Source organism: Cryptomeria japonica, chromosome 11 (assembly GCF_030272615.1).
Source record: "Cryptomeria japonica chromosome 11, Sugi_1.0, whole genome shotgun sequence".
Lineage (NCBI taxonomy): Eukaryota > Viridiplantae > Streptophyta > Pinopsida > Cupressales > Cupressaceae > Cryptomeria > Cryptomeria japonica.
In genome coordinates this window covers 715,822,122-715,966,300 of record NC_081415.1, presented here as the reverse complement: position 1 = coordinate 715,966,300, position 144,179 = coordinate 715,822,122, and the positions used below count along the sequence as shown (strand labels likewise).

Below are 144,179 nucleotides of genomic sequence, written 5' to 3'. Positions count from 1 at the left end.
ATGTGTATAGGATTTTGAGGATACCGATCGATGGGGAGTTAATTCCTTACGATCAAGACGGAGATAGGGATGCACTGAGATGAGTGTTTCAGGATCCAGGACTGGAGATGAGGGCTGGACATGTGGCATGGGAAATGATGACACAGACAGGATTGGCGCTAGTGGCGATGCTGGTAGGAGTGATTAGTGGGTTCCTCCGTATTAGTTTTGTACCATTTTTTATGATGATGTAGACACCTGCGGGTGATTGTAGCCATATGATTTTGACATCATTGTATCATGACACTTATGATTTTAATATATATATATATATATATATATATATATATATATATATATATATATATATATATATATATATATGAGATGATTCATCCTTGCGACACCTATATGCATGTGTACCTATGTGATGAGATGTTCTTATGTGATGCTTATGATATGGATGCAAATATGTACATGATGGAATGCAATATTTTTGTTCTTTTGTGTTTTTAATATGTTATGTCAATGCAAATGTGAATGTATGAAATGCAGACGAATATGATAATGCAAATAATTATGAACATGTGTTGTGTGCATGATGTGATGCATTTGGGATATCTATATGTATATGTGAAATGCTAACATGTGATAATGCAGGTGCAACTACATGAAATGCAAATGTTTTTGGCGTGTCATTATACTCAGTCATGTGATAATGGGCTACACGGACTCAAGAAGGACGATGGAGGTCAATCAAGAAAGGGGGATGGAAGATAGAAGATATGAAAGTGAAAAGAGCTTCTTGTGCATTATCATCATTGAGCTTTATTATGGCAAAATAGGTTATGACAATCGAGGCATATGTTCGACCCAGAAAGTCATTGTACCCGTTTGCATGTAGATAAGACAGTCACAAATAAGGAATACCCCAGTTCATACTAGACTCTCAGTGTCCTCATATTCTTGGACAAGTCATAGCATTACTAAGAGGCAATCCATAGACAACAAAAGAAAAATAGGTGACGATACCCCATCCTCGCCTTTCTAGTCAAAGACATCCCGGAGATAAAATCTCTAGTCAGAGACATCCTGGAAAAGCTAAAAGACATGTCACTAAAAAGATAAAATCAAAAGAAAACCAAGACTCGACTGTAGTCCTCAAATTTAGTGTCTCTTGTCACTTGTATAAGTTTTATTTGATTGTGGTCACAATGTTTACTTTCACAAAAAGGATAGATAGCACTGAACCATAATGTTGTCTAAGTCTGTTGAAAGATTTGATTTGTTGAAGCCCATTGTTGCTGTTGTGTCTCATCTAAAACTGACTGAATCCATAAAACTGATACTTTATTGCGGAGAAGACAAAACTTTATTGTGGATTGGCAATGCAAATGCTACTTTATTGCGGGTTGTGTGCTGATAGACTGAAGAAAAGTGGAAGAAACCGTACTCCTCAAAACGTGCGATGTTCTTGTATCCACACCCATTACTAAACGTAGGATTTGCTTTAGCCACAGATAGGACCTGATTTATTATGAATGGAGAAAGGTGAAAAGGGAGGTTATTATGGATGGCTAACCAATCTTGGGTAGATCAATGTATATGGTGAAAATGGAAACAACGATATTGAAAGACTAAATGAATTCAACCACAAAACCCTAGCCTAACAACAACAAAGATCCACTATAACATATGAAGATTACCTAAGACAATGCAAATCAAATGAAATCACAAAGATTATACCATCACATGTCCAATAGGGTTTGGATCTCCATTCTTCCTATCTCCATTGATCTTGCTTGATATATTTGCTCTCAGATTTTATGTACACAAGAGTTCAACAAAGAACGGAAATGTGGTTGCAAGTAGAATCTCATATGAAAAGCCTAGTGTAGTCAAGTGCATAAATTGATTAGCCAGGGTTTGATAATGAAGGAAGCATCTCCTTATATAGAAGACACTATATGAAATGGATGGATAAGATTGAGAGGTGTAAAAGAGGTCAGCTATGATTAGAGGGTGGGTAAAGAAAATAATAAAATAATGAAAGGGGTAGGTAGTGTATGAATTAAAATATGAATGACATGTGTCATGGGTAGAAAAGGCTAATGAATTAATTAAATAAATAAAGATTTATTTAATTAATAGAGGAAGTGGGATCAATTAAATAAATAAAATATTTATTTAATTTAAGAAAAGGATAATTAAAATAAATAAATGTGTATTTCACCATATACATTTTGGCACGCCCGGTGGGACTCTTGTCCCTTTTGCATTTAACATCCTTGTTGCAGGTTTTGTGTTTTGAAGTTGCAGATCTGACATTGTCGACAGTATTTTGATATTTTTGCGTCTACGTACTTTCAAATCGCATTTTTGGTTTTCAGCCGCGTCTGCGACATCTAGGATCGCGTCCACACCCTCAACAGTTTTTTTTTTTTGCAGATTCTAGAAATCGCGTCTGTGTTCCCTAGTCGCGTCTATGGGGTTTTCAGGCGCGTCTGCGTCCAGAAGCTGCGTCTGGGTTACGGAGCCGCATCTGTGTTTCACAGAAGTGCATCTGCATCCAGAAGCTGTGTTTGTGTTTATGATACCCGTGTCTATGCGCACTGATTTCATTTTTTGGGGGGGGATTTTCATTGATTCAGTTTTTAGTCATTCGGTTTATTTTTTTAGATCTAGTTTATCTTGAGCTAACATTTTTAGATCTAGCTAACGAAATTGTTGCAGCTTGTCTTGAAAGCAAAATCATTTTGTTGAAGACCCCTATTTTCGCAAAGTCTTTTAGATCTAAAATTTACCTAACTTGTGTGCTTGCAGGAAGGGGTGATTATTTCAAACAATCCAAACTACTAACAAATCTTTGTTGCAGTACCTTGGCAAGGGTTTTTGGATTTTTATTGTGTGTCTTGTTTTCATAGACTAGCAAACACTTCAATTGGTGCTTTAAAATTGAATCATTGTCTTTTGTGTCTTGAGAAATAGGCTCTTTTTGTTTAATCTTTAGAGGGTCTGTCTCTCCATGTGGTCATTAGGACTACTAGTGAGGAGAGAATGACCCAAGTGGTAGCAAAAGAAAAACCATCTTCTTCCAAACCACTATAAATAACTGTATTCATGGTGAAAACTATGAATAACGTGTGCTTATTAGTTCATACCGACACTATGTCTCCCCATAAACCCATTTGATCAAATTTATTTGATCATTTGTAGGGCGTAACCCCTACCGGCTGGGAGCCTTTTGTATTTACAGAGCTGAAAGTGCCGCATGTGTGGCCACACGAGAAGATGCCCTTACTAGCACCTTTTTGTTTTAGAAGCCCAAATCCTTCTAGATGTTGGGGCAGGAGGTTGGACCTCTGGTAGTGGCCCACACACATACGGTTCTTAGTAGAGATACAAAGTTCGCCACAAGGAGTTTTTGTGGGGACTGATGCTTGGCTGCCCCGAGAAGTGAGTGCCGAGGGTGGAGCCAATGGGGTCAAGCATCTAAGTATTCGCTCTGAATAGCGTAGCCTCGAGGGTAAAACCCCACGTGGGATCAACAACTATTGTCTTGGCCAGCCATAAGAATTGTGCTTGACTTATTTTAAACATTCAAACATTCAAGACCAAACAACAATACATTGTGTCTTTTCTGTCTTCAAGTGTATGCAAAACAATTTTACATCAAACAACACACTTTTCTTTGAGTCATTTTTGTCTAGACACTTGCAAATATTGAGTCCTCATCAACACTGTGTCATCTTGTCATGAAAAAATAGTCAAACATTCAGATTGGGTCACAACAAAGCAACTTCACATATTGGAAAAAGAAAATTGCACAAATTTTGCAGAAACACGTTTGTGTCTGACATAATAGCATATGTGTCGTATAACCGCGTCTGTGAAGGGCAGAAACGCGTCTGTGTTCTCAGAATCAACATTGCATTTACAAAATCTCAGACTCGCGTCTGTGTTAAATAGAACCACGTCTGTGTCAGGAAATCGCGTCTGTGCAGTATACAGGCACGTCTGTGTTCAGAATTGAAAAACTTTTACAGTCCAGCAAACAAACACAGTCAATTTTGGAATTCTTGAGCTTCCTAGGTTATTTCTCCAGGGTTTCATCTAGCATTCAACCTGTCTTTGGGTCTTACAAAGTCCATCATTGCTTTACACCTTACATTACATTCACATCTATCTAAACTTGAGTCAAAAGGTCACTTGATTGTCCTCATCATACTTTGTCAACACACTACATACAACAACATTTTTCTAAGTGGTCCCTCATCAAGGTCTATCACCTTTGGGTCTTATTTGGTCTTACTTAGAGTCAAGGTCAACTTACCTCATCAAGAGAAACTATCCTCTCTTTGGAAGCCACACCTACTCTACTACATACATACTCGGTCTTACACTTTGGACATTGCAAGTACACCTCAGATTCATTTGCATTCCATCCAACTCTTGGTCTTCCATACTCTTCCATTTTCATCTAGTCTCACACATCTTGGTCAATACCTAGTTCATGGTTGAAACTCATTCCCAAAAATCTAGGAGAGAAGCTAAAGAGTCTCAAGAATCCACAAACATGAGTTCCTATGAGTATGACAATGATATCTTTTTCAATTCTGATCATACTACATTACCTAACATGGATGCTTATAGAAACATTCCAAATGTTGAGCACATGGACACTACAAACAATAATGATACACACAATGACAATAGGGATGACATTGCAGTACATTCAGCAGAAGTGGAAGACACCATTATGAATCCTCATTTTAATCGATTGGTTGAGGAAATAATGAGGAGAGATAGACAATATTTCTTACAAGTGATGGCACAAAGTGGAGCCAAGATCCCTCGTGATTTTGACATGTCTCAAATAATGGAGCATAGACCTTTGCAACAATCTCACTCCAACATGGATCAAAGGAGGCCTAATAGTGGAGGCAATAGAGGACCACATATGGTGCCTGAATCACCATCATCTTTGTTTAAAAAACCAAAGGTCCCATACACACATGGTCAAGCATATCGCAGACCATTATGGAAGTCTTATACAAAAAAGTATGCTCAATCACATACCAATGCTAAGGACCAACCACCAAAGCAATTGGATATTCAAAGGCATGCTCAAAATTTGGACACAAGGAAACCCCGCGTCAAATTTGGGGGCAACACACTAGAACAAACTCATGACATTCCTATAGAGTATGGTATACATGGACAAAGCAGATTTTCCATTCCTCACCACGACTCTATACCAGGTGGTCCATATACGCAGCATCATTATAGACCTCCTCCATATGAACATGTGTATGATCAATATCATCCATCTATGCAACATGCTCCTCCTCCAATTGGTGCCTTAAGCATGGGGTATGGTCCAAGAAGTTGATCTCCACCTAACAACGATTTGGAACAACAAATCAGGGACTTACAAAAGAAAATGGAGGACATAAATACACCGAAGCCAACTTACACAATGAGAGACATATGTCCTTATCCATTTGACAAAAGCATTCCAATGCCTCCATTTCCTATACACTTTGTGATGCCTAAGTTTGATAAGTATAGAGGAAAAGGAGATCCTAAGGCACACATAAGACAGTTTTTCACAGCTTGCATTGAGGTAGCAGCAAAAGAGACATATTTGATGGGATTCTTCCCACAAAGCCTAGGTGATCAAGCTATGGAATGGTTCTCCCAACTTCCACCTGGTATTAAGTCATGGGGTGACTTAGCAGAGGCATTTATTCAACATTTCTCCTACAACATAGAGACAGACATATCAGTCACTACTTTGTGCAACACCAAGCAAAATGAGGGAGAGTCTTTTGCATCATTTTTACAAAGATGGAGAAATCTAGCCAGCAGATGCTCTTGTGAAATTCCACAAAAACAAATGGTAGAGATGTTCACCCAGAATGTTAACAAAGACATTGGCTATGATCTAAGGAAAGCTTGTTTGTCCACCTTTAAGGACGTCATTGAAAAAGGCTTAGCAACAAAGAAGGTCCTAATTGAACAAGGAGTCATTAAGATATTTAAGGAAAACAAAGATGACTTTAAAGGAAAAGATAAGCCAAGATTTTGGAATAAAAACAAGAACACAGTCAATGATGGTGTTGTTGATGCCAATACAGTGCGACCCAAAATAGTTTTTTCGGGATCAAGCTCTACAAACAATCAAGTGAATACTCAAACAACTTCTAGATCATGAAAGAAGTATACCCCATTGGGAGAACCACTTGAGTCAGTTTTCAAGAAGCTAGTGGCAAACAAAGTAATCACAATTCCAGATTTTCCACCATATGAGCCAAAGGTCAAACCAAATTGGTGGAATGATGATGAATATTATGAATTTCATAAGAGTAAAGGTCATAAAATAGGAAATTATCATCGACTGAAGAACATCATACAAGATCTTATTGATAGAGGTGACATTGAGATTGAAGGACACTCATCCAATCAAGAACATGAGATGTTTAAGGAACCATTCCCAAAACATGACAAAGGAAAAGCTAAAGTCACAGATGACCAAACCAACTATACCAGAGCATCCTATAACTATGATTCAACTATCAATCACATCTCGATGGACAATTATGTCTCTACCATTATCATCAGGGACAAAACCCCTGAGAATTCTACCCAGAGACCCAAGATCGTTCTGAAAGGCATTGGATCTTCTTCCGAACCTACCTCTGAATGTCATGTTACAACCCGTCGAGGTAAATTCACTTTGCAAGGTGCTCTAGCCAAAAACACCGCTTCCTCATCAACCAAGCTTGAGTACGACCTTGTAGAACAATTAGGGAAAACACATGCGCTTATCTCCATCCTTGAGCTCTTACGCATATCCCCCGCACATAAAGCTATTCTTGACAAAATTTTGAGAGACACTACTGTTCCTACTGATTTGAACATGGACCAGTTTCAAGCCATGGTGGGATACCTTTCCATTCCACACTCTCTTACATTCACAGAAGTCGATGATGCCTCCGTAAGTCAGCCGCATAATGCACCATTACACATTGAAGCCTTCATACACAAACATAGAATCAAACGAGTCCTGATAGATGGAGGAGCAGGTCTAAATATTTGTACATTGAGCACTATTAAACAATTGGGATATTCTGACAAAGCTATGAATTCTACAAACAAAATTACGATCAAAGCATATGATGATGAAGAGCGTTCATCCAAGGGCACAGTCACCTTACCTCTCAGAGTTAGGCCAGTTACAAAGGATGTGGTTTGTCAAGTCCTAGACCTAGATCTCGCATACAACATATTACTACGATGTCCTTGGATTCATGAAATGAGGGCGGTCCCATCTACATATCACCAATGCATCAAGTTTCCTCATAGTGGAGTTGAAATAACAGTTAATGGAGATCCTAATCCATTCATATATTGCAATAACTTGAGACCAAAAACTGAGACCATCATTACCAGTAATTGCGAAGCTATTCCTTCTTCTGCATACATTGATCTTGAGTCATTAAAACCTTTGACATCAAAACAAGGTGAACTTAAGGGCAAACTCCAAGACAAGGGCATGGGTGAATACACTTTGAATCAGACCATGTACTTACAACAAGTCATGAGTTCACCAAAAGAATATGGAAGACCACATCCTAATAAGCAGGTATATATCATTATACTCAAATGGGGTGATGAGGAGGTATAGTAGGAAGGTTAGTCTTCTTTTGAGGTTGGTGGGATTTGTTCTCAATGTGCTTCCCAAATCAATCCCTAGGCACAAAAGGGATTCTTCTAAACCTTTCTCCTATCTCCTCCTCTCTATTCAACACTGCTTACACTCTATTGTATTGGACATCACTCCTCCTAACCTTCCATGCTAAGGCATTCAAGTCTGAAATGAGGTCCTCTTGTGTGTCACCAAAAATGAACAAGTTTGGTTGTCCAACTGGCTGAATCTCCTCTCTTCCAGGAATGGGCAACTGTTGGAGAACCATGGTTTACCTAACCTTGTTTGCACCTTTAAGGAATTAAATCATATTAAAGTGTTGATTGAGCATCTGGACAGGTCTACAAGGTATGATGACTGTCCTTCACTTTCCAAGAATGAAAATTTCCAAGTTGGGTGCAAAGAACGTTGGTTTACTCAAGGCAACTTCTAGGTTCAAATGGTCATCTTGAACAAATGACTTAGTGAAATGTTGTGGAGCATGTAGTAGGGTGTATCAGGTCTCAACTCACCAATTTTGATGGTTTGAAACAATCCTTTGCTTCCCCTTCCTTACCGATCTCATGAATTGGTCAAATTTGCTCCAAAAAGGCTACTAGAATTAGCCCTAGTTTTTAATGAAAATTGTTCACCCTGCTCAACCTACTAAACTTCATGACAAAACCTTGGAGATATGGTCATTTGATGTTGAAATCTCAAGGATTTTTGCTATGGCAAGTACTGTACGGACTGTTTTGGTGCTGTCCCACAAAATAGGCACTTTTCAAGGGTTTTTGAAAGTTTTAATGAGGGTTTGCAATTTACAAGTTTTCTTCATGATACTAGGCCAACTTAAATGCTTCAATAATTGCTTTAACATGTGCCAAACACCTCCAAAGATTCAAAACTTATCTTCTAATATTGTCATTATATCAAACAAGTGCCACATTGCTGCCCTTACACAAAAAAATAGTCTAGATGATTGGGACAACAACGTTTTTAAGATGTTGCATACACTTTGATCATTGATAAACCAAATACAATGAAAGTATGTCAATTAGGGATGCAAAAATGGTTTGACATCAGTTGGAACACCATGCACAACAAATAAGAAAGGATTTTATAACTGCTGTTCATACACAGTCAACACTGCATTTTTGACAGCAACAAGGTGCATTTTTGACAGCAACTTCCTTTCTTTGTTTTGTTTGCTTCTTTACTCTGTCCCTGGCCTGCAAGAAGGTGTTAAAGGCATGATATAATAATGCACATAACCTCTCCAAAGGTTTGTAATTTTGAACATTCAAAAGGGTGCCACAAGGTATGACAACATTATATGACTATGACAAAGATCACACTGTTTTAGGATCCTTATTTAGGTCCTTTACAATCAACTTGTGTAACTTGTCATCTCAATATTGAAACCACTTTCAAATACCTTTTCATGATGCAATAAAAAGGAATACATCATTCCATACTATCTATTTAGAGAGGTTGGTAATGAGGATCTAACAATGAAACAGTGACTCACTGTTTTGCAGTCCGTTTTTCACCTTTGCCTCTTGCATCCAACCAAGTCATGAGAGAGAAAAGGATGGTAAAGCATAATGATGACTCTTTCCAACTTGATTCTCCTTCAACATTTCAAAGGTACAGTGCTATGAACAACAAAGTACCATTCAAACAAATTTGAGAATACCCAAGCCAAGTTGCTCACTTCACACACTTGCCATGGGCTTACAAACACTTGTGCATTGATAGAAAAGAAAAATGGATGTATGGTATAGTATGTATAGATCCAAAAAATTCCCTCAAAGCCATGGATGAAGAGTATTTGAAGAAATTAGTTGGATCATGAATGGTCTTCCATTGGAACCACAAAACAATGCCTTTCTCAAGAGCACTTCAAACAAAACTTGTTCCAAACCCCAAGAAAAGATCAGAGATCACTAATAAAACATCAAAGGAGACCACATCAATCAAAAATAGGTTTAGTATGGACTCATGGAGCCATGGTACGGACTGTACTCTAAAAAGTGAAGAAAACTAGTTAAAAACTCATAGAAAACAAGAGCAAAACAAGTATTTTTCTTGATTTTCCAAAATGAACAACCCATACAATGATTGGAACATGGTTTTTATACATGTTCCAACTTATTGAAGCCCTTGTACGGATAGGTACAGGCTGGAACTAACCAAAACCACCAAAAACCACTTTTTTGACAACTTTTGACAACTTTTTGACAACTTTTTGTTGCTCAAAAATTGCATTTTGACTTCCGGTGACTTGGAACTCAAACTAATGACTCAAAATCATTTAGAAACACTAAATAAACATGCTCCAATGCCTTTCAAGGCTTTACAACATCAAAAATTAAAAAAAGCTCATTTGGACCCAAAATTGACAATTTTTAGCCTACCGAGCAAAAAACCAAAAAAAATCTTGGAAACTCACAAAATGAGTTCCAAACCTTATTACACCACAAAAAAAACCTATTAAACCTACTAGAAGCATAAAATAAACACACATGCTTAATTTTCAACAAAATGCTATACCTGCTGTGATTTGAGCATTCAGGTGCTCAGGTGCTCCTGCACCATACTCCCCTAAGGACAAAGAAGTCATGTGACTCCTTTGGGAAGTAAAGAAAGAGGAATTCCAGCTTTGAGAAAGTCACTTTCAGGTATCCAAGTGGCTTCAGAAACTGGTTTATCCTTCCACTTGATAAGATGCTCCATGTAGGTATGGTGTCTTGTCTTCTTGATGATTCTGGAATCTAGTACCTGCTGAGGAATGGGAGTAGAAGAAGAGGGGAGAGAAAGATCAGAAAGGGAATGAGAAAGATCTGAAACTCTTTGTGAATCTGTTGGTAGCTCCCCTTTGAATGGCACCAAATCTGCAACATTGAAAATAGGAGACATAGAAACTTCATTAGGCAAGTCAACTTTGTAAGCATTATGGCCATATTTAGCCAAGATTTTGCATGGTCCTACTCTTTGAATTTGTAACTTAGTAGGCACTCCTTTCTGTAACCGTGACTTGTTGAGATGGACCATCACATAATCACCCACTGAAAATTGAACATCTCTTTTTGAAGCATCAACTCTCTCCTTAACTTTTTGAGTAGTTTCCTGTAAAGACTTCTGTACCTGCTCATGAATTTCTTTCATAGATTGTACCATATCTTCTGTTGTACCACTCACTTGCTGCAAATTAGTTACATCATTTAACTCAAAAACACCTCTAGGATGCATTCCATAAACAATCTGAAATGGGCTCTTACCAGTGGATCTGTTTACACTGTCATTGTATGCAAACTCTGCCTGATGGATGAGTTGATCCCAACTTTGCCCATATTCTTTGGTAAGACATCTGAGTAGATTACCCAATGTTCTGTTCACCACTTCTATTTGACCATCTGTCTGTGGATGGTAAGCTGAGCCAAAAGACAAGTTAGTACCCAATTTCTTCCATAAAGTTTTCCAAAAATGACCCAAAAACTTAGCATCTCTATCAGATACAATACTGGATGGCAAACCATGAATTCTTACAACTTCCTTAAAGAAAAGAAAAGCAATGTGACTAGCATCATTAGTAGTTTTGCAAAGTATGAAATGTGCCATTTTACTGAATCTGTCAACAACCACAAAAATACTATCACATCCTGTTTTTGTTTTGGGCAAACCTACCACAAAATCCATATTGATGCAATCCCAAGGCCTAGAAGGTATGGGAAGAGGCTGATACAAACCAGCATTAGAGCTAGTACCCTTGGCTTTCTGACATACCATGCATTGCTCAACATATTTCCTAACATCTACCTGCATCTTAGGCCAAAAATAGTGCCTCTGAACCAATTCCAAAGTCTTATTAAGACCAAAGTGACCACTCAAGAAACCATTGTGCTTTTCCTGTATCAGATTCTCCCTCATTGAACCTTTTGGCACACACAGCTGTCCACCCCTAAATAACAATCCATTCTGCAAAGTATAGTCAGCATATTCACTATGAAAAGTATTCTGAAAATCTTGACACACCTTGTAAATATCAGCAAAATCAGAATCATGTGGATATAAATCCTTAAAACATTCTATACAAATACTTCTAATCTGAATTTCTTGAACAGTAAGTAACCTTCTACTCAATGCATCAACTACTTTATTGCACTGTCCTTTCTTATGCTTCAAAGTAAAGGTATATGCTTGCAAAGACTCTACCCATTTAACATGTCTGTGACTAAGCTTATCCTGTGAATTGAGAAAACTAAGTGCCTGGTTGTCAGTGTAAACCACAAATTCTTTAGGAAGAAGGTAATGCCTCCATTTCCTGAGTGCTTGAACCAAAGTATACATTTCAAGATCATATGAAGAATATTTCTTCTTAGCATCATTAAGCTTTTCACTGAAAAATGCAACAGGTCTATTATCCTGACTCAAAACAGCACCAATAGCAATATTACTTGCATCACACTCTAAGGTAAACAATTTGTCAAAACTAGGTAGAATCAACACTGGTTGGGTAGCAACTCTGACTTTCAACAATTCAAATCCCCCGTTGGCTGCTTCTATCCATTGAAATTTCACTTTCACACCACCCTTAATGGTTTCTAACATAGGTGCTCATATTTCACTGAAACCTCTAATGAACTTCCTATAAAATTGAGCAAGTCCATGAAAACTCCTGACATCACTAGCATTCTTAGGGGTTGGCCAATTAACTATGGCTTCTACCTTATCTGGATCCATCTTCAAATCACCCCCTGAAACAACAAAACCCAAATAGACCAGCTCTTGCTTAAGGAAATCACATTTTTCTAGGTTGATAGTAAGTTGTTCATCATTCAATCTTTGTAAGACATATTGGAGGTGTTCTTCCTTGGTTTGACTGAAAATTAAGATGTCATCAAGGTACACAACTACAAACCTGCCTATGAAGTCATGTAACACCTCATTCATCAATCTCATGAATGTACTGGGTGCATTTGTTAACCCAAATGGCATGACTAGCCATTCACACAACCGCTCATTTGTCTTGAAAGTTGTTTTCCATTCATCTCCCTCTTTGATGTGGATTTGATGATAACCACTTTTTAGGTCTATCTTACTGAAATATTTTGCTCCCCCTAAACAATCCATAAGATCTTCTATCCTAGGGATGGGGAATCTATATCTGATTGTGATCCTGTTTATTGCTCTTGAATCTGTACAAAGTCTCCAAGCCCCACCTTTCTTAGGTGCTAACACTGTGGGTACTGCACATGGACTAATACTTTTTCTAATCATTCCTTGGTCTAATAGCTCTTGGATTTGTCTTGCCACTTCCTGATTTTGTTCAGGTGTCATTTTGTAAGCAGCTTTGTTTGGTAACGATGCACCTGGGATGAAATCTATCTGGTGACTAATGGCTCTCTGAGGAGGTAGAGAGGTTGGTTGACCATCATTAACAATTGACTTAAACTGATCTAGAAGTTGCTGCACCTCATATGGGAATTCTATCTTCTTTTCTTTCTTTTCATCAACTGGTTTCATTACTAATGCAAAACCTATGCCATCACCTTCTTTTAAGGTATGAACGAACTCTTTTTCACCAACTAACAAAGTTTTGGGAACTTGTGGTTTGCTGCCCTCACTTCCTTCATTAATGGACTGAATTTTATAGTTGATACCATTCTTGAAAAATGAGTATGAGTTCTTTTCTCCATCATATTGTGCTTTCCTGTCAAATTGCCAAGGTCTTCCTAAAAGCAAATGACAAGCATCCATAGGTAGTATATCACATAAAATCTTATCTTGGTACTCACCTATGTTGAACTCTACCCATGTTTGTTCACTCACCAATACATGCTGCCCTTTTTCCAACCATGTGACCTTGTAGGGCTCATTGTGTTGTATTCTAGGTAGATGAAGTTTTGTAGCAGCTTCTTCTGATATGATGTTATCAGTTGATCCTGAGTCAATGATAACTTTTCACACCTTTCCTTGGATCTTACATTTGATCCTGAAAAGAGCTTTCCTTTGAGACATATCTTTTTGGGATGGCTCTTTCATGAGGGTCCTCCTGATCATGAGGTTTTCCCCTTCTTCTGATGGTAGACACCTTTGATTTGGTGTGGTTTCCTCTTGCACAAAATGGACTCTCTTATCACCTCCTTGAGATGAGCTTGGCTTTTCTGGGCATCTATATGCTGGATGGCCTAGTTTCTGACAGTTGTAACACTTCATTGTGGAGAAGTATGAACCTCTTCCAGGTCCATTAGATCTACCCCTTCCTAGGTTGCCTGATCCCCTACCCCTATAGTTGGGTCTGCTCTGAGAATCCCCGCTTTGCTCAATAAGCTTAGACTCTCCCTGGGACCTATGATCTGTGTATCTTCCCCCAAAACTACCTCTATGACTGCCTCTGTTTCCTCTGCCTCTACCTCTACCATTATGTTCTTGTTTCTTCTTGTTTCTCTCTTCTACCTTCAATGCTAATTGATAACACTTCTGTAATGTGTTGGGACACCATAGGCTTAACTCTTCCTGAATATTCCATCTTAACCCATTGAGATACCTAGCTACTCTGACATTTTCATCTTCTTGTACCTTAGATCTAAGGCTTAGTTTTTGGAATTCTTCAGTGTAACTACTGACATCTAGGTCTTTCTGTCTCAAGTTTTGTCTCTTCCTATGCAACTGGATTTCATAATCTTCAGGCATGTAGGTGTCTTTGATTTTAGTTACCATTGTCTTCTAGGTGGTTATGGGTTTCTTTCCCTCTTTCACCCTTTCCTCTTGGATGAATTTCCACCAAGTTAATGCTGCCCCTCTCATTCTGGATTTGGCTACCTTCACTTTCTATGCTTCAGTAATGCCATCACATTCAAAGTGATTCTCTAGACCCTCTATCCACTCCATTAGTGCTTCTGGTTCCATCTTACCACTAAAAAGGGACACTCCATCTAGGGCCTTTCCAGTCAAAGCTTTCAAAGCTTGTAAAAAGGTTTCTTGTTCTTTATCCAAGATTGGATCAGGTTCTGGGATTTCTTCCTCTAAGGTCTCCTTCTTATCTTCAGCACTTTCTACTCTCTCACTGACTTCTTCGGTCTTGACTTCTACTTGGTTCAACTTTCTTTCAAGTTGTTGTAATCTTTCCCTAAGGAGTCTATTTTCTTCACCCTGATCCTCCATCCTCTTTGCTAACTCTGCATTGGTCACCATGTTGTCGGTGTTGTCTCCCACTGACTCACTATCAGACATATGCTAATCTCTCAACCCAAATCTGAATTGGCTCTGATACCACTATGATGAGGAGGTATAGTAGGAAGGTTAGTCTTCTTTTGAGGTTGGTGGGCTTTGTTCTCAATGTGCATCCCAAATCAATCCCTAGGCACAAAAGGGATTCTTCTAAACCTTTCTCTTATCTCCTCCTCTCTATTCAACACTACTTGCACTCTATTTTATTGGACATCACTCCTCCTAACCTTCCATGCTAAGGCATTCAAGTCTGAAATGAGGTCCTCTTGTGTGTCACCAAAAATGAACAAGTTTGGTTGTCCAACTGGCTGAATCTCCTCTCTTCCAGGAATGGGCAACTGTTGGAGAACCATGGTTTACCTAACCTTGTTTGCACCTTTAAGGAATTCAATCATATTAAAGTGTTGATTGAGCATCTGGACAGGTCTGCAAGGTATGATGATTGTCCTTCACTTTCCAAGAATGAAAATTTCCAAGTTGGGTGCAAAGAACGTTGGTTTACTCAAGGCAACTTCTAGGTTCAAATGGTCATCTTGAACAAATGACTTAGTGCAATGCTATGGAGCATGTAGTAGGGTGTCTCAGGTCTCAACTCACCAATTTTGATGGTTTGAAACAATCCTTTGCTTCCCCTTCCTTACCGATCTCATGAATTGGTCAAATTTGCTCCAAAAAGGCTACTAGAATTAGCCCTAGTTTTTAATGAAAATTGTTCACCCTGCTCAACCTGATAAACTTCATGACAAACCCTTGGAGATATGGTCATTTGATGTTGAAAGCTCAAGGATTTTTGCTATGGCAAGTACTGTACGGACTGTTTTAGTGCTGTCCCACAAAATAGGCACTTTTCAAGGGTTTTTGAAAGTTTTAATGAGGGTTTGCAATTTACAAGTTTTCTTCATGATACTAGGCCAACTTAAATGCTTCAATCCTTGCTTTAACATGTTCCAAACACCTCCAAAGATTCAAAACTTATCTTCTAATATTGTCATTATATCAAACAAGTGCCACACTGCTGCCCTTACACAGAAAAACAGTCTAGATGACTAGGACAACAACGTTTTTAAGATGTTGCATACACTTTGATCATTGATAAACCAAATACAATGAAAGTATGTCAATTAGGGATGCAACAATGGTTTGACATCAGTTGGAACACCATGCACAACAAATAAGAAAGGATTTTATAACTGTTGTTCATACACAGTCAACACTGCATTTTTGACAGCAACAAGGTGCATTTTTGACAGCAACTTCCTTTCTTTGTTTTGTTTGCTTCTTTACTCTATCCCTGGCCTGCAAGAAGGTGTTAAAGGCATGATATAATAATGCACATAACCTCTCCAAAGGTTTGTAAGTTTGAACATTCAAAAGGGTGCCACAAGGTATGACAACATTATATGACTGTGACAAAGATCACACTGTTTTAGGATCCTTATTTAGGTCCTTTACAATCAACTTGTGTAACTTGTCATCTCAATATTGAAACCACTTGAAAATACCTTTTCATGATGCAAGAAAAAGGAATACATCATTCCATACTATCTATTTAGAGAGGTTGGTAATGAGGATCTAACAATGAAACAGTGACTCATTGTTTTGCAGTCCGTTTTTCACCTTTGCCTCTTGCATCCAACCAAGTCATGAGAGAGACAAGGATGGTAAAGCATAATGATGACTCTTGCCAACTTGATTCTCCTTCAACATTTCAAAGGTACAGTGCTATGAACAGCAAAGTACCATTCAAACAAATTTGAGAATACCCAAGCCAAGTTGCTCACTTCACACACTTGTGCATTGCTAGAAAAGAAAAATGGATGTATGGTACAGTATGTACAGATCCAAAAAATTCCTTCAAAGCCATGGATGAAGAGTCTTTGAAGAAATTAGTTGGATCATGAATGGTCTTCCATTGGAACCACAAAACAATGCCTTTCTCAAGAGCACTTCAAACAAAACTTGTTCCAAACCCAAAGAAAAGATCAGAGATCACTACTAAAACATCAAAGGAGACCACATCAATCAACAACAGGTTCAGTACGGACTCATGGAGCCATGGTACGGACTGTACTCTAAAAAGTGCAGAAAACTAGTTAAAAACTCACAGAAAACAAGAGTAAAACAAGTATTTTTCTTGATTTTCCAAAATGAACAACCCATAAAATGATTGGAAAATGGTTTTTATACATGTGCCAACTTATTGAAGCCCTTGTACGGACAGGTACAGGCTGGAACTAACCAAAACCACCAAAAACCACTTTTTTGACAACTTTTGACAACTTTTTGTTGCTGAAAAATTGCATTTTGACTTCCGGTGACTTGGCACTCAAACCAATGACTCAACATCATTTAGAAACACTAAATAAACATGCTCCAATTCATTTCAAGGCTTTACAACATCAAAAATTCAAAAATGCTCATTTGGACCCAAAATTGACAATTTTTAGCCTACCGAGCAAAAAACCAAAAAAAATCTTGGAAACTCACAAAATGAGTTCCAAACCTTATTACACCACAAAAAAAACCTATTAAACCTACTAGAAGCATAAAATAAACACACATGCTTAATTTTCAACAAAATGCTATACCTGCTGTGATTTGAGCATTCAGGTGCTCAGGTGCTTCTGCACCATGGGGCCCTACTATCTTTCAAAGATGGGGTGAACTAGAAGAGGAAGACTTATACAAAATGCTTTACAAAGACCTTTAACATGATACACAAGATCACATCAATATACCATGTGAGAAGTATGGCAAAAGGTTCAAGATTCTACAAAAATTTGGGTATGATAGCAAAAGCCCTCTTGGGTTAAAAAAGGAAGGCATCATTGAACCTTTACAACCTGAATTGACATTAAAAAAGGAACGCTCGAAGGGACTTGGTTTCGTGACTTCCAAGGTCCACACTCAAAGGACAAAAGAAGCATTACAAATCAAAGCTGCCAAAATTCAATAAGAGAATCGCTATTCCACAGACTCCAATGAATTGGAATGGGGTTCAGACAAATCCTCTAGTGACTATGAGCTCACCAAGACATTTAGAGAACCAAGTGAACCAACATAAGAAGAGGAATTTAATAGGAAATTCAAAGTTGGTCAAGAAACAACCCCAGAAGATCCCAAACAGTCTTTGCCTCTAGGTCCTGGGTTGAAATCACATAGAATGAGAACACCTGTCCCAAAATGCGCTACTAGTGATGATAATTTGGATTCGTTCATGATCGAGACTGATGAGGAGAGTGCCAACGATGACCTCAATAACTACCTTGACATACTTGAATATAACTGCATCTTCACTCTTAACCCCGCTAACTTTGAAGACATTAAAGGCCTTCCCCTTGTTCACCACCAACTTATTGATTGGGACCATGAAGGACCTGCTCAGTTTGACACATTCCAAAATGATGAAGCCTTTATTGACTATCTTGGCATACGAGATGATCTTCCCCCTGGGGACCATAAAGCGGGATACACTATAGAACTCAATAGCGTGGCATATTTTGGTGAGGGTGTCAGGCCTTCTAGTCGCAAAAATATAAAAATAAAAACAAACCAAGGGTCTTATGGCGAAAACCACACTGTGGCGCTATCTGACCCCAAAAAAGTAAAAAGAAAGGTTGTATCTGAGGGCGAAAACCTCTCTGAGGCACCCAAAGATGGAAGGCTCGACATTCTCACAGCATCATATGAGGAAAAGTCATCTATGTTGGTAGAGGAGACTATCAAAACAAACATTGGTGCAGAAGAAGTTCCACACAACATATTCCTAGCTCAATCTTTGAGAGAGTCAGAAAGGTCAAAATTCATAAGTTTCTTCATGGAATGACAAATCAACTTTGCATTGTCATACACTGATATGCTTGGATTGGATCCGGATTTGGTAATGCATCATTTGACAGTTAAACCGGGGGCAAAACCAGTAAAACAAAAATTAAGAAAGATGCATCCACAAGTGGCATTGCTAATCAAAGCAGAACTTGAGAAATTATTGGATGTCGGATTCATACGCCCAATTGATTATCCTGAATGGATCTCCAACTTAGTGCCTTCTAGTAAACCAAATCATAGCATCATAATATGTACAGATTTCAGAGACATCAACAAAGCTTGTCCTAAGGATGATTTTCCGTTACCAAATATCGACTCGATTGTTGATCTCACAGTAGGTCATGCGATGTTATCCTTGATGGATGGATTCTCTGGTTACAATCAAATAAAAATTGCATCCGAAGACCAGCACAAAACAACATTCACTTGTCCTTGGGGAACTTTCTGTTGGAATGTCATGCCCTTTGGGCTAAAAAATGCAGGCGCTACATATCAAAGAGCCATGATTACTATCTTTCATGATCTCATGCACGTTACTGTGGAAGATTATGTTGACGACCTCTTGGGCAAATCAATAGACAGAATTACACATTTGGACATACTTTCAGTCATCTTTGATCGGTTGGAAAAATATAAAGTAAGATTAAACCCCAAGAAATGTGTCTTTGGAGTAACCTTCGGGAAGCTCCTAGGATTCATTGTGTCAAAAAGAGGAATTGAAGCCGATCCAGCAAAAGTCAAGGCCATCCTAGAGACGCAACCACCATGAAACATCAGTCAGCTTCGATCTTTGCAAGGGAGACTCTAGTCCATACGAAGATTCATAGCACAACTTGCAGATAAATGTAATCCCTTTCAACACTTGCTACATAAAAACATCAAATTCAAATGGGATGATAACTGTCAACAGGCTTTCCAGATACTCAAAGATTATCTTCTGAATCCACTAGTTTTGATGCCACCAGTTCCAGATCAGCCTTTATTACTTTACATATCTGCTACTTCAACAGCACCGGGGGCACTCTTAGCACAACAAGTTGTTGAGGGCAAAGAAAAGGCAGTATACTATATCAGTTGCACATTGGTGGGATATGAGCCAAACTACACACCAATTGAGCATGCATGTCTCGCCGTGGTCTTTGGTTCATATAAATTACGACATTACATGCTAACTCATAAGACTAAGTTGGTTGCAAGGATCGATCCATTGAAATACCTTCTCAATAAAGCAACGCTTACTATGTGACTAGCCAAATGGGTAATGATCCTGAGTGAATTCAACATCGAGTATGTGGACAGAAAAGCAATAAAAGGACAAGCTATCGCAGATCAGTTAGCAGATGCCCCCATGATAGATGATGTTCCTCTAATTTCATAATTTCCAGATGAATCCATTTTAACAGTGTCACATGCGAAGCCATGGCAACTATACTTTGACAGCTCATACACACAGCATGGGGCAGGAGCTGACATCCTCTTCATAACTCCTCAAGGGGATTCTATACCAAAATCATATCGATTATCATTTCCCTCCACTAATAATATAGTAGAATATGAGGCATTAACAACTGGATTACGGATTGCAGTTCAGTGGAAAATCCAGGAACTTCGTGTTTTTGGGGACTCTCAACTTGTAATTCGTCAAGCAACTGATGATTACCAAACAAAGGATGAGAAATTAATGCCTTACAAAAGAATGGTGTTTCAGCAGATACCAAGAGAGCAGAATTGAGCCGCAAATGCCATGGCTACAATTGCTTCACTGATCGATCTACCTCCGAATGAGACCCGCTATGAGTTCTTGGTGGATAACCTTTTGGTTCCTTCATATGAAATCACTCCTACTGAGATAATATGTTTCGTCGGTCTTGAGTCCCAGTTATATGGTTCCATTTTCACATACCTTCGTGATAATACCTTTCCTCCTGACCTATCCAATAACCAACGTCACACTTTCATTCGCCAATCTTCTCAATACGTCATTTTAGCCGATGTCCTATACCGTCGAGGTCTAGATGACACTCTTCTTAGATGTTTGGAAAGTGACGAAGCTCAGATTGCGTTACGTGAAGTGCATGAAGGGATATGTGGTCCACATTCTAGCGGTTCTACCTTAGCCAAGAAACTTATCAGGACTGGATATTACTGGCCCAATATGGAAAAAGACTCATATTAGTTTGTCAAGAAATGTAAGTAGTGTCAACTTCATGGAGACCTCATCCATGCACCAACACAAGAACTTCAACCAATTGTGACTCCTTGGCCCTTTTGTCAGTGGGGACTCGATCTCATAGGCAAGATTCACTCTCCATCCTCCAACGGTCATAAATTCATTATCACCACCACAAAGTATTTCACAAAATGGATCAAAGTCGTGCCTCTCATGCAAGTCACTAGAAAACAAATTGCTACATTCATTCTCAACTATATCATTTGTCGATACGGTATTCCTATTTCCATTATCACCGATAACGGGCGTCCCTTCAAAAATCAGGATGTTCATGAACTTTGTGATTGCTTCCATATTTCCCATCGTTTCTCCACACCTTATTACCCCCAAGGTAACGGTCAAGTTGAGGCGTCTAATAAAACAATCCTTAAAATCTTAAAAAAGACAGTCGACGATGCTAGCCGTAATTGGCATATCCAACTTAATCTCGCACTTTGGGCCTACCGCACAAGTGTCCGCACACCTACAGGAGCTACACCCTCTTCACTTGTCTACAACGCTGAAGCTATCTTGCCTATTGAGGTCGAGCTACCCTCTTTACGAGTCTCTTTGCAAAACATTATCAGTGATGAAGACTATAGGGTCTCTCGCTTACAAGAACTTGAACTATTGGATGAACAAAGACAAATTGCTTTTAATCATCTCAAGGCTTATCAACAACGAATGAGTCGTAGCTACAATCACAAAGTCAAGCCTCACACATTTGAGGTAGGTGATTTGGTTCTCAGAGAAAACCCCAAAAATCAACAAGACAGAGAGAAGAAGGGAAAGTTTGAACCAAACTAGCTTGGTCCTTACATCATTACAGCAACATATGGATCTGGTGCATATCAGCTCTCAACCACAGAGGGTGAACATTTAGAGGATCCTATCAAAAGCATGCACCTTCGCAAGTTTTACACATAGCTCTTTGGAATATCCTAATTCAAAAATACAAAAAAAATCATAAAAAAATAAAAAATAAAAAAATAAAAAAAGTAAAGAAAAACATTTCGTCCAATGGTGAAAACCACTTCGGTGGCACCCTGGGCAAGTACCATGGTGAAAACCAGGTCACCGACGCCATGCATAGAGACTTTGCTCCTCCCTCCTTCAGGATTCCATTTCATCCTTCACTTTGCACACACTCACGACCTATTCATCCATAATAAATTTACACATTCCCATCATGGCTTGTTATTGATCTACCCAAGATTGGTTAGCCATCCATAATAACCTCCCTTTTCACCTTTCTCCATTCACAATAAATCAGGTCCTATCTGTGGCTAAGGCAAATCCTACATCTAGTAATGGGTGTGGAACTAAGAACATCGCACGTTCTGAGGAGTACGGTTTCTTCCACTTTTCTTCAGTCTATCAACACACAATCCGCAATAAAGCAGCACTTGCATCATAGATCCATAATAAAGTTTCGTCTTCTCCGCAATAAAGTATCAGTTGCATGGATTCAGTCAGTTTCAAATGAGACACAACAGCAACAATGGGCTTCAACAAATCAAATCTTTCAACAGACTTAGACAACATTATGGTTCAATGCTATCTATCCTTTTTGTGAAAGTAAAAATTGTGACCACAATCAAATAAAACTTATACAAGTGACAAGAGACACTAAATTTGAGGACTACAGTCGAGTCTTGGTTTTCTTTTGATTTTATCTTTTTGGTGACATGTCTTTTAGCTTTTCCAAGATGTCTTTGACTAGAGATTTTATCTTCAAGATGTCTTTGACTAGAAAGGCGAGGATGGGGTATCGTCACCTATTTTTCTTTTGTTGTCTGTGGATTGTCTCTTAGTAATGCTATGACTTGTCCAAGAATATGAGGACACTGAGAGTCTAGTATGAACTGGGGTATTCCTTGTTTGTGACTGTCTTATCTCCATGCAAACGGGTACAATGACTTTCTGGGTCAAACATATGCCTCGATTGTCATAACCTATTTTGCCATAATAAAGCTCAATGATGATAACGCACAAGAAGCTCTTTTCACTTTCATATCTTCTATCTTCCATCCCCCTTTCTTGATTGACCTCCATCATCCTTCTTGAGTCCGTGTAGCCCATTATCACATGACTGAGTATAATGACACGCCAAAAACATTTGCATTTCATGTAGTTGCACCTGCATTATCACATGTTAGCATTTCACATATACATATAGATATCGCAAATGCATCACATCCTGCACACGACACATGTTAGCACATTTTATATTCTCATCATGTAAATAATCATTTGCATTATCATATTTATTAAAATTTCCTACATTCACATTTGCATATGCATAACATATTTAAAACATAAAAGAACAAAAATATTGCATTTCATCATGTATATATTTGCATCCATGTCATAACCATCACATAAAAACATACATCATGAAACATCTCATCACATAGGTACACATGCATATAGCTGCCACAAAGATGAATCATCTCATATATATATATATATAAAGTGTCATGATACAATGATGTCAAAATCATATGGCTACAAAATCACCCGAAGGTGTCTACATCATAATACAAAATGGTACAACACACTGATACATAGGGAGCCCTCTATGGCTATGATGAACTCCCTCCCTCAGAGCCGCCTAGCCTCGACGGAGTCTGATCCCTAGAAGGAATCACCCCAGGATCATCCCTCCTGTCCCCTCTATCTGGTGGTGGTGGAGGACCCATAACCCCACCGCTGGACGCCTGTCTCCTCTGGCTCCCTCCCGTAGCTGTTGCTGTCCGCAATGGTCTGCGGAAGCTCCTCGCCTGCTGCTCTGGTGGCACTAACCCGTAATATAGGTCTCGCCAGTAACCTATCTCCTCCCCAGCTTGTAGAACATAGGCATATCCAGCCCCTGTATCCTCTGCTGCCTGCCTCCCAGCCCTCAGCGCTGTCTCAGCCTCAGTATGGCGTTGGATAGCTTGATCCCGCTCATGCTCTGTCTCCTGCAGTCGCCTCCTGAGCCTAGCTGTCTCCCTCTCCAGGTCCTGAATCTCATCTGCCTGTCCCTGGCAGATCTCCCTCAACTCAAGTAGCTCATCCTCCTCCTCCTCGGCCGCCTGTGGCTCCCCCTGTACTGGTGCTTGTGCCTGTACCTGTACCTGCCTCTGCCCCTGTCCCTGCACCTGTCTAAGACCCTATGTTGCTGGCACCTGTAGTGGCAATCCACCCCAACCCCTCACCACCTCTAAGACCCTGTGCTGCTGGCACCTGTAGTGGCAATCCTAGTGGTACTCCCTGTTCATCACAAAGTACTACGTGTTTTGCACTCCTTGTTCATCACAAAGTGCTGCTCACATTTGCACTCACTGTTCATCACAAAGTGCTGCTCATATTTTAGTACTCCCTGTTCATCACAAAGTACTATGTCTTGGTACTCACTGTTCATCGCAAAGTGCCTTGATCTATCCTATCCTAAGGTCTTTGCTTGAGTGTATCCTCTTGAGTAGTTTCCTAATTGGAAACGTATGTTCTATCACATAATTGTCAATCCTAGCCCTATTTGCTATCCTAGTCTTCCCTAGAGGATGTGCTTGAGTGTATCCTCTTAGCAGCTTATCCAATCGACAACGTATGTCCATCACAGAACTGCTGATTTGACCTTGAAGACATAAACGTGCTCACTTTTCACAAACGCGCCTGAACAACGTAGACGCGCTCGCATTTGGCATAGACACTTTTTCTAGCATAGACGTGCCTGGCACAAACACAGATGCGCCTAGCCAACATAGACGCACCTGGCACCAGCACAGACGTGCCTCGACGTTTTGACATTTTTTGGACATTATTCAAACATGCATTAAATGCGCTACCTATGATGTATTTATGACAACATTTATTACAATGAAGTACAAGGAGGTTTTGTGGTACTTACCGGCTCTCCTGCATCTGTTGGCCTCTGATATCGGCGAATGCAATCGAATCTGTGAACCAATGGCATCGCTGCTGACTGCTGCTGCTTTATCTCGCTATGCACTTTGATCTCTTGGATGTGTGGATGACAATGAGGATGTATTCCCCTCGCGGTCCATCTTATAGACTGCCCTAGCCCTCATCTTCCGAGTCAGTCTTCTTTATCCCGTGACTCTGTCACTCTATCCGGTCAATCCTTTCTAGCCTTTCTTTCTTATCGAGAGATTGTCTGCGATCTTTCTAGACATATTCATTCAATCTCTCGAGGGGGCATATCATTCCCATCTTGGGGCAACTTTGTATCAGTTCATATTATCTTCTTTGAAATAACGCGACAAGCTGCATTGTCTCAAAGAGGGGCAAAATGTAGACACCTATAATTGTCATGTCTAATTAAATAAATATCTTTATTTATTTAATTAATTCATTTATCCTCTTCTAGCCTTATTTCTCATTTAAATAAGTACATTTATTTATTTAAATTATCCTTTTCTTAAATTAAATAAATATTTTATTTATTTAATTGATCCCACTTCCTCTATTAATTAAATAAATATTTATTTAATTAATTAATTCATTAGCCATTTCCACCTATGACACATGTCATTCATCTTTTAATTCATACACTACCTACCCCTTTCATTATTTTATTATTTTCTTTACCTACCCTCTAATCACAGCCGACCTCTTTTACACCTCTCAATCTTATCCCTCCATTTCATATAGTGTCTTCTATATAAGGAGATGCTTCCTTCATTATCAAACCCTGGCTAATCAATTTATGCACTCGACTACACTACGCTTTTCATATGAGATCCTACTTGCAACCACATTTTCATTCTTTGTTGAGCTCTTGTGCACATAAAATCTGAGAGCAAATATATCAAGCAAGATCAATGGAGATAGGAAGAATGGAGATCCAAACCCTATTGGACATGTGATGGTATAATCTTTGTGATTTCATTTGATTTGCATTGTCTTAGGTAATCTTCATATGTTATGGTGGATCTTTGTTGTTGTTAGGCTAGGGTTTTGTGGTTGAATTCATTTAGTCTTTCAATATTGTTGTTTCCATTTTCACCATATACAGAAACCACTTTACTTTTGCGTAAATAAGGTCCACTTTCTAACCTTTAGTTACAATAAGTGACATAAGTCACTTTTATCAATGAGAATTTGAAACTTATAACATCAAAAGGACAATAAGATATCGGCTTCATTGACTTGGCAATGTGTCTTCTTGCAATCATGAAGAGATTGTTTTTGGAGGAAATCTACTTCAACTCTAACTTGGAAAGTTTCTCCCTTTTGTGGAATCAAATATCACCCTTTCGTAGCTTTGCAATTTTGGACTTGCATTTCTATTCCTTCCTCAAAAGCACCACAAGTCACAAAATTAAAATCCAATTCATCATAACTTACATCATGATATGATCCATCTAAAAGAACAACCCGCACAACAACAAGAAAGCCTACTAGGACATCATTAGTCATAATCCTTCCATGACATAAAATCCTTAGACACACATTAAAGTATCAAATGTCTTCTCATTAGGAGCAAACCAATTCTACTTCTTTGTCCCACTAAATAAACTTAAAGGTACCTTCACTTTTTAAGACTTTTCAAAACATGACCAATATGTCCCATTTTCATACATAGCTACAAGAGACATCTTTAAATCTTCATTTCAGGCCATTCTTTAAAATAGGTATTCGATCATTTACATTCAAGGTGTTTTCATTGTTTTGGCCTTCACATTCCCCATCAAATTCATGTTCATAAAAGTTGAATTCCATGTTCCTTGATTTTATGCATTGACACCGTTACTATAACAAATGTATCATCAACATTAGAGCATCCTTGTGAGTTTCACATATGCACTCCTCAATAGGATATTAGAACCTTTACGTTTGACAAGTAGATGCTAAATTTCTTAAATTTATGGAACATATCATATACCAACTCTCTAGTATGTTCTCATTCTTAAAGGACTGCGATTACATTCATTTTCAATTTTACACTTCAATCATCAGAAGGTGTTCGAGGGTGCTTCATTAATTCAAATCAAGAAATTCCTTGCAAAATCCATGTTGTACACATTGTGCAATTATTTCATGGGATGACATTCTCTTCAGTCATTTTGTCGAACAATTCCTGCGCTTGTCTATGCTTCCACATTCACATCATGGAGAATGTGAAAAAGATAGCATCCATTTGCTATTTCTGGATATGCAATATAACTTGTGCATTATTATAGTATTGCAATTCTATTTCTCATATTGTTTATACCTGGAAAAACACATCCATACAACCACCACTGGTCTAAATAGCATAATAAAATAATTGAATTGCATTTGATCAAAAGTTTCTTATATCTTTACAACACATCGATTTGTGTATATCCTAGAAATTGTTGAAGTCCATGTGGTGACATTCCTCTTGAGGCACTTGGTGAAACCTTATAGAATTCATCTTTACCACTGTCGATTGCATTTGCTACAAAGTTTTAAATGTTCATTTTGTGCATAGCTTGTAATCATCGCATGTCATGAGATGACATTGATATGAGGAATTTTGTAAAACACTGTTGTCACGTTGTCTACGATACCATTCCCAACTACATCCATGCATATTTCATCGATTTGCTTACAATCTAAAGATTTTGAACCATCATTTCACCTGCCTATTTTCATATATGATCTTGCTAAGCCTTCCATGAGTAAATACAACGTGATTTTCTTACAATTATGCTTTGGTGAATACGCATTCCCGGTTCTATAGCTCCCATTTTAGCACAAGCTGGCATAATGCTGATAAAGGTTGCGGAGTTTGGATTTAAACCTGCACATTGCATTTGCTTGAACGTCTCTGAGGCCTTTTCAACAAACCCATTCTGTGCATATCCTAAGATCATCGCATTCCATGAGACCATATTTCTGTGAGGCATTTAGTCAAGCAATTCACATGCCGTGTCTATACTTCCACATTCTGTAGCATTGTTTGTGCTTCCATATTTGACAACTCTACAAACACTTCACGGTATTGACCATTCAAGCTCCACACTCAGTATAGAAGACTGACAACTGCAACTCAACTTCAAATGAAATCACCCTATCTTCTGTGCATTTGATGAATGTTGTGACATTTTGAAGACATTCAACTGATTATCGGGCAAAGAGGGAATAAAACATATAATTTCCATAACAAAACTTCCATATTATGTGAATTTTAACCACAGTTGGTATGCATGTGAACTTTACATCATTCAGTCAAACACCTCACCGCATCATATACATCATTCCCTAGGAAGATAGTTTGTTGGGGCATTCTGTCAAACGATTTGCACCTTATCCACACATTCTACATTTTACACACATCTGCATTTTACGACATGTCTTTGCTTCAATTATAATTACAGTGCAGTTTGTGGTGTAAACTTGTTTCCACGTTGGCATGTATGTCTCGAGAGCAACTGCAGCTTCATAATCCGATTAAATCCCTCTAATATTTAATGCCTCGATGAATGTCTATACTGTTGTTTTAAGTTTCTTTTTAAAAACTCTTATGGAGGAGGTTAAGAATGCTCGAAAACGGAGCATTTCTAACCTTCTTGACAAGGCAGGCCCACAAGGTTAGAAAATGAGGTTAGAGATGCTTCGTTTTTTAGCATTTCTAACTTTTTTTTTGTGAGAGGTTAGAAATATGGGTTAAGAATGCTTCAAAATAGAGCATTTCTAACCTTCTTTTGCAAAGGTTATGATTATGGGTTAAGAATGCTCCAAAATGGATCATTTCTAACCATTACTTTGAAAGATTATGACCTTGACCTCTAGAAACCATCGATCACAGGGGAGAATAAAGGAGAGATGAAAAGGACATTTTTAGATGACTTATACCTCCTTAAATGACTTCAAATATAAAAATAATTTAAAATATTAAATTATTTATTTGAAAAATAATTTAAATACTTTAAATTTAATGCTCAGGCTTGAGAAAAATGGCCATATCTTCCAAACGGTAGGGAGTTAAGTCCTGAAATTTGAAACACGTGTTGATGGTAGGGAAACAAGAAAAGACCATAATTTATTCCTCATGACAATACCTGGGATGAGAGATTTTGATCATTTTTGGGCGAGGGACACCAAAATTTGAAAGTTTAAAATATGATAAATTATGAACTGGGTTCAGGGGAAAAATGGCCACATGACACAAAATGACGCTTAGATCCCGACTATCAAATGATTTCCGTCAATTCTTGGTAATTTCCAAAATTCATCCATTTTCATATTCTGACTAGTAAGGACCTTGGACAACGTGCTCGTTACTTACGCATAAACACCTATTGGATCTTTACTCGACACTGAGACTGATTTGAAATTCAAATTTTAGGTATACCAAATATGGGGGCAACAGGCATTTAAGCCCCTAGCATTCCAACTTATGATCCTCATGGCTCCTTGGGAAGGTGTAACTCCTTCCCATTTATAAGAATTGTTTGAAAAAGTTTAGTCCACCCTTTTGCACATCCAACCATTGTCAATTTGTATTTGTTGGACAAGCGGCCCCTCTGCCTGTTTGATTTGATTTTGGGGGTTTTCAAAGAGGACTGGATTTGCTCTATAACCCTCTCCTCCAATATTACAACCTAAAATTCTTCAAAGCTACCATCAAGCTGATCTCACCTTCAACTTCCGCATTTGCTAGAGGTTTGCCAAGGCCCTGCCTCTCCACTTCCCTTAGAAGGAAGTTCACTAAATATCTACAGTCCATTTTTCTCTTGAAGGGCTTAAATATCACCTCCTCAAAATGTATCTCTAGATTTGGCAATGGTATTTCTGATTAGCCAGGAAACCACGGTCCATCCAAATCATTCTGGGGGCATCTAGTCATCTCATGAACAACTTATGCCTTCTCCAAAACAGTTTCCCCTTCACCTACTATTTGTGCAATGGGAACCTCAATGTTATGGGTACCTTCCATGTCATCAGGAGAATTGACACTAGGAATCTTTGGGCCTCCATATTCCCAACCTCCCAGGTTACCTTCTCTAGATAGATTAAATCTATTAGTTCTTTCTCCATATCAAAGAGCAGATCCCTACACAGGTTTTTCTTTGAGGTGCCGAAAAAGGATTGATCAAATTTGTGAAGAGAGCTAGTATAGACCTTGGAATGGTAGTTGTCCGGGGTATGGGATAACGTCTTGCATTTTGGACACAAATTAAGCTTATCCTCCCTATCAATCACTTGGGTTCAGTTGCCAATGCCCGACATCAGTTCAATTTCTGATGGGATCTTTGCATCCTTTGTTACACTCATGCAAATCCCGAAATAGATTCCCATATTTTGATCTTCTAAAGGATTATCAAGATAGAGGAACTTGCCTAGTTTACTATCGATACTTCTTAAAATCCCATCCCCCTAGAACTCCGATGGCAAGTTGTATAGACGAAACCATACTGAAGATTCAAGGACAACTTCTTCCCTAGGGTTAAATCATGCTTTCTAGTCAAAGAGATGCATCTGGACCCCATCCATGAAAAGAGGGGCATAATTAGCCTTCAGTTTGTCTTCTAAGGAGGCGAAGGAGATCAGATACAAACCATTTGCAACCAGCTTAATTGCTATGCTCTCTCCCCATTGCTCCTTACACCAATTATTGATTACCTCACGACTCATCCATCTACCCCCCCTCACCCCCCCCACCCCAACCTTTTTTCCAAGAAATCTTTGTTTTGCTTCACTACTTCATCTACAATAGATATTGACCAAGTGTGTATTGAAGAATCCTTACCAATTTTCATCTTCTTGCTTGGATGAGGGTTAGATCCATTGAAATTTGTATCCTTGCTATGCTCAAGTCGGCCATTTGAAGGTCCTTCTTTGAAGCGGTCAGATCTCCAATTACATGCCATATCCTCCTCTGATATCAACATTTTCCTGAACCACCCATTATTCCCTCTCTGAAAACCCTTATCTTTCCATTCCTGTGAATTAGAGGGCCAATTGCTAATAGTCTATTTGGAGTGGTGAGATCCAAATCGATTCTTACTCTGAGTCCAAGGAGGTCCGATGAATTTCCGATTCTTTGTTGAAAACCCTTTCTAGATCCTGAAAATCTAGCCACTCCAGGGGGTAACAGTTGTCTTCCATTCCCAGCCTAGTAGAGAGTATCAACCCAATGCCCATTTCTGAAAACCAATTGTGGCCTATATTTCCCCTGGTGATCTGAGGGAAGAGTCGACTTCATCCTAGCTTACATCACCAATCTGTGACCCGAATTGCCATACGCCTGCCATCCATTATTGACTCTTGCCCTGAATGCCTCCATCAGAATTACTTGGTCCATCTCATCACTCCACGAAGGCGCTTTCGAATGATTGCTCCTTCCTCCTAGATGTCGATCATGGTACTGAATTCTCCCAGCTTGGATCTGCTCCCGAGCACCCGAAGTGCCTGCGCGATGTCCTCCATGTAGACCTTCGCCTTCGCCTCTTGCTCTCGCCATTTTATTTCTTAGAGAAATATTACCCTCCATTATCAAATCTTAATAATTTTATCTTATATCCTCATTACTTTTCTACAAAGACTTTCACTTCCTTAAACTTAGTGAAAACTTCACATTTGTTTCTCATAAAGTAAACCCATGTAAATCTAGAAAAATAATCAATGAAGGTAATGAAACGATGAGACTTTTCAATTGAATCCTTATCATGTAATGTTCTAGATGACAAATTTATGAAATTAACTTAAATTTGAAGAAAGGGACATCAATTTAGATTTAATTCTCATTCCAAAACCCTCATGAAATTAAATTTTCCTAGTAAACTAAAACACTTACAAAGATTTAGAAAGAAACCTTACAAACTATGCACTTGATTTGTAGATTGGGTTGTCAAATCAACCTGGAACTTCAATGAACTTAAAATGCAAGTAAATAAAAATAAATACATACAATTTGTAGAAAACCCATGACCTCTAGTCCAATATAAATAGCAAGAAGCTTCTAATACAAACTAACCCAAAACAATGAGCAAATATGAAGTCTAAAATGTACTGCAAGCTCACAAAAATTTGAGGAAAACTTCCCAAATTAAAAAAATGGGTTTGTAATGATATTATGCCTAATTTAACAATGTAAAAATAGCAAAATACAACCTCTAATTTGTCATTAAAAATTTGCATCAAATGTTTTATTCAAACCCCAAAAACTCACTACAAATAATCTGCAAACATGAAGAAACCAAACTATTTGGCACAATGATAATCTTTGAATGTCCACACAACTTATTACAAAAAACTACAAATGTGAAGACACGAAACTATTCAGCACAATGATAATATTTGAATGAGACTATACTTTGGTAATCCTTGACTCCCATCTTAGATCACCCGATAATCCTCTAATTCCCATTCTTGGATCACTTGGAAACCTTCATACATCTTGTTGTACAATCTCCTTCTCCACTGCTGAAACGAGAACAAACTCAACAAAATTTGCAAAAATAATGAATCTAAAATGGAGCCAAATCCATGAACACATGAGACCAATTTTAAAACTCAAATTTGGTGCCCAAATCCCACTACTCAAAATGAAGAAAACTTGTATGGAATGAAAATAATCATTTTATGGCAACTACCATAAAAACACTACATGCCCGAAGTTGCCAAGGAAACTTTCCAAAAGACAATACCCGCCATAAGAGGAAATTAATATAAAATTTATTTATATGATAAATAGAGATTTACATCAAAACAAATAAACTATTAAATTAATGTTATTTTCTCAAATTGTCATATGACCTCAACTTACTATTTTTGGATAGAGGAGACTTGCTATTTTTAGAAGTTTCTATTTTTCAAAAAAGTGGACATGACAAGTATATATCTCCAAGCATATATCTTCAAGATCCCAATTCCAAAATGATTTGTCATGACAAACTGCATAACAGATTATGATCTTGTACCCGTGTGAAATTGCATCTTCCTCCCAAGCATCTTGAATAATTCTAGAAAAAATTACTTACGCTCTATAATTTTGTTGTGATGAAGTTCAATGTGAAACATCTTACTCCATATTACTTGAGGTTATGTACCGTTCCTTCCAATTTTTGCAATCAGTAACCTCCTTTCAACGCCTTTCTAGAGTTGTGTATTTGCTCCATCAACGAGATAATTATACCGAATTATCTTGCAACTATTCTTAAAGATATGAATTTGATTTATGTAGCCTAAAGGATGGCTACAAGAAAAAATTAATTTTTTAATTAAAGTGGTCACCAATATTTGAAACATATACCTCCATTATCTTGGAATTGTCGAGACATTTCCTGCACGATATATCACAAACTATTGTAAATTTTGCCTCTATTTGAAAGATGCTTGATATAAATTTAGGATATTATTTGGAATAGTAATGGAACATTTGAAGAACTCTCAATTTCATCACATAAAACTATACCAAACTCCACCAAAATCTGAAAAATTTGAATTTACAAACAAAGACCCTTTTGATGAAAGATTATGCACTTTTTGAATCCTTCCACGGGCACAATCTCATCTTTGTATAAAATTTACAACATAAAAGTAGAAAATAATTTTATGAAATTTTATACCATGTTAGGAAACTTATTGATATGCTTGATATTTTCCTCCCTGAAACTCTTCCAAAATAATCTCTCTCTTCAAGTCAAAATGTTTCTTGGATTTCTAGCTAGAAGTACACTATCATTAGTCAACTTGTACTTGAAATTTATGATACATTTGATAATGTTATGGATATATTTTTTTCTATTACCAATACTTATAAAATGATTTACATTCTCTACCATAGCAAATACATCTTTTGGAAAAAGATCTCCCATTCACCTCTACACTACTAAGATTAATATCATGAAAATTCTTAACCAAGAACCCAAATATTACCTCCAAAATGTACTAGTAAAGTGAATAAACAATAGCAGCATTCATTCCATAACACTATTAGCAGCCAAAGGATAAACAACAACTTATTATGCATGAAAATGTTGAACTCCTTGGAATCATCCTTTGGCACATACTTGGCATTCTTCACATTTCCATTTAAAATATTAGTGAAAAAATCATCATCAAAAAAATCTACCATACTCGAAAAATCATGTCCTCTATGGAAGGTAAGAAGATACCAAGAAGCAAACATAGTGAAAATGTCATCTACTACCTTCACTTGTAATGCTTATCTTTGAGTCTCATCACTCTAAAAGTACCAAACCCCAAAGATTTGTCATTTGATGCAATCAACCTCCCAAACATATCTACCATTCAACCTGTTGTCACATGGGACCCTCAACCTTCCTCAAAACCTTAACCTCTTTGATGGTTCTCTCACTAACAATTTGAGCTTTTGGTGTAGTGGCAGTTGGTCTGTGTTAACAAAACTGGCGACTCCACTGGGGAGGGTTCGACTCCCATTGACAACAAATTACTCGCCTCATGGTCAATTCTATCTAGTATGGACCTCTCGAATCAGGGGGCTAAATTGTTGTTGCGTGGGACCCTTAACCCTCCTCTATACCCTAACCTCTCCAATGGTGCTCTCACTGATATTTCAAGCTTTTTGTGTAATGGCATTTGTTATGTGTAAACAGTAACCTTGGATTCATGCTTTAGGAATGATCACTTCCACTCCTTGTTTATGTATAAATTTTGTTGCTAATAATCAAGTAGTTATAGTCAAGCTTGGCCTTGATGCTATACATTTATTAAAGATATTAGTTTTCCACAATCCATAATAGTTCTTGCTATAACTTCTAGATTAGATTGTGTGAATTTGTTTGCATCAACATTTTGGATCACACTTTGTGATCCATCATCAGGATGATAGAAATCCCATGAAGTAGAAAATTAGAAAGTTGCAGATCTCAAGATGATAGAAAGCTCATGAAGTAGAAAAGTAGAAAGTTCTGCAACTTTCTACTTTTCTACTTCGTGAGCTTTCTATCATCCTGATGATGGATCACATAGTGTGATCCGAAATGTTGATGCAAACAAATTCACACAATCTAATCCAGAAGCTATAGCAAGAGCTATACATTTATGTCAAATGACAACAATTGGTTAGAATTTGATGACACCTATCTTACAAAACCATTTAGTTATTGTATTCTAATGTATCGAGATCTACTCTATTGGTATCACTTGAAAATGATACATTTGAGAATGATGTTTCTAAAGAAGATTCTCCTAAGAAGCAAAAACCTCCTAAAGAGGAAAATCCTAAGTTTACTCCTACTTGTTATCCTAAATAGAATGCATGTTTGGGTGATGATTGGGGGTCTTTGAACATCACTGAATCCTCTATCAGGGAATAAAAATTTAATCCAATCCACCTAAATATTACTAAGATCTTATTCGCCTCTACTAAAAAGGATGATTACGCTTTTTTAAAGCAAGATGATACTTATAATATTAATTATACCCTTTACAATAATCCTTCTTCTTGGGAGTTGTAATTACATTATGGCTCAAGCTTCAATATACTTTCTAAATTCGTTTACGGAGGTAAAGTTTGTGGGCGTGATGAACAAGGTATGGAAATTTCATTAAAATTTAATCCTCGTGGTTCTAAGATAGGACTTGGATACAATCCCACAACTTCTAAAGAAAAACCATGGTTAAATATTCACATGATTTCTATCGAGCTTCTTTTGCTTAAGCTTGTTCATCCTAAGTATATTGAAAGTGAGGTAGATTCTAAGGAAGTTTGAATCTACATTTTTTATCTTTGAAGGAAGCTTTAGAAGATTTCTCAGGCATCTACTATGATCTACCTTATTATCAACATAAGTGTCAATTCCCATATTGCTTGAATAGTCAAGCATACTTTCGCGAGTCCATTATGAGAACCGATGAGAAGGCTCATTTATCTAATGTTGATGAGAACATGTCTATGCCATATCCTAAGACCATAGTACTCTACTTAAGGGATATACTTTTGATGTCCTTATGGATCCCAAGTCTTCTAAAAAAGTGATTAAGATTGGAAAATGCCTTTCTTCAAAAGAATCTAAATCACACTTTCATCTTTTACATTCCTATTTTGGTATTCTTGCTTGGTCTTATGAGGATATGCTCAGTATCGATGAATCTGTTGTGATTCATAATATCATTCTATGTCCCAATGCTAAGCCTGTCAAGCAAAATATTTGTAAGATGAATGCCAATATTGCTTTGTTAGTCACGATAGAGATAAAAAATCTTCTAAAAGTTATTTTTATTTGTCCCATCCACCACTCACCTTGGATCTCAATTTTTTTTTGTAGTAAATCTGATGGACATATTTTGTGTTTGCATTGACTTTCATGGTCTAAATAAGACTTCTCTTAAGGATGATTTTTTGCTGCCTAATATCAATTATGATTGTTGATTGTCTGACTACACACCATGCATTATTGTCTTTCATGGATAACTTTTTTGGTTACAATCATAGCCTTATTATAAGTTTTGTCAATGGAGATAGCCACCTAAGATCTAGAGGCCTAAATAAAAGCACAATAACAAGAGAGAAACAATATGACATGAATAAAATATATTCATATCAAGATGCAATAGAATGTATTGCATGCACATAGGAGACCCCTTGGTTAAACAAGCCAAGGTGAAACATAGGAGTGCATAATATCATGACAAATGTCTTAATCTTATGACATGATACATAAAGTGATAATTTATCACCCACCTAAAGTGGAAAAGTGATAGTGTGATATGTCCACTAAAGGTGGATCGACCAACTTAGGTGGAAAGTGATAATCTGATAATACCACCTAAAGTAGGAATGTTCCTACGTGATCCCAATGTAAGCTTAAGTGAAAGATGTAATTATAACCTATGCAAAGAACTAACAAGGTACAACACCTTAATCACACCAATACTTCCCCTTAAGTGCAACTTAGGAAGAATGTACACAAACGAAAACAATGCAAGATGGGTCCCAACAACTAGGCCATGTTAGGTACCCATCTACAAATGCAATGCAATATCTCAGAGATGTAAAAAAGGAGAAAAATTAGTGGGACAAAACTCCTCCCAAAAGAGATGTAAATTCAAAATCTTCTTAATGATGAATGAGGAAAAAATCCCATGTGAGGAAAAAGTCCCACCTATAAGATAGAAGAAGAGAGACCAAGTAGCCCCCCATTGTAGAATATCTTGTTTAAAATGATCAATGATGTTGAACAACATTCCTCCCCTCAGGAAGAAATAGAGCCAATGTTGTGCCAAAAAAATGTCAAAGTGTGACAAAAATGATCAAGTACCACTGCAAAAAATAAGCATCTATAGAATCTTTGATGAAGAACTACTAATGAATATCTCACTGCAACATGATAAAGTTCGGAATCAAGGAGACACCTATATGAGCATCAACTGGATACTCACAAATTATAGATTGGTATAATCTCAATTGGAGGCATGTAGAAACAATATAGAACCTGACCTACTGAATACAAGGGGATTACATCCAATGAAGAATCAATGAAAAAGTACATTGAAGACATGGCACTTTATTTTAGTGCATTTACAACATGACCCATACAAGAGATTACAACAATGAAATCGTGATGCGACTTTGGAAACATGAAAACACCAAAGAATAGCTTGAAGATGATGACCGTTGAGGATGCCCTTTGATTGGGATGTTTAAAGAAAATAGGAGCAAATGCCCCCCCTTAGTTGTCGGTTGGGAGGAACAATCATTGCATTACAGGCTTGTAGGTGGACAATTTTTTTTTTCCTAGGTTTACTTTGTTGTTCAAATCCGTGAGCACACTAGCCCAGCGTAGGTACACGCCATCCCTATACACGCCATCCCTAGCTCACAATGTTGTATATATATAAAAGGCACTTTGTTGTTCAAATCCGTGAGCACACTAGCCCAGCGTAGGTACCAAGCCTGCAAGCATAGCAACCCAACGGGGATTTGAACCTTGGTGGCGGTTTCACCAAGCAAGTGTTTTAACTGCTGTACTACATGGGTCACCCCCTATTTAATAAAAAATGATTTGATTAAAAAAAATAATAAAAAATCATTAAAGAAAAACTTATTAAAAGTTTTATTTATTAAAGAACTAAAGATTAAAAAAAAAAAACTCTATTTAAAAAAAAAATTAAAAGTTTTTATTTTAAAATTGAAAATATTTTAAAAACAAAAAGAATTAAAAAAAGGCCTTGTCATGGCAAGGTACCACCCTTGTCACTCCTTGATTGTGGCTAGTGTGGTACGCTTGCGACACAAGTGTTCCTACGAGCCGCAAAGCTCGACAGGGCCTAAGTACCACAAGGTACACAGGTATCTTGTTAGGCACCCTACGGTATTCACAAGGTACCATTTTGCATTTAATTTTATTTTTTAATTCAAAAAAATATAAAACCATAATGAAAAAGTTTCTTTGACCTATGATCTATACTAGTGGAATTCTAACAACACAAGTACTGTAGACGACCATAATGTCATACAAACACATTGATGGCAACTAGGGGGTAAATTTTCCTCAACTCCACATGGCAATATCCAATTTCGATGAAATGACAATCAATCTTAGGGTTTTTGGGCCTCTTGAGCATGATGACAGGGTTGATTTTGGCCCAAAATGCACAAAAAATGTCCCTCCTAATTTACTTAATGGACTAATTCATCCCGCCTTCCTACATGATCCCATTGCCCTTCCTAATCCCCCTTATGATTCTAATCCTTCCCATGATCCCATGACCACTACTCAAGTTGTTGATGAACCCCTTACATATCAAATGGGTTCCTCCACTTTCGTCTGATCCGGTTTACTTCATGATCCTTTCATTCCTCCCATACAATATTCTCCTCAAAGTGGACTCACATCTTGTTTCAAAAGCAATCAGTATCCAATTGGTAAAAATATTTGTCAAAGCATGTATTATCAAGGCAAAGTGTTAGGCCTCCATGAACAAGGTATATTAAAACCCCTTCCTATCATAGCAAATCCTAATTGCACCCTAATTGTTATGGCCTTATCTACATAGCTCACTACCAAGATGTTGGAATCCTTGCTAAATCCCATATTATTTCTTCCAAACCCAAAAATACACATCCCCTTCATCCCTTCCATCCATCTTGGGTCCTTATATAGAAAAACCAAAGCCTTCATTCCTTCCATTTTTCTTGGGTCCTTATTTCCTCCCATCCACTATACACGCCATCCCTAGCTCACAATCCACTTACCCAACAATAAATCAAGATCAACAAAGAAGCACATACTTGGGAACCTTCCAATCATTTACCTATGTCAACTCATCGAAAGTACCTCCATATCATTCATATCCACCCATGAATCCCATTCCCTTCAGAAGCAATTTGGATGCCAAGCTTAAAATCCATAAGTCAAAAAATTCACATACATTCAAGGATCAACATGTCCCATCTAAAAGACATGTTAGAAAAAAGAAAAAAAATTGATCCACAAGGAAAAAACAAAAAACAAAAGGCTGTAAAGGCCCATCAAGCAAAAAGGAAAATCAACAACCATTTGGATTGCTAAGTTGCTCATAGAAGCACTCCATCCCAAAGAAAAATCAAAATTATCGTTCAAACTTGATGTTGCACAGGCTTCCTTCATTCCTCTATCTAAACATCTCCCACCTACCAAATCTATTCCACCATCATCTCTTTTATCCATTTTGTGTCCTTATGTCCCAAAATCCATAACCACTCCTCCATCAACATTTCCAAATCAAAAATCCACTTCTCCTCCACTCCACCACCACTCAAAGTGTGTGCCAATGTTGATCTTGCCAATATTTTCATCTCCTCGTGCACAATTTTTCCAACACCCCATCCATTATCCAACACCCCATCCATTATCCAATACCCATTTTCTATCCTTCCATCCCTTCCATCCAATCTTTTGCATAAATCCTTACCCCATTGCATCTCCTCATTTGCTTCACCCCCCTTTACCATTACCCTACCAACATCTCTGAGCATAACTTCATAGCTATTATCCATTGCAACGCATATCTCAAGGCTAATATCTAAACAATGAGACAACTCTTTCCTCCATCTCCTATCATGCATCCATTATCATCTAAAAACGTAAAAAAGAAAAAAAAAGAAAAATGAAAATAGTAAAGAGAAATAATCCATCCATCGGTGATAACCATCTCTTATGGCACCTTGGGCAAGTACAATGATGAAAACCTGATAAACATGCATCATGTGTAATCCATTATCTTTTTGCACTCTACACTTGGGGGCAAGTTTCTTCCATGCTATCCTACCTACCACATCCTTCATGTTCCCTTGTCATCTCCTATTCACCACACTATCTACATCCATTATCCCCTTTTTGCACATTTGATCTTAACAAGGCTATGGATATCCATTGGCATGCATTCTATCCATTTCTCCTTATCCACACCTTTCATTCCATGTCCCTTATCCTATCCATTTCTTACTTCCATCATCCATTACTACCTTTGATCTTGCTTGTCCTATCCAAAATCCATCCCTTCATCTTGGATTATTACAAAGAAAGAATAAGTTTGCCTACAATTGCTCTCACAATAGAAAGTTCAAGTATGCATGTAATTACTTGTACACCCTCATAAAGTTACAGGGTTCTAATTATTATCTTCTTCAATAGTCAAATATTCTTCCAATAGCAACTTCAAGTATGTGCAATTACTTGTACACTCTCATAAAATTATACACTTCTAATTATTCTCTTCTTTGATAGAGGCTACATTCTCTTTGGAGCACTATTCCAAAAATTAAAAAGAATCCATACTACATTAGAAGAAAGAAAGAACAAGCTCACCTACAATTGCTCTCACTATAGCAAGATTAGGTATGTGCAATTAATTGTCATAAAGTTTTAGACTTCTAATTATTCTCTTCTTTGATAAAGAAACATTATTTACAATAGCAAGTTCAAACATGTGCTATTAGTTGTAAACTCATTAAATTATAGACTTCTAATTATTCTACTTGTATATTTACAAATAATGGATTTCTAATTTGTTTCGATGGAGTCGAATGGAAGGATTTTAAAAGAGGAGCTACAAAAAAGGCAAGCAAGTGGACACTTGATGATCAAGAAAAGGACACAAATAAGATCTATCATCTTTATAAAAAAAATAGTTTCATTTCTTTAAATTTACATATATACTGAAATGGTTATAAATAATGGATATTCTAGTGTGTTTCAATGCATGATAGGATTTATAGAAAGTAACACTAAAAGCACAAAAAGACACTAATGTAACTTGGATTCATACTCAAAATAATGAAAATTTATCAAAATTATGTACCAAATTATATTATACAATGATACATGTTATAAATCTGTACTTTAATACAATGATACATGTTATAAATCTATACTTTAATACAATGATACATGTTATAGATCTATACTTTAATACAATTCTTTATGCAATGTTTATATTTTCCCAACAATCACCTATCCCACCTCCTAGTTAATTATTAATTAATAAATAGAACAAAGGTACATTCTGTTGCTGGACAGATAATTGGGTTCCGGTATATACAACCAGAGACTTGGAGATCGACGATTTTGGAAGGTTTCAGGAAAAAATTAGAAAAACTCGAATTGAAAATCAAGATCCCACGGGAAACACATATTTACCCATAGAAGTGGAGAAGAGGATCCAACAAACAACTGCAATTATTCGCAAGATCAGCACTTCTCAAAATCAGCACACCTTTGTAAAATTTGAATGACATTAATTAATCTCTGTTCTTATTTATCTGTTCTTTTTTAACTGATTCAGCTTGATCAGATTGTCCCATAGGCTATTCTTAGCCTCGTGGACGTTAAAATTCTTTCTTCTTCTATAAACCAAAATCTCAGTAGATAATACCAACATTATGGGCGCAGCAGATTCCAAGTTTAATGTTTCTCAGGCATGCGGATTCAAACTCATGTTATACAATTGTTTTACCCTTTTTTTTCAACTTCATTTGCGAGGTCTATAATATTTTTGCAACATTTGGTGGTTCTAAATTTCTGCTGTGTAGAGAGCCAGAGATGAAATTACCACGGTAAAGGATCGTATTGAGGAAGTGGATCCCTCGTTGGAAAAACTCAAAGCTCTCAAAATTGTAAGGATGCTTCTAAAATATCGGTTTTTTGTGATGGGGTTAAATAAATGTGAAGTTTCTTAATGGTTCATAGAGCTTGGGCTAATCATGAAATCGACTTCCACAGAATAGTCGTTTGCATAAACAATGGAAACCCCAGTGCTAAAATTCGACATCATTTACCTACGATAAAACCCTAACAGAATGAATATGGTAGAAAAGAGAGTTTTAAATTTTGTCATGTGTGATGCAGGCTCCTCCTATACTCAAGTCTCCTCCAACAGAAAGCACCCTTACTGATATTCTCGTTCGGAAATCGTCATCGACCTTAGAATCTGGTCAGTACAGCTTCTTCAAAAATGAATTCCCTGGCCTGTACTTTATTGCGTTGTAATTGTTAAAAAGATAAGGTAAAGGTAGTTTTTAGGTCCCGGTCAAGTGAGATACTAATTTGGTGTATGAAACGATTCATATTTGAGCATTCGACATGGTATTGTTTTTTCATCTATCTTACATACAGACAATTTAGTGTGTGAAACCCTTCTCGTGCTAGCATTTCACAAGAGAATTGTTTTCATTTACCTTACATATAGTTTATATATTTTTCAACAAGTTGTACAGAACTACCTCAATCCAGATTGAAACTTGTGAACTACCCCATGGAATACACATGCCTTCATCATCAACCTAAGCCATTTTGTTTTCTTGAGTCTGGAATTTGAAGGTTTTCTTAACCCACTTGAATTTGCATTCACAATTTCACAGTCTTTTGGCCCACAAGCTCTCAAGGAAATACATAAATGTTCAGAACATATCCCTTTTATTACTTAGTGCTACTTCTCTGCAAAATTTATTTCTTGTGTGGTAAGGATTCTCAAAGGAAAATGGTTCAAATCTGTTTGTGTGTAGTTCAAATATGTTTTTGTGTAGTTTTGGCTCAGACTATGCTAATTCTTTTTTCCTTATAAGAAGTAATGATAATAATGGTAAAATCTGACTCTTAGAATTGAGTTTATGGTAAGATCTTACTCACATGAACTACACAGTGAATTTGGCAGATGAAGTCATCCAAAGATGCCTTGGGAAAATAAAATTTGTAGAACTAAGTGTATATTAAGATCCAACTCACATGAACTACACAGTGAATTTGGTAGATGGAGTCATCCAAAGATGCCTTGGGAAAATAGAATTTGAAGGATGTCGAATCTAAATGAAGTAGGGGAGTAAACATGTTTTGTATTAAATTGCCTGTATTAGGCTCAATTGGACAGGCATTAGGAAGAACAAATTAGTACATGAATCTTTAATTTGAGACAAGCAAGCAAAGCCTTGAGAATTTATCATAAAGCTCATCTATCAAAAAATAATATTCGGTGTAAATGGTAAAATATGACAGATCCTACTGACAAATTTGATCTAAAGGACTTAAAAAACTTAAAGTCATTATCATATCCATATGACATTATGATCTCAGCGTATGTGTAACTAAATCATTCCTTGGACTTTGAAGTTTTGTGTACATGTGTTTATGCTCCAACATTCAAACGGTTGTGTAACTCCTTGTTGTAAAGTTTGATCACAGGTTTGTGTTCTTGTTTGGTAATGATAAAATTAGGAAAAGCTTGTCAAGGAAAGAATGCAGTAACCCCTACTAAAGGCACAAATAACATACACAAATTACTTAAGAAACAATTATACTTTTTAATAATTTTCTGCTAACGACATAAATTCAAAGGGAACTCTACCAATCAAATACAACTTACTGGGTACTTCCAGTTTACAAACTCTATATTAACTGAAATGTACTGCTCTTGAGGGCTTCTGTTGCCAAGATGATAGGTTCTCTCCTTAAGGGTTTTTCTCCAATCTGCCCAGCTGCTGTAGCAATGCGACAAACAATGCAATGAGAGTTGAATGTTTGTTAATTTTCCAAAAGTGGCCTCTCTTCGTCCTTATGCTCTGTTTTATAGACCCAGCTCACAATGATCCTCAATCATGGGAAGTCAGCTTACAAATGGTGGCAATTAATTTCCTCAAAAATTGGCAGCTGACTGAACAACACTCCCTAAAAAGTATTACCCCTTCCTATGATGAATCCTTTGTGCCCTATGATGGAAATTGATGCAAGGAAGAATGGGTTTTCGTCCAATTCTTCAGTCTCTAAGGAGTTTTTGTTCCCAAGAGCCAAATCACTGTTGCAACCACTGCTCCAGTTCTGAAATCTGTTTTTGCTAATGAAAAAAAAAGAATAATCTGCCCCCCAAATGAAAGCACAAAGATACTTTTATGCCCCCAAACCCTAAGTCGAACCACGTAAGGGTTTCCTTTATTTTATTAAAGTCATAACTTGCATTTTATTAATAAAATCTCCTCTATTAGAGAAGTTCAATCCAATAAGGGTCTTATTCATCATTAATAAAGTGGATCCCTTTTAAAACAAACTTATATCTATCTAGGGAGGCATGCCATGGGGTCTTTTATGACACTTTATTAAATTATTATAAAGTGATATTACAATCGCTTAACTTCATTTTTATTAAATATTAAATTCAAAACTTTAATATTTAATTTTATTCAAATTCCATCACCTGGCCTCCCCCAAACTGATAACTGATGATGAACATGCCATATTGGTGGTGTCTAAATATAGCAGGTGAACTCACAATCCCCTCCTAAAAAGTAGGAAGCTGTCTCCAATCAACTAAAAATGCTCACAGGGGCTCCTGCTATGCTCCAAAGTCCTCCGGGTGGTCAACCAGTCAATTGGTTGACCTCCCTTAAAAATAGGACCCCTTCCTAAAAAATAGGAGATGGTCTCAAATCATCCGTAATGGTCCCTAGACACCTCGGGGCCAACTCTCAGTCATTCCCTAAAACATAGGGACCCCTTTTAAAAAATAGGAATTGCCTCTGAACATCCAAAATGGCTTATAAAGCCCCTGCGCAACTCCACAAGCCTCAGTATGGGTCCACTCTCCACTCCACTAGCCTACAGGAACCCGATGATAGGTCAATCTCTGCTCAACTACCTATCACCTACGAAGGGGACATTACAGTCCTCCCTTCCTGGAATTGCTTGCCCACAAGCAATGCATCACTGTGCCACCACGATCCCACACTAACTGTAGGTAGAATACTATATGCTTCCACTACTCCATTCTAATATAAATGCCATATAACCTCTGTTGGTGTAATTATTTATTCATCTTGGATATAATTACACTTTATTTAAGTTTACTTAGGTACATGCATAACATTGTAGTTTGCATATGAGACACTTAGGGAGATGTGCATACATTGGTAGTGTGTATGTAGAAGAATTTCCACCTTTTATGGTGTGATCTTGTTGTTACTTTATCATATCCACTTATTGTGGGATGATAATTCCACGTTCGGTGGGTGATCCACCTCATGTGGAATATTTTACTAGTTCTCCTACCTACCCCTACCTATCCTTGCATCTCATTGAGCTACATGTTATCATTTTGTGCTCTCTTGTCTCTTAGCCTTGCCTTTATAAGCAGGCTCTTGTAATGATCTAGTGGATCTCTTTTGCATCTTGATAGGAATACAATTTATTCTTGTCATATTTTATTCTCTCTTGTTATTGTGCTATCTTTTGGTCTCTTTGATCTTGGTTGCTTCAAGCATAATCTCACAACCTCAATACTTGAAGCAACTCACCATGATTCTAGAGTGCCAATGCATCATTGAAGCCAATTCCCGGATCTCAAACCAGAAAATTGACCCTGCTGAATGAGATGAAGTAGAAATATCTCAACCAAACACCATGAAACAACCACCCATGGGGGTAGGCCAACAAGAAAATGTGAGAATAGCCACCTAGTATCGCTGTTATAACTCAGACCAGCAAACTGAATGATGTCACAGGTGTCATCATACCAATGCAAACCACTTAACCCCATCTCATACTCCATGTCCATTCAATAAATATACTTCTATACACTCCCAAGTAGCTGAATTGCTGATGTAGACCATGAAAAATCAGGAAGTGCAACATAATTCCAACTAGGACAGCCTAGTCTATCCCATGTAGAATCTATGAAGAATAAATCACCAATCAACAAGTAGATCGCTGCCATATCATCAGAAATCGGTGACATAATCAAAGATGAGTTATGGATGTCTTCAATGCCTATTATAGACAACTCTTGTGTGGCTGGCCGACTAGTAGTGCTGTCAAAAAAATCATCATAACCATCAAGAAAATGATCAACATCAGAATTTTCAGAATTGGCCAATCTTTGCTCATCATCATGTAAAGTGTGGTGGATGTCACGAATGTTTTGAAGATGGAGCTTGGCTTGATGGGCCAATAACCTGGCTTGCTTTGCTCTTTCTAGCCAACCATCATTTAATTTCTGAGTCTGCTCTTTGTCAGCTGCTCCAAAATGTTTAAAATCAGTCCCATAATGAGATGCATCATAAATTTTACCATGCCCAATGCGTGCATTTTGTGTGCCAATCATAGTAGAGTCTACATCACTCATTTCCCTATGGTTAGAGGCTGCAATGTCATGAGGAATTGAGGATTTACCACTGCTGTTAAACATCAGAAAATTAGAGCTGATTTCTTCATTTTTACCCATGTTTTTAGAAGCCTCCATGTTAAGGCAAGCAAGCATACTGTTAGCTGCCCTGTTCTTTGGTTCACTCATTAGTGCCTAAGCACATTATGTTTACCCATGTGAGTAAACTCCAACTCCATCTTGTTGAAATCTTGGGCATACCTCCCAAGAGGCTTCAACCATTGCCAACCAATACCAACAACACAGTAATCATCTATGAAAGAATAATTATCCAATGCAATGGATAATCGTGGTACCCTTCTTGTGCAACTCACTTTGGAACCATCCGCTAGCATGACATGGAATCCATCAAATTCCTCTACTTCCAGCCCCTTATTTACTACAAAACTCTCATTGATGAAATTATGAGTGGCACCACTATCTACCAAGCACGACACTCGTCGTTCCTTGACAATTCCTTTCAACACGAAAGACTGATACCTAGGAACACTGAAAAGGGTAGCAATAGTGCCATAAGCAACATCCTCATTGTTGCCCTCAGAATTTGTATCCTGAATATGATCATCATCCACATCTGAATGAACCTCAATGAGATGTGCCTTGCCTTTCCCAAGGCATATGTGTCTAGGCTCCCAAGGCTCCTTACACGAGAAGCATAGCTTCTTCCTCCTCAACTCATTACGAGTCTCCTGATTCATCTTGGGAGGAGGTGGTGCATTTTGGTTATGTGTAGAAGACCTCTAAAAAGGCTTGGGGCCATCGGAAGATTTCTTATTCTGCTGATGAGAAGTGGGTGGTGGTGTAGTCTTAAGGTCCAGGGTATTCTGAATAGCCTCGTGTAGGGTCCTAGGCTTAAGAGCCTTGACCAATCCCCATAGTTTGTCATGCAAACCCTCAATAAACAACATCACTATGTGTCTATTTGGCATTTTAGGAACCATAACAACAATACGTTGAAACTCATTAATGTAAGTTTCAACATGTCCAGTCTGTCATAGCAGTGCAAGATCTTTGTAGTATAGCTCAACATCCTTACGGTCGAATCTAGCAATCAACCGCTGGGTAAACTCAGAGTAAGAATGTATAAGTTCATGGTTTTGGGTGACCAAACCATGGTGACACCAGTCATAAGCCATGCCCTCTAGATGTAACACTACAAACTGTATGGCCTCGTCCTCTGGCATTGGCTTAAGTGACAGGTAAATATCTAGTTTGTGCACCTAGGCTCGTGCACTGATCTTCCCACTGCCATCAAAGGAAGATAAAGTAATCTTACTGGCAGCTTGCTTGAGATCACTATTTTGTTGTTGTCTAGGCCATCTGTCATTACGGTTCCTCGTATTGTCCTTGCGCTGCATACAGTACTGGTGTAAAGAAAAGGAATCTCTAACATGCTCTGGTAGATGAGCCCACTCATCATTGGCTGCCATAACCATAACTCAACGCCCTCCTGTGGGTCTGCTGGTGGTGGCTCATTTCTTGGAGGGAAATGAGGCTCCATGGGCTTGTCGATTGTCCGGGCATGAGCCATGTCACGCTTAGGAGAGATAGATGGACTGCCCAATGATGAAGGAGCCTTGCTACTGCCACGGTCCCCAGCTACAGAAATAGACCTGTCATGTCTGCCATGCCTATCCCTGTGACGAGTCAAGTCCAACCTGTCTAGTGCATCCTGAAGTCTGTCTAGTGCTTGCACAATCCTAGGCTGAGAATTAGCCAAAGTTCTCATCACTTCATCTGGATCAAGAAGGTTCTATCTCTCCCCCTGTCGAGGACTCCTATTTCCGTCAGGTATATCACCTATATCAAAATCCAAGTGCCCCTGTGCTCTTCTGCGTGTATAGTACTATAAGGTCTAGTTCTTCTAGGATGCATAGAATTAATCAGAGGACCCTCAGGCTGGCAGGATCATTGCTCTGATACCACTAAAAGATCGAGCCAAATTCTGATCCAACTTCTGATTTTTGTTTTACTGATTTGTCTTTGACCAGCGAATAAGGAGGTTTGTTGTTTGCTTATTATTATTATTTTTTTTTTTCTCTTTTTGGGGTTTTATGATTTTTTTGGAGTTTTTTGCTTGATATATTGAATACAAATAAAATAAACTGCTGGAAATGAAAGGAAACAATGAAACAATGCAATTGAGTTGAAATGTGAATTTTTATTATGATCGGTGGGCTTGTTGCATGCCCCTAACAGCATACAACTTTTTTTTGAAGTCTGATCTGGATTTGCAGCCAACCATAATTCTGATCTGCCCCTCCAGTCTGCTCACAAAACTTAACGCCTAGCCTGGAGACTGCCTGCAAGTGCTAGGGAAGTACGGCCAAGGATGAGAGGTGATAGGAAGGCTGGGACTGCAATCAGTATGCCCCGATCTGCTGCTGATCCCCTAAATTTCTTCTGATAAACGCCCAGGTCTGCTTCTGATCTCTGAGTTTCTTCTGATAACAGCCCTGAAGATGAATCCTTTGTGCCCTATGATGGAAATTGATGCAAGGAAGAATGGGTTTTGCCCAATTCTTCAATCTCTAAGGAGTTTTCCTTCACAAGAGCCAAATCACTGTTGCAACCACTGCTCCAGCTCTGAAACCTGTTTTTGCTGAAGAAAAAAAATGAATAATCTGCCCCCAAATGAAAGCCCAAAGATACTTTTTTGCCTCCAAACCCTAAATCGAACCACTTAAGGTTTTCGTTTACTTGATTAAAGTCATAACTTGCATTTTATTAATAAAATCTCCTCTATTAGAGAGGTTCTATCCAATAAGGGTCTTATTCATCATTAATAAAGTGGTCCCCTTTTAAAACAAACTTATATTTATCTAGGGAGGCATGCCATGGGGTCTTTTATGACACTTTAGTAAATTATTATAAAGTGATATTATAATCACTTAACTTCATTTTTATTAAATATTAAAGTCAAAACTTTAATATTTAATTTTATTCAAATTCCATCACCTAGCCTCCCCCAAACTGATAACTGATGATGAACGTGCTATACTGGTGCTGTCTAAATATAGCAAGTGAACTGATAGTCCCCTCCTAAAAAATAGGGATCCTCCTAAAAAGTAGGAGACTGTCTCCAATCAATTGAAAATGCTCATAGGGGCTCCTGCTTTGCTCCAAAGTCCTCCATGTGGTCAACTAGTCAACTGACAGACCTCCCTAAAAAATAGGACCCCTTCCTAAAAAATAGGAGATGGTCTCAAATCATTTGGAATGGTCCTTAGACACCTCGGGACCAACTCTCAGTCATTCCCTAAAAAAAGGGATCCCTCCTAAAAAACAGGAATTGCCTCTAAACATCCAAAATGGCTTATAAAGCCCCTGCGCAACTCCACAAGCCTCAGTATGGGTCCCCTCTCCACTCCACTGGCATACAGGAACCCGATGATAGGCCAATCCCTGCTCAACTGCTTGTCACCTAGGAAGGGGACATTAGAAGAACGGATACCAACAGTACTCAACAGATGGCAGAAAGATATATTCTTCATTATCAAGTATAATGTGTACAATCATATATATTTACCGATACAACAATGAGAGTATATATAGTGTTTGATGGTTGGTTAAGCCTGCCAACTATTGGCAACTGCCACAACCTCTTGGGAACAACTAATTACACTGCCAAATATACTAACAAAACATAAACATAACATTATTTATTATTAAGGCAATTTTGCTGATTACAATAGGGAAATTTGAAATATATTCATAGGATAACATTGATAAATGAGAGTTGAGATTCATAAATTCATATACATGATGTAACTCAATACTACGTATAAGAATGAAAACACTTCATTTTTCATAGTATTCTAACTGGAAGAATCAATAATATCTTGTCTTGTCAACTACAAAAAACAAATGTTACATAACTGCACATAAAAAGATCAGATAAATGAAACATGAATTTACGTGGTTAACGACGCCAACTCACATTGTCCAAGAAAGCCCTAGCTGCAACTATTAATGTTTTCTGGATTTGATGTTACATGATGGTGCGAAGCATATGGCTAGGTGATTTGGTTCAAAGCTATCTAAGGATAGGACTCTATTTTAATAGACTCGAGGTCAGTGACTTATTACCTAACATATGTAATAATGAATATCACATATGTAATTCCAATAATGTGAAGGATATCAAGTGTGAACTGACATTAGTAATTCCAATAATGTGGCATTTATAACGTACTTTAGTTCTAAACAAAATATTAACATTCATAAATTCATAAATCACATTGAAAAGTGTGGGGATGGCCGACTGTCCCCAAGACAGTTAAGGGACGTCCCCCCATGTTTTTGGTGCTGTCGCTGCCCTTCAGATACGTTTCCAACAATTTTCAGCAAACTAGAAATGCCGAGGAAACGTTTCTTGGCGTCCCCTCGTCCCCGGACAAGTACCCATCCCCGAAACAGGTTTGTTTGACCCGGTTACTCGAAAATGTGTCCCTAGGTATGCTTGTATACAACTTAACTCATTTTAAATAATTAGGCATGTGCTCTAGATTCATAGAAGAGTGAAAACAAAACAAAAAATTCAATACAAAACAAGAGAGTTCATTTGTGAAAACAAATTGAACACTTGAAAAATACTTTTTTCTTGTGTAAAAATCTTTCTATATGATTTTTGTCTTAATTTTCAAAAATTGACAACCCCTGCAAATTTTTATTTAAAATTTGTAGTTCCTTTCTCTAGGGCATGTTTTACGAGATTCAAAACTTGTAATAGTTTGTGTCCAGTCATTGGCAGGCATGTTTGTTGTCTTTGTCCAAGTTTTGGTTGGTTTTTTTTTTCTTTTTCCTTCCTTTTTGTGCAACTTTGGGTTTTAAGTTAGTCATTGCAAGTAGTAGGAACTTTATAATGTCATTACAAGTCAATGCACTATACTTGTAATCGGCTTTCAAGTTAATTTATTGTTTCTTTTCTCATCTCTTTGGGGTTTTGTTTTGAGGTAAGTGCAATTTTCGCATTCATGTTTTGTTCTTTCCTTTGATTTGTGTTTCCCCTTTGTCTCTCCTGTTTATTTTGATGTAGGGAAACTCGCCTTTCATTATGTGCTCCTTCCTTTGTTGCGTGGGTGTTTTTAGCTTGCATCGGATTCTTGTTTTCTAGTCGCTAAGTGCGTTTTAGTGTGTGTTTTCATTGCATGTTTTATTTTTGATTGAACTTGCAATTAGGATTTTGAAACCCGATTTCAAGTCTTTGTTCCATCTTTGCTTTTCACTTGCAATCGGGTTTCAAAATCCTGATCACAAGCATCATTTTCTTTCATTGTAAGTATCGTTTTCCTTCCAAGTTCGTTGCTTGTGTTTTTTGATTGCACTTGCAATCGGGGTTTCAAGACCATATTGCAAGCCATCATTGTTTGAGAATGTTTTTAGGTGTATACTTGCAATCGGGTCTTGAAACCCGATTGCAAGTTTGTCTCTACCTTGTCAAATTCTTCCACTTGCAATTGGGGTTTCAAGACCCAATTGCAAGCATGTTTCTCCCATCACCATCTCTCGCAAGTATGCTTACTTGCAATCGTGTCTTGAAGACCCGATTGCAAGCCTATACCAATCATGTAAGAATGCTTACTTGCATTCGGGTTTTCAAGACGCGATTGCAAGTGTCCACTTTTTTTCCCAACTTGCGTTCTTCAATTTCCATATTCCAAGTTCGCTACAATCCACTCGCATTCCGCCTCCGAAGATCCGAAATTTTGCCTTTATAACCATCGGTGTCTTGTTCATAATATATCATTCAAGTTTGTCCACTCATCTTCCCTTTCCCATGATAAATATCATGATAGGTCAAGAGTTGGGCATTGTTTTGCAAGCTCTTTCATTTGAAGAAGGTGTCATGGCTTCTCCAATAGCCTGTGATGATGTCTCAACTCTTTGGGGTTTTCATCGCAATGTTACAGATTCTTGCTCAATGACAGAAGAGCTGGTATCCCCTTCAAACAAGAGGATGAAGTACAACTATGACAAATACCAGAATGAGATTTCTCCTTCTCAAGTGAGTTCTTCTATCGATGAAATCAAAGATACGGAGATTGGGCATGTTGATATGTCTGAGTTCCTTGAGAGATCAGAAGAGTCAACGAATCATAGCATGCAACTACTTTTGAATAGTCATATCCACTTGGTTTCCACTTTCGCAGTGGCTGCTCTTGAACTAGAATTTATTCTTGCTTGTGCTGCTCATTTTGACAAGGGATCTAGGACAATCAAGGATGATGATGGCAATGTTGTTATCAGATTGGATGTGGAAACCATTGATAAAATCTTTAAGGTTCCTGCTGCTCCAGTATATGCAGATATCACAATGAAGAGTGCCCTGGATCATTATAACCAGAAAAGGGTAGATTGCATAAGGCACATCAACTCCAAATGGCTTAAGACTCCTAGAACTTGTTTGTCTCGATGGCCTAAATTGTACCGTTTTGATTTCATTGAAGAAATCAATGATATGATTACACTCTTGAGCAATATAATGGGTTTGAAGCAATCTAATGTGTTTGAGGTCTGAATGTATAAATACATTGTGGTTATGAGGAAGGCTCAGTCACACATCTTCTGGGGTGAAGTGATCAGTGATAACTTGTGTGAGCAACTCTCACAAGTTCCAACCACTCTCACATTCTACATGAATTCTTACTTGGTATACATAGCAGCGTCGCTAAGACAGTTTCCAGTTCTTTCTACCAAGGGTGACAGGTTGTTGATACTAGTGTGGAAATACTATGATCAACTCACCTTGAGACCTAGCAGGGTTCACTGCAGGAGGGTACCGGTAGCCTTCTTTGGTCATTTCATGTGTCTGTTTGATAAGATACTTAAGAACAAGAGAGTGTCTGAAGTAGCCTGGAAGAAAGTGAATGAGTACAGATGCCTATTTCTTCAGTTCTCGAATTTCACTTATATGAGAATTGGCTGTTTTGAAGGCCATCCATACATGCTTCCAAGATATCCTACTGACAAGATCATCTTGATGGAGTTGGCAAGACAGCTGATGACAGTTCATGCATACCAGTTAGCTCAACACAAGTCAGGGATCAATATATCCTCACATAATCCACTGCAGATTGGTAGATACTCTTTGAAAACTTCAGCAAGAGCCAAGGCAATGGAGATAGAGCTTTAGGAAATCAAGTTGAAGGAGTTCAAGGCCAGGGAATACTTTGACTACCGAGGGATGAAAGATGAAATCAAGAGGGCTTTCACTCTTGTTCATCGCCTTGAGGATATCTGGGTTGATCTTCGTACAGAGGAAGACATCAGGAAGCTGGACTATAGCAGGCTTACCTCGGAGCAAATTGTAGATCTGAATTTGACCAAGTTTCCAAAAGGCATGGTAGAAGACGAAAAAATACTTGATCCAGAATATATAGAACAAAGGGTTGTGGAGGCTCCTCGTCCTTCTGTCCAATGGTCACAGAAGGAATGTACCTCAATCTTTGATAGATTTTAGTCTATCCTTGCTAATACTAATGCTTGGTTGAAGAGCAATAATGTTAAAACCATAAAGATTAAGGTTGGAGCAGAGGATGACTCAGCATGACCTGTTGGGCATAAGTTTGAAGTAAGAGTCAAGTCCAAAGAGGGTGCTTCTTCCTCTGGTACGAGAATCAAGCTAAGAGTTAGTAGAGTTTTGGTTATTCTTCCAAAAGAGGTATCGTTGAAAGGAAAAGAGAAGCCTCAAGTGCAAATTCAAATCATTGACCCTGAGGATGAACAACAAGAGGAGAATGCTCCAGAATCTCCTACTACTTTGAACTCAGATTCTCCACATATGCCATTCCCCAAATGTCTTTGGATGTCTCTTTGTCTCTAATAGACACAGATGCTGATTCTTTCTCTACAATTCATGTTGATCATGTTGTGCTAAGTGTATCCATTTGCACTATTGTGTCTTCATCAGCAATATAGATACTTATGGATGTTTCACATAACAACTTGGAGAATGTTTTTGATGTAAATCTTTCATATGCCATCCTATCAAGTATGCCACTTTTTGAGATTGACACCTTTGTTGTAAGCTTCGATAAGTTCATGTTTGAAGCCTACCATGACTTTTCATCTGAGAAAACACTTGTTGCCATTCAGATCGAGGCCTCCCCTAGAATGACAACTATAATACAGACTGAGCCTGTTCCTACTCAAACTACAGTTGCTATTATTGAGGCAAGCTCATTAGATTTGCCACCATGGTTGAGCTCAACCACTCCTAAAAGGAAAAAGCAGGAAAATTCTCTTGATGTGTTTGACTTTCAGCAGCTTAGAAAATCCAAGCCAAAGGCTGCCAAGAAAGCCAAAACAGTTTCACGAGTGGTTGTGGATAGTAACAAGATGAAGTATGCAAAGGTGGCAAAACCTCTTATTGATAAAATGCAAGGGGAAATGCGGCTATTTGATTAAAGGTTAACAAGAGTGGAGCTAGGAAAACAGACACATGCTGGAATGATGCATGATGCTCAAGACTCTGTAGCCTCATTAGTTCAAAGTTATGATGAGCTTTTAGCAAAGAAGTTTAAGCTCAAGGGGGAAAATGCACAACTCATTTTAGTAATCCAAAAGATCACTAAATCTTCTGAAAAGATTGATCTCTTGACTTCTTCCATTTTCGAAGAATCCATCAAACAGGTTGAAAAAGCCATACAAAAGGCCAAGGCTATTGATTCTTGGGTAGATCAGCTGGCAGATCCAAGTACACAAGTGGTGAAGAAAGCTTTACAGGTGCTGGTCAATGTGAGGGCAGCAAAAATAAAGCTAAGTTAGACTTACAAAGCTTTTAAGCAAAGTCTGGAATCCATTGAAAAAGATTTGAAAGTTTGGCATGAAATGGATCTAGTAAAGTTGGAAATCCTGTGCAATAACACCATGATGCCAAGTAGAGAAAGCTACATTGAATTTGAAGAACTTATGATCAATAAATCATTAGTTGTCAAGGACTTGATTAAAGATATAGAAGCTGCTCTAGAAATGAGTATTGAAGTGGAGTGGGATATGATTTCCAATTTCGAGAAAATATCCTGCAAGATGGTAAGTCAAGATGAGGAGTTGCTTCCTGAAAATGTGATACTCTCTTAGTTGGTGTCAAGGCTTCATCAGGAGCTTGAATCTGAATAGTTCACAGTGGCTTCAATCAATAGATTTGTGAATTGTCAAGTCTTCTTTGACAAAATGCAAACTTTTCTTGAAGAACATAGAGTGGCAACAGTAAGATATTTCGATATCATCAAAACTGTTGCTGTTGCAAGGGATACAATAGGTCCAGATCCTGATGAATTGTAGGAATCAATTAGCAAATTCCAAGCTTTCATGGCTAAGAATAGAGAAGGACAAGAAGTATCTCTTGACACTTGAATCATGTCTTTGTTTTGTTGTAGAATGTTTTTATCTTTTTGACAAATTGCATGTAATATCATAACTTGTAATTACAAGTAGTCACATTACTTGTATTCTTGTAACTTGTAATTACATGTAAACAAATTACAAGTTTAATTTGAAAGATAATAGGACTGTAATTTGGAATAAGTCATAGTTATAGTTAGTTGGACTTCCCCCACTTTTTGCTCTTAGCCCCTCTCCTATATGTTGGAGGGTGCTCTATGTAATTTTTATCTTTTTGGCAAGCAAGGAAACTCTGCAGAAATTTACAACAATAAAAACTGTGTTTTATACTTGTAAATTCATCTCTCAAATAATATAAGGAGAACACTTGAGTTTTAAGACTTTGTGTTGATACTTTGTGTTCTTATGTCGTAGTGATATATTTTTCTGCATAAACTTGAGATTCTAGTGAGGTTCTTGGAAAAGAGCTTTAATTTGATTTCTTGTAGACTTTGTGCATCAAATATTGAGGGTTAAATTAGCATAGTTAAGTGTCAAGATAGGAGGAGACTACAAGATTTTGTGCTTGTAATTGTTCTTATTCAATAGCAGTCCAGAGGTGCATCATATTGACAGACTTTGAGCTGTTGCATGTTATATGTTGTTATTATACTAATCATTTTGGAAGGTTGATAGGACAGTAGAAGAGTGAGGACTTTGAGCTTATGTTTCTACATTCCCATCCCGGGGAAGTGACCGAAGACTTTGCGCTTTCATGGAAACTTTGCTTTCTTTTGTATAAGTATCTTTGTAATTGTCAGAATTTCTTGAAAGTTCCCGTATTTGTTACTAGAAGTCAAAGTTTCTTTTTTGAAAAAAGAGAAAAGAATATCATCTTTTTGAAAAAGAGAAAAGGATGTTGTCTCAGCCAAGTTAAAATAGTGTTAATAAGTTATATTTAATTTGTAATAGTTAGGAGAAGTAGGAAAGGGGGAGCCTTCCCTTAGAATTAGGAGAGTTTTAAACTCATATGCTGTGGCCGAAACAATAATTTTGCTCGCCTTCCCAGGTGTACAAAATTTTCAACCAACAATGATTTCCTTGGCAACAAATGGGCTCTTGCAAATGTGTAGGAATAACAAATCAACCATGTTGGAACATTCATTGATCAATCTCCAACTCTAGTCATGCAACGGCAAGCAAGAATAAAATTTCAGTAAGGATGAATGATATTTTTGTTTTGCTTTCACAATAAGAGAAATGATTTTGTTTTTGTCTTCAAAATGTCTTGAAATCCATGTCTTAGGGTTTGGGGGGGGCATATTTGGGCTTTTGGTCAAAGTCAAAAAGTCAAATTAGAAGATTTTAATTTTTTCGCTAAATTCATTGGTTGGTCATGAAAGGAAGCAAGATTTGCTGTGGGTTCACCTAGGCCAGACCTTCAGGTTGGGACAGGACCTTAAATGGCCCCTAGTTTGGATTGGATCTAGACCCATATTTGGGTCGGACTGGACCTGTACCTGTACCTGCAGGCCCCAAGGCCCAAATCAGTAACACAGCCTCCTAGGCATGTTCAAGGCAGTTCTCAGATACCAAATTATTGTCTTGCTCGACAGTTACCTAAAAAACTACTTTTACCTTTACCTTTTATTCAAATAATAAGAGCTTTTGCAGCTAAATGAGTGTTATTTGGGATTCTTTGTATATCTAAAGAGCATTATTTAATAATAGCATGTCAAGAACTCCATCTCTGCATGGGCTTTCCACTTGTAATGTCCCCAATCTGAATTTTTATGGATTATATGATTTTTTTGTATTTTCTGATCTTTAAAACAAGAAATAAACTGGAACAGTAAACTGAACTTTAAATTAAACGTTGATTACATATACAAATGGTGGGGAACTTCACAGCAAACCCTCAAAATGCTGGAATTTATCATCAAATGCATTACAAACAACAGATCTGATTTATATGTGTCAAATATATCAAGTATAATTGCTGTTTTATGACTGATATAAACCTTAGGTTACCAAAAATACTCAGATCTGAATGTAAACAGCAATAGGAGACCTTTGAAACTGATTTTTTCTTTAATTGCAACTGCTGGAAACAATTATAAAGCTGATATGCAAACTAGAAACACAAATTTCAAAGTTACAATGAAGAATATTCACTCATAGAATGCCAAGAACAAGCAAATCTGAATTGTTGACTGATCATATGACTGAAAATGTCCAAATAAACTGCTGGTACGGCTGGCAGCTAGGATGGTATGGCAGTATCAGATCTGTACAAGACTGGAACAGCAGGAAAAATGGTGTCAAAGTGTCAGAAACAAAGCTGCAGCAACTCTCCATGGTCAGCCACTTCACGAAGATGCATCATTGATCATATGCTGTGCGGCCACTCCTAAATTAGCCCAAAATTGGTTCAGTTCTCCCAAAATATGATGGTGCATGCCATAATGATGGGTGATCAACAACAATGATGTGTGCAAACACTGAAATCAGCAATTCCTTCCAAGTATGGTGTCCAAGATCTAGCAATAAAACAATGTTGACCAATGACAAATAACTTTGCAAATCGAAAATGAAGCTCTCCAAATCTTGAATATGATATTTGCTTGCAAACCTAATTGCTCTAAACCTGAAACTTGAAGATAACTTGTCAAAATCAGCTCCAATGCAATCCTCGTGTGGAGATTCTCTAGACAGAGATGAGGATTTTCATCCCCAAATCTAGTAATGGAACTCCAAGAGAGTTTTTGTCCTCCAAGATCTTTGAATGGCCAAGGGTTTTCGTCATTGGATATGGAAATCGAACATGAAGCTCAAATGTTGAATCGCAAAGTGAAGACAAGATGATCCACAATGAATCCAATGCTTTTTATTGAAGCTCTCCAATTTAGGCCCATAAATTGAAAATTTCATCCAAAAGTATTGTAAATATTATTAGATTTTTAAAAATACTTTTAAATAATTAAAATAATATTACTTTTAAAAATTTAATAATATTATTAAGTTGCCTTTTAAATATACAATTACAAGGCCCAACTTGAAATAGTATTATTAATCATTTCCCTTGCTTCATTCTTTAGGCTATGGGAAAAGAGGATAAGCTAGGTCCCATAGCTTTAATTTAGAAAAGGGGACATGTCACCACAATTACAATTTGAAATACATCTCTAGTTTTTGATGGCCACAAAAAAGCTTTCGTTTATGAGCAACGTTAGCTACCTTTAAGTAGCAATTTTCTAACGGCCTTGCAGAGCAGAAGTAAATGTCTATGAGGAATTGATATATCTAACTAGTTCACTTAGGTTATTGCTTACTTATGAATTCCTTGGCAAAATGTCATGAAGCTTACATTGTTGTTTGCATTCGGGGAAATTCATAGTTGGAATTCCCCTGTGACTTGTTTTTCTAAAATTTTTTAGACGATTTTTTTGTTACTTCACTTATATTTCAGTTACACCACAATAGATAAACTAAACTCTATTATAAGCTACAGAAGCAGAATTAAAGGATTTATTTTTTATACGAAGTTAATTTTCTCTTGTATTGATTGTACCTATAGGGTTTACTTTTCTTGGAGTTTTGACATCATGAACATATATTATGTTGGTTCTGACTTTTGCACATTACGTGTTTAGGTGCTTTGAGCGCCAAAACTGCAAATGAACTCTTCTCCCTTTATCGGGAATGGCAAGAAATAACAGCGAAAAGAATCAGTGAAGGCCAGGTTCCTTTTTGCTCTTCCTTTTTGTGATCAAAGAAACAAAAATAAAACATAAATTCTTTAACAGTTATGCCATAACAAAGTTAGTGTTGTTTGGATGTAATACACAAAGGATAAGGCTCCATAAATAGCAATGCATGCTTTTGAGTTTTTTAAAACTAGATATATCTGTTTATCTTTCAATTGGGACATAATAAAACATATGTCCATGAGATATAAAATTGCACAAAAATGTATATCAATATAAGTAAAAATAATTTTTAACATGCACAAGTACAGTTAGACGATTCCTTGAAGAGTTATTGCCAAACCAAATATGCAAAACAACGCCCACCTAATGATTTGTCTTGTGGTAAGTGAAGTAATGCCTATTTATGTAACCCTATTAAATATTTTAATGAACGAAGATTTATATTTGTGTATTACCATATTTAATACTCAAGTCGTCCCTTCAATGACCTATTTCCAATGAGTAAACGGTTCTTTTAAGATCAATACTACTTTCTGTTGTAATAGATTCATATACATAATTTTAAAGGAAATAAAATATAGCCTATCCTCTGAAAAAAGGATGGAATGGGATCATGTCTTGAAGTCATATAAATCGGGTAGAACCCAAGAATTGAGTCTCACTTGTCTCCAAAGAAGAAGACCGCAACAAAGATCCATTTCTACAATAGAAAACATCTGTTCATAAAATCATACAATGATAATGAAAGTTAAGCAGCCATCCCACCCCCCCCCCCCCCAACATACAATTCTATGGGGATTAGTTAGATCAATATCTATCTATCTATTCAACTAGATCAATCAATCAATCTTTTCAACTTCAATCCCCTTAAAATAGTAGGGGATCTCTATCAATCATCGATTGGATCTGTAAGGTATGCTACTGGTGGGTTGGATTAATAAGCTACTCGTGCTGCTGATACTGCTACTAGGTTAGGTTAGGTATGGATCTCTTCGATCTGGAATGGCATAGTAATAAGTAATAGTATTGGTCTCGCTTACGATCTGGTGGAAGGTACGACAAAGTGGTGGTGGGTAAGTAAGCTAAGCTAGGGCGTCGGGGAGAGATGATGCTAAAGGGGGGGTTCCCAATCATTTGGGTACCTAGCATCCATCAGCTAATCTTTTCCATCATCAATGGTGTCATGTCCCCCTTTTTCCATTAGACATCGGGATGTTCCTTAACCCTATTTTCCGTTTCTTGTGGGCTTGGGGAAATAAATTAGGAAATGACTTTGTAATACTTAAGTGTGTCCTATTTTATGAGTGCCTAGGTTATGGGGCCTTTTGTGTTATGTAATTAGTGTGAGGGTAAATTTTGGAGGGAAAAGGGGAGAATTTGAAATTTGCCTTATCAGACCCAGTGTGCTTATTTTATCAAAGCCAATAATCAAAGGTGTATTCTTGTTTCCTCAAATAGTTTGGACATCTCGTTCATCTATAGCTGGAGATTGGAGGACGAATCCCTCCTAATTTCCACAATTGGTTAGTGGACAAAAAACCCTTATCTAGCATTGAGCAATACCGCACAAGGATTGTGTTTGAGCTTCAGCCATCTGTTGTTTGGGTGATAGGTGGCTTCATTATGCCTAGAGTTTTTCAAATTTGTGGTGGCTCCTTTAGCACCGATTGCTGTTGATCTGTTATATTCTCTGATAATAATAACTGCTGTGGCTGTTCAGAAGGTTTTATAAAGCCCGGATTGATTGTAAGTTGAAAATACATTGAATGAATAAGGAGTAATTGGTTAGTTTGTTTGCTGTGTTAATTGTTCACATTTAAAGGGTATTTTTATCCATTTTTACATGTTCTATTGAGAATATATTTGCTGTATTAGATCTGATCTTGTGATAAATCCAGACATCTGTGTTGATTGGAATTGAATCGAGTTGAAACCATATAATATTCCCATCAGGGGATATTACGAATGGGCTCCCAACTAGTGGGAGCATTTTCTTCATTTTCTTGAGGTTGCGAGTCTGAAACTTCAAGTTGTGGTTGAGTCTAAGAAACATTTTTCTACAGTTAATCGGCAAGAACACCAAGTGAGAGAACTTGTCCTACCCTCTGGGAGGGGTCCACCTGTGTCATTGAGAGGATGCAGATGAGTGATGTGTAGGCAGGTAACCAACCCGCATGCCACCCAACGGGAAATGACTAACCAGAAGGCTGCTTAGCTGGTAGAGGGGAAGACCTTTTGTGGAGACATTGGAAATGACAATGAGTATAATCTGAATTGCTAATTCCCTGGCCCTAGTGGAAGAATCTAGTTTGGGAAGGAAAGGATGGTAGCACATTGGCCACCATTCATGGGGTATTTCTTTGGTCATCCAGAAAAGTCTGGAGATGCAAATGTCCAAGGACATTTTGTTCGCATGAGAATGTTAGACACCATCAACAACTTGGTGTGAGTAGAAAAAATATAATCAGAAAAAACATTAGCAAAAGGAGTAGTATGTCTTTTATTTCCAAACGCTAAGGACTTTAAGAAGAATCTCTAATCTGAAGGCAAGCCATAGCTAGGTGAGTTTATTCAGAAATCTAGCCCCATTTCCCAAAAGACTGTTGTGCTAGCTCTGGTCTAAATGGCTTGGAGAAATTATGGATACACAACTAAGCCAACTGTGCATGGGCATAAAACTAAAAAGAAGTTCTTGATTGTCTCAAATCGTCCACTAAATGAACATCCAGGGTTTGAACAAATCAATTTTTTGTGATATTAAATGGTACACTTCACATTCATTGCTTTAGATAATGTTTAGTGGCTTTAAACTAGAGACATGAACCATGCATTTTAACAATTGTGATCAACATTTGTTGTAGAAGAAATGACTGCTTATAGGAAGTTGGCCATTGCAAGTGTAACTTTAGTATCTTGGCCAAACAGGCCTTGAAGCTAATTCCCAATTATCTTGTGGCCTCTAAAATTGCCATTGAATAAAGTTAGATACAACATTCTAAATTATCAACACTCTTTTAAATGTGGTGGAACCTGAAAGTGTGATTGCCCTTTAAATGTTAGGATAAGGTGACATTAACCTTGCAATTGTAAGCCAATAATATGTTTCCATATTCCTTGGAAAGTGTTCCCTAGGATGTGAAAAAAATATTAAATATTTTTATTTTATGGCTATTTGTAATTGCATTTTCAACAGGTGAACATGAAGAGGTGATAAATATAAATTAAAATGGACAAAATACACTCTTTCCCATGTCCATATTGAAACATGAATGGTCATGCATAAGGAGACCAAGTTTGGGAGGAGAAAAGGTGTTCATTTGGAGATCTGAACAGTCACCGGGAGTCATAGAGCACTCGAAATGTCTAAATTCTAAGTGGCTTTGGGTTTGGCACCCATGAGGAGTCACCTGAAGAGTTATTTATTATTTTATTATTTCTATTGGCTATTCATTCTCTAAGGCATGAGGTTTTTCAAGTGGTTTTAACCCCTTGTTTTGGGAAAACAGCAGTGGTTTTTCCTCTCCCATTTAGCTATAAATTGGAGCCAAGGCATAGTTGTTTCATCATAGTTTCTTTCAGGTTTCGAAGTAGTTCCGAGATCATTTAGAGAAGTGAAGTGAAGTCTATTATTGTTGTAGTCTCTTTTTTGAAGATTAATAATATACTTGCCCTCATTCTCTTGTGGAGTTTTTTTTCGAAAGGGTTTCTCCACATAAATCTGGTGTCTCTTTTGGTATGATTGGTTTTATATTTATGTTGAATGGTGCAATCACGTGTTCATTTTAGATTTGGAAATATTTTCAGTTTTGTAATCACATAAGAAAGTAAATATTGCAAGCTTTTCTTCACCTTGTTTTTCAACAATCTTGTGGCCTTGGAAATTGCTGTTGAATAAATTTAGATACAACGATATGACATTCTGAACAATCAACAATCTTTTAAATGTGGTGGAACCTGAAAGTTTAATTGCCTTAGCATTATCAATAATATAACAATATTGAATGAGGTAGCCTGGCCTTGAATTCGTCGTCGTAATAAAATCTGCAGGGTACATCACCATCCACTAGTCTCTCTAGCCATGTTTTTGGCAAGGACAATCCATCGAGCTTTCTCTTTGATCCTTTGACATTGTGCAGACATCCCAAGTCGCCAACGAATCCCCTTTCACATCACCTTGCTTTTCTTAGTGAATGCCCACAAGGCCCTTATCTAGTATTTCATAGGCTTCCATAGATAGGAATTACTCCGGGTTTCATGTGTACTAGTAGATGTGCCTTGTTGCTGGGTTTTTATCAACAATCGTACTGTTCCCTACAAGACACATCATTATTCTTTTTTCAATTCCAAACATGACCATTTTCCACATTCACTGGTCAACAATAGAAAGCTGAATGGCGAAGGGGACGCTCATGTAAAAGATGATTCCTGCTGACTTTTTAAGCTTCTATTTTTAATTCAGCCATTTTGTAGGCTTATCTTGAACAATAATAAGCACCTTATTTTAGGTGTTAAAAACAAATCATCGACAAATTTAATTAATTGGTTACTCCTGAGTGATAGGCCAAATTTTGAGGACTACAGATCCCAAATTAAATAACGCCTGTTATTCCATTAAAAACAATCACAAAACAAGGTTCAGAAATTCCAATGAAAATTTAGGTAATTTTTGTTTTTGCAGGAAATGGTACACATATATTTTTTTAAAAAAACAAATGGGAAAGCAGAAACATCTCTTATTGCAAATCGTTTTGCATTTAGCGTAATTACCAGGTCTGGATGATTGTTTGCATTATGCAGATCTAACTGGCAATGCTTCAGCTTTGATTGCAATTTTTTTGTTTCTTAGCTTGGCATTGTGGTAGATATCATCCTACAAATATTTTGGTTTTATTGTAATGTATTTATGTATAAGGGTTAGAAAACCAAGAAGAAAGCATAGGTTTTGTGTTTTATTGCTAGTAGTTCTATTGCAGTCAAACACATGTTCTTGTGTATTGTCAAAATTGACTTGTTTAAATGATCATTTCTTTTCATTCATTGAGAAAATTATTCTTTCTTTAGTGATTTTTTTTTTTTTGTGCGTTGTCACCATGTAAAGTATTTTTGACACTTGACATTACCATGATGGCTGTTTTTCATGAACAGTCATTTTACTACAACATTTCTAACCAATGTGCATTTGTGGATGATCACATTAACAAAAGGTCTTACAAAGCACACAAGCTTCTCTAGGTATTTGTTTGAATGGAGGAAGAATTGTGATGCTTATAAAATCCAATCACTATTCTTTCTCATTATATTCTGCTAATAAGATTGTTTTTGTCTTTTTGCTTTTAAAAGAATATGATAGTTATTCTTTCAATGTTTTGGCAGGGGGAATTGGAAAATAAAATAGAAATTGCAGATGCATTAGCTACTAAGCTTCTGCAACGTTTCAACTACTCAGTTTCTGTTATGAAAACTAGTGCCACGTGCTTTGAAGATGGTAAGGTTGATGTAAACAGAGCTTTTGAAGTTAGTTTTCCGTAAAATTTATACCAGGAAGTCAATCTCAGCTTGGTACAGAAGTTGCAAAGATTTTTATTTCTGATATTGAATAACTTGTTTTGCTTCAACTTATTTTTTTTCTTTGGCAGTCTATCCATTGCAAGTGGAAGTTGGTGAGCTGAAAGGGAAGTTGAAAGAAGTGCTGGCAGACTATGATTCTCTTTGTAAACGGATCAGCGCAGAGGGACCAGATGTGCTAAAAGCCAGTGTTATTCCATTTTCCCCCAATGAGCTACAACGTAGCAGTTCCCTTGGGTGCACCCCTGTACAGAAAGCGCCATAATTATTGCCCTCAAGGACTTGTAATCAAAGGACCTCAAGTTATTTGTGCCTCAAATGTAAGAAATTCCCACCTCTGTTTGTTATCTTTGCTTCCTTTGTAACAATTGCGTAGAGGTTGATAAAATCAACAGACAGGGGGGACAAATTTCCATGCGCATGGCTATTGCTTTCAGAAAATAGTGAATGCATTTTTCTCATTTATAAATTTTGGGCAGCCTTTTTGTTTTGTCATTTGTTCTTATTCTTCCCGTTCTATTGGGTGCAGTTTGTGGATGTAAAATTGCAAATTCCGATAGGCAAGTGTTGACTCTCATATCTTGCCATATTTTCTTCACGCAAATATGGAAGGGCTGCAAAGTGCAGGTTGGATTATGAAAATGCTTATTTACATCAGAGTCCATGGAGACTCTAGGATTGGGGTACAAGTTTTGCGGGCAAATTTTTTTTTTTTTTTTAGCAAAAAATTGGGATAGCATGGGGGATGACTATTAAAATACTATATAAATATATTAATATTTGGCAAATTAATTAAAAATACAAAAGAAGTTAAGTAATTTATTTATTATTTATGTAAATAATATGAGAAAGGGAAGATGCAATTTATATAAAGTTGTATGACATTTTGCATCACAGGCAACAAACCTTAATATGTGTTAACCGCTATGTTGAGTGGAAGGAAATTTATCATTATTATGAAAGTAATTGGTAAAAAACTTGATTTATTATTATTTATAGAAGCTGAAGCTTATAAAGAATTAAAGAATTACACAACGAGAAAGTTTCTAAAAAGAAATTGTTGAAAGATCGGAAACACGATCTTACCTAAATAATTACATAAAATACATTATTGACCATTAATAAAATATACATTAAAGTATTATTCTAATACTCTCCCTTAATGGTCAATTGGTCAACAACACCAAGCTGCCCCTTGAATTTAGCAAACTTATCTGGGCTGAGAGACTTGGTGAAGATGTTTGCAGTTTGATCCGCAGTTGGAACATACTGCAACTGAACTGAGCCGTCTTCAACAAGCTTTCTGATGAAGTGACAGTGAGTTCCATGTGCTTGGTTCTTTCATGGAAGATGGGATTCTTGACAAGTTTGAGCACTCCCTAATTATCACAGAACAAGGGAGTCGGACCTGCTTGAGATATCTGCATATCCGCAAGCATTCGAAGAAGCCATACTGCCTCACATGCTGCCTTAACTGCTCCTCGATATTCTGTGATACTTGACCTTATAGACCCATTTGCAGCTAATGGGCTTCTTCCCTAGAGGAAGATCAGAGAGAACCCAGGTATTGTTCTTCAAAAGGCTCTGGTATTCTGTGTCCATTGCCTGTTCCCACTCTGGAATCCCTTTTGCCTCTATATAGGTGTGAGGCTCATAAATAGTATGAATGTTGGCCATGAGAGCAAAGTTAATTGTATTTTGCTGCTTGCCCTTATTTCTAGAAGATCTACCCTCAATGAGCTCATCAGGACAAAGATCATTGATGGTCTTAATCCACCACTTAGGCCGGAGAGTAGAAGTGCCAACATCAGATGAACGGGGAAGAACTGGAACTGGAGGTGGAAGAGGATCTGGAACAAGTGGAAGATTAGCATCATTCAGAGGAAATTCAGGTAGTGCATCATCAAATACAAAATCTGCATCATCCCTCCCATCAGGTGAACTAAATGGAAGACGAACACCTAAATCAGAAGCCTTCAAAGGTTGATTCTCAAAATTCTGCTCAGACAAGGAAAGCTGAAATGGTCCTCAATTTTCATCAAAGACAACATTGCGGCTGAAGATAAGATGATATGTGTCTACATCAATCAGTCGGTAGGCCTTATGGTTGTCATTGTATCCTGTAAACATAAGCTTTCGGCTCTTGGAATCCAATTTAGACTGCTTAGCATCTGGAATCCATACATATGCTAAAGAGCCAAAAACTATCAAATGGTTGATCCTGGGTTTGCAACCAGTCTATGCTTCCTCGGGAGTCTTCCCCTTAACAACATGAGTGGGAGACCTATTAAGGAGATAGACTGTAGTAAACACTGCTTCTGCCCAATATTTCTTAGGAACATTTCTGTGTTCCAACATAGACCTAGCCATTTCTGTAATGGTGTGGTTGCGACGTTCTACAATGTCGTTTTGCTGACGAGTGTAGGGTGTGGTTAATTGACGTTTTATGCCATGTGTATCACAGAAAGTGGAGAAAGCAGTAGAACAAAACTCCCCCCCCCATTATCAGACCTAAGAGTAATAATAGAACAACTAGACTCTTTTTCTACTAAGGCCTTAAATTTCTAAAATACATGAAACACATCTGATTTCTGTCTAAGAAAGTACACCCACATCTTACGATTGTAATCATCAACAAAAAGTAAGAATAATTGTACCCAGTAACAGAAGGAGTATTCATTGGATCACATACATCAGTGTGGACCAATTGTAATACCTTAGATGCTCGCCATGAGTCACCATCCTTGAATGATGTCTTCTGCTGCTTCCCAACCTGACAAGCTTCACAAACTTGCTGATTTTGAGTTTGAATTTCAGGTAGGCCATGTACTATATCTTCCCGAACAAGTTGAGCAAGGTAGTATATGTTCAGGCAACCATATCGTTGATGCCATAGACAGGTGATAGAGGAGGATTTTGCTGCGAAGGCATGCTCACCTGTATCCACAAGTCTGTAAAGACCATGATCCTCAATACCAACAACAACAATATTACGTGTCGTACGATCAACAATCAAACACTTATGTGCACTGAAGATGACATCAAGCCAAGGAGAATGCTGCATAATTGTTGGAAAATGTGTCTCAAATCTTACTAGCTAGAACCTCTTGAAGAAGCAAATCGGTGAGACCCTTGGAAAGTCTTACTGATGAGCAGTATTATCTTTCAACTGTACCAGGCGATTGGATCGGTGAGACTCTGGTCGATTAGTGAAGTGCTCTTGGAAGTTCTGTTCGTGATCATATCAGTCTAACTCTGGCTGATGAGTCACTGTGAACAGTCATCGAAGTAGCTCGAGGTGTCGGTAGGTTCTTCATTGACAGAGCGTCTCTGATCAATGGATTAATTTCGGGGTGAGTCTTGCCGTTACGAAATAGTGTTGGGGTGACTTTAGTCTATAATATGACTTGAAGAATGTCTTTTCGATTGTATAGTTCTTGCCGATGGACTTGGTAATGTTACTCGTCGGTGAGACTCTTGCCAATGAGTTCGTTTGATTTGCTATTGACTTGTTGGTCGTCGGGGTGACTTGTGACTTCGATCAGACATTTGCCGATGGTTGTTCTCTTGCCGATAAGGCTGATAGTGAGATCGGTATGTCTCTTGCTGATGCTTGTGGTCTCAGTGTTACTTGAAGGACACCGAGGAGACTTGGGCTATTGGTTTGAGTTCTCAGATGTTCATTGATAATGTTTCTCTTGCCGATGAGTGTTTGAAGCCCAGAGGTGTTCAAATGGGTCAGCGGTCAAAAGTTTACCTCGTGGACGGTTTAAAGAGTTGAGCATTTGTATTTGAATATCTAGCGACTCGTGAGCTGGACGAATGTGGGATAATGTAATCCCATGAACACAGAGTGGTCGATGGTTAGACTTCTCGACAGTTTAACATACAGTTGATCCTGTGAACATAATGTGATCGATGGTTGAACAAAATGTGTATTGTGATATAGTTACGGTTTGCATGATGTTTGTTTTTGTTGTTGTTCTGTAGATCGAATGACTGTATAGTTCTGTCTTGTGAGTTTGGTCTGAAAGTTTGAGAACGAATACCTGAGAAGGAAGAATCAGAAACTTTATTGTAATGTATGGCTTACTCTGAATAAAGTGATTTTTCTTTGTTGGATTTTTCTCCCGTAAGGGTTTTCCCATGTAAATCTAGTGTCTCATCTCTGTTATAATTGTGTGTTTATTCTGTTAATCCATTAGTGCACATCTTGATAATTTATGGTTTGAATTTAAGACACATTTGCTTAATTCCCCTCTGAATTGATGTTAGGAGAGCGATTTCTGCACTGAGCTTTCCTTACAATAATCTGACTCATCGAGAGAAGGTTCAGTTCCTTGCTTGGAACATCGTATACATTGAGGAATATGAGATTCCTCCCACAAGACTGTATCTGAACGTTGCCCTTGCCGACAACGGTATACTCTTCACCTCTTCCAAAAATAACTGAATTAGTATAGGGAGAGAATTCTGTAAACCAATCATGCCTGTGAGTGAAATGTCGAGAAGCACCAAAATCTATATACTAAGCAAAAGATTTCACATGGTTTGCAGGTCTTTTAGCCATGAAGGCGTAAAAGACAGACTCTCTTTGCTCTGTGTGCTCAACGACATTGGCTTTAGGCTGAGCGCCCCTCGCTTCTGCTGTTCGGAAGCTATCCGATTATGACAATCCTTGATCATATGGCCATATTTATGACAATAGTTGCACTGAACCTTTTTCTTCTTCGAACCATTCAGAGACTGACTGGAGCCCTTCTACTGAGATGACCGAGAGGATTGAGCTTTGCCTTTATCCTTGTGAAAGGATTTGGCTGCAAAGGTTTGTTTTGAGGAGGACAAAGTGGCATCACTACCAAACTGTTGTTTCCAACGGTCCTGCTGTAGAAGTTTGGTGCTTAACCCTGGAAATTTTAGATCAACATTCGTAGACGTAATGTTGAGAGTCTCTATGAAGTGCTCGTAGGATTTAGGTAGACTCTTCAGGGTTATGATTACCATATCCTCTTCGTGAGATGCTTCTGTAAGGACATGCATTCATCCATCATGATGGAGAACTGGTTCTTTTGGAAGAATGCTTGGCTTTTGTTGAATGTCTCATGCAACTCCTTCAAATGCTTCCAAATTTTTGAGGCTGATTTGCTAGAAGGAATCTGAGGTAACTGGTCATCTGTGACAGAGAGCTTAAGGAACATTACGACTTCCCGATTGTGATCATCAAATTTGTCCTGATCTGATCCGGTTGCAGTAGGACGAGATTCTTTGTCCAAAACAAGATCATCAAGGCGACGGTATTCGAAAATTGTCAGCATGCGTTGCTTCCAGGTGTTATAATTTTTGCCGTTAAATCTCTAACTACCTTCCAACATCAAGTTGGTCAATGACACCATCTTGCACGTTTCCCAATGCACAAAAAATGAAAATCAAAGAAGAGGCGATAGCACAGAATTTGAAACATGAATCCCAATGCAGAAAACAAAGACAGATGTAGGTAGAAACTTCAAAAAAGATGAAGTACGACTGACACGAAGTTTGAGAAAAATTTCCAATTGACCCAGAAAAATTTGACAACCTAGAAAAGAGAATAAAAAACCCAGAAGGAATCTGGTGTCCGATTCTCGAAAGCAACAATGAACTGAGGGTTTCCGTCAAAACCCTAGCCACAGGTCAAAAAATGACAAAAAAACTGCAGAACACCATCGCAAAGAATGTGAAACATGGGAGAAATAATCCATTTGCGTCATAGGTCATGGAATGCACAAAAAAATACTGAAATCCACAAACCATCTCAGGCCGTCATGATTTTCAATGCAACCAAAGAAAAACGACCACACGTTGCGATTTTAAAATGGTGCAGAGAGATGGGCAGGAGGTCGTGAAAATAATCAGTCGTGTGTAGACGAGAGGGACATAAACCGCACAAAAATGAAGTCGTGCGAAGGGAAAACCGTCGAGCGCGAAAAAAACTGCGCAAAGCCATCGTGTGCAGAGAAGAAGGCCGGTTGCGCGATGCAGACACGCGCATAAGAGATTCCAATGCCAAACAAATCCCGTCAAGAGGTCCTCGTCGTGCAAGTTGCAGAAAGAAGATTGCGTGCAGAGAAAGAGGAGTTGCGGGAAAAAAAACGCGAAAAATATTTCACGTTTTGCAGGCACAAACAAAGGAAAAATTCCGCTCGGGATAAAACGTTTTTAGAAATCTTAAAAAAATTCCTTTCAAATTTTTTATTGAAAGCAAAATCACTGAAATTTTATAAAATTCCGTCTCTGATACCATATTACAAAAGTAATTGGTAAAAAACTTGATTTATTATTCTTTACAGAAACTGAAGCTTATAAAGAATTAAAGACTTCCACAACGAGCAAGTTTCTAAAAAGAAACTGCTAAAAGATCGAAAACACGATCTTACCTAAATAATTACATAAAATACATTATTGTTCATTAATAAAATAGACACTTAAGTATTATTCTAATAATCATTGACCAAGGCTCCATTGGTAGATTTTGTAGGACCATTACAGTTTGATGTTTCTATGTTAGTTATGCTGTAAACAGTTTGCGAAAATCTACTGTTACCACGGTTGCTGTTTCAAAGTTGATACAACCTAGAAAAAAATGTATTACCGTTGTTTTCTCAAATGAATAAGAGAAGATATACCGATGCCAACCAAATTTTGAATGGATGATTACATTATATTAGGCAGGGGATTGACATGTTCTCAAGTAGGGGATTCACTAGAGAATAGAATTTGACAAAAAGTCCACAACAAGTTTGCATTGCTGATGAAGATGCGTAAAATCCTAGCATCTTCACTAAGGTGATTATATTTACTTTCTTCAACATTTGATTGTTACCGTATTAGCATCAGTGAAAATACTTTATTGGCGATTTGTTACCAATTGGTGAATATTTTCATTTTGAGATCTTGAAATTGGTGAACTGTAGGCATTTCATGTTGATTTGTTCAACCAAGTTTGATAATTTTTCTATATCTAACATACCTTTGTTTGGACATATAAGGGAAGAGCACCAGTAACTATCATAGCTAACTTCCGCACCCACAGATCCTAAACGATATATCAAATTTTGATTTTTTTTTTTGGTTGCCTTCGTATGCGACTTAACTTCTTAAACCTATTGATCTGGCTTGTGGGTAGTAACGATCCGATCTCTATGGGTCGTTATGTGTCGAAAGGTCAAAAAGTGGTCATTTCAAAGTGTCGACCGATACTTGACCTCTTTTGCGCCAATACCCGCACACCAAAACACCAATATCCATTTATAAAATACCTAAAAACTAATATATTTTTCACCTTTTTATAAAAAATAATTAACCTAAAAAAATTATGACATGCGTATAATTAAAAAAAATGATAAATGTAAAAAAGTTTAAAATGGGTGGTCAAAAAACATGTTGACCACCCATAACCCCCTTCCCGCGGAGGTATGGTGGCCCCACGTGGCACGAACTCCCGCTATCTTTTTTGCCCTAAAAACTTAGGGAAATAAATTGTTTCCCTAGCATTTGCACTTGCAACTTAGGGAAATAAACTATTTCCGTCGACGGCCTCCTCCGCAACCTCGGCCTCCTCTGCAACCTCCATCGGCGGCCTCCTCCGTAACCTCGGCCTTCTGCGGCCTCCTCCGCAACCTCGGCCTCCTCTGCAACCTTCGTCGACGGGCTCCTCTGCAACCTCGGCCTTCCCTGCAACCTCCATCGGCGGCCTCCTCTGCAACCTCGGCTCCCAGGTAACGATAACTCGTCCATATTGCATATTGGATGTCCAATGACGGTTTTGCTCCTTCGCAGCTGCATTATGCTTTGTCTATTGATGATTTCTTCGTTTACTTCGAAACCCCTTCATTATTTTTCATTTCATTTTTTGGTTGCGCTGTTAAATGGTGTTTCTCTGTTTATAATGCTGAAATCATTACAGTTAATGCAAAAAAAATTGATTATTGTTCATAATAGTTTGAAACCCCTTCATTATTTATCATTTCCTTTTATGGGTGCGCTGTTAAATGGTGTCTCTCTGTTTATAATGCCAAAATCATTACATTGAATGCGAAAAAGTTTGATTATTGTTCGAAACCCCTTCATTATTTATCATTTCCTTTTATGGGTGCGCTGTTAAATGGTGTCTCTTTGTTTATAATGCCGAAATCATTACAGTGAATGTGAAAAAAATTGATTATTGTTTATAATTGTTCGAAACCCCTTCATTATTTATCATTTCCTTTTATGGGTGCGTTGTTAAATGGTGTCTCTCTGTTTATAATGTCGAAATCATTACAGTGAATGCGGAAAAAATTGATTATTGTTCATAATAGTTTGAAACCCCTTCATTATTTATCGTTTCCTTTTATGGGTGGACTGTTAAATGGTGTCTCTCTGTTTATAATGCCGAAATCATTATAGTGACTGCGAAAATAACTGATTGTTGTTCATAATAGTTCGAAACCCCTTCATTATTTATCGTTTCCTTTTATGGGTGGGCTGTTAAATGGCGTCTCTCTGTTTATAATGCTGAAATCATTACAGTGACTGCGAAAATAATTGATTGTTGTTTATAATTGTTCGAAACCCCTTCATTTTTTTTTCATTTCTTTTTATGGGTGCGTTGTTAAATGATGTCTTTGTTTATAATGCAGAAATCAGTATAGTGAATGCGAAAATAATTGATTATAGTTCAGAATTGTTCGAAATCCCTTCATTATTTATCATTTCCTTGTATGGGTGCGTTTTTAAATGGTGTGTCTCTGTTTATAATGCCGAAATCATTCCAGTGCATGCAAAAATAATTGATTATTGTTCATAATTGTTTGAAACCCCTTCATTATTTATCATTTCTTTTTATGGGTGCGATGTTAAATGGCGTGTCTCTGTTTATAATGCCGAAATCATTACAGTGAATGTGAAAATAATTGACTATTGTTCATAATTGTTTGAAACCCCTTCATTATTTATCATTTCCTTTTATGGCTGCATTGTTAAATGCTGTCTCTCTGTTTATAATACCGAAATCATTACAGTGAATGTGAAAATAATTGACTATTGTTCATAATTGTTTGAAACCCCTTCATTATTTATCATTTCTTTTTATGGCTGCATTGTTAAACACTGTCTCTCTGTTTATAATGCCGAAATAATTACAGTGAATGCGAAAATAATTGATTATTGTTCATAATTGTTCGAAACCCCTTCATTATTTATCATTTTCTTTTATGACTGCGTTGTTAAATGTTGTCTCTCTGTTTATACTGTCGAAATCATTACAGTGAATGCGGAAAAAAATGGACTATTGTTCATAATTGTTCAAAACCCCTTTATTATTTAGCATTACATACACACACACGTGTGTGTGTGTGTGTGTGTGTGTGTGTGTGTGTGTGTGTGTGTGTGTGTGTGTGTGCTGTTAAATGGTTAATGGGTGTGCTGTTAAATGATCTCTCTGTTTATAATGCCGAAATCATTACAGTGTATGCAAAAAAAAATTGATTATTGTTCATAATTATTCGAAACCCCTTCATTATTTATCATTTCATTTTATGGGTGCGCTGTTAAATGGTGTCTCTCTGATTTATAATACCAAAATCATTACAAAGAATGCAAAAAAGATTGATTATTTTTCATAATTATTCGAAACCCCTTCATTATTTATCATTACATATATACAAATATACATATATACATATACACACACGTGTGTGTGTGTGTGTACACGTGGCACGAACTCCCGCTATCCTTTTGGCCCTAACAACTTAGGGAAATGAAGATTTTTTGTAGCATTTTCATTGTTTGCTCTGTCTTCAATTTTTTAATATACTCACTGTAAATAATATTGTCAGGCATACCATGTAGTACTTCCATTAAATTTCATATGAGAAATACAATAACATCATTCAACCATTTACTCATTTTGTTTTCAGCTATATGGTTATTGTCTATATTATCATGCATACAGAAATAGAGACACAATACCATTTTATTTTGTTCAAAGATGTTCAATGATGAGTTACAAAAATATATTTGTTTTTCATCATTTATCTCAATGGCATTGAGAGTTTCATTTCAATGATATCTCTCTGTATATATATTTATACAGTAGCATTTTTTGTTGTTGTTGAAAGATGTTCAATGATGTAATTGTTCACTATCTAGTAGAATATCAACAATATCCAATTTTCAATCACATTGCAGTTCGCTGTTTCGTGCTTCTAGTTTCTCTCCTTGTTATATAATGTTTCAAGTTTTGTACCTATATATATATATATATATATATATGCACACACACACACAACACAGTTACATACTTATAACTCCTGCATGGCTTTTTTGAGTTATCTAGCTATATGGTTAATGTTATATAATGTTTCAAGTTTTGTACCTATGTCTGTGTGTGTGTATATATATATACACACATCATAGTTACATACTTACAACTCCTGCATGGCTTTTTTGAGTTCTCTGCCTATATGGTTATTGTCTATATTATCATGCATACACAAATAGAGACACAATAACATTTTATTTTGTTGAAAGATGTTCAATGATGAGTTACAAAAATAGATTTGTTTTTCATCATTTCTCTCAATGGCATTGAGGGTTTCATTTCAATGATCTGTCTCTATTTATATATTTATACGGTACCATTTATTATTTGAAAATCATGTTGAATGATGAAATTGTTCACTATCTAGTAGAACATCAGCAATATCCAGTTTTCAATCACATCATAGTTACATATTTTACTCCTGCATCTCATGCTTTTAAGTTGTCTCCTTGTTATATACAGTTTCACGTTCTCTGCCTATAGAGTTATTGTCCATATATATGTATGCATACATATATATACACACATATACATGTGTACATGTATGTACATATACATGTATATGTATACATGAAGAAACACACAATAGCATAATATATTTTATAACGATGGTTGATGCGAGTTCTTTGGCTTTATGGTTATTGTCTATATATATTTTTATATGTATATGGACAATAACCATATAGCCACAGAATTTGCTGTAATCAAAAACAATTTCCTTATTCAAGGGCTGTCATTCAGATTGGTACACATTGAATAACTAAATTCCTTTTACAGTCAATGTTAAATGTTATAAATCTTTCAATTTAAATTATACTATTTTCAGTAAACCAACATTTCTTTCAATATAGTCACTGTAAATAATATTAACAGCCATGTTGGATGTCCAATGATAGTTTATGCTCCTTCGTAGCTGCATTATGCTTTGTATATTGACGATTTCTTTGTATGCGGTTTACAGTTTCATTTCAATGCTCTCTTACAACTTAGTGTGCCTATATGTTTGTCATCCACACACACACACACATATATGGTTATTGTCCATACACACATACACACACATATACGTGTGTGTGTGTAGAATAAAACTGAACAATTCGAAGCAATGGAGGTCTGCATATTCAATATGATATGAACGAATGTTTCCCACAAAAATTCAAATTTGAAAATTGGTAGCTACCACAATTGAATGCATTGTACATTCAAATTATATTATAAGACAAAATTTTCCATATCACTTTGATTACAATCCAATTCATTGCATATTTCTGAGTTCTGCAAATTCCCTTTGCACATTTCTTAGGTAACTATTTCTTTGCAATATGTATGTATATGTGCAATTCTATGTACATGTGCATATGTATGTACTTATGCATTCAATAATGTATGGATGATTTGTTGTTACAACGTTACGCTACCCTCAAATATTGCTGTTTTTTGCAGGTGTGCTAGAGCATCGAGGGAAGAACCATACTTGTGGAAGATCATCATATCAATGTAAATGTGTTTATTAACACACTTCAATTTTTTGGAGATTATGCCTTTAATGCTTACATTTTATATTAATTTGTGTAGATATCTTAGGTAGTTATGCATTTCTTATTAAATGTGTTTCTTAACACACCTTAGTTTGTTTTGCATTTTGTTGTGATTGTTATGGCATGCAATGATCTAGGACTCACTATGTCAATGTGACAACAAGAAGCACGCCTCTCAGGTAAAGTCCATATGACTTTACTTTGGCAATGATCTAGTAGACAATGCAATTTGTGAATTGTTTATGTTTCAATTTCTAAATTGTTTGTATTTCAATTTGTTTAAATTTCTCACTTAGTTCATATGTTTCAATCTTCTCTTTGTTGGAATTGTACTTTCGCAATGATCTAGTAAACAATGCAATTTCTAATTTGTTTATGTTTCAAATTCAAAATTTTGTTGTTTTTCAATTTGTTTAAATTCCTCACTTAGTTCATATGTTTCAATCTTCTCTTTTTTTGATCTGTATTTTGGCAATGATCTAGTAGACAATGTAATTTCTTATTTGTTTATGTTTGAATTTCTTAATTGTTTGTGTTTCAATTTGTTTAAATTCCTCAGTTCATATTAATGCAAGAAACACACTTAGTTCATATTGATAAAAAAGAAGTGCCCTATTTAAGAAAAAGAACCAGACAAAGAATTGTATTATATTGCCTTAAAAGATGTCTTGTTAGATACTGCCAAGAAGGATAACTTGGCAGGTAACAAGATATCTTGTAAGGCAGTAGAAAATAGTTATTTGTCTAGTGCCTTTTTACAAATGGGACACTTCCTTTTATCATTTCGATGCAATGACCTAGTAGACATATTACACACTGCAATTTATATATGATGACTGCAATTTGAATACTTATAATATGATGACTTCAACTTGAATGTTTATAAGTGTTCAAATTTCTCACTATCAAAAGAGGACATATTGGTGGCATGTGAATAATCAAATGCCATTGATATGGCCTTTTTGATAGTGAGTAATTTGAACACTTATGTGGCCTTTTTTGATAGTGAGAAATATACGAGATCAATTCAATTGATATATGAGAAATATCACATCATAGAAAACAAACATATCAGATTTACAACAACACCATCAATTCATTGGACTATCCATCTGATATATCTGAAAACAACGGAGTTCTGAACACATTACAAAATATGGCAGTATGTCATTCTATAATCACATCACAATTATATCGAAACTCAAAATTTGCTCTCCATTTGGGTATTAATCACATCACGGTTATATCAATTCTCCATTTGGGTATTAAATGGAGGAGGTGTGACAAATCCAACCCCAATGGACTATGGCCTACTAGGGTCTGGCCCACCAAAATTGTTTTCTCCGCTGGGAGGGGTTTGTAAGCAACTTGCTATTTGAGCAAGGAATGCCTGGTTTACACCCGAAGTAAGTTACACTGTGTCTGAGGGTCTAGGTGCAGTCCCAACCTGCATAGTATTGATAGCTGCAAAGGCCGGGGACAAGAGGTTCATCATTTCCATGAGAATTGGGTGTCAGATGGGTAGAGGTTTTGCGACTGTGGCAACATCTTTTGTCCTCTTCGCACGCTTGGCTACCTTTTCAACTTTCATCCTCTCCTTCTCAAGCTTTTCTTCTGCATCTTTCTTTGCCTTGTCTTGTCTTCGAATGAACTTGTCTTAGAAATCCTGCAATTTTTTGGCCTGTTTTTCCACCCTCATAGCCTCCTTTTCTATCACTTCTGCTTCACGTTGTGCCTTCCTCTGTCTCATCTGCTCTTTCTTTCTCTCTGCCAATTCCTCTTCTCTTTTCCTTTCAGCCTCTTTATCTTTTTCCCTTTGAATGTAATCATCAGATGTCAAGATCTGTGACTGGCTACTAAGACGTAGAACCCCTTTCTTACCTCCATGTGAACATTTATTCATTCTCTGCACTGGAAGTCTTAAGAATTGGCTGATTTGCCTTGGCTGTTGCTGCCCATCCTCTTGTGTGCATGGCACAAACTCAGGTTCGTCTTCACTTATGTGAACTTCATCTTCACCATCAACACCATCTTGCTGCTCCCAGTTTACTGCATTGGTGAAGTAATGAATGACATCTGCTGGATCAATTTTTTGCAGACTTGGCATGGAAAGCGTTTCATCATCACAGTTGGCTGCATCTTGGGTCCACTCTGGTATGTCAGCTTGTGTTGGCAAAGACATGCCTGTTGATGTATTTTTGAAACCCTCATTTGGCTGGTTGGTATGTGGGGGCAAATCTGCTTCGACAGTTTCTGGTGTCAAACTTGTACCCTCAACTGTTGCTTGTGTTCCGCTATGGAGCTCTACAAAATCTTGAATCTCTTCCTCATTATAACCTGCCAAACGCAAGCACGCTTCCGCTGCCATATACTCTGGTTCTTCATCCCTTGAAGCGACATCATGTTCTGTTCCAACTTCAAATGCCCCACTTGGTCTCATATCATTCTGTAATGCATTTCGGTTAAGTGGCCAAATCTCTGTCCTATGGAAGCCACTGATTATATTAGCTGGTGTTAATGCTTGGGCAAATGCCTTGCTCACAAGAGTTGCCAACTCTTCCCTTCCAATTTCAATTTGTGGGAACTTAGACATCCATATACTCCTTTGCTGTTTGAAATAATTTTTGAAAGGTGAGAATACAGAGACATCAAGTGGTTGTAGTTTGTGGCTTGTATGAGTCGGAAGGGTCACCAAATCAATACCTATCCGACTTGCTTCTTCAATTGTCTTGAAGGCTAGATGGTTGCCATGACCGTCGAAGATCGGTAGGGCCCTATGTGAGGGTGAAACTCCACCAAGGACTGAACATGCAAAATGTTTCAACCAATTTAAGAACAACTCTTTTGTCATCCATCCATGTTCTTGGATTGCCATGCATGCTCCTGGCTCGTAGTTTGCTATGTAGTTTCAGATATGCCTCTTAGATTTGAACAAATAAAATCCAGGAATGCTGAAACCACATGCACTAACACATGCCAAAACAGTGATCCAATCTCTACTCTTCAAAATTAGGTGTGGTACACACCTCTGCCCCAATTTGGCTATCACTCTCATTTCACAATTCCTCCTAGCTTGCACACTAGTCTCATAACAATTCCAAATCTGACTCCTACCATAGTGATTGAGGTTGTACATTAACTCCAAGTTGTCATAGAAAGAGGCAATAATAGAAGGTCGAAGCATAATAGCCCTATCGGAGTCCACTCCTTCTGCTGTTCTCATCATCAGATCAGGGCGCCTTCATCTAAAACCTGCCCACCATGACCTCCCTGACATCCCGTTCTTGAATGGATTAGGCCTATTCTCGGTAATTTGTGCAACAGTTGATTGAAGTTGAGTGATTTGGAGACCATGACCAATTTCAGCCATGTCTTTGCACCATTGAACAACTGCATCCTCCTCCTCTGCTAATAAAATGGTGCGTGGACCCCTCACAGTCGTAGTTGTGGTTCCATCAGCGATGTCCTCAAAGAAGCAATGGGGATACCATATTTGATTGATGTGCCTCTAAGAGACATGTGCCTGTCTTCTATGCATGATATTGCCTCTTTCATGTCAAATTTGCTCCATTTTGGTTTGGGATCCTTTGAGGCCACCTGTACTTGTGGTGTTTGTGGAATACGATTAGAATCTGCAGTAGGATGATCATGTACAGTAACAATTTCCAGATCAGTTGCATTGTTAGGTGAGTGGTCATCTACAACAGGAGTCAGTGGGTCTTCATTTTGGACAAAATTATCTTCATCAGGGAAGTGCACCCCACGAGTGACTCTAACTGTTCGACGTCTAATAGACCTGTTTCCCTTTCTACCTCGTGCCATTATGTTCAATGAACCTGGAACAAATCATTGAAATGAAACCTTCACTGCCATTGAGATAAATGATGAAAAACAAATCTATTTCTGTAACTCATAATTGAACAAAATAAAATGGTACTGTGTCTCTATTTCTGTATGCATGAAAATATAGACAATAACCATATAGCCAGAGAACTCAAAAAATCCATGCAGGAGTTCAGTATGTAATTGTGATGTGATTGAAAATTGGATATTGTTGATATTGTATTAGATAGTGAACAATTACATCATTGAACATCTTTCAACAAAAAAAAAAAATGCTACCATATAAATCTATATAGAGAGACAAATCATTGAAATGAAACCCTCAATGCCATTGAGATAAATGATGAAAAACAAATCTATTTCTGTAACTCATCATTGAACATCTTTCAACAACAAAAAAAATGCTACCATATAAATATATATAGAGAGACAGATCATTGAAATGAAACCCTCAATGACATTGAGATAAATGAAGAAAAACAAATCTATTTCTGTAACTCATCATTGAACATCTTTCAACAACAAAAAAAATGCTACTGTATAAATATATATAGAGAGATAGATCATTGAAATGAAACCCTCAAAGCCATTGAGATAAATGATGAAAAACAAATCTATTTCTGTAACTCATCATTGAACATCTTTCAACAACAAATAAATGCTACAGTATAAATATATATACAGAGGGAGATCATTGAAATGAAACCCTCAATGCTATTGAGATAAATGATGAAAAACAAATTTATTTCTGTAACTAATCATTGAACATCTTTCAACAACAAATAAATGCTACAATATAAATATATATACAGAGAGAGATCATTGAAATGAAACCCTTAATGCCATTGAGATAAATGATGAAAAACAAATCTATTTCTGTAACTCATCATTGAACATCTTTTAACAAAAAAAAAATGCTACTGTATAAATATATATAGAGAGACAGATCATTGAAATGAAACCATCAATGCCATTGAGATAAATAATGAAAAACAAATCTATTTCTGTAACTCATCATTGAACATCTTTCAACAACAAATAAATGCTATAGTATAAATATATATACAGAGAGAGATCATTGAAATGAAACCTTCAATGCCATTGAGATAAATGATGAAAAACAAATCTATTTCTGTAACTCATCATTGAACATCTTTCAACAAAAAAAAAGCTACCGTATAAATATATATAGAGAGACAGATCATTGAAATGAAACTATCAATGCCATTGAGATAAATGATGAAAAACAAATCTATTTATGTAACTCATCATTGAACATCTTTCAACAACAAAAAGAATGCTACCGTATAAATATATATAGAGAGACAAATCATTGAAATGAAATCCTCAATGCCATTGAGATAAATGATGAAAAACAAATCTATTTCTGTAACTTATCATTGAACATCTTTCAACAAAAAAAATGGTACTGTGTGCCTATTTCTGTATGCATGAAAATATAGACAATAACCATATAGCCAGAGAACTCAAAAAAGCCATGCAGGAGTTCAGTATGTAACTGTGATGTGTGTGTGTGTGTGTGTGTGTATAGATAGATAGACACACACAGACATAGGTACAGAACTTGAAACCTTATATAACAAGGAGAAAAACTACAAGCATGAGATGCATGAGTGGAAGATGTAACTGTGATGTGATTAAAAAGTGGTTATTGTTGATATAGTACGAAGATGCAGATTCATTTCTCAAATGAGTAAATGGTTGAATGATGTTGTTGTATTTCTCATATGAAATTTAATGGAAGTACTACATGGTATGCCTGATAATATTATTTACAGTGAGTGTATTAACAAATTGAACGCAGAGCAAACAATGAAAATGCCACAAAAAATCTTCATTTCCCTATGTTTTGAGGGCAAAAAAGATAGCGGGAGTTTGTGCAACATGGGCCCATAACGTGTCCGTGGGAAGGATGTTATGGGTTCAACATATTTTTTGACCACCCATTTTAAACTTTGTAATAAAAGTTGTCTGGCCTGGTGTGTGTGTGTGTGTGTGTGTGTGTGTGTGTGTGTGTGTGTGTGTGTGTGTAATAGTATCAGGCATACACATTATTGTAATGATAAATAATGAATCAATTTTTTTCGCATTCACTGTAATGATTTTGACATTATAAACAGAGAGACACCATTTAACAACACACCCATAAAATGAAATGATAAATAATGAAGGGGTTTTGAAGAAAATGAAAAGATATTCAGTTGTTTTGCCATTCTCTGTGATGATTTTGGTGTTATTAAACATTCTTTGTGAGGATTTTGGCATTATTAAACTGTAAGAGAGCATTGAAATGAAATTGTAAACCGCATACAAAGAAATCATCAATGGACAAAGCATAATGCAACTAGGAAGGAGGTAAACCGTCATTGGACATCCAATATGGCTGTTAATATTATTTGCAGTGACTATATTGAAATAAATGCTAGTTTATATTATTTACAATGACTATATTGAAAGAAATGCTGGTTTATTGAAAACAGTATAATTTGAATTGAAAGATTTATAGCATTTAACGTTCATTGAACATAGGGAATTTAGTTATTTTGTGTTTACCAACCTGAATGTGCGCCCTCGAGTAAAGAATGTGCAGAGGGTATTTGCAGAGCTCAGGAATATGCAATGAATTGGATTGTAGTGAAAGTGACATGGAAAATTTTGTCTTATAATAAAATTCGAATTGTGCAATGCATTCGATTGTGGTAGCTAGCTATTTTCAAATTTGAATTTTTGTGGGAAACAATTGGTCATGTCATATTAAATATGCAGTCCTCCATTGCTTCGAATTGTTCAGTTTTCTTCCCTGCTTTGAATGAAACTTGTTTTTTTAAATTGGATTTTATGCAAATTCTTGGATATTGGGGAGCCTTACACTAGTTGTTGCAAATGCAGGTACCAAATGCAGATCCATTTAATGCATGAAGCTGTGAAGTGATATTTGGAAGAATGTACACTTGAGTGTCTAAGAAGTTTACAATTGATTGTTTTTGTGTCATGTAATGCACCAATAGCTGTGCATATGTAATTGTAATTAGAGTACATTTGTACTCTTAAGCCACTTGCATAAAGTGGCAAATGTAAACATTAAGTTTAAAAAAAAATAAAAATGTTTATTATTTGTGCAAGATGTTTTGTATTAAAATAGGAAATGTACCAGTAGTTGTTTATTTTTTTTACTTTTTGGTTTTCAATTACTAATTCATTTGTGAACATGTATTGGTGTTAAAATAAATATTTACTGGTATTTTTTTATTTATGTACTGACAATTTTTTTTTAATGTTTTGGGGGGTCAACATGGTATTAAGGTGACGGTCATTGGAACTATTTCAGCTATTGGTACTCTTCCCCTATATTTTAATTCCTTAGAATGAACCTTGATCAATATTATGTTTATTCTACTTTGGGTCTAATCATTGTAATATGATTGGGCAAAATTTTCATTTGGGTCCAATTACTTAGCATTTAAATTTTTAATTTTTCCAAATTATAGTTGGATCACCTCCATCATGATTAGAATGTTTATCAATTTTGTTTTGATCACATGTGTTAGATATTAGGATCTTACACAACCAATCATTTACACATATAAACAAGAAACAGAAATGAGAAGCAAACCATATGAAAATATATTCAAGACATAAAATTTATGATGGAGAAAACCATAAAGATTCAAAAATCTCCCTAACATTATTATTACGAGAAAACTCAATAAACATAAAATGTGATCTTCTAATAAACATTAACACTCCATAAACGAAGTGTCCAATGCTAAATCCGATTTAAGTTAAATTCCCGCAAAATCCAGGAGCTCTTTGACAAACATACAACAAATACAAAATATAACTCTAGACAAAGTTCATGTATTTGAGACTATATGATAAGCTATTGTTACAATTTAAATATTATTTTTAAAAATAATACTCATGAAGAGGGCTTATATAGTTTTTATTATTATTAAAGTTTGATTCTCCTCAAAACCTCTCGTTAGGTTCTTTACATAATGCCCATAAGTCTTACATACAATACAATACTCAAAGGTCTTACAAGTGCTTAGAAGAATACATTATATATTGTCCATAAGGCTTACATATAATACAACGGTTGACCAAAGTAAATTTAATAAAAAAAAGAAATTATATAATGTCCATAAGGCTTACATATAATACAATGGTTGACCAATAGGAAGTGCCTTGGTCATTGTTACTCCTCTTCAGTGGCAACTCCTTGAGGTTTAGGATTGTTTTGAATATAGAGTTTTACAATGTATAGAGTTTCTGTAAATATGAAAATTGAAATTCAAGCTTCGGTCTCCATGGACATTAGTGTTTATTGGGATTTAAGTTCAAGTCTCCACAACCATAACATAAGATATATTTGTCTTTTGATTATCAATCTTATAGAATTAGAGAGCAATGCCACTATTGAGATTTTTTTTGAATGAACTGTGGGCAAATTTCAACGCTTTGTTCTATGATATTGAACATGATAGAGCCATTCAACTTTAGCTATCACTCAATAAGATGGTGCCCTCATTGAGACCCAACTTAAGCTCATTCAATGATTTGTTTAGTTGTTGTTTCTATTGCACTTCTATATAGATTTTTTTAGATAAAAGAGTAATAGGAGGTTATTTTTAACAACTCCATGTAAATGATCATGGAATATATGCACTCTAAATATTGAAGAAGAATTATCATTCATCTCCAATGGTGATTAAATTTACTTTTATTTGTGGATTTAAGACAACTTATTATAAGCAAGTAATCTATATAGCTATAATATTTTGATCAAAATATTCAATTAATGCTTAACTTGATTATTTGGTCATCTCTATTTTTTAGAAAGAGATCTTATGTTGTGGTTTCAAATATATCTTAATATTTCTATGATAAAGAGAAACCAAAATGGCTAAAAGAGATTAATGAAATCTAGATAGCTGAATAATAAACACAAAGGAAGTGTCTAAACAATTGAAAAAAACTTAAATAAACTACATATTTCCCAAATGATTTCAAAAGTAGTCAAATGTAGGTTTCTTATCTATATTACAAAGCATTCCTTAACATGTCCATATATGCATTTGGTTTTGAAAACCACCCAAACACATGGACATATGATATATTAACATATGCAGACGAATAAATTTTAGTACTCTCTGTTTTGAAACAACATTATTGGTACCCCTATTTCAATCTTATTTTTGTATAGATCAATATGCCACACAAACCCACATGCAACACCCCCACAAAAGGACATTGATAATTGCTAACCAAAGTATAATGTTTACTATCGTTTAACTCTAATACAATTAATTTCATATGTAATTTCCAGGTCTTATCTTCTAGAAACACTATCGACATCCTTTTAGGAGGAGATAGAAATCCCTAGAAGGTTGGATTAGATACAAATAGCAATATTTTTTCTATTTTTCTTTAGAATGATTTTGGGTTAGGATTGAGAATTCTTAAAGACAAAATCAAATTTAACCATTACAGAAAAATGTCAAACCAAATGTTCATATATCATTTTTAACTCAAACAAGTGATATGCAACTAGGCCAAGATTGTATATTCTTAATATGAAGAAACATCAATATAACTTTGAACATAACTTATCTATATTTTCATGTCAATTGTATGACACAATACTACTCATTAATAAAAAAAACTTCCATGTTTCTCCATGAATAGAAAAATTAGATAAATCATATTTCTTTATAAAAGAGGGTAACTGTACTTATTGTAGAAGGATACTTGAGGAAACAACTTATTTGTATTGTATCAAGTAGCCACTTCCTCTTGATGTCAATTATTGTTCAAATAGAGCAATGCTATGGCAACCTTTATGACTAGTATTTAATTATTTAAAATTTGATGTTTCTTTTCTATAATTCTCATTTAGAAAGTTGTACTAAAAAAATTGTTAGGTAAATGGACCTAATTTGGCACAAGATTGTCCCATTTGTCATCATAATAATATATCAAGACATTGCCTTAAAATATACACAATATTGACAAGGAAATGTTTTTGATAAATAAAACAACGTTAACTAGGGCGCCGACCCTTTACAAAGCCAAAAGGCTAGTGAATTTAAACAGACCAAGCAGGGGTGCAAACCCCAAACAAACAAAGTTGGACATGCCAAACAAACCAACCTGTCAAACCTTCAACAACCCAACCCAACTCAAGAGTGGGAAGAACCCAAAACTCGACGAAGGGGGAGCTGGGGAAGGGGGGTAGATTTTCCCAAGATTGACAAGAAAATGTTATGGATGTGCAATTTTTACCATTACAAATGTTAAAAGAGTAATTACTATTATAAATACTTCATTAATATAAGAGCATTGAGAAGCATTGAACTCTCCCTTTAAATATAGGTACAAACTCATGTAAAAAAGAGTTAGATGATTGTTGCTTACTTTCTACAAAGTTAGCCCCACACTTTCCGGCCTTGGAATGGCGTCAAAATGATCCTCTTGATAAATATACATTACAATAAAGATATGTTTTCTTACTTTCTATTTATCATGTCAAACATGGAATTATTTCCCTTGATTAACATGTTTATAACTAGTAATTTCACTTCAATGTGCAAAAAGGTACATTGATAAGGTCTTAAAGGTGAGCCAATTCATTGACAAGGATGGTGCCAATTAGGTCTTAAAGGTACATTGATAAGGTCTTAAAGGTCTTAAACTTGCAAGCATACGAGTCTAGCCATGTAGAGATACATTGACCAATTAGAGCCAATTCATTGACAAGGATGGTGCCATAGGACTACATGTAAGTATGGTCACTATAACTTCAACAAATTTTGGGCCAATAGTTATGGTTTTCGTAAAATAATAAATATTTGTAATCCACATGTATGTACTCTTATTTTTCTTGAGGCACATATGCACTATCCTTTAATGTTGTCATCCTTCTCAAGATAAAAAAATGTGAGGGATTGAAAAATAAAACAACTCAAGCTACTGACTGTGAACTTATACTTTTGCATTTATCTTAGCTTTTCTAAACAACAAGAAATGTTTGCATAAGTACTTGAATTTTTTTGAATGGACTAACACTATTCTCCACTAATTTCACTTTTCTTAATTCTATCTTTGTTGAGTATAATTTCCTTTTAGTGTAAAATAGAGTGATAGTCTAAAATTAGATCCATTATGAAATTATTTTTATTGGGTGTACATATTTGTAGTATGAATTATGATGACAATGAATGATAATTTAGCATGATTGTTGCTTTCTCATTATGGCCTCTTAGTAGTTATGTGTTTCCATGGTTCAAAAATTTTGGTACTATGATTGCACTGTACCTAGCTTTATGTTTACTAGTAGTCATTTTGCATTCTCATTGAGCTTATAAGTTTAAGAGGAGAGCATTTTTGCATTATCTTTGGTTTTTTATATTTTTGAGTAGATTCTTAGACCCATGGTTGACAATGAGGGAATACCACAATCAAAATTTCAATTGTAGTGAATTTGTTAGTCTTTTGTGAATAATACCATTTTGAGAAGTATTAGGAAGGAGGAGACCACAAGGAATTACATGGTTAGCCATGATTGATTTCAAGTGTATTTGTTTAGTGGTATCCATTGTTTTGATTTTTTTTCTTAAAATTAAATGATAGCCTATAAGTAATTTTATCATGTAGAAAAACTATTTTTACAAAAAATACTAACTTGTATTTTTTTCTAGATGATAAAATACATCCAATCGATGGATCAAGTAGATTATGAAGGAAGAAAGAAATTCCAATAGTCACAAAACCTTACAAGGAATGAGGGAGAAGTGACCAATAGAGTATATATAAGTTTGTAATTGTAGAAGGCCATATTTTCCAATTAAATGAAAGGTTCTTAGTTTTTAGTATGCTAAATTTTTTCCATTGGCGTCTCATCAATTATGTATTAAAGAAAGTATTATCTATTTAGGATATACATAATTTGCATAGATTACAAATTATTGATATAAATATAAACCTTAAGCAATCAAGAGTTATGAAAGTAGATCCAACCTATTCTTTTGAAAAGAAGGTTCGTCTTTACCGCAAATGTCATGTTTTATTTTTCTTTCATTTCATGTATATTATATTACATGTACAAGAACAAAATAGTTATATATGAGTGCCACACATAAGAGGTATTTTCAAAATATCAAGAAAAGCTAATGCATTTGCTCTTAACCTACTTGCAAACAAAACTTCATACAAAAACTATATTATTTCTACAAGTTAATTACCTAGGAGAAAAACATTTGATCACACCTAAAAGTAAATAGTTAGTCACCTTTTACATTGTTTGTTTTTTATATTAAACACAACAAAACAAGGGTGTTGACCCTGCATACAAACAACCCATAGGTAGCTGAAAAATAATCAACAAAACAAGGGTGTTGACCCTATACAAACTTGGGTCGAGCATTCCATTAACAACAAGTCACAAGATCACTGTGAAAAACTAAGGCCAAACAAACCTTCAACAACACACTAGAAAAATAGCTAAGAACCCTACTCAAGAGTGGGAAGAAACACCCACAACTCAAGGAAGAGTATTGGAGGGGGGATAATTACCTTTTTATCTATGACAAACAACAATCCAAGCAATACTATTGTTAGGAACATCATTACAAGAGGTATCATGGGAGGGAATCCCTTAGAGGGTGTGTCAACACTTGGAGCAAAAGGTTGTTGCCGAATAGGAGCAAAAAGAGTAAGAACCATAGGGCTTGAGAAGGCCACACCAATAATAAGAGGGGGGGTGCAATCTAGGGGGACATGGGAGGCCACAACAATAGTAAGAGGCACAACCTCATCCTTGGAGGATTCATCATCAATATGTGAAAAGTCATCAGAATCAGAAGCCTTGATAGTCAAATGATCACCATTAGTGTCCTTCCACCAAGTAGTAGCACCTTTATGGTGCGAGAGAAAGCAATCTATAGCTAAGTGACTAGTTGGGAATCATCTACAACAATGAAAGGGAGGCCCTCATAATCCAACAATTGAGTCCATGACCTATCCCCAACCATAAGAACCACATCTTGAGAGAGGGGCATAGAAATGTCAATATTGATTAGAATACGAGCAAAACTAGAATGATCCATGAAGGAAGTGGTATCGTCAACCTTCAAGAAGTGGCTGATAGAGTTGCCAATGGCCTCATAACAAGAATTCCCCCAAAAATGAAGAGGAAGATTGAGAAGATGAACCGACACCAAACACACATTGAGTGGTTTAATAAGAGGGTTGAAAGTTGTCTAGGGTTTGATTGAGAGAGAGTTAAGTCATCCAACCCACAACCTGCTCAACACCAAGTCACAAGCACCAGAATAAGAATGGAAGCAATAAAAAACTCCTAGCCCAAGGGAAAAGCTCAATGCTACCAACAACCAAAGGCTTCCAAGAATCACTCACCCAAGGATGTAGATTCGGGAGGGAAGGCCATAGCCCAACAAATCTACACACAAACACACAATGTTGGTAGAAGGCAACATTTTCCACCACATCTTGACCACAAACTATAACAAGGGAGGTCTTGGCACAAGGAAGGGAGTGAGATTTACCCTTGGGAGGATGTGAAACAATAGATCTGGAAACATACACAAAGTTCCACCCACCAACATTAGAAAAAGGTCCAGGAGGGACCCCAACACCCGCAAAAGCCCTGGTAGGACCGCCAACATCAACACCTGACCCACCCATAGCTAGGAGGCATGTAGAGGACATGTAGGGGAAGGCAAAATCATGGCCAGAGAAGACCCAGATCACAACAAACCTCCATGCAAGGTTGAGGCAATGATACCATCATTAAGCATAGAGGCAAACACAAAGACAATCCAACTTGGTTCGATACTTCCATTGGAGGAATGATCACATTTTGAAATGAAGTGAGAGCGGGAGCAATCATTGCAGTCCCAAAAAATGATGTTTCATAATTTTTTACATTGTTTTTCTATCGGTAATAGTTTATATTTATATTGATCAAAGTACGGCTAAGTATGCGATAAATTCGATCCAAAACTTGAAGAAGGATTTATCCCATTCAGAAGAGGAGGCAAATGTGACTAAGAAGGTCCAAAGCACTCAGGAATACAATGAAAATGAGGAAATGGTATCTTTGGTGGGTGAGGCAATTGTAAAAGTGGAAAAAGTTATGGAAGTGATTGGTACGGGCATCGATCGAATATGTTGGAAGGGATCTCTAAATGACGAAGAATGCAAAGACTGGTGAAAGTAAAAGAAAAGGTATGTCAGATTCGTCGGACAATAAGAGTGAGGAGTGGGATTCAATGGATGAAGAGGATGAATGGGGTTTGGTAGATGAACACATATTGGAAAATAAAACAATTGAGAAAACTAGGTCAAAATTGGGGAAATTTAGGCTAGGGGAAAAAAGATCTAGTAGGAGAAAGTCAAATAAAATAAGATTAGACATTGCAAGGTGCGCCAAGGCTTAGAGAAAACTAGTTGCACGGAAGGGTGTTACCCTTTCTGAGGAGCAATGAAAGTCCTAAGTTGGAATATTAGGGGATGTAACGCCCTTGACAAAAGGCGTATGATCAAGAGAGATCTAGATCAAACGCGCCCAGATTAAGTGTTGTTTCAAGAAACAAAAATGGGGGATGGAGAAGTGGAAAAATTGCTTAGAAGTCGAAGAATGTGGAAAGGTTCCTTTGTAGAGGTAGTAGGGATTGCGGGTGGCTTGGGTTTTTTATGGAACCCTGTCACAGTGAGTGTGGACAATTGGCAAGCATCTAAACATTGGAAACTGGTTAAAATTCATTGTTTTAGCCTCAATTGCAACTTTCTATGATGAATATTCATGGTCCAACTCAAGCTAGAAAAAACACTGAAGTATGGTAGCAGATCATATAAATATTAAAGGACCTAGAAGATTCTTTGGTTATTTTGGGCGGTTATTTTAATGCTACACTAGAGTTGGTTGATAAGTTAGGAGGAAGAGTGGAATTGGGAGGCACCTAGAAAGCTTTTCAAAATTTTGTTACAAGTAATGACTTTGTTAGAAATAAAAACAAACAATGGGTCTTTCAAATGATCAAATCATAGATGGGGGTCAAGTCATATAGCGAAAAAACTGGACAGATTTTTTTTTGGGGGAGATTGAGTGACAAAAACACCAATTTTTGAGGTTTTATCAGACCTTTTTCTACGTCTAATCATTTTACAGTGGAACTAATTATCCAAATGGACAATGTTCCTACTTGATGGCCCTTCAAATTTGAGAAAATGTGGTTGAGAGATAACAACGTGAGGGACCTTATAGTTCAATGGTGGAATGATGCTCCAGTTGTTGAAGGTAAGAATGCTTTTATTTTTTTCAAAAAAATTCAATACATTAAGGGCAAGCTTAAGGATTGGAATAGAGTTGAGCTTGGAAACATTTTTGAAGAAAATAATAGAATTTAGGAGGAGTTGAGAGTTGTTCAAGAACACCTTATGATGCCAGGTATGACATAAGAGATATTCTGGAAGGAAAAGGATTTAAAATCTAAGTATGATGAAATTCTAGCTCGGTAAGAGGTGTATTGGAGGCAAAAGTCATGGGAATGTTGGTTGAAAGGAGAGAAAAGCACAAAATTCTTTCATAATTCAACGAAAGTGAAGAGATCTTGGAATAAATTTGCTGAGATAAATGATGTCAGAGATAACAGGCTCACATCCACAACAAAGATAAATAAGGAAGCAATATAATATTTTTAGAACTTGTTATCGAGCTCGAATGTAGACAATGGGCCACAAAGGAATAGTCTGCTTTAGAACATTCCAAAGATATTCACGGATCAACATAATGAGAATTTGTACAAATCAATCACTTTAGGAGAAGTGAAAAAGACAGTCTTTTCGATGGAGGGAGACAAGGCAGTGAGCCCAGATGGCTTCCTAACCTTTTTCTTCCAAATTTTCTGGGAGCTGGTTGGTCATGATTGTGGAAGGTACTGGAGGAAGATATAGAGGATAGTATTTTGGCCAAAGAATTAAACTGTACCTTGGTTGCTTTGATCTCAAAAGTGGAGAATGTTAAAACATTTGGAGATTTTCGTCCAATCTTGCTCTATAATATAGTGTACAAAGTCATTGCAAAAGTTATAGTTCAGAGAATGAAATCGTTTCTTTCAAGCTTAATTTTTGAAGAACAAAGTGGATTTTTCCCCAATAGGTCAATTGTGGAAGGAATAATCATTGCACATGAGAAAATTCATACCATTAGAAAATCCAAAGTGGATTGAATGCTTATCAAATTAGATATCCGTAAGGTGTATGACATGGTAGATAGGCATTTCTTGTTTCAAATTATGGATAAATTTAGATTTTGTTCCAAGTGGATTAATTGGGTGAAAAGTTGTGTAAACTCCCTATGGTTCTCAATCCTTGTGAATGATAGTCCACAACGTTTCTTCCAATCTTTGCATGGGTTAAGGCAAGGGGATCCTTTATCCCCTTTCATTTTCATTATTCTAGCTGAAGCTCTAGGTATACTCATTGAAAATTTGAGAAGTGAAGGTAAATGAGAAGGAGTGAAAATTGTTGCAAGGTTAAATGCCACCACACACCAGTAGTTTGTATACGATACCATCTTATTTGGTGAAGCCTCTTTAAGGGAAGTGAGATGTATCAAAATAGATTTAAACAACTATTGTGAACCTTTGGGTCAACAAATAAATTGACTGATGCATGAGAAAGTTTTTTTGGAATAATAAAAAATGAGCAGGATAAGATTCCTTTGTTGGCTTGGGACAAAGTTTGCAAACCAAAAGCCATAGGGGGGGCCAGACTTAGAAACTGGAGTATTTTAAATGAGGTGATGGGTGCTAAGTTGATTTGGAACATGTATGCCAATTTAGAGCAAAGATGGGTAAGTATTTTGAAATATAAATATCTTGACACATGGGAGAGAGGATTTGTAATATGGAATTTTTTGATGTCTTGTAGAAGTCTAATTACAAATCATATTACCTGGTAGCTAGGAGATAGGGAAAAAGAAGATTTTTGGAGAGATTCCTAGGAAGGGCATTCTATTTTAGGAGATGAAGCTGGTATTGAGGAAATTTGACACATCACAAAAGTGAGGTGGGGCAGTAAAGTGAGTAAATACATTGAAAAAGTGAGAGAGAACGGGGTTAAAATTTTGAAATGGAAAAATACTCAGGAGCTGCTATTAAATCAGCAATAGGAAGTGCTCTTCAAAAAGATTCTATAGGCCTGAGTGTCATTAATGTTAGGTGCATTAGATGAAATCAAATGGCGTTGTATGAAATCATGGAATTATTCAGTTAAAGTGGAATATAAATTACTGGAAAGAGAGTTTGAGGATGAGGCATGGCCACATAGACTTTGTTGGAACACTAGCTGCTTGCATAAGGTAGGAATTTTCACATGGCAACCTTGAAGGGACAAATATTAACTGGGGATAGACTTAACAGGATGGGATTTCATGGTCCTTTTAGATGTAGCCTTTGTAAAATGGAAGACGAAAGTTTGAACCATTTGCTGCTAAATTGTAGTTTTTGTCAACATTGTTGGAAAGTACCTGTGGAAAAACTAAATTGGGCTCTTCCCTTTCCAACAAACCTAATTGAGCTTTTTTAGAGTTGGTATGTGGAGAACAATAAATTAACATATTCCAAGATATGGATAATTGCACCATCAATTGTAATTTGGGAGATATGGAAGGAGAGGAACATACGTGTCTTTCAAGCGAAAGAGGAATCATGGGAGCAAGTTTGGACAAGGATCAAACATGCAATATCAAAGACAGATAATGTAACCAGAACAAGCCATACTGATAAAAAATATCCATTCAATATGGCAGATAAATTACTGCAATCAAGATGACCTCTTTTAAAAATTCGGCTGGTTAATGGGCTTGGTAGGATAAATCTTACAATGGATCCGAAGGAAACGATTGTTTGGAAAAAAAATAGAGAAGGGGTGGACACATAAATTTTGATGGGGCTTCAATAAGGAATCTAGGAGTCTCAAGTGTAGGATGCATTACAAGGAATGACAAAGAGATTGTCTTGGCAAGAGGAGCACAAAGACTTTCAAATGAAACAAACAATGAGGTTGAGGCAAGGGCTGCCTTACTAGTAGTCCTTCTTGCAGACAAACTATTAGACACGAATTACACTTGAAAGGAGATTAAAAAATTGTCACTGAAGCAATTGCTAAAGGGGTCTCACAATGTTGGAAAATTAACAAAATTATCTTTATCATTGGCCAGAAGTTAAATTTTTTTCAAGATTTCAAAATTTCACATGTTTGTAGAGAGGGAAATTCCAAAGTAGACAAGTTGTCAAATTTAGGGTGTGAGCTAGATGACCAGGTCATGAGGTGGTGGGAGGGAGTTGGTGAACACATGTCAGTAGCTGATTGAAGAATTAGGGCCGAATGGAAGGATTGACACATGGTAGAGCATGATTTTAAATTAGCATTGGGAAGTAAATGGTTTGGAGAAAGCCGCATGATAAATGCTCCTGGACTTAGTACGTTGCCACTTCTCTGTACACTCAACTATGTGGCATAGTTTCCAGGTGTGAATTGAAGGTGACACATGTGAATTGAAATCATGATAATGAGTTGGCTAGGCAGTATGTTCTTGTAATTAGGACCTATTTATTAGCAATTGAGTGATGGGACAAGGCGACGTGTGGCTGTTTAAAAGCAAAAATGGGTGGCTAGCTAGAATTCACAAGGTGAGTTGGGCATGGATTTTTCTAGATTGTGAGAGAAAGCTGAGGGATTAAAGAACAGGTTGCATCCATGGAAGTAATTTTTTCGCTCCACTCTATAAAGCAACGATTGGCATTCTTTGGGAAGATTTCAGAAAAGGGACTTGGGGGCATTTTAAAATTTGACGACCCCTTGTTTCTGCAAATCATGGAAACATTGCTTGGGGAGGAATACTTGATGTTGAAATTTTGATATTGCATTAATGTGCAGATATCATCTCAATGATGGTGGCATGGGGTTTGACATTTGGGTCGAAGGAAGATGTGGTTTGGGTGGCCAAAGAATGTGTCCCAAAACACTCTCTATGTGGTTTAACCTCCTTGTTGGCATATGCGGTAGCGGTTCATGGGCTACAACGTCTGTTTGGAGAGGGTTTCATGCCGAAAGGAAGCAAGGTGGAATTCATACTATTTATGCTTTGGCAAGAAAGTTCAAACAAAGAGGCCAAGACTGAGGAGGCATACTTGGGATAGGAAAACCTAAAATATTACCTCCAAGAGAAGGAGGTGGAGATGAGAAAGGCATAGGAGGAAAAGTAAAAGGATGTGATCAAGAAGAGAAATTTCACACTAGAATATTATTGGATTAATGAACCTAGCAAAAAGAAAATGACAGTATAATTGTCTGTTGTTTTTATTTTTTGGATAAAATGTAGGTGTAGACACCCAAAATTGTCCTGTCCTAATTAAATAATTTTATTTATTTATTTAATTATTTTATCCTAAGCCTTCTATTAATTAAATATATTATTTATTTATTTAATTAATTCACTTATCCTCTTCTAGCCTTTCTCTATTTAAATAAATATTTTTATTTATTTAAATTATCTGTTCCATAAATTAAATAAAGATTTTATTTATTTAATTGGTCCCACTTCCTCTCTTAATTAAATGGATCTGCATTTATTTAATTAATTCATTATCTTTTTCTTTCCATGACACTTGTCATTTATCTCTTAATTTATCTCTAACTACCCTCTTATTATTTTATTATTTTCCCTATCTACCCTTTAATCCTAGCCAACCATTTATATTTTCACCTCTTAATCTTATCCCTCCATTTTCTAACATGTTCTCTATATAAGAGGATACTTTCACCCTTTCATAACCCTAACACTTTATGCAATCTAGCCTACAAGCGATCAAACAACTTCACTACCAAAATCCTTTCTTTGTTGAGCTCTTTTGCACAATACAAAATTTGAGAGCAATTATATCAAACACAATCAATGGAGATAAGAAACAATGGAGATCAAACCCTACTAAGAATGTGAATGGTATAATCTTCCTATTTTGTTGATGTTTTGCATGTTTTAGGTTCTTCATTGGTGCATGGTGGATTCTTGATTGTAGAACTAGGTTTTTATGTGGTTGAATCTTTTATGGTTTTACAATAGTTTTTATCATCCATTTTTCATTGTATACAATAGGTGTTAATACTTTTCAAATGAAAGTTTTTAGCGATTGCTACATACCGTACGTTTGGGTGTGGGGATAGTGACTGATACATAGGCTTGATCTTTTTCTTAAATTTCTCAAACAACTTCTTAGGGTTAATTCTAGATTTTTGATACTCTCAAAAAATAATTGCATACTTTTACTTTAATACACTGAGGTTCGGGTTCTAACATTTTTGTTTGGATCACATTATGTGCTACAACCCTACCTTGCTCTCTACCTTGATTTAGTGTATCTCTATTAGTCTGAGATTTGTTACCATTCTCTTCCATATTTGCACTTCTTGATACCTTTAGAGAGTTGTTGTTTTTACCTTTTCCTATCTACCCCGACTATTTGAGATTCACATTAACTGATTTGTTAATCTTTCTTCAGCTAGAGCTTTCCCTTTCTCTCCCACCATGCATAAATCTTCTGTACGCCCCTCTTTTTTGCAATTTTTGCAGTGTTCTAAGTTTTCTTCCAATTCGATTTGCTGATGCAAGATCCCAACATTTGTCTTGATCTCCACAACTTTAGGAAAAATAGTATGGGGTTTCCTGCTGATGCAGATACAAGCATACATGCTAAAATATTTCATTTTTATTGCTTCGTCAACCTCAATAAAGAAACCCAACTTATTTACAATATTTTTTAGGGCATCATCATTCCAATATTCTCTCAATAGATTGTATGTAACCAGATCCAAATGGGCATATGTTCCATGTTCACTTGAAGCATATTAAAATTTGACTCCCAGTCTTTGATGTAGATGCCTCTTGCTCCTATGAAAAAGGGACCATTTTTTAAAACCTAGTTTTTATTATACCCATTTTCTTCTAATATTAGGTAAAAGCTAGTTGGCATGGTTTTAATATCAACTTTGAATTTCCAGTTATCCTCACACAATTTCTTAACCCTACTAAAAGAAGGCCAGTCTCCCACCCACTTAAAGAAGAATGCCCTATTTTTAAGCATGAATATAGACTCATTCCAAGCCTGGCTATCCAAAAAAAATGAGATGACATGTTCATCATCATTAGAGGAACATACATTTGCTTTCTCGTTTGTTTACTGAATCTTCTTTGGTCTCCATTCTTTCGTTTTCACCTTATCCCATCTAATGCTTGGGTCCTTCGTGAGACTTCCGTACCCCTTGAACGCATGATTGGCATTGTTTCTTTCCCAACCCATATTCGGCCCACGAAAGTCACTCCTCCCACAAGCCATTCTATTGCCTTATCTTTTGTTCTGATCCTCCCAGACCCAACTAGGTCGCTTCTTGTTTTTGGTTCCATTCCTCGCCTCTCTGCTGAAAACCTCTAAAATCCCTCAGTGACAACCCTAGTCTCCTTCTTGTCGCTATCTTTCCCTTTTACATTGTTTGTTATTTTGGAGGTTAAAGGATGTTTAATTTCTAAAATTAACATATATTTTGTTGTTCAACATAAATTACATTATGATATGGTGGTCCCACTCCAACTCCCATCCCTTCTTTCCAACACTTCAAAAAACCAACAAGTGCCTATTTCAATGGTCGATCATGGAGTTTCACTTCCATTGGGTGGCTATGAGTCTACTATGTGCGATATTTCATGTCTCCTCTCTCTCGCTCTCTCTAATTGATGCGTGTGTCCATTCTTGGCCTTGATTTTGACCATGGCATTGATGATTAGGTTCCTTATGGGTCTTGTTTTGCTTTTGCTATGGTTATGATTGACATTAGTGTTGGTGATGCCCCTCCTCCCATGCTTTCTCTTAGTTGTGTTATTGGAGGCAAAATCTTTGCAAACATTGCTAGTGTTGCTCACTCATTAAGGGATAAAATTTGTTCCATTCATTGTACCAAAACCTCTCTAGTGGTGGCTTGTGGTAGAAAATGAGGATTTCTATTAATGTAGGAATTTGATGTGTATATTCTACAACCTTTGGCCTTCTCTTTGTGGATTTCACAAATGGGTACTAGATTCTTGGAGGTCTCTTGTCATGGGTAAGAGTGAGCTCTTCCCCTATGCTTTAGGTTTCTTCATTGCTACTTTTTTCTCTTTTGAGGATAAAGATTTGGTGCTAGGTAGGTTGTGGTCTTGAGGAGAGTAATCTCTCTCTCTCTCTTTCTCCATAAAGCCTTGGTATAATTCCTTTAACCCTCTTATTGTTCCTCTAAATGTAAATCCAATGTGGGGTGGAATGTTGAATCTCCTCGTCTAATTTTGGGAGGTTTCATATTATGAGGCCATATGCAACTCTATTGGTCACTTCTGGAATGCTGGTGATTATATTTCCTACACAAATCACTTTAATTTTTCTCACATTTTGTTGGAGATTGACATCTCCAAGCCTTTTCACAATGATGTAGTTTTAATGGCAAGGGAAAGGCCTTGGACTCAATCTCTTGATTATGAAGGTCTTCCCTTTAGATGGAAATGATGCTTTTCCATTAACCACTAGGCTAAAAATTGTCCTCTCGACGCAAGGGAACTACTACTTGGTGGAAGAATTATATTGAAGATTAATTGACTATTCATAACCTTGATTCCCCATTGAATGACTCTTCTCAGGATTATGATGATTGCTTAGTTGTTGGTGTGACTTTGATGTGCCCTACAAACCCTATTGGGTAACCTCCTTCCCTAATCTCACAACTTGCGTTGCATTTGATTCAAATCAATTTTAGATTACCCATGTGGTGGAAGGTGACCTTTCACCTCTCCATTTTGTTGCTCTTTCTTCACACACTAATGGACTCTCAATGGGGAAATCTCCCCACTTCCCATTGTTCTTGGAGAATATGGAAGATAATATCTCTAGGACTATTGTTAGAAGGAGGAAGTAAGGTCTTCCTAAATCATTAACTTAAACTCATGCTAGTGGGTTGGGTGCGAGGCCATCTCATTCAAGGTCTAGTATCACCTAAGAGGGACATTGGAGGTTCCATCTCTAGCATTTGTTTGCAACCATTTTAGACAACTTGACTATAGTTGTTCATCTCTTTTTTGGTTGTGATATTTTTCTATTATTTCTAGCTAGCTTGGCCTTGTCTTACCCAGTCTTATGACAACTTTTATAAAGGGTTGAAATCCTTGTTTTCCTACATAATCCAATAAAACACATAAATCTTGCTTATTAATTATAATTCTGCTATGATTATTGTATATGTTTGATAGAACCAACAAAAACAATAATAATATCAATCTCAAATCCTTATCTTAACTAATTAGTCTATTATTTCATTAATATATTAATTCTTTTAAATAGTTAAAAATAACTTAAATTTGATTTCTTTTGACAAAAGACTTTCCACCCTCTTACAAATTCAATGACAATTCTAATTATGTAGTCGAAACATAAAAATAACTTATAATAAAGTTCAAATACCTGAATAATAATTTTTTATTAGAAAAATGCATATATTAATTGAAAAAGGAATGCACATTAGAAATGTCTTACATGATATGCACCCTGAAACAAGAAACTTAAGTTTTACTACATTGCCATATAGCTTTACAACAAGGATCATATCAACAAATTACAACTAGAGAAAGCAATTATGTTTTTCTCTAATGTTTTTCCTCCTACATACAATTTAGAGCTCAAGATATAGTTGGAAGCTATTGCTTAAGACCATAATGAATCCTTTCTCTAATGTTTTTCCTCCTACATACAAATATTAACATCATTAAGGAGGAACACGTGCTTGACATTCTTAATAAAAAGTGATCAACCTTATTGTATACCCAAGTAATAATGAAAAAATATATCAACTGAAAACCACATATCATTTTACCTAGGGGAGAGGGATCAGTAGTTGAACGGGGTCCAATAGTCGTTATAGCAATTGTGCTCATAATATCCAATCTTACTACAAATTTATACTATATATTATATATAAATAATCCACATGTAAATAAAAAAAAGACCAAATGTTGGTCAAAATAGACCTATAGTTGAACACATAAGAACGTGTAAATGTTATATAAAAAGTAAAAATATACATTCATTAACAAGTAAAATAAATAGTTTTTTGCTTGAAATAAAATATCATAACTATCCACTATAAGTGTGTCATTGAAAAAATAAGATGCTTAAGCAAGTATTGTTGTCATAGTGAAAAAAATAGTGTTCCTATTTGTACAACTATTGGGGTAGCAATATATATTCATTGGAGTATTTCATATTAATAATTTGTCCCATCACAAATATAAAAGGTGAGCACAAAAAATACCTTGTAATTTTCCATGAAATGAGAAGGATTTTCAACAAGTTTTAGTGTTCAACTATTGGTCCATTTGTGTTGGATATAAGTTGTATTTTATATAATAATGAGTTTTTTCTATAACAACAAATTTTTTTTTTTGTTCAACTATTGATCCATTTATGTTGGATTTACAAGTTAGAGATAACAAATATTTATGGTTACTAATATGTATTTGGTCCATTTATGTTGCATATAATTTATAATCTAAATAAAAATATGATATTTTACTAATAAGAAATGACATATTTTTTCAATTACTAGACATTTTTAGTTTAAGTTTTGGTCTAATCTTTACAAAGTCATTTTTTGGACACTTCGCAGTAGACGTATTATTTCGACGAGTTGCATGATGAGTCACACCTTCAAACCTTAGTTGTAGACAGTTAAGTGTATTTTACATTTCTAAAAAAACCGGAGGTCTTACAATATTCCATGTGACGGCTACATGTTGACGAAATTAACCCTAACGACTACTAGTCCCTCTCCCCTCTCCCCTAAATGTAAGAAATACATAAACAAAACTAAATTATGCAATTGAAACAAAAGATATTAAAGAACACCATATCCTTGAATGAAGAAGCTTGCAAGGTTCCCTTCTCACGTGAAAGAATTCTCTGAATCTCCATAGGTTCATGCTAAGGTGGGAAAAGATAAAAGTATAATAAAAGAATGGAGAGGATTTTCCTTTGATGTCCATGAGGCTATCACTGTAATAATAGTAGGGAGCCCCATTTGGAAATCAAACATGTAACCCAGAAAGTAATTGTCCTACAACATAAATATTTGTCACGGATTTCTATTACATGTCAATGCCAAGTGTTCACTGATGCTTGTTATTTGTAAAACAATACAGCCTGGTATAGCCATAGTATTCATCAGACCCATTTAAAGCACTTTGCCAGTCTGTTTAACATGGCAGGTCACGGATTTGAATCCTATTTTGGGCTTTACAACCCCATAATACTAGCTCATTCTGCACAGACCAACTATCTCCTCTTCTCATACAGACAACTAACCCAACAATAAATTAGTGTAGTTTCTTGTGAATAAATTATGATGATTCAGTTATGGCTATGACATCAAAAGGTATAGTGGCGATCTCCAATGGCGACTGCAATAGATGGTGATGGGATCTCCACGGACTTCACACTTTTATCCACTGGACTTTGCTCTCCTTGCTATTTATTTCCACTGCACAGTTTACAAGGATATATCTACAAAATTAAAATTGTATGGTCTCTCATAGTTTTCTCTCATAGTCTCATAGTTTTTTCATCAAGAGTTTAGAAGTTATATCACAAAAGTAAAGTATATGAGGAATTACTATTTTCCATTGTTTCTTGCAGTTTTCTCATCAAGAGTTTACGAGGTTATTTTCACAAACTGTATGATTGTAATTACTAATTTCTATCACCCCTCGAGGTTTTCTCATTAAGAGTTTAGAAGGCTATTTCTACGAAACTGTATGATTTTAATTACTAATTTCTATTGCCTCTCACAGTTTTCTTATCAAGAGTTTACGAGGCTATATCCACAAAATTGTATGACTGTAATTACTAATTTCCATTGCCTGTCACAGTTTTCTCATCGAGAGGAACCATTTTGATCCAATGTTTGTTATTAGTGTTTCTACATGGTGATGCATTGTTCATTGCAGATTTCATGTCTATTAATGATATCAAATTTTCACTCTTCAATATTGTTTTTGAATTTGATTTTTCATCTTACATTTTTTTTAGGATCATGTTCATAGTTTTTTTTAATGATAAAATACAAAGATTATAGAGATAAATAGTTTCGATGTAAATTTGAAAGTAAAATATCAAAAACTAATTAGAACATTTTAAATAATTTTGAGATTATATTAAAAATTAAGATTTTTGACAATTAATTATTTAAACATATAAATAAGAAATGCAAATGAAAAGCAAATGAAATGAAAATATGTACAATATATGAGATTTATGCTGCATAAAATTATAAAGCTCAAAAGTCCCACGAGTATTATTAAATGAGAAAGTTTACAACAATGTTTAAATGATTACATAAACATAAAAACTTGAGGTTTCAACAATTTCTTCCCCCTTCTTCTTCAATAGCCTCACATACAATTTCTTTTGTACATTTGATAGTAAATATTAAAGTATTCACGTATATAATCAAATTCCTTCTCCACATATCTTATAATATATACTCCCTAAAATAAAGAGTGAAAATATAAGTTATGCTCAAAAAGTTTTTGAATAAGAGAAAATAGGTTTTGATGGGCCCTGAAACCCATTACAGCCAAAATAACAAAAGATATACATTAAAGCGCAACAAAACGCAAAAGACAACACCAAAGAAAAGGACAGCTGATGAGCAAAACGCCAGCAAACTAGAGACAACTAATCAAAAACCAAAAGGACCAAAAGAAAGAGCCCAAATTTACACTCAAAAAGTTAATAAACCTTTTTATTGAATATTTATTAATTAAGAATAAATTAATTTAAATTAAAGATAATTATTTTTTCATCAATTAATCAAATATTTTTATAATGTTACCATATGCAATTTGTATTATAAGGTCTACTTATAATTAGAGGCTTATAAATGTTATCTAGAATAATAATATCAAATACAATTCTCTAACAAATTATCATTAATTTTATATATATATATATATATATATATATATATATATATATATATATATATATATATATATATATATATATATATATATATATATATATTCAATTTTATCACATCACATCTATAATTATAATTAATTAAAGGTAAATATGATGGGACTCTTTATGAACTCACAATGAATTTAAATACAATATAATAATTTTGTATATGCATATGCATATATATAGAAAACCATTCATTTCATTTGCATTTTGAAAATTATGGATCTATAATGTTTTTTAATTTTTATTTATCTACATTTCACATTTGGTATTAGTATAATTTTGACTCTCCATGAAACAAAATAATGTTATCTTTTTTCTTTAAGAGAATCAATCTCAATTGTAAAGATATGAAGGTATTTTTAAAAAAACTTGGAAACAGATTTTGACACGAGACTACCACTCAATTTCAGTCATCATATTTTAGTGAGTTTAAGAGTAATATTATATTAAATTATGAAATTGTATTATATTTTGTATTACATATTGTCTCATTAATCTTTATAACTATATTAGAACATTCTTGAGTAGTAATTATTTTTATTTTTGTTTTCATTTGTCAACAAAATAAAACGTAGGCATAACCCAAAACTCATTCATAGCTTGTAACATTAGATTATATATCGTAATATATTTCATAGCACCATGTAATATTTTACAAGGCCACAATGTGTTGAATATCATTGTGTAACATTTAAACAAATGGAATGATAAGGCATATGACCCATCAAATTTAAAAATGTCATCTTCATTGAGTAATGATTTTGAAATTTATTCTTGATCAATGGTCCAAAAACATCACTTTTTAAGATCAATATATGGATATGCAGAGTACCTACTACGACAATCTATTGATCTACATAAGTTGATTAAAATAGTTCACACGTTCATCATCCATTCCTTTGACTATGTTGCTTAAACCCACTAAATATCACCAATAATTAATAGTCATTGTTATTCTCTTGACCCATTGATTGTGTTGGGATATGTATGGCTGACTTATGGCTAATATAATCCATAAGATAGTCAGTTATGAGTCTTTTAGTATAATTGCATTAGGTTAAGTTAATCTTATTTGAATTAGAGCACTAATACTACAAATGATGCTGAATTAGAGCACCTATTTGAATTGGATATGACAAAGACAAGAAATGATGCAAGAACTAGGTTGAATGATGCAAAATTGACAATAATCAGCATAAACCAAAAGTTACATAACAAAAAGCTAACACAAAAGTAAAAATCTAGAAATGAGGTGCAAAGAGAAACTTGCGTCTGAAAGTTGGGCCTAACATTGGTGAACTATGGAGCTAGGCACCATAGTCTAGATAGGTGTCCTTGTGCAAATAGGTGTCAGATTTGGTCTCATAAGCTTTCAAAATGCATTCCCTCCAAATTTCAAGTCAAAATGGCAAGACTATGGAGCTGGGTGTTATAGTCCATAATTTTTTTTTGCTAAACTTTGTCTAGTAATCTCTGTCTCAGTCCGCTCTCTGCAAATCTGCAATCCACCGTTGTCGGATTTGTAACCTACACACAAATAAGAGGGAAAATGTTGCGTTGTATAGGATTTTGTCTAAGTCAAACCCCAAGTAGGAAATAACCTCCATTACAACTATGATTGATTATAAAAGAGAGCTTACCCTTGGTAGGGTAGATGCTAAATCTGAAGTAAAATGTTGAATTGATAATATTATACCTCAAGATTGATAATGGTGGTGTTGCAATTTTCTTTAGATAAGTCCTCAAAGTGTTGATGCAATAACATGATAAATCTCGCCTAAAATTTTTTGCGTCGCCAGAAAAAACTGAGGACGATCAGAAAAAAAAGCTTTCCTGCCTGAAAGGTGTCGGAAAAAAAATCCAGCTTTCGGAAAAGATTGGCGGGCCAGAAAAGTGTTGCTGACCGCCGGAAAAGGTCGTCGTTGCCGGAAAACAACCGGTGGTGAAAAATGGGCGAGGCTGAAAAAAAGGCTGACGACCAGAAAGGTAGAGGGCGGGGGTGGTACCGCCAGCCCTGCTGCAGGCCGTATGACTGCAGGCCTGATGACTGCAGCAGGGGGTACGTCCCCCCTTTCACTCTTTAAAAAAAAAAAAAAACTTTTACAATTTTTTTTGTAAAATAATTTTTTTATAAAATTTTCTGGAATTTGAATTAAAACCAGAAGGAGGAATTAAAAAATACTTAATTTTTTTTGAAGTGCGTGCAGGCGGTATGATCGTACAAGCAATTTTTGTTGCCTAAGAGGTCAATGAAGCCCAAAGTAGTCGAATTATATATCAAAGTTTGTGGAGTCGACCTCTTGAAGCCAACTGTGAGCTCCTTTTGGGCCCAAATTGCTCCGAAAATCAAGTGCCCCTGGATCAGAAAAAAAGTTGAATCTTCAAACCCTCACAAATATGGCCTCGTGAATCAAAAATTGACAAACAAAAGGTCAATCTTGACTATTTCACACGTGCTGGATTCAAAGGTGAGGTCCAAATCAACCCAAATTGCACAAAAGACCTACTATAGGTAGAATCTCCCAATCTGAAGAACAGGAAAGCCTCAGGTTTGAAGCTCTGATACCATGTTAAAGTTGTGAAATACAACCTCACAGAGCCCAGTGAACACCTGTATGTAAATAACCTGTCACAACAATGGAAGATTCACAAAACACAAAGATTGCTTTGAAAACCTAGAGCAAAAGATTGCAATAATAATAATCAGATCATGAATTACAAAAGGAATCAATCCTTATAAAAGGAGATCAAACCTAAAAGGTAAAAACCTAAAAGCAATTAATAATCAATAATGAATTAATTATTAATATTCTTAAGTTTAGCTTAAGTGAAATAGAGAAAAGGTGACTTAATTATTAAATCAATATGAATGAATTAATTAAGTAAACTAATACCTTTTACTCCAACAAAAATAACATTGTCTTAGAGTAAGTACATAGGGAAGGCATTGAAAGATTTCAAATGAAGGATGCCAAATTAGTTAGTAAACCTTTTCCTAGCCATTTTAAATTGACTAAGGAGATGTGTCATAAGACACAAGAGGAGATAGAATGCATTTCCAAGGTTCCATGCTCATTGGCAATTGTTAGTGCTTGATGTATGTGATGGTGTGCATAATGCTAGATATTGCACATGTAGTGGGATTTGTGATTAAGCATATGAAAAATATAGGAAAAGAACATTATAGCACAATAAAGTCAATTCTCAAGTATCTAGTAAGCACTTCTACCTAAAAATTATTTTTTGGAGGTTCAACTCTACTCTATAAGGATATGTTGATTCATATTTGGCAAGTGGTATTGATAGCAAAAGGATCACCTTAGGCTATGTTTTTATTGTAGGTGGAACAACAATCATTTGGAATTTGAGATTGCTAAAGGTTGTTGCACTTTCAATAATAGAAGTAGATTATGTCACTACTACAAAGGCTAGTAAAGAGATGATTTGGTTTCAAAGGTTTATGAAGGAATTAGCAAAGTAGGAGAATAGAAGGTTGTGTATTGATAGCCATAGTGTCATTTATATTATGAAACTTCCTTGAACTACCATAGATGAGTTATTATGATGTAGATCCTTTTGAGTCCTTCATTCTAAACAAAATAGATTAATCGAGTTCTTCGGTTAAAAGTTATAGCCTATTCAAGTTATGCTTCCACATCTCTTTTGAATTGACAGTAGTAGAAATAATATACAATGCAAACTTATTCTTGACGAGTGTGTTATACAATGGGACATGATAAAAATACTAATAGACTATCAAAGTTATGATGAAGATGACATATTTGATCCCTTGTACTAGATCCATTATGAATGTCTATTTGATCTAGGTATTGCATGTATTATGCAATTTGGTTTTTCCAGTATTCTCAATTTCATACTTCGTAAGAAAAAATTGTTTTAAATGACTTGACAAATTTGAATTGATTTAGATTTATACGGTTGTGTTTGTAGGAGACATATTTGCTATTATTGATGATCATGGCAATACAAAATGTGTAAAGTTTTATCTAGTGAAATGCATTGAGCCAAAACATTCATTGATTGAACTTGTGAAAGATGATGATAAGAAAGAGTATCCAACTAATTTAGTTGTTGTTGGAGGCTTATATTTCCAGCAAATCAATATAGATAGAAATAGTGTTACATTTTGTGAATACATGCCTAGATAGAAAGTTTTAATTTATAACAACTTGATTGTAGCAACTAAATTAAGAAAGTATTATGCAAATTATTATCATGGTAAACTAAAATGGAAGTTGAATATTGAGGAGAATGAAAAGATTTTGGATATTATAAGAAAGATAGGGAGGACCCAAAAATATGCATCTTAATTTTGTTTCAATTTATTTGAAGACTTTATTTTCTATTGTTAAACTTTGTTTATATATTCAATATGGTTTAATCACTTAATACATGCATCTACTATTTGAGTTAGGAATAGAAGATTAATTGTATATCAATAAATTTATTTCATGCATATCTTCAATGTGTAAACATGGATGATTATTTTTCACTCATTTCTTGACTTGAATTTATCTATTTGCAATGACTAAATATATGTGTTTTCACATTTAGTACCAATCATAATCATGAATCTTATATTAATCTATTTTTAATTGTATTGATTTATATATAGATTAGATTATAAATCATGTATATAAATATATATCAATAAATCAATATAAAAGGATACTAATAAATTGAATTATATTTATATCAATTGATATAAATTTGTATCAATCAACTAATATCAATATATCAATTATTTAATTGGTTGCTATCAATTGATCATTTTGTATCCATTATTAATATAAACTAATCACTAGTACATTCAGAGCTGATTTCCGACGACCGTTTGTCGGATTTTCGACGAATTTTCGTCGGAGTGTTGACAAAATCCACCATCGAAAACTCGGCGTCGGATTGGTCAACGATGCCATGCCTGTCGGAAATTCGACAATCCAATGGACTCTGCCAACGATCAAAGAAGTCGTCGGTCAAAAGCTTGGTATTCGTCGTAATTCCGACGATGACCATTTTTATTAAAAAAAGTAATAATTATCATCGATATAAAAAAAAAATACCCGAGAAAAGCCCTTTTGGTTTCTAATTTGGCGTTACTGTACTATTCACTTAAGCGATGGGTCCATTATCATAAAAGTGTTCTCCCCTTGTCATTTACCTAGGCGGTCCCTTTAAATATTTTATTCTTGTTCGCTTTTAATTTGCCTTTTCTAATGTCCGTCGGGCCTTATAAGTATCATGCGATTTTCTATTGATTTGATAGCCCGCGTTGATTCGTGACCAAAAAGCTCTAGAAACTTAGTTTCCGTGAAGTAGCGAAAGGCGAAGGTGGACCCGACATATAGGTTTGGACCAAAGCTAAACATCGATCAAGTTTCATCTGATCGGACGGACAACGTGGTTTCGTGAGATCAAGTTGAACATGTTTTAGCCTTCACGAAGTGGCAAAAGGGTTTGGTGGGTCCCAGAGATAAGCAGTCTTCTTTGGTTAAAGAATGATTGGGTTGGAAAAAGATCAATGGCTTCTCGTTGTTTCGTGGCTGGGAGATGCACGAGCTATACCTTCAGCGAAATAGTGAAAAGGTGGAGGGTCCCGCTAAGAGTGGTAGTAAATGTGGTAACCCTAGTTGGCGATGACATGGTGGTGGCAAGGCACTGAGTTGGCGGTATGCAGTGGGTCCGGGCAAGGTTGTCATAAAAAGAGTAAACAACGAGCAAGTTCTTGAGATCTAACGGCTCGCGTGAATTCACGAAGATAAGATGCTAGCAAGTTAGTCATTGTGAAGTAGCGAAAAGGCCGATGGGCCCAAGGGACAGGCATGACATGAAGTTAAAAGTAGATTAGGTCTGTTTTGATCTAACGGTTCTCGTGGTTTCATGGTTGCAAGCCAAACAAAGAATAATGTTCGCGAAGTCGCGAAAGACAGGTGGAAATCACACGAAGGAGTGACGTGGCATAACAGCTGCCGCTTTTTGTAGAGCTTGGAAAAAGATCAATGGTTTCTCGTTGTTTCGTGGCTGGGAGATGCACGAGCTATACCTTTAGCGAAATAGAGAAAAGGTGGAGGGTCCCGCTAAGAGTGGTAGTAAATGTGGTAACCCCAGTTGGCAATGACATGGCGGTGACAAGGCACTGAGTTGGCGGTATGCAGTGGGTCCGGGAAAGGTTGTCATAAAAAGAGTAAACAACGAGCAAGTTCTTGAGATCTAACGGTTCGCATGAATTCACAAAGATAAGATGCTAGCAAGTTAGTCATTGCGAAGTAGCGAAAAGGCCGATGGGCCCAAGGGACAAGCATGGTATGAAGTTAAAAGCAGATCAGGTCTGTTTTGATCTAACGGTTCTCGTGGTTTCGTGGCTGCAAGCCAAACGAAGAATAATGTTCGCGAAGTTGCGAAAGACAGGTGGAAATCACACGGAGGAGTGACGTGACATGTGGTTTAAAAAAGTGGTTGAGGGCCCGCCTAGGTGTAACCAACAGTTATGTGGGAATAGTAAAAGGGAACACGTGGCGGATTAAGGGTGGAACCAAAAGGAGTTTCCAAGGCTAATGGCCGATTGCCATGTGGCGTTTATTAACCAGATAATAAGTGGGGTAAGTAATTCCCGGATAAAGGGCCCACTTAAAAGGCATTCATCTCAAGATTGATCCAACGCTTCTCGTTGTTTCGTGACCCAAAGATGCCCGCAACTTAACCTCAGCGAAATGGCGAAAACCATTAGCCGTCAAGATGAGGCGCGGTTATCTAAAAGGATTGACGGTCCCGGTCTAAATTAAAGGCTGAGTGATTTGAGTTTGATCTAACGCTTGGCACGGCCTCGCGAAGGAAAAGTGCATGACTGTTAAACTCCGCGAAGTGGCGAAAAGGAGGTAGGGCCCGACACTTAAGCAAAGAGATTAAACAGAGATAAAGGCGATGTAAGTTCTCGAGATCCAACGACCAGCGTTGTTTCGCAAAAGAAAAGAGAACGGGTTTTATGTTCTACGAAGTAGCGAAAGAGCGAAACAGAGGAAAGACTTAGAGAAATATTGACCCGTAGGAGCCACTTTTGAATTCGACTTGGCGAATTTAATTCTGAAAAGAAAGCCGAAGCATGCTGAGTTAATTTCTAAAAACTTAAATGCCAACTTGTCCTTTTCAGTTCGCATCAACTTGATTGCTAAGTATGGTTTCATCAAAGTTTGTTGCAGAGTGTTTTTCTTCAGGCAAATAATCAGGTTTCTTGTACTTTTCTTGATAACTCTTGGTTTGTTCTCAAATACTGCTGTGTGAATTACTTCATTAGAGGTCTGTGCTAGCTTCTAGTGGTATAATTGTTTGACCAGAATGGCACCCAGAAGAGAATTTACAGGGAAAGTGAATTACCAGGACCAAAATATCTGTGATGATTTTTTAGAGCAATTAACCATGTCCACCAATGCTGGGGCTAAGGCTAAAGATCTAGTACCTAAGAACCCTCGTCTAAAAATTGGAGATGGCCTTTATGATAAGGGTAATTGGTTGAGGGACCCTGAAATAGGATTGTTAGGCTTAGGACTCTTCAAAGTTGGTTTTGGGCAGAGGAATTCCCCAGCTCCTTTGAATGGCATATGGGAGCAAGATGTAGGAAAGCTTGTGGTCCTAGGTATTTTTATGGATGTAGATCTGTTAGCCCTGATTGCACAGAATTATGACTCTGTGGCAAGATGCATCAGGAACATAAAGAGATCAGTCTTGATTGAGATAAATGAAGATGAATTCAGGAAAGTGTTTAAACTCAGTGAGTCCTCCAATTTGTTAGAACCTATTGACTTTGAGTCGTTAGCCCAGGTTTACAACACACAAAGGGATCATCTTAGAAGTGGCCCATTGAAAGAATTCTTTGTAAAGATAGGGGGGTTAACAATTGTAGGCCCCAACACAATGGAACCATTCTCTCTCAACATATTCACTCTGAGAGCTAAGGGTATGTATTGGGTATTATGCCAGATTTTTGGAGAGGATGTTGAAAAGAATATGCCAACCCATTATATGTTAATGATTGCAAAAATTCTAAACCCCTCCCTAGCAATAACATTTGATTATGCCTCATACCTTGCTGATGCAATTCAAAAAGGGCTAGTAGGAATAAAAAATGGTAAGGTGGATAGGCCATTTGGATGGTACTCCATGTTAATGCATATGTTTTCCTTTCAAAGGGGCTGATTATTTTGGAAAGGAGATGGACCTGATTAAGGTCAAGGATAAAGAGGATATGCCAGTGCAATTGTGGAGTATTGTTCTATCTTGGGATAGAGAAGATGCAAGTTATTTAAAGTTTGATAGATGCTTTGCATCTAAAATTAGGATTCTTCTATGCAGAGAAAACCCTAGAATTCCTAAGGCTCTTTTGGAGTTTCTCAGACCAAAGGAGTTTGCAGAGGATATCAAGATTGTTCACAATTGGGGAGACATATATTTGTACCCTGTGTCTACTATTTTTAGAGTGTTTGGATTTAGAGGCACCCCCTTTTTACTACCCTATCAGGTCCCATTGAAGATAGGGATTGTAGAAGTCCTGAGACAAATTGGGGGAGTACAAGAAGCAGAGATAACCAATAGAGGTAAAGGGACTATTTTCCCAACTATTACCATGGCTCACCATTTTGTGATCACTAAGGGTGGATGGAGATTTTTTGAAGAATTCTTTAAGCCATATAGGCTGTCTACTACAATGTCAAGATGTGCAGACCCGAGGATTTTTTCAATGGCATGTTCAGAAAAAGAGCAGTGTGCAGAGGTAGGCCACATCAATTTCAGTTCCCAGAAGATCTGATTAGAAATGAATTTAGCTTAGATGAGCAAGAACTGAGGAAGGAGAAGTGGGTGGGATATAAGAAAGCCCTTGATTTTATCCATCAATTTGACACTGGGTATGACCCCCTTTCTAGCTTCAATCCATTTGAGGAGAAAATAAAATTCCTGATTCTTTATTTTGAAGATCTCATGCAGACCTTAAAAGAAAAGAGGGAGGCCATAATGCAAAATGAGCCTGATAAGGCTAAGATGGTATTGGCTAAGCCTTCCTTTGCTAGAGATATCCCCCGTGGTGACTATGTAATGCACAAAAGGACAAAGTACACTGTGATAATGCCAGTGATAGGTGAGCCTTCCACTTCAAAAGGGAAGAGGAAAATTGAAGATGTCACTGACATCCAGGATTCCCCTAAGAAGCAGAGAGTGGGAAAGGAAATTGAAACTGATGAGCCTCAATATTCTCCATCTCAGTCTCCTATCCACATTGGAGATGAACAAGCTGTGGCTGAACAATTATTGCAGTTAGGGAGTCTCAGTGAGATTGCCTATACCTATGAGGAGACCCAAGAGGGGATGCCCGAAGAGCCACCTAATGCTAAAATGGATTTGACTGATGGTGAGTTAAAGGGCCAAGAAATGGACCTTACTGTTAAGCAAGCTAGTGAAGAATTTCTAGCTGACAGTAATTTTGTCACATCAGGAGCTTTTATACAGTTTCTATGGAAGCAAAATATTGATCAATTCAAGACTAGATGTGAACAGAGGAAAAGTGAACAACCTCTTAAAATTACAACTCAGGTAGAAGAAGAGGTTAAGCAAGAAATGATGGAGGAGTTCAAAGCAATCACCCTTGAGAAAGGAAGAGAAATGGTAGCAAAGGCTGGTGTGTTGATTCTCCCTGAATGGGATATAGCTGATGCCTTAGTGCTTGATGCAGTGAGGAAAGAAACAAAGCCTATGGAAGGAGTGACATTCAGCAAAGATAATGCTGCTCTTGTCATGTGGTCTTTAAAGAAGGATGAAAACAAAAGAAGGAAGGATGCATCAGATTCTAGCCTCTTAGGAGGCATGATAGTTAAAAGAGTCCAAGACACAGGGGTAATGGAAGCTGCAAGCACAGTCCTAGAGACTGCAAAATTCAATGTTGCGGTGGCAGAGAAAGAGGCACAAGAAAAGGCTAATCTCCAATTGAAGTTGGAGACTATTTTAAAAGCTTACAATGATGCTAAAGAAGGAATAGCCAACAGAGAAAGCATAATTGCTAGACTCCAGAGTCAACTGGCAGGTCAATATCATCTTGGTGAATCTTCTACACTCTTGATAGCCTCCTCTCCAGCAAGACCCCCTCCTACTAGTCCCATCATTGAATATCCCCCTTCTCCTATGCCTTCTAGTTCCCAATTACTTGAAAATTTCCAACATGAGTTGGAAAAAATGAAACAAGCTCAGACATTGTATGCAAACAAATATGAGGAGAAGGTGAAAGCCACCATCTTGAAGTTTGCTGACTCAGTCAAAACCTCCAATGTATACATAAATATGAAGAGGATTCTTGAGATTTTGATCAAATTAAGAGAAGAAGAAGCCACTTTGGAACCAATCCTGAATAAGTGGGTGCCTAGAGGTAAAGAGTTAGAGCTCATGTGTTCTTCCCATACAGATGCAAAAGAGAATGACAATCTAAGGTCCACATGTGAGTTTATAAAAGAGATGAATATTCTTTTAGTGGAAGGAGCAAGTATAAAAAGAAAAGCCCAACTTTATAGGAAAGAATATGCAAATCATAAATTTGAAATGTTTCCAGGAGGTTTCATTGGTCCTGTCCAGCTAAAGGAAGAGAAGACTTGGTTAAAGGAGGTGGACCACAATTTGTCCCTAAGGATCAATCAGATTATTAGTACTGATGACACATCCTTATTTGTCCAAACAATTGAGGAAATTGAAAAAGTGAAATCTCATTATGGTTTCATAGAAACAGAGATTGGGCATGTACGAGTCACTTGGAAGCGGCTAGAAGATATGAAACAAAAGATTGCTAGTTTTACTTGGCCTAGTGATGATGTGTATCAGGAGTGGAAAGATAAGTATATGAGATAGAAAGAAGATGCTCGGGAGCAGTTACAGGAGGTTGCAATAGAACAACAAGCAGAGGAAGCCGCAGATGTTGAAAAGGACTTATAACCGCTTCTTGAAAACGACTGGTTGTTTGTAACAAACTTTCTTTTGAAGGGTCCAAATCTTGTATGCATCCATACTATTATAAATGGATACCAGGACTCCTAAAAAAATGATCGCAAGTAATTGTAAGAAAACGCTGCAGAAATTTATTTGAGCTTTTTTCTAGTCTTATGGAGAATACTCTGAGTTTTGTAATATTTTCTCTAAATTAATATCAATATACAGACTAGAAATAGTGTATATATATAAATGTGCATAGCAATCATAGGGAAACTCATGTCAAATGTGCAACTCAATACAATAAATAATCTTATTTTGTAGCCCTATAGCATCATAATGCAGTCCTTGACCAAGTATGCATACAAGAAACATCTAGTTCTATTAAGGCACAAGCATCAAAGTCAGAGGTTATGACAACTAGTGAAAAACATCAAGAACAAAAAGTTTAGTCTCAAGAATTAGGAGTTGTAATAAAAAAACTTACAAGGATGAGGCATATTCATAACTTTTGTAGTCCCACCTTGGATATCAACACTAGAAGCAACTCATATTGTTCGTGTAAAGACAAGACAATATGGGAGTTCATTATACCCAACAACTTGTGGTGTTGTTGTTCGTGTTGGCTCTGTTGGACCCTGCAATTAAGATTCAATATACATTATTCAATAAGATTAACTATGCAACATAATGAAATATTGAAAAGTGTGTTACCTTGTTGAGCTTCGCTTGGTTTCGAGAATAGTTTAATATTCTCTACTTAACAGGGCCAACCACGTGAAGGTGGAAGCTCATTTGGCCCCTCCCCCCCCCCCCAACATCACTCTAAATTCCTCGTTAACATCTTATAACATTCATTCATTAATTCTTTCTACCATTAATAAAATATAGCATTCATTCATTAATATCACATAATGTTCATTAACACATAACATTGATTAACATTAATTAACATGCAACATTCATCAATATTAATTAACACATATCATCCATAACCATTAATTAGCACAAAATTACATTCACTAACACATAAAAAATAGTCATTATCAAATAAGTTAGATTACAATCATTTCTTTATTTGTTTTTTCTTTGAAGCTATGAAAAGACTAAGTGGAACATCAGTGTCTTCATCATTTCCCCCCTCTGTAGATGTTTTGCCAACTGCTCGTGATCTCAATGCATGCCTAGTCCTATACTGAGGACAAGGACACTGAAGCGAAGGGGGGTCCTCTGCAATAACAAAGTAATGGGTTAAATTCAAAATAAATAAATATTATTGTTACAAGTATTTCATTAATTTAGAGAACATAATTGTTGTTCTCTTTACCTGATGGGGCCACATCATTTTGTGTAGCCTCAACCTCAACATGTTGAACACCACTGTCCTCTTCACCTGAGTGGGGAACATCACGTTCTTGAGGTTGTGTACCCAGATCATGCTCCACTTGCTCACCACCGACTACATGCTCTAAAATATTGACAAGAAAGGTTACATTAATTACTACTCTAATTACAAATTAAGATGTTTAATTGTATTAATAGTGAAATAAATAAATTCTAATAGCAAATGAATACCTCCACTACTGGGATGCACATTCAAACGTTCATGTGCAGGTGGTGTTTCACAATTAGCAGGTTGCATTCCAATGACATGCACATTGTTATCATTGCTTGGTTATTTAAAACAAATATAGTCACTTTATGTTGGAACTCAACATCAATTAGATTATTGGTAAAGTATTCAATTTGAAACAACTTCCATTTACCATATTTACCTGTGTGACGGATGCACTCGAATGTTGTGTATGCCCACTCAATTCTTGTAGCCGATTAGCCACGGATGAATAGCCTTGCTGGTAGGCAATTCTCTTGTCATCTTCTGTGGGTGCTCTATTGAATTTAGAGCCCTGCATTTTTGCTTGGTACTGTGAATTTTGCTTGCATTGTTTGATAAAAAAAAAACGTTTGCAATTTATTAATATTTTGAGACAATATGGGAGTTTACATGAGATACTTACAATTCATGCAACAAGTTTCATGTAACCACCAGAGCCGAGTTTGTGTTGCCCGCGCTTTTCTTGCCTTGCCTTGGTTGCCTTTGATGTGTCACTCAATCTATAAAAAGTTTGAAATATGTTAGATTATATAAATATAAAGAGTAATTAATTAGTACATAATTACATTCTTAATAGTATCCTGTACCTTCTTTTGGCGTCTACTGGTGTATTTCCTTTTTTCCTTTCAATTCTCTCCTTGGCATCCAAAATCAGGTCCTTCCACTCCCTCTTTGGAATCATGGGGGGACGCTCGTACTTTAGGTTCCTCTCCAAATGGGTCCTGTATTGGTCCCTCACATACTTTAGATATGTGCCATCTTTTTCAAGGAGCTTGGTTTTGTCAAAGGTGTCATTTCCAAACCACTCAACCATTTGGTTTGTCAATTCATCTTTTAACCTTTTTTCTTGGCCATTCCACCTTTTAAAGCAAAAACAAACCTGTTAGATTCAGAAATGAACTGAAGCTACATTTATTACACTTCAAGAAATGGATCAAAGGAAAAGTATTCTAGCAATGATATGAAATTAAAAGTGGATAAGGGTTAGCTCACATATGATGTACCACCTTTTACGTATGGTGGGCCCAAATATCTGCAATGCAATGTCACTAAGATGTTTATAGAAAATATCATTGCCTGCAAAAAATTCATGGGATCAATATTAGTCCAAAACGAGTGATCATAAAGTAAATTACAATTAGAGTATATATAATAATAATTTTAAAGTACTTGGAACCTTTTATATCTTTAAGGGAAGCATTTCTTCGTCGCTCACCACAAATGTGGCCTGCAATGTTCCCGTACTAGCAATACGAGAAGATCCAGGAAACGATGCTATGTTATCAGCTGTAGTCGCCTGTGGCACATCCTCATGTGCATCTCCTCTTGCAAAAAATGAATCCACTATGAAATGGCATTAGAATTCAAGAAAGAACGCTTGAAGGGAAATAAACACATGATAGAAGATAGAGAAAAAGAGGGATCTACCAACAGTGGGCGGGCCAATATGACGTGCACTAGAGGATGTCTGCATGCTACGTGTTGCCGAAATTGCAGTCGGCAATACAGGTGAGGTTGACCTCTGATGAGGCAGCATCGACATTTGCATAGTAACATTGACAACACCTAAAGAATAATACATTAAATATATCAGACATTAAATATATGAAAAGTGCAAGAATTGTAAACAAGGATGAACCTTTATTTTGAAAATTGATAGTATCAAGTATGATGTGTTTTGGGTACTCAGAGTGATAAGCCAAGCAAGTGATAATACAAGAAAATCGTCATCACCTGATCCTACAACACCCTGATCGTAGGAACGACTTTCATGAGGGCGGATAAATTGCTGTAAAAACAATACGTACATATTTTAGTCAATGACATAAAAAAAGAATAAAATATAAACCATTATTGAACTTTTGTTATAATTAAAGCTTTCATTACTGCTTACTTGCAAGTTTTCTGCTGTCTTATACAATAATTCCACCCTTTGTCGTATCGCATCAATGGTAGGATGCATGGCTGCCAAAGCAACAATCTCTTTTCTAATTTTTGTAAGAGGCATTTTAAAGAATTTCACAAGGTCTGTGGGATCTTCAGGGTCATCATTACTTAACCCTAATGATTCCACATCCATAGAAAGGTGCTCAGGTACTGGAACTCCCTTTCCCTTTCCCCGAACATTCGTCTATGTCAAGAATATCATTAACAATTACAAAATTAGTATAAATCACTAAAAAAAGAACATAATAATGTAATAGTTTGCTTCTACCTAATTTGTACAATTACAATGAGGTTTACCTGCTCAGTAGAAGTGTCGCAAGGTACATCTTTGTCTGCGATATGTGATGGATCCATGTCGGCCTGTGACAAAGAAAAAATATAAAAAACGTTAGCGAAATTACATCATACACAACATGAACAACATGAACTTTGTAGACAAAAAGAGTATTAAATAATAAAAAGATGTTGTCATCAAAATCATTGTAAATTTTGTAATTCCTTACCTTTACTTTATGTAGACTATGCAGGATCCTCAACTAAATGGTCACATAAATAGTCACATAGCTAATAAACAATCCAATTTCCATAAATAAACACAGTTTAAAAATTGTCACATAAATAGTCACACCCCCTATCTCCATCTCTATATTAAAAGGTGCATCATGAATTAACTATGTAATGGCATTAGAATTCAAAACATAATGAATTAATTATGTAAAAAAAATTCTATCAAGAAGTCAGTATTCAATAGATAATATACTAATCGCATTCCTCATACATTTCATTCCTCATCATCATGAACATCATGGTCATCATCATCATCATCATCATCATCATCATCATCATCATCATCATCATCATCATCATCATCATCATCATCATCATCATCATCATCATCATCCTCATCGTCATCGTCGTCGTCGTCGTCATCATCATCAACGTCTTTGCCATCATCATCACCATCATCACCATCACCATCACCGTCATCATCATCATCATCATCATCATCATCATCATCATCATCATCATCATCATCATCATCATCATCATCATCTTCTTCTTCTTCTTCTTCTTCTTCTTCTTCTTCTTGTTCTTCTTCATCGTCATTGTGAAACTGTCGATCGTGATCATCATCCACTTCATCTTCTACTTCTTCGGTATCTTCTTCTTCGGTATCTTCTTCTTCCATCACATTATACTTTATCGGCCTTCCTCTTGGATCATGTCTAACAACAAATGACCAACCCGGTTTATGTGGAACCTCAAAGTAAAATACTTGCTCACATTGGCTTGGAAGAACATAGGGCTCATCCCCAACTGGTTCAAATGACCTTGTATTTAGCATTATAAAACCATTATCATGTTCAATAACAGTTCTATCAGGATCATTTTTATTCAATCGTAGCCTGTACCATTTGACGACGAACAAAACTAATTTGAAGGAATTAAAGTCACACTCAAATATATCATCCAAAATGCCATAGTATTGATTTTGAGACTGTTGAGGATGAATGTCATTTCTCGATGAAATATTTGTCACCTCAAAGACTGCAGTGATGCTAGAATCACAAGTTTTCTTCGTGTCATCCAACTTTTTAATGCAAAATTTATGACCATTGCAGCACATAGCGTTGTGGTGTTTGACCTGCGATATGTCAAACATGTAAAATTTATTGCATTGTGAGTTGATAAACATATGGGTGATTAATAAATTTATACGTACCTGTTTATCTCTTAAACCATATGCTAAATCAATTTCCCTTTGCATAACATTGGAATCTCCATTACGATGTGCTTCTTTAACCAATGAAGCCACACCTTCCCATGTTAACGTGCGTCCAGAATGTTGACAACGTTCAATCCATACCGTCATCCAATCAAGATTGTTTGCAATATACAAATGTAGTGCATCCCACTCTCGACCAACTATACAAAAAATAAATAGACATCTTACAATCGATTTATTTTGAAGATTAAGAAGTAAAACAAATTTTGACTACATCCAATCAAGATTGTTTGTAATATATTTTATTTTTTGACATACAAAAAATAAATAGATGTCTTATAGTCAATTGATTTATCTTGATTGGAATCCTGAATGTCACTACATATTTTGACAATTTTTTCTTTGTCACGCCTTCCATCCAATATTTTCCATAATGTCTCTGTTATATTCTTTCCAATATGCATACTATCAAACAAATGAACAATTTGTAACTGCTCGTAGTAGGGCAACCTACTAAATTGTCGGGAATAAATTTTTATTCCCTTAGGAAGGTGGTCATTTATGCCTTCACGACCATCATAATCATCAATCACATCATCAGTAAACAAAACAAAATAGAAAAGATGTTTTATGACAAACCAATAGATGGAATGGCATTACCTTGATGATTAATTCTATTATATTCCAACTTCCACAGGTGAGGTGTCATTCTTCGTGGCTTTGATGTATTCTCTTCTTTCCCATTGAAAAGATGTTTTTCAGTATTTCGATACTTATGATTTTTGTGGAGAAAGTGCCTATACTCATCAAACACTTGCTTTCCTAAACTTTTTGAATGACGAGATTTCATCTTTGGACCACAAACATGACATGCAAATTTTCCCTTTGTTTGAAGACCTACAAGATAATGTATAATTGGATCAAATATGATAATTTTTTGAATTATAATGTTCATGCACAACTTAAACACTATAACATACCACAAAAATGTGTTAGCCCTAGGGCATCGTGTATTGTCCATAGAAGCATTGCATGGAATTGATATTGTCTTTGTCCTATTGGTCTAGAGACGTCATACATAGTGACACCATTCCATAACTCCATCAACTCATCGATAAGAGGCTCGATATATACATTCATATCTTTAACTTGGTACTTACCTAATTGAATGAACAAAAACATTACATAATTATTATGACCATTTTACTACAATATTTATAATTAAATTTAGACGACTATATTTATATGATAAAATACCTGGAACAATCATTGCCAACATTATGTGCTCCCTCTTTATTGACATCCATAGAGGAATGTTATTGTTGATAACAAAAATAGGCCACACTGAGTAAACAGATCTCATCTCTCCAAATGGATTGACACCGTCTGCTGCCAATGAAAGCCTAAGATTACGAGGTTCTTCTTTAAAGTGTGGCCACTTTTCTTCTATGTCCATAAATGCTAAACCATCCGTAGGCATTCGAATAATGTCATCTTGACTTCTATTGCGTGCATGGTAATCCATAAATTGTGCCAAGGTAGTGCACTTGAATAATCGTTGCATACGTGGAATAATGGGAATATAGCGAAGAACCTTGCGATGAACCCTTTTTGTTATTTGATCTATTCGATATCTACTGATATGACATTCAGGGCATTTAGTTCGAAATTCATGTTGTTTGTGATATATAATATGATCATTGGGACAAGCATCTATTTCTTGATACTCCATTCCAATATCTTTCATAACGACAGATAATTATTGGTATGAGCGAGGTAGAATATTTGATGGTGTTAACAAAAACTCACCTATCAATGTACAACAAAAAAATATAATTTGTTATAATAAAGAATATTAATGGTACAACATGATTCATAGTTTATTATGACATATATGACATGCCTTAACATACGTGACATTGTTATGTTGGATAAACCATTCATAACTTTCAAGTTCACCAACAACAATACAGCGGAGAGAAGAGTTGCCTGCGAGCCTTCATAAAGGGTCTCAGATGCCTTCTCAAGTAGAGGGACATCATGAACAACATCAAGGTCATCTTCATAATCATGATCAGCTGCGCGAGTACTAAATGAGTCATGGATCAATGTATTTGTACCATCATCTTCAATTGTGTTTGCTGGCTCATGATCATCATCTTCCATGGGATCATTATCTTCAGCTTTGATATTCACACCTCCATGTTCGTACACTTCGAATATCATATTCTTAGGGTTGTGTTGATCCATACCATGTGCTCCGGGGTGCTCGACCTATATAAAATTGATATACATAAATAAACCGTGATCATGATCTCATCATCACGTGATTTATTATGTATATAAATTGTCAAAACGATATGATGAAAAACTTACAAATGGATGATAATCATGTCCACCTTCAATGTGACCATGCAACCTACAATGTCTCTTTGTTGTTTTGATTAGAAGTCTTCTAGTCTTTAACCCCTTACAAATTTTGCATGGACAATAACATTTTCCATCACCTTTTCTTTTCAAGTTAGACCACAATCTAGCAATTGTCTCCTTATTTTGTTGTTCGTTGATATTGTTTGACATGGTCTTTCTTCACAGGCAAGAAAATATAAATTATTGTCTGACATGGTCTTTCCCTCAGGAGCTGGCAGATCCTGCTTCCATACTTTAATTCTATTTTCTCAAAGGACAATCCTAAAAGTCCATGCATTGCAAACAACTTTTTACACCTTTGTTGGTTGTGGTGGCATCACAGAGAGTTTACATCAATAAATGAAGAACATGCCAATGCTTTTAATGCAGCAGTAGAAGTCTATCTCTTATTCAATATCTCTAGTGAAACCCCCATGATCTTTTGTTGGAGTAGAATTTGTTATATTCTAGAAAGGGTCTTGTCCTTTGTTGATGGGATATTCATCTACCTCAAGAAATAACTGTTCTTATCTCCAACAAGAAGTGGAACTAAATGAAGATCTAGCACCATGAAATTAATCCTCAAAAGGATTACTATAGTTAGTTTTGGTAGATAATGATCTGGGTAAAATACTAATGTGGCTTTACAAAACATTATGTACTAGCTTAGCATACTCTAACAACTTTGGTGCAACATGCTACATCCAATTAAGTCTCCATCGGTATCTCTATTGTGTTTATGGATTGGGATTCAATGTACTCTTTTTATACATAGATTTTACTTTCAACTGAGGAGGTTTGTATGTACTTACTTGTCTTTCAATTGTATCCCTATTTCAAGAATTTCTTCTATCAACAAATCATTTGTTGTAAGTTGTACAGGTGGAAGCTTGAACATGCCTTCCATGCTAGCCTTGTTGATACGTTCAACACCATCTTGTGCAACAAATCTTTAGAACTCCATTTTTCCAAATTGAAGAGTGAGTATTAGGGACAATCTAGGACACTTACAGAGGTTTTGTAAGAGAGATAAATAGACCTAAATATTATGGCTTAATAATGATCAATAGGTAAACAAATAAGAAACTCTCAATATCAAAATGACTTTCTCAATTGTCTTTACTAGAAATGGATAGATCTGCTAATAATGGCTTTATGACTGTATGTCAACTTTAGACTCAATCCAAGAAGAGCTATAACTAATATGCGATATCTATATTTATGATCTCTATAATATAACAATCCAATAATTATGTTTCCCCGCATCTATACCACAACACAAACGTCATGCTAGTGTTCAACCATAGCAATTGATATCCTAATTATAGAATGTGAAATATGCACATAACTATGAATAAAGATTAAGAAAAACAAAGAAAGATGCTTATTGCAAACATACATTACTAATAGACAAGAATTGAATTCATAGATAGTTTTGAATATCAAATTCACTTATTTGTGTGCATTTAGTAACTCATGTACTTGTGGCCAACCATTTATCTCTTTCATAAATTAAACACTTATTAATAACATTAAATGGCTGAGTAATTATGTTTTAGTAGAAATTGAAAATAAAATATTTTATTTCAGGACAACTCACACTATTCCCTATCATATTTTAGACTCTCGGTTTTGTTAGTAGTGGTTTGATGTCTTTGGAGCTGATCATTGCATTTCTTTAGCTACGTTTGCCAGCCTACTCCCAACCTGTGCCAAAATGGGAGCTTTGGAACAGGGTATGGACATCCATCAAAGCATAAAAGATAGAGGAATTTTGTCAGATGTAGTTGCAACTGCACAAAATGGATTTGTTGAGAAGGCTTTAGAAACTTTCAAGCAAATGCAATTGGCATGTGTAAAGCCAAATTCCACGACCATTGCTACTATCCTCCCTACCTGTGCCAAAATGGGAGATTTGGAACAGGGTATGGACATTCATCAAAGCATAAAGGATAGAGAAAATTTGTGAGATGTTGTAGTTGTAACTGCCTTGGTAGACATGTATGTAAAATGTGGAAGCATATACAAGACACGTGAACTATTTGATAGAATGCCTGAAAGAAATGTTGTCTCGTGGACTGCAACGATTGTTGGATATGCACAAAATGGATTTGTCGAAAAGGCTTTAGACACTTTCAAGCAAATGAAATTGGAAGGCATAAAGTCAAATTCCACAACCTTTCCCAACATCCTCCCTGCTTGTGCAAAAATGGGAGCTTTGGAACAGGGTATGGACATCCATCAAAGCATAACGGATAGAGGAATTTTGTTAGGTGTTGTACTTGCAAATGCCCTGCTTGACATGAATGCAAAATGTGGAAACATGGACACGACTCGTGAATTGTTTGATACGATGCTGCAAAGAGATGTAATCTCATGTGAACAATCAACACGCGCATATACGGGAGGAAGGGATTGCTGATACAAAATTTAATGCTCACTCCTCAATCACAGTTCTATGGTTTTACGAGATTAAACTAGGACAATTAACCACCACATGTATATTTTTTGCAACATGAAATTACAAACTAGGGCAATTTGAATCTACCTCCTGCGTGGGATTGCCTTCGACGCGGGTTTGATGTTCTTGGGGGTTGAAGTCGCCACGGACGCCTACGCGGGATTGCAATTCACAAATGAATTCCCCGCCTCTTTTTTTATTTTTGTAATGGCCGTTGTTGTTGGAATTACGACAAACTCGAGCAGTTTTTTGAAAAAAAAGAAAATTCTCATTGCTAATGCCTTCTTCGTCGAAACCAAATGGGTAATTTCCGTTGGAACTACGACGAATGCGGGCATTTTTTCAAAAAAAAATCAAATTTGGCCACAATATACCTTCTCCGTCGGAAACCTTAGTCGAAAATCTAGTCCAAATGTATTAGTGAATAAATAGCAATCAACATTGAGTGATAATTGATATTAATCAACTAGTATAAACCATATCAATTGATTCATATCAAAGGCACGATATAAATCAATTGAAATATCGATTCACTGACATCAAAAGATTGATATAAACCAATTGAAATATCAATCGATTGATATCAAATGTTTGATATACATCAACTGAAAATTTAATCCATCGATATCAAATGATTGATATAATTGATTGAATTATCAATCCAATTTCAATCAATTGATATAAATTGATTGAAATATCAATTAATGGCACTAACAATACCTCCAAACTCTATTATAACACCTATATTGATAATAAATCAATTAATTGATATAAATCAATTGAAATATCAGTCCTTTGATGTAAATCCATTGCAACAAGAATCCATTGATATCAAAATATTGATATATCGAGTGATTGACATAAATTGATTGAAATACCAATTAATGACACTATCAATACCTCCAAACCCTATTGTAGCACCTACATTAATAATAAATCAATCAATTGATTTATCAATTGACATATCGGTCCTTTGATATAATTTCTTTTTTTATAAATACCTTATGAATCCATTGATATCAAAAGATTGATATATCAATCCAATGTCAAGTGATTGATATAAATAGATTGAAATGTCCATTAATGGCACTACCAACCCTATTGTAGCACCCACATCCATGAATTTCAATGTAGTAGAGGATCCCTTACTAAAAAGCAACTTTTTTCCACAAGTTCAATTATACAATAGAAGACAAACCAGACCTCGCAAAGGTCAAGCACTATTAGACCAACGTTGTATCTAAGCATCCACATCAGACACATAAGACATAACCCAAAATACTATCTCTTTAAATAGAAGTCCCACCAAAATAAAATAAAATTTCCTACATCTCACTTAAATACACTGCCTCCTTACTCCCTTTTTGCAACTAGTTGTTTCTTTTGTGCACATTCTAGTAAGCTCTAGTTTGTAATCATGCCCTAGAAAAATGTTTATCATAGGTTTCAAGAGTTACAGAGATTGAAATGGACTTTCTTTGGAAGGAAAAAACATCCACTAGTCTGATTTGCAAAAAAAAAAATCAGATACAATCACAATTGTTTTAGAAAATCTTGCCTCCATTTTATCAACCATCTCAACCTCCACTATTATGGGTGCCAGCAAGTATGGGGTCACTTTTGAGAGAAAATGGCTGTTTGCTATATTCTAGAGGTGAGGATGACAAAAACAAAAACAGATTTGTTAGGTTGAGACCAACAGAAGGCTCTCTTCCTTGTCATAACCAGGATGTTCCCCACCCATTTGTACCTTTGTCTTGCTATGGGACCCTCCCTCTTTCTGATAAGTAAAGGCTTGATATAAATCAATTGAAATATCGATTCATTGACATCAAAGATTGATATCAAATGTTTGATATATATCAATTGAATTATTAATCCGTTGATATCAAATGATTGACATAATTGATTGAATTATCGATCCAATTTCAAGCAATTGATGTAAATTGATTGAAATATCAATTAATGGCACTAACAATACCTCCAAACTCTATTATAACACCTATATTGATAATAAATCAATTAATTGATATAAATCAATTAATTGATATAAATCAATTGAAATATCAGTCCTTTGATGTAAATCCATTGCAACAAGAATCCATTGATATCAAAATATTGATATATCAAGTGATTGACATAAATTGATTGAAATACCAATTAATGACACTATCAATACCTCCAAACCCTATTATAGCACCTACATTAATAATAAATCAATCAATTGATTTATCAATTGACATATCAGTCCTTTGATATAATTTCTTTTTTTATATATACCCTATGAATCCATTGATATCAAAAGATTGATATATCAATCCAATGTCAAGTGATTGAGATAAATAGATTGAAATGTCCATTAATGGCACTACCAACCCTATTGTAGCACCCACATCCATAAATTTAAATGTAGTAGAGGATCCCTTACTAAAAAGCAACTTTTTTCCACAAGTTCAATTATGCAATAGAAGACAAACCAGACCTCGCAAAGGTCAAGCACTATTAGACCAACGTTGTATCTAAGCATCCACATCAGACACATAAGACATAACCCAAAATACTATCTCTTTAAATAGAAGTCCCACCAAAATAAAATAAAATTTCCTACATCTCACTTAAATACACTGCCTCCTTACTCCCTTTTTGCAACTAGTTGTTTCTTTTGTGCACATTCTAGTAAGCTCTAGTTTGTAATCATGCCCTAGAAAAATGTTTATCATAGGTTTCAAGAGTTACAGAGATTGAAATGGACTTTCTTTGGAAGGAAAAAACATCCACTAGTCTGATTTGCAAAAAAAAAATCAGATACAATCACAATTGTTTTAGAAAATCTTGCCTCTATTTTATCAACCATCTCAACCTCCACTATAATGGGTGCCAGCAAGTATGGGGTCACTTTTGAGAGAAAATGGCTGTTTGCTATATTCCAGAGGTGAGGATGACAAAAACAAAATCAGATTTGTTAGGCTGAGACCAACAGAAGGCTCTCTTCCTTGTCATAACCAGGATGTTCCCCACCCATCTGTACCTTTGTCTTGCTATGGGACCCTCCCTCTGGAGAATATGTACATGCTGAAGCTATATTGGCGTTTTTCTTCTGTTGCAATGTGCTCACAGTTTTGCTATTAGCTGATTACTGTTTGGTTTGATTAGGGTGATTAATGTTTTATATTATGCTTATGGTTGTAAAAGGTTATGGAGTCTTTAAAATCATTATTTTATCTTTTAAAGAAATTGATATCAATTAATATAATTATGTATCATTTTATTGATATCAAAATTAATAAAGGATATAATTTTGTATCAATTTATTGACATTAAGTGATTCATATTAATATCATTTGATATTGATTGGTATCATTTGATGTTGATTGATATCAGTTGATAGAAACTGATTTAATTTTTTATCAATTTATTCATATAAAGTGACTCATTGATATCATTTGATATTGATTGATATCAATTCATATAATTATATATCAATTTATTACTATTGATAGAGTGGATATTACTATAAATTCAATGATATACATCAATTGTTTCATATAATTTTTTTTTGTATCAATCAAGTGATATTTGAATTCATATCAATCAATTAAATTTATATCAACTTATATAGATTGTAAATTATTATCAACTTTTATGGATTATATTATATATATTATAAATTTATATTGAGATAGATTGAATACATTACATATTGACATCAACATGTATATATATATATATTATACAGTACAAATTGTAAATTTAATATCAATTCATATTAGACTAGAATATAAATTGATATAAATTTATATCAAATGTAAAATAGATATCAAATATATAATATAACTTGTCTTAATCAACATACATGTGAAATACATATAAAGTGACATGTACATGAAATATGTGTATGTGAACATCTATAAAATCAATAAAACATATACATACATGAGTAATCTAACATAAAATATATCAATAACATGTATAAAATCATCTAAGCATATAAATAAATATGAATATCAAATATAAAATATTTCACAAGCTTGCAATCTAACACATAGTCTTACCAATAACATATCGATGAAGAATGTAAATAGGATCTATACTTTGGATAACTAGACCAATCACTTTGTTGAAGCTATGGCAGCCTACATTGAATTGAAACTTGCTCAATCCAAGGGTTTTCTAAGATCTGGCTGGAACGAGATTCTTTGAATACTATTTAATGACTCAAGAACATCTTTAAACCTAGCTAAATCATAGGTCACGTTGATCATGGACTCCCATAATATCATTAACTCCTTTGATGAATGTTACATATCTCATATTTATCTCAAAGGTAATATGTTAGCGGATTTCTTCACTAATGTTGGGGTGCCTAGGCACTCGAGTATGAATTGGGACAACTATGACCCTATATCCTCGTAGACTTCTAGAATAATCCAAAATGATTCTCAACAAAGTTGGAAGTGTTGTCCCCTTTTATGTCCTTATGCCACACACTTTCTGGGTGTTCTTTATGCTATCTCCTTCTTGTTGTGATGGTTTTGGGTGTTTTTTATGGCATTTTGTTGGTAGGGCTTCCTTAATTAGAATTGGGGCTAGGATTTTATTTGCTTCTTGTTGTGTTGAAAAATGGGTGGGAACAAGAATTGAATGGAGCCAACATTTTGTGAAGGCTTCAAGCGGAACAATGAGGCTTGGAATATTATTAAAAGTGGTGGTTTGGCGTCTCACATTCAATGGTTATGACCCTGTGAGTTCCAGGAAATTTGTTCAAGGTTGGAAAAATAGTACCCTTAAGGTTTTTGGTAAGGAGTTTTTGATTTTTGAGGAGCTCATTTCCCATGTTATTGGGCTTTCAATGGGTTTAAACTTTTCAAAGATAGGAAAGGAACAAAGGTTGGAATTAGCCAATTTTTGAAAGGCCAAGAGAAGGATAGACTTGTTAAGTAGATGTCTGGGGGCTACAAAAAATTATCTATCAAGCCCATTTGAGTAGATGTCAAAGAGGTTATTATGCATTATATCACCCTTGATGGTAAGTACATACCACCATATATGGATTCCATTTCACTTTTTTGAATAATTTTAGGTATAAGATACTAGTTTCCTTTCCTTTTATTTGTTGAATTCCCTTGAGAAGGGAAATTGACTATAGGAAGAATACTAAATTTCATTTTCTTCATAATGGGCTCATTTCAAATCTTAGAACATGATTCAAGAACATACCTAAACTTATTTCCATATCTCTAATATTTTTTATGCTATAAAGATCTTGAAGATAATGTTGATAGAATATTAATTATCACATTCTAAGAATGCTCATGGTATACCTTTTGAACCTAAACACATTTAAGCAGGTTGATATACTCTCTTTTTGTAATGTAATGTAATATTATATTATAATGATATTGATTTAATTTAAGGAGAATCTTGTAATCTCTTATTTTCAATATTTAGATGTTAATGCTTAATATAGTCACTCTTATTTAAATAAAAATATATGTAAATATGGACAATCTTTCCTTATACTAATTCTTATACAACCTTTACTCAATGATCTATTTACTTCTACATGTCAAGAGAACTTAGACCAACTTTATGTTCTACACGTATAGATATACATAGAATTGGATGAGTGAGTAAAAGTTTGTTGTCACTTTATCTATGATAGAGGAACAATACACTATAGCTACTTATAGTTTTAAGGAGGAAATATAGATTTAGAGATTGTATTTAGATCTTGGGATAATTGAATGAGTAGTTTATATTGAATGCAAAAATAAAGTGTCAATATCTTAGCATGTAACTTGACTTTTCACATGAATGAAACATATAGATTTTTTGTATGATTCTATTCACATGTGACATGGTTTTTTTGTACGATTTTATTCACATGTGACATGGTAGAGGATAAATATACATAGAATTGGATGAGTGAGTAAAAGTTTGTTGTCACTTTATCTATGATAGAGGAAAAGTACACTATAGCTACTTATAGTTTTAAGGAGGAAATATAGATTTAGAGATTGTATTTAGATCTTGGGATAATTGAATGAGTAGTTTATATTGAATGTAAAAATAAAGTGTCAATATCTTAGCATGTAACTTGACTTTTCACATGAATGAAACATATAGATTTTTTGTATAATTCTATTCACATGTGACATGATTTTTTTGTATGATTCTATTCACATGTGACATGGTAGAGGATAGAAGACTTATACTTAAAATTTTTTATGCTTTGGCAAGTGTTGGAGATTCATTCATAGAGTTTATGAGAAAATAGAGAAGTTTAGGTGGTCTAATAAGTCAATGGGCCTCACAACCCCTAGTAGTTAATTTATAGATTATTAGTGATTACTTTATTCTCTTACAAGCTATACAATATGTGTGATAATGCTGGGATATGCGTGTCATATAACTTGCAATTATAATAATTTATTTATTAATTATTTTAATATTTTTAGAAAAGGGAATCTCAGTTTGTTTTGGTATTATGTACACTGTTTATTGTAACTTTTGACATCTGTAAGAAGTTGTAAAAATATCTAATATCATCAAGATGTGTAAGAGAATCTAATTACATTGTAAGATGTGGTGCAAGATATTACGATAATTGTATGATATGGAAGAGCATGCAATAAGAGATTTATTTAGTAAACTTGGAATATTAAATAAATTATGTCATTTCATTAAGAATCTTTGGAAAAGGTTGAATATATCTAAATAGGGTAATCATGTTTGATGGTTAGCTATAAGACATGTAAAAAATATATTATTTTAAGTTTGTTGACCCATCCTTTATCTTGGTTGTTAGAAAATTTCACATGGACATTTGGTTGCCATTTTTGCGTCATGGTTTTTTCTCGTGGTTTTAGGAAATCACTATTGGTTTTTGGATTAGTCTTGGCATATATGTTTGGGTTCTTGGATGGAGATATAGTATGGTATAAATTTTTAAGTATGCTACCTAGATTTCTCTAGACTTGTTTTCATCTTTTTCATTGTGAAGAATTGAGCTTATTTATATATTTTTACTACATGGTTACTCTAAATATATTGCTTCAAGATTTGGAAGATGCGATATTCTCATAAGAGTTTTCCTATGGTAAACATAATGCTATGTGTTAAATATTTTAATATATATATTTATTTTTGAAACTATTTGATAACATTTTATATGCACTCCTCTCCCAATTGATTAATACATGATTTTTTATATTATTAGATTCAATTGAATATGTACATTTTAATCAATAAAATTTATTTTTAAATTTCTTAAATTTTATATCATTTTATAAATTATGATAAATTTTATAAAAAATAAAATAAAATATTAACAATCAATGTAGTTTTTTATTTGAGACTAATTATTGGTTTAAAAATGATCTATAGACCCTTATACATAGACTATCATATATATAACAATGATGCTCAACAAACAATAATAAAAACACAATCAATGACTAGATAAGTGTCCATCTAGATAAAAATAGTCAACAACAAAAGATGCTCATCAAAATCAAAAGATAACAAGCTAAAATAAACTATCTAAGATAAGGTCCTTAATATGTGGCTTGGGGCCACCAAGATCCAAAGTGCATTGATATACATTATCCAAAACCTTTGGTAGTTTCCATAGAGTGATTTTTCTTCTTATTTATTATCACTCAAGGTTAGTGGTCCTCAAAGAGATTTGAATAGAGATTATATATAAATGAAAGTAACCTAGAGGGAAAGGTGCAAGAGAATCCAATGAAAGGCCTTGATAAAAAAGGGAAAATTACCCTTGTATAATACTAAATTATTAGAAACTTTCTTTTCTAAATTACCAACTTTAGATTCTAATCCAATATTTTTCTTGGATTATTGTTAGTTGAAAGAGGGTTGAAAAAAAAATGACACCTCACCTTTGTGGGAAATAAAACCTTCATCTAAGATTGCAAAAAACTAAATATTTAATTGTCTATGTAGAGATTAAAATTTGACTCAATGAAAGAGTATTACTTCTCTTACTCTATACTATGATAACTAGCCTAGGTTTTTCTTCAAAAACTAATATATTATTGAGATTATTCCTATTATCATTCTAGTGACTTAATTATAAATAACTATTTGTTTATTAAGCAAAGCTAAAACATTTGATGAAAAATTATGCTAATTACAAAAAATGATAAAGAAAAATACAAGTTAAATATAGAAATAAAAGGTAATGGAACTAAAAGCTCCTTGATTAAAAATGTGGAGCCAACTATACTTGAAACATTTTCTTTATGTGGATAAAACATGTTGCAATTTAATCCCCTATGGCCAAAAAAATAGAATATTGGACTACAAAAAAATATATGACCTGCATGTATAAGATTAAAGCTAGGGAGTACAACAAAGTTTACTACTAACAAAAGATAATGCAATGACAATGTAATAACCCAATCTTTTCAAAGAAATTTTATACAAAAAACAAAAGAAAAGAAGAGGAATATATTACCAAATGCAAAGAAGATGGCATTTTCCCCTCGTCAATGGAACTTGGAACATAAAGAAGGAAAAATAATGTTCTAGTGATTGTTTAGGGATTTTCCTTCAAGCCAAATCCTTGTTTTGGTATTTCCACCTCCACGTCAACTTGATCTTTTAAATTATATTTAAAAATATAGATGAAAAATACAAGACTAAACATAATACAAGAAAAATAGAATGATAGTTCCAATACTTCTAGATGCCAAGAGGATATCAATTCTCAAAATTAAATAAAGAAAGAAATGAGACAAATGGAAGAGAATAGAGAAAACACACAAGAACAATATAACCTCCTAAAATTGAGGCAACAAAGTGGGATAATATTAGTCTATAGAAGTTGCTATCACACTTCCATGAATGCAACAAACATAATGAGAGTCTTAAACATAAAGAGAACGCTGGTAAAAAGTTTCATAGTAATGGAGATAGTCCATAGTTTTCCAATAGAGAGCTTGAAGGCTTGAGAATTGTTTCTCTAAATAATATAAGATTGCGAGAATGAAAATTTGAATGAGGTCAAAGAGAGGAAACAAGGGCAAATATCCAACTTGAATCTATTTAGGAATATTACCTTCCGAATACAAACTATGGAAGGAAAGAGAAATAATTGAAAATGGTCACAAAATCACAAATTGCCATGGGATGTGAGTACTTCAAATGGATTTCCACACATAACACTCTTGTTTGAACAATTCAAATAAAATAAAGGTTCAAATTGTCATTAAAAACACAAGGGAAAGGGAAAATACAACTAAACTATATTACCACTTTACCATCAAGATAATACAAGCTAAGGGTCTAGAGTAAGTGTAAGATACAATGTGGAATTGCAAGGATATATAATATTTATCATTACAAGCACAAATAATTTACTTCTTATGACCCCTCCAAGATATCATGGGATTATAGAGCTCAAGGTTGAAATTCCTTCCTACAAGCTCTGTCTCTCCCTATCTATGTATATAAATACACACACCCATGTTAGGTACTTAAGAGCCAAACAAAAAAAAAAAAGCATTGAAAGACCACATTGTAGTAGTATTGAACTCACATGATCCATCTAAAATTTATTTTCTTATCTATTCTAATATAATCAATATTTAGAGATTGAAAAATATATCTTGCCACAAATTTGGCAAAATTTAAGTCTCCTTAAATAATTTCATTTCTCCATTGTCTATTGGACTATAATAGACTATGCTTATGAACACAAAAGCTAGATTTGTTCATCAATGGAAATCAATTATAAAAAAATTACACTTTCCAAGGGAAGAACAAACATATTAGTGATGAAATTATATTCCCTTAGAGTAATTTTTACATTATGAAACTTGTTTGACATGATATAGTATTACCATTGGCCACCATAATCTACAAATTGTTGCATGCATGGACATAGGAGTGGAGCTAGACAAAAATACTTTTTATGCCAATGAAGCTGTGTGTTGCTATATTACCAATCATTATCCCTATATATTGGTATTCAAATTACCCAATGACATTTTGTATTTGGGAGGAAGGGAATTCTACAAGAACATGAATAGAATTGTGAGCATCAAGAGGAGACTCATTTTTTGGTGAAGCCAAATCTATTTTATCATGTAGGAAGCTTGATATAATCAATGAGATACAATTGTTGTTCCTAACATTTGTGACATTTTTTCCACTTTTCATCGCATTTGAAATATTAGCCTTTTTTTAGCCAATGCTTCTCTAGAAAACCTATGAATAGTGGTGGATTTAGTACTCTAATTTGTCACAAAGGTCTGAAGTACAAATAGGAGGATCCTACATTTTTCTGGGCTACAAATTTATCCTTGTCTAAGCAAGCTAAAAAAAATAGCATTTCAAATTATGACCCATTTAAAAATTATAACTTATTTCATGGTTTCTATGAGATCACTTATAAACTTTTGCGGAAAATTGTACATCTAGGCCACATATTTGATTTGCTAATTTCCCAACCTTTGTTTGATATTCTTACATTGAATATGTTTTCTATAATTTAGTGATAACTCTTTTAATGCTTTGTGTTCTAGGGATGAAGTGGTTGAGGGATTCCTTGCAAACTTCAACCCATATGAGGAATGGTTAAGTCATGTAAAAAAAATTAAAATATTGAATGAAATCTTTTTCTATGCGAAAATAAGTTGTAGAGACATTTTCATGAATTGGAATGTGATGGATTGTAAAATATTAACCTTGTTTGTAAACCAATTTGTAGGATTGTACTCACCAAATTTGGGGAAGTCAAGTTTAGGGTCATTAGAGCATATTCTAATTTAGGGAAGTGAACACATCTTTAATATTAGAGGACTAACTTGTATTTCCCTCAAAATGATCAATGCATAAAGTCTATTGGCGACTAAAGTACACATGAATCGTAGATCTCCCAACTACTCTCATATCTAGCTGAGTTAATCTAGTTTACAAATACATTTTTAAATTTGGTTAACTCTATTAATGATGGATTCCAAAGAGAGCTTTGGTGGGTTTAGAGAGTGATGACAAAATGCCATAGTTGCAATCTAGAGACCTAAGCAAAAGGTTGTTAGAGTTATATGGTAAAATTATTAGGATGCACAAATAATCACAATTATGTAGGTGCTTGAATACGATAAATACAACCTCAAATTATTAAATTATTTGGAGTTATATATCAAATTGCATAGCCTAAAAAGATCATGACAATGGAACAATCCACTTAAAGAGATAAAAGGTTTCCCAAACTTTTTTCAATTGTTTGGACAACCTATGGGTTATTTTCTATTTTCTATTGATAAATATGGGTAGATTGAGAGAAATTAGCTTTTTACAAAGTTTTAGATTTGATAACAGTAGCAAATGAAAAATCAATGTCTAAAAATTTGCTTTAAGAATGGAACAAAAAATTTATAACCTATAAAAGATATGGTAGTCATAAATAAAATTGACTTATGTCCCACTAAAGAAAATAACCAAGCTATTGAAATTTTGATTATCAAAGTCCAAGTTTGAGTGCACGTGAGTGGGGATAAGAGAGAGGGATCTATAGGGCGTGTTTGTTCTACGAGCTTAGCAATATATTGATCCCATTTGTAAATTATATCAACCTAGTGTATTAGAGTGCTAACAATGGAGGATTATTACTCTATCCATAGCCCCTTATCCCATCTTTAAGGCATGTATAATTTTTTTTTGAAGCTAACCATTTCAAAAAATTCAAAGGGTTGATGGTTGCCTAGGGTGAACTTGTGAAAAGATTTGGGGTGTTTTCTTATATACTTGAAGGTATGATGAAGCTCATGATTATATACAAAGGTTATTTCAATCCTAGTTATTAGAGTCAAAATATTCATCACTTCACTAGATACTTTATAGAGAATCTAGCTTAGCTCATAACAACTCCTTCAAAGATGTTTAAAAAGCCTCAACCTAGCGTTTCTAACTTATAAGCAGAACTCACTTTTAAATTAAAAAATGGCATAAGCCAGACAATCTAAATTTATTGCCACTACTACTATACTCAAATTTTCATCACCAAGATCCCCAGAGGGTGAGGTGAGAATATATAGTGGACCATTACAAACAATCCTAAAATGGTAATATTGTATACAAAACTGGCATTCGAAAGAGCTTTCATACCACTTGTAATGAACTAGCACAGTTAATAAGACAAAATACATATAAAAATATATAAAATAAAGATAAATAAAGAAATAGAAAGCCTTATATTATTTTTGTAGCACAACTTTGAGGGGGCAACCTCCTGATAGAGCTTATGTGCCAAATACAAATATCCAAAGTATCTTCCACGTGGAAAGTTATTACAATATAAAGAGTCTTACAACTATTATCCCATGTATGTGGAATACATACTTTATTGTAACTAGCTATTGGGATGACTTACAAAGCATATGCACACAAATAATAGTAGCTAATATCAATTTCATATGGTCCGTAACAATAAATATAATGAATTAAATATAAATCAACCATGATTAAAAATAATAAGAGTTGTGAAAGATGAATTGGGTAATTATAATTGTTATTTTGGGAAAGTAAATATAAAGTAGAAATGGTACTTATCTCTAAAATTGGTAATGAAGAATTCCAATACAACCTTAGAATATGGCTGATATTTTCTCTAGAAATAGCATAGGCTCTCTAAGTGAAATATCTTAGAACATGTGTAGAATATGAGACCAAAGTTTATGGTTGGGGTCAATCGTGTAGTTATAGATTCATCTTATGTGTTGGGATTCCACCCTACACAATGTTCAATTATGTCTATTACTTACTTAGTTGACCTTTATTTAAAAATCTCTAGAAATATTTGTCACCATATCATATGTTTAAATATGTTTTCCTAGGTCAACCCCCAAAATTTTGTTCAAAGCTTTGAAGATAGTAAGCAAGCACTTTAAGATATTTTTTTGTAGATTTGTTGCTCCTTTTGGTGCACCAAATCCAAATTTTTTTATATTGGTTGTTTCTTGAAAACTCTATAGCACAAGCAAGGAATGGTGAATTCTAGGTGGGTGGATCTTAAAATGAATAATCTAAATGTCTTTAAATAGTAGCACATGCATCAAAATTTCACAAAAAACATGTGTAGAAGAACAAAAGGGGTTAGTTGGTCAAAATTTAAATTCAAATTTTAGAAAGGAAAGGTTCACGCCCATGATTGCAAGGTTAATCAAGAATAGGCAAACAATCAAATCTAAGAGTATAATGACTATGTTTGAATACCATGCATGAATAAGTATAATAAATATAATATATATAAGAAAATAAGGTAAGGACTAAATACACAATAATATATCTATACGTGAATGAATAAAAACTAAAAACTTAAAAAAAAAACCAATTTTATAGAAAATTCAATCGTTTATCAATGTATATAAACATTTCCTCGCCCCCTCTCTCTAGGGGAAGAGCACCAATAGATAACATAGTTCCAATAACCGTCACCTTATTGTCACGTTGACCCCCCAATAGTCCTCATAGTGAAAACACCATTAATAAAATTGTTTTGTACCAATAGCCGATCATTTTTTGTAATTAATTGGCCCATTTGTGCACAACTATTGGAACATTTGTCCCATTTGTGTACCACTATTGAAATATTTGTGCACCACTATTGGGACATTTGTCAACAAGTACTAGTGATTTTGAGTTGACGGTTACTAGAACATCTTTAGTTAGGTATCAGGGAACACTTTGAAATGTGTACTTTTTGACCTTTGTGCGCATAACTGATTCCACAATGTGCATCGCTACTACCCAAAGTAGATCAATAGCTATAAGCAGTTAAGTCGCATACGAAGACAAGTAAAAAAAAAATCAAAATCTGATGTACCTTTTAAGATCTGTGGGTGCACGAAATTAGCTACGATGGCTACTGGTGCTCTTCCCCTATCTATCTATATATATGAGTTTGGGTTCTCTGACCTGGAATGTCAAAGTGGAGAAAAGATAAAGTAGATAGAAGACATAAATAAGACCTTTCTAAAACGGTCGAAAGTTGAAAGCACAAGACACGAAAAACTGAAAATAGTAGGCGGGAGAAAGAGGTGAGTTGCAGAGACCAATTCCAGAAAAGAAGCAAATCTATATTAGAATTTCAAACTCCCGCTTTGCAATGGGGCAGGCATTGTTTCGAAACTCTACAAAAGGAGGAGTTGTGAGGCAGAGAAACAGGCATTAATCATGGCCTACTACTTTCAATGCCACAACGACTCAAATATACATATATTCTTTAATATATGTTTATTCCTTCTGCCTGCCACACTAAAATATGGGGCCCAAGCTTCCCTAATTACTTTTATTCTTCTCTCCTTTTCATCATAGGCCAGCAAAACCCCTTACACCAAAAAGACAATGTTCCTTTTAAATCCCCTTCTAAGGTCTGGATTAAAGTATGGGAGTGCAGTTGAAATTACTAAGTTTTTTTTAATGGAGGTAGCTTGGAGATTGGGATTGAGATTGATGCAACTGTTATTAAGTTCTTTTTGAATGGATGTTTCATCTTAATATTTGCTGATCTATAAATTTAGGATATGTTTTTAAGACGTTTTAAATGTTTCAATAGAAGTTTTTAACATATGAATTAATGAGATAATTGTTATATTATGAAAAAATTGATTGAAAAGTTTAAAAAAATTAGATTTCGAAATAGTTTAGAAGTATTGGGTCATAGCATGTGACATAGTTCAATGTTGGAAGAATGGTCAAGTAGAGATTAAGATGTGTGTGGCTAATTTGTAGCAATAATAAGTGGCTTGTGGATGATGGGTTCAAGGTAATTGTCTAATAGTGTGTCAAATGAGTCTATTCAGTGATAATTAAGAGACTATATTTATGACATTTACATAAAATAATGTGAAGAAGGGGTAAAGGTATAAGGAATGCACTTCCAGCCATTAATTTTTGTCCACACTTGGCTATTTGTATAAATCTACATGGGGAGGCATGCAAAAATTTAAAATGGAATAAACAAATAATAATTCCAGAATGGATAGTCTTTCATAGATTCTAGAGTTTGAGTAGTTTTTGTATCTAGTGCGTGCCTCTTTATCCCTAATTTATGTAGGAGATATCATTAGGCCTATCATATTGTCAAAGGAAAGCACTAACTTGTGAGTTTTTATGTATAAAATAAGAATAGAAGTAGCATTAATATGCCCCCTTGAATTGTGCATACTACAAATGAGTGCCTACAAATCAACAAGGAAAGATAACCAAAGATAAAATATGGAAATTGTGACTAATAGTTGAGTAGATAAGTAAAGAAACATGTATTGTGACCTTGGGTAAAAGTGGTGTGGGGGAGGTTGTATGAAGGGATGCCCTAATAATGCCCCCAAATGAGATGAAGTATTGGCACATAAAAACCTAAAAAAGAAATAATACCCTGTCCTCAAAGTGACAAGATCAAGTTCAAAAGGAAACATGAATATAACATATGTAAACAAAATATTATAACATAAAATGAATAGTAAGTAAAAGAAAATTCTTATAAATATTATCAATGAACTTAGGTGGTAGTGGGCCAACCTTAGTAGGGCATAATGGGGGGTCATAGATATCATTTCCCTCCATGTGTTCAAAGATGAAACTATCATCAAGGTCTATGATGTCATGACACATATGGTGATGGTGATGATGAATATTCATAAAGTGTCACTCAATGAACAAGATTATGACACAAATATGACAATTCTATAATTATATTTGAAGAAATAGATTAAGATTTTATCCTTTATTAACTCTTATGTTTGATGTGTTGTCCTCGAGCACCCAAGAGGACAACCTATAAACCAAAAAACACTTCACAACAAAAAAGAAAAGGAATACAAAAGATGCTATTTCACCAAATGTGAACAATTGTAATGAGATGGTTTACAAATGTACAAACACCTAGTATAAATAGCAAAGGTGTGATGTGGTAGTGATAACCACCATCTAACTACCAACTGAAAAAATTAAATGCACTATGAACATTATTAAAAATGTGTCACTAATATCTAATAATGTATAGTGTCAACTACCCAAGTAAAACTTAAGTAAATGTGAGTGGAATAAAACCACTTTCACACCAACACTTCCCCTAAAGTGCAACTTAGGGAGATTATTATGCAATATGGGTCCCAACAACAAGGCACAAGTACAATGCAATGAAATGAAATCTCTCATAAACAGAGAAAAGGAGAAACACCTTGTGGAGGAAAATTCCTCTCCAAAAGAGGGAAAAAATTGAAATGCTCAAAAGAAAAAGTAAAATGAAGGAGCACTCCTCAACACCCCCCAACAACAACAACTTCACCCCTAACATAAACCACAACAAAATATAGTGAGGAGACGTCAAAGGTTTAGTGAAGATGTTGCAACTTGCTCCTCCATAGGTAAATACTCCAAACTAAGAACATCATCTTGAATGAGCTACCAAATGAAATGCATGTGGATCTCAATATGCTTAGTACACTAATGCTCCATTGGGTTGTGAGAAATGTGAATAACACTTTGATTTCACACTAAAGAATAGTGGGATGATCAGAAGGAAAGACAAACAACCATCAACTATTAGGTGGCTTACACTCCACAATATGAAACAAAAAATAATCAAAAACATGAAGACCTATGAGTCCTTTCACCTTATCTATTTTTTTCTATTAACACACTACTCAAATGCCTTAGATAACTCAGGTTGGTCGTCATCCAACGTTTTCCAAAGACCTTGAGATTGTAACAGTTGTGACATCTTGAGCTTCCATGTGTGATAATTGCACGGACTGAGCAACTCAATGTGTATTTGGTCTGACATGATACATGCAAGTGAACACAAAATAAAATAGGTACTTATAACACAACTAACACACCCCCAAAATGGGCAAAAATAAAATTTGCAATCCCCATAACCAAATTTTCCAAGTGACACCAAGTTGGCAATGAAAGAAATGTGCAACTTTAAGCTAGTAAAACTATCAAAAGATGGAAAAATATGAAAAAAAAACCTTGGCCACAATGAAGTTAGTCAAAGAAGCTTTTTGATGATATCTCTAGTTTGTCAAAAAATGTCTTCTTTTGCAAAAGTTATGCAAAAATGAAAAAAGACCTAGAATAGGAACTTTTGATGACTAAAGTAAGCACCTCAGTCTCACCATTTTAGTAACCTTAAACCAATGAAAATTAGCTTTTAATTGTGTTCTTCTATAAATATATTCATTAGTCACTTGTACTTGGCCATGGAGCTTTCCCACCTAAAGATATAAAGAATTATAGAAGAGTGTTTCCTTAAGTTGATTGAAACTTCACGAATATTTGAGGATATGACCTCCTATAACTTTCATTGGATGCATGCGAGGTAGTGGTCATACTGTTAGAATCAAGGAACACTAAGAGGAATCAAGGAACACTAAGAGGGGGGGAGGGTGAATCGGTGTTCTACCGGTTATCTGATTTCCCAATTTAACTTTAAGCCAACAGAAGCATAATCATAAAACTGAAATGCAAAAACTTAAAATAACCAACCACAAAATCATAACACCAAGATTTTTACGTGGAAACCCAAATGGGAAAAACCACAATGGGATTTGAACCCACGATATTATTCCACTATGGCCAGTAGAAAAACAATATTACATGAAGGGGACTGCACATGCATTCAAGCACACTGCCTAGAGCTCACTGCTCAATTACAATAAGGACTACAACCCCAGAAGGCTCACTACCTTATTGATCAATTACAAAGATGTATTACAATGAATTAACTCCAAAATAGCATTTATAATGCTTGGATGAGTTCTAGTTAAGTTCCAAATACTCTGACTGTATCACCTTCGTTGTTCTGCTATGTTTCTATCTAAGTCAACTACCAGATCAAGAATGCGCATGTGAAACTGCGCAAAAGTGGATTCTCAATCACCACTCAGTCGCATATCAATCATACCATACTCCAAAAAGATCTTCTACACTGGTCTTATATATCCACAATCACAAAATAGATCATTCACCAAGTCGATCTGCTAATGTAACGTGTAGTCATATGTCAGCTTGACCGGATCACCAAAGATAAATGCAAATCACAAAAACGATGATAAAATGATGTCTCTATGTCAGCCCAATAATCCTATACACGATTCACAACACCATAATCATCAGAAAGATTCTGGACCAAAACTTCTCTATTCAACCTGAAATACCGGTTAACTGGCTACCAGTTGATGTCCGCTTTTAGATATCAAGATCTGTGATTACTAGATAGGAATCTCAAGAAGATTTGCCATCAATGACAACCCTAAACCATTAATCAAGCATCAACAACCATCAGATGAGTGTCAATTGCCAACACATACATCCATAGAATATAAACCATGCATAAAATGAAATCATTCTATCATATAATCTAACCATTGTCACTTATCAAATGTGGAAACAAATTCTAGACACATCAAATATGAAAAATAGTAGGACCATGGTGGATAAGTAAAGTGTGGAAGAAATTTTTTTTTTTGAATTTTTGGCTTTTAAATTCCCCATCCCACCTAGAAACAGAAAGATGTGTCTATATATAAAACATTACATATTCAAGTCACTTTATAAGTTTTTTTTGTCCATTATACAAGTTGAATCATATGTACCACACAAAAATACAATTTTATGATTAATATTAGGATTATAAAGGCCAAACTTATTATGTATATATAGCCATGTCTCCTTGTCAATTTTTAATCTCATCAATATGAGGCCTTCCTTTTAGATGTTATATCACCTAGATTAAGGATCTATCATACCTCAAACAATTTTTTTAAAGGCCAATGTAGAGAGGTTCCCTTTCAACTAAATCCTTTGAGACGTAGATATTAACAACCCAAATATATTTATTGTCAACAATAAAATGGATCAACAATGTCCAATTAGAATGGTCATAACACACACACACACACACACACACACACATGTACATGTACACATATATACACATATACATATACATATACATATACATCTACATATCCATATACATGTGCATGTACATGTACATGTACATATACATC

At 35.6% G+C, this 144,179-nt stretch overlaps 1 protein-coding gene across 3 annotated transcripts; it reads left to right on the top strand.

Annotated features, from left to right (window-relative positions):
* Positions 1-41,392: 41,392 nt before the first annotated feature.
* Positions 41,393-76,976, top strand: LOC131061308 (uncharacterized). 3 transcript variants are annotated; one of them, XR_009110527.2, is made up of 7 exons: positions 41,393-41,805; positions 41,920-42,003; positions 42,236-42,320; positions 59,510-59,598; positions 64,940-65,051; positions 65,203-65,451; positions 76,914-76,976. XR_009110527.2 is itself a non-coding variant. In XM_057994921.2 (6 exons), exons 1-6 carry the CDS (start codon positions 41,770-41,772, stop codon positions 65,394-65,396), a joined length of 600 nt encoding a protein of 199 aa, XP_057850904.2. In that variant the 5' UTR covers positions 41,393-41,769; the 3' UTR covers positions 65,397-65,621. The 3 variants fall into 3 exon arrangements, 1 of the variants encoding a protein (XP_057850904.2); XR_009110526.2 differs by lacking the exon at positions 76,914-76,976 and adding an exon at positions 65,661-65,957; XM_057994921.2 differs by lacking the exon at positions 76,914-76,976 and having other exon boundaries at positions 65,203-65,621.
* Positions 76,977-144,179: the final 67,203 nt, after the last annotated feature.

Coding starts and splice junctions, on each gene's coding strand:
- LOC131061308 (XM_057994921.2), top strand. CDS start 41,770: ATGGGCGCAGCAGATTCCAAGTTTAATGTTTCTCAG. Junction 41,806..41,919: donor CCAAGTTTAATGTTTCTCAG/GCATGCGGATTC, acceptor TCTGCTGTGTAG/AGAGCCAGAGATGAAATTAC. Junction 65,052..65,202: donor TGCCACGTGCTTTGAAGATG/GTAAGGTTGATG, acceptor TTTCTTTGGCAG/TCTATCCATTGCAAGTGGAA.